Here is a 144,179-nt window from a genome sequence, read left to right as displayed (position 1 = left end):
ACACTGATTACTAGGAGTCTGAGGTGGTCCATGCAGAGCACACCAGACTGGACTTACTCATCCAGCCAGAGAACTGGGAACGGACAGCCCAGAGCATGGATGCATTTCCACCTCCCCCATTGAACTTGACCCAGTGAACTGCTCAGACTCTCCCTCATGAGATCATCAACCCTTCCTCCCCTGGGGATTGTCAGATCTAAGCGTGAGGTTTCAATGATTCTTTGACCTCTGGGCTGAGACTGAAGTATAAGGACAAAGAGGAAAGTATTTTCCTTTATTGCCAGCATTTAAGTGTGTGGGTGGTGTGCCGTGTTACAGAAATGGCACTTCACCAGGATCTTACTTGAATGGTCGAATTGCTCTGAACTTGAGTCTCCTTCTCCAGGATAGCTGAGAGTCCTGTCCGCTCTCCTCACCTTTCCAGTGTTGTGAGGATTTTACTATTATTTCCGTTTTTTTTTTTTTTCTTGGTTCAAATTCCTAAGAGACAGAAGCTGATGGGAAAGTATAGGAACACGAAGAAAATCCATGCAGTGAATATTTAAATATTCAAACAATAAATAAAGAAGAAATGCAAACAACTGTAAAAAAAAAAAAAAAAAAAAAAGGAAGCCCTAAGAATGAGAGGAGGAGAAACTAGAAATCACAGAGGAGCATGAAGTAGGTCAGTATACCAGAAAGAATGCAAGGCGAGTTACCATGTTATGTAAGAGCTAACTTTAATGGAGGTATGATTAATATACACAAAAACTTTTAAATTGTACAATGTTTGATTTTACAGTTAATGTACAGTGTTGTGCCAACCTCTGCTGTATAGCAAAGTGACTCAGTTATACACATATAGATATTCTTTTTTTTCATATTCTTCCCCATCATGGTTTATCACCGGATATTGAATACACTTCCCTGTGCTATACAGTAGGACCTTGTTGTTTACCCCTCCTATTTATAGTAGTTTATATCTGCTCATCTCATATTCTCTTTCCCTCCCCAACTTCTCTCTCCTTTGGCAACCACAAGTCTGTTCTCTATGTCTATGAGTCTGTTTCTGTTCATAAATAAGCTCACTTGTGCAATAATACGGTATTTGTCTTTCTCGTTCTGACTTACTTTGAGTTCAGTTCAGTCGCTCAGTCATGTCCGACTCTTTGCGCCACGGACTGCAGCATGCCAGGCCTCCCTGTCCATCACCAACTCCCAGAGTTGCTCAACCTCATGTCCATTGAATTGGTGATGCCATCCAACCATCTCATCCTCTGTCACCCCCTTCTCCTCCTGCTTTCAATCTTTCCCAGCATCAGGGTCTTTTCCAATGAGTCAGTTCTTCGCAACAGGTGGACAATGTATTGGAGCTTTAGCTTCAGCATTGGTCCTTCCAATGAATATTGAGGATTGATTTCCTTTAGGATGGACTGGTTTGATCTTGCCATCCAAGGGACTCTCAAGAGTCTTCTCCAATACCACAGTTCAAAAGCATCAATTCTTTGGCACTCAGCTTTCTTTATAGTCCAACTCTCACATCCATACACGACTACTGGAAAAACAATAGCTTTGACTAGATGGACCTTTGTTGGCAAGGTAATGTCTCTGCTTTATAATATACTGTTTAGGTTGGTCATAACTTTTCTTCCAAGAAGCAAGCGTTTTTTAATTTCATGGCTGCAATCACCATCTGCAGTGATTTTGGAGCCCAAGAAAATAAAGTCTCTAACTGTTTCCGTTGTTTCCCCATCTACTTGCCATGAAGTGATGGGACCAGATGCCATGATCTTAGTTTTTTGAATGTTGAGTTTTAAGCCAGCTTTTTCACTCTTCTCTTTCACTTTTATCAAGAGGTTCTTCAATGCCTCTTTGCTTTCTGCCATAAGGGTGATGTCATCTGCATATCTGAGGCTGTTGATATTTCTCCTGGCAATCTTGATTCCAGCTTGTGGTTCATCTAGTGACTTACTTTACTTGGTATGATAATCTCTAGCTGTATCCGTGTTGCTGCAAATGCCATTATTTTATTCTTCTTGTGGTTGAGTAGTATTCCATTTAGGTATGTACCACATTTTCTTTATCCATGCCTCTGGTGATAGACATTTAAATTGTTTCCATGTCTTGGCTCTTGTGAATAGTGCTGCTACAAACACAGGGATGAATGTATCTTTTTGAATTATAGCTCTGTCTAAGTGTGATATAAACAATTTTAAGTTTTTTCACGTACATCTATATATGTGTGTTTGTGTGTGTGTATGTGTGTGTGTTAGTCACTCAGTCAAGTCCGACTTTTTGTGACCCCATGGTGTGTAGTCAGCCAGTCTCCTCTGTCCATGGGATTCTCCTGGCAAGAATACTGGAGTGGGTTGCCATTTCCTTCTCCAGGGGATCTTCCTTACCCAGGGATTGAACCTGAGTCTCCTGCATTGCAGGCAGACTCTTTACCAATAGAGCCACTGTATATATATGTGTGTGTGTGTGTGTGTGTGTGTGTGTGTGTGTGTGTGTGTGTGTTTGTGTATGTATAGCATATTCATGAAACAATCACCACTATCAAGGTAATGAACATATTCACCAACCACTAAAATTTCCTTGCCTCTCCGTCTCATTTCTCCCTGCCACTATCTGTCCCTAGGGAACTATGAATCTACTTTTTATCACTGTAGATCTGTTTGCATTATCTGGAATTTTATACAAAGAGAATCTTACAGTACAGTCTGTAGTCTTTTTTTGCCTGGCAGTTATCTTAGGGTTCATCCATATCACTACATATAACAATTGTTCACTCCTTTTTGTTGCTAAGAAGGCAACGGCACCCCACTCCAGTACTCTTGCCTGGAAAATCCCATGGACAGAGGAGCCTGGTGGGCTGCAGTCCATGGGGTCGCAAAGAGTCAGACACGACTGAGCAACTTCACTTTCACTTTTCACTTTTCATGCATTGGAGAAGGAAATGGCAACCCACTCCAGTGTTCTTGCCTGGAGAATCCCAGGGACAGGGGAGCCTGGTGGGCTGCCGTCTCTGGGGTTGCACAGAGTCAGACACAACTGAAGTGACTTAGTAGTAGTAGCATTGTATCAGATGGATAGATCATATTTAATTTATTCATCCAACTATTGATGGGTACTTCTGTTGTTTTTGATTTTTGGCTCTTAGAAATAAAGCTATTATGTCCATCAGCAGATGAATGGATAAGAAAGCTGTGGTACATATACACAATGGAGTATTACTCAGCCATTAAAAAGAATACATTTGAATCATTCTAATGAGGTGGATGAAACTGGAGCCTATTATACAGAGTGAAGTAAGCCAGAAAGAAAAACACCAATACAGTATATTAATGCATATATATGGAATTTAGAAAGATGGTAACAATAACCCTGTATGCGAGACAGCAAAAGAAACACAGATGTATGGAACAGTCTTTTGGACTCTGTGGGAGAGGGAGAGGGTGGGATGATTTGGGAGAATGGCAGTGAAACATGTGTGATATCATATAAGAAACAAATCGCCAGTCTAGGTTTGATGCAGGATACAGGATGCTTGGGGCTGGTGCACTGGGATGACCCAGAGGGATGGTATGGGGAGGGAGGTGGGAGGGGGGTTCAGGATGGGGAACACGTGTACACCCGTGGCGGATTCATGTTGATGTATGGCAAAACCAATACAGTATTGTAAAGTAAAAAAAAAATAATAAATTAAAAAAAAGAATAAAATGCATGTGACTCTGGGACTGGAAAAGAAAAATAAAGCTATTATATACATTTAGGTATATGGTTTTGTATGAACATATGCTTTCATTGTTTTGGGATAAATACTTAGACACAGACTGGCTGGGTCATGTGGTAAGTATAACTTTAAAACAAATTGTTCAGTTAGTATAGCAAATAATGGAAACATCCCACCGTGTTACTGGGATGATAAAAAGAAAAGTAAGGATAAGCCAAAGATTGAGAAATGTGTTTAAACATTTGTTAGTCCATTTGAAATGAAATGCCATCATTTTATTTTTCACTACATTTTTTGCTGTTATTCATTAAATAGTTGCCTTTATTTTGGTTTGACTTCAATTATTAGTGAGATTTAATATCTTTTAAGTGGACTGACCATTTGTATTTCTTTTTCTCTGAAAAATCTTTCAGGGCTTCCCTGATAGCTCAGTTGGTGAAGAATCCACCTGCAATGTAGGAGACCTGGTTCGATTCCTGGGTTGGGAAGATCCCCTGGAGAAGGGATAGGCTACCCACTCCAGCATTCTTGGGCTTCCCTTGTGACTCAGCTGGTAAAGAATACTCCTGCAGTGTGGGAGACCTGGGTTTGATCCTTGGGTTGGGAAGATCCTCTGGAGAAGGGAAAGGCTACCCACTCCAGTATTCTGGCCTGGAGAATTCCATGGACTATACAGTCCATGGAGTCTCAAAGAGTCGGACACGACTGAGTGACTTTCACTTTCACTTTTCTCTGAAACGCCTGTTCATTTTATTTGCCATTTTTCTGTGGGATAGTTTGTCTTTTTATTGTTGTTGATTTGTACAATCTGTTTGTTAATTAATATTTACATATATATTTGCATATGAAGTACAGAGTTTTTTTTTTGCCAGTTTGTTATTAGGCTCTATTGGTGGTTTTTTCACATAGGAGTTAAAATTTTTTTAATTTATTTATTTTTAATTGAAGGATAATTTCTTTACAATATTGTTTCGTTTCTGCCGTACATTGACATGAATCAACCATAGATATACACATGTCCCCTCCCTCTTGAAACTCCTTCCCACCTCCCACCCCATCCCAGCCCTCTAGGCTGTCACAGAGCCCCAGTTAAGGTTCCCTGAGTCATAGAGCAAATTTCCACTGGCTATCTATTTTACATATGGTAATGTATATGCATCCATGTTATTTTCTCCATTTGTCCCATCCTCTCCTTTCTCCCTGCCCCTCGTGTCCATAAGTCTGTTCTGTATGTCTGTGTAGGAATTTTAAATTTTACCAGCAGCATCATGAAGGGGTGAGAGATGAAGGTAAATATTCCAGACACTTTCCTTTGGCACTTGTGGTCCACAAAGATGAGAGGAGGTTCTGGATCCTGGGGAAAGGATTCAGAACCATCTGGGCTTGTTGAGAAAAGATTTATGGGAAGAGATCAGGGCTGCCGGCTAAGGAGGTGAAACAAAGGGTCTCATCCAGACGATTGCTAGAGTCTCTTCCAGGGTCACCATTATTTGTACCTGGTGTGTATAGCCGTCATCTTGCCCTGTACCTGCTGCTGGCTTTCTTCTGCTGGGCAGAACCGGGACACACCTCCCCACGCCAGGCAGCCTCCAGGTTCAGGAAGTGTCACCCATTTTCAACTTTCTCTCAGTCAGCTCTTTTGCATTTCCCTTTCATGATTTTTGCTCAAAATATGCAGCTTGTGGGGAAAGGACAGGAAATTGCACAAAACCCTTCAGATGATCCTCGCTGTCTGGGGTTGGCCAGTGGCAGAAAGGCAAGACTTCTGCTTTGGGGCTTGATGGATTTGGCCCTGGTCCTGGCTCTGTCCCTCGCCAGCTGCGTGACTTGGGTGGGCTCCTAAAACTCTGGGTGTGTATTAACATTTCCTCTTCTGAAGCTTTCCCTTATCTGCCTCTCCACTGGATTATTGTCAGGGCCAGGGAACAAATATATACCTTTCCAGCTATGTTATATTATTGTTGTTAGTTACTAAGTCATGTCTGACTCTACGACCCCCATGGACTGTAGCCCGCCAGGCTCCTTTGGCCATGGGATTCCCCAGGCAAGAATATCGGAGTGAGTTGCCATTTCCTCCTCCACGAAATCTTCCCGACCCAGGGAACAAAGCTGCATTTCCTCCATTGGCAGGTGGATTATTTATCTGCTGACCCACCTGGAAAGACCAGTGTTACATTATCAAATAATAAAAATCCAATGACTATAAATACAGGGTGCTTAATCAGTGCCTTGCATCTAATAGGTGCTTAATACATACTTGTTGATGAAAGGGGTACATGGCATGAATCACATGGCAAAGAGACCATGAGGGTTTTCAATGGTGCAGCATTTTGGAGGCTGACCTAGGACTATGAATTAGTAGCCTTAAACATTTGGCCCTTTCCATCCAGCAATTCCAGTTCCAGAAACTTTTCTTTTTCAAAGAGAGAACTAGAGGAGGTATAATGATATTTTTGTGCCACACTGTTCATTATAGTGAAAAGAACTGACAACAATTCTACGTGCACAGTCATGGCAGGGGTGGGGATGGGGTTGGAAGGCAATGGGGGCAGGTCAAATAAAGTCTGGTTCTGTCCTGGTAGATTCTGTCCTGGTTCTGTCCCTGGTTGCAAAGGCCCTGTGGAAGCATAAGACTGGCTGCAGAACAGGCCTGGTGCTGGCAACAAAGCCTGGCGCTGATGCCTGCCGGCTCTGTGGAATTTGACGAGTTTACTTAAGCTCTCAAAACATTAATTTTCCCCTTTGAGAGTGGCTTTAATGATTCTAACCTCATTGGGTTAGGAAAATCTGACTGGAGCTTGGGATGGCTGTTGGCAGGCTGCCAGGGCCCCCAAAAGGCAGGCGCAATCAAGTCACATGAAAAGGTGGAATATAGCAAATTAAATCAAAACCGGATGATCACATTTGTGTGTGTGTGTGTGAAAAATAAATACATGTACGGAGGTAGGAAAAGTCTGGAAGGATATATGCAAATTTGTTGGTTGCAGTTGTCCCGGGGGCATGTTGTGGGTGGTTTTTAGTTTCGTCTTTTTCCCTTTGGCATTTTCTCTTTCCTACAAGGTCTTACAATCATCTCTGTGATCCAGTATTCTTGCCTGGAGAATCCCATGGACAGAGGAGACTGGAGGGCTGCAGTCCACAGGGTTGCAGAGAGTTGGACACGACTGAAGTGATAAAAACACATTCAGATTACATCTATGGCATCACTCCTGGGAAAGGATTGTGTACTGTCTGGCATAGTTTGATGATTTGCCATAAAGGCAGAGTACCTGCTGGACAGTTTTATTTAGTTGATTTAGTAAGAGAACAAAGTCGATTTGCTAAGGGGCAGCTTCATCCTCTTTTGGATGAATTTACATTATTTTCCTAGGCTCCCCTAGTGGTAAAGAATCTGCCTGCAATGCAGGAGATGCCGGTTCAATCCCTGGGTCAGGAAGATCTCCTGGAGGAGGGCACGGCAACCCATTCCAGTATTGCCTGGAGAATCCCATGGACAGAGGAGCGTGGCAGGCTGTAGTCCACAGGGTCACACAGAGTTGGACTGAAGCGACTTAGCATGCACTTATATCATTTTCCCATGTGAGACTTACTCTTCGAGTGGTGCTGGGGATGCAGCATCCCAGTTACCATGGACAGTGCTCGCTGGCAGGCCTTTAACAACAGTAATAATATCTCATCTTTTTGTCTGCCAGGTACTGTCCCAATCATAAAAATCCTGTAATATGATGCTATTGTACTGTTATTACCTTTATGAGGTGGCTTAGGAAATGGAGGCCTAGAGAGATTGAAGAAATGCCCACAGCCTCATTACTTCTAAGTGCTGTACACTTAAAAGCACTGCCTCCCAGCCAGAGGGTTCTGGCAATGCCCCCGGGCAGCTTTGTTAGCCGATGGATCTTGTGCAAGTTCCTTCATCCATAAATGGCTATGTTAATGGTGTTTGTTGGGAGGCATCCACAAGCCGGTGCATAGAAGGCACTTAGCACAGAGCCTGGATGAAGTCTGAGTGGATGTCCTGCACGTGTGGCCCCACTTTCCACTAACCTTGATGGCAGAAGCATCCCTAACAGGGCTCCGAGGGACCATCCCCACCATGAATTGGAGCTGATACGGCAGATTCTCTTATCTGCCATCTCTGCGCTAGATGCTCTGATGGTGTCATTTCAAACAATAAAAGTGCAAGCTCTGGTTGAACATGGTTCTCTTTTCCTGTCCCTGTGCTGAAGCCACCACAACCCTTGTGCTGTCTTCCAAGCTGTTTTGCTCCCCTCCTACCTTGGGGACAGCTCAGATGTTAATAAACTTGGTTATCATGGTGATTTACATGATTTTGATACTATCGATAATTCTGCTTTTCAGGTTAAGGTACACTGAAAATTAACAAATGAATTTGTACGGTTTGTACTAGGATTGATTATTCATGATGATTTGTAGTTATTTATTTCTAGTTATTTGTAGTTTTTATTTCTTCTTTCTCAACTGCAATCTTGTCATACATTTCATAGTTATGAGATAGAGTACTTTTTTTCTATTTTGTTTTGTTTTATTTTTTGAAAAATTTTCTTGAAATATAGTTGTGTTACTTTTTGCTGTCCAGCACAGTGAACCAGTTAGGCATATACATATATCCACTCTTTTTTGGGGGGACTGTAAGGAGACCAAACGAGTCAATCCAAAAGGAAATCAACCCTGAATATTCATTGGAAGGATTGATGCTGATGCTCCAATACTTTGGCCATCTGATGCAAAGAGCTGACTCAATGGAAAAGACCTGGATGCTGGGAAAGACTGAAGGCAAAAGGGGAAGGGCATGTCAGAGGATGAGATGGTTGGATGGCATCTCAATGGACATGAGTTTGAGCAAACTCTGGGAGAAAGTGAAGGACAGGGAAGCCTGGTGTGCTGCAGTCCATGGAGTCGAAAACAGTCAGACACAACTGAGCGACTGAACAACCACCACCCATGTGGGTCATTACAGAGAGAGACAGTATTAACTCCGGTCACCAAATGGCCGTGAACCTGCAGCATTTCAGTTTGCAAATTTAACCTTGGAAATAAGTTTATTGATTTTCTAAGGAAACAGAATTGGGACGTGGGTGTGCTGTCTTCTGATGGTGGTTCTTGGGCTCCACTGTTGAGTCTGTGAGGCGTGCGTGTTTTCTGAGATTTACCTAGAGATTAAATGGTCGTGTAGGACCGTGAATCATCCCTTCTGACTCAGGGCCAAATGGGTGTTGCCACACGTTGTGTAAATATCAGTGTATTTTGTTTTCCTATTCTTTTAATGAGCAGAGTATTAAGGTTCATAAAAAAGAAAATGATATGCAAAGTCCAGTGGAAATAAGCAGGTGGGTGAAAGTGTTAGTCACTCAGTCATGTCCAACTCTTTGCGACCCCATGGTCTGTAGCCTGCCAGGCTCCTCTGTCCATGGAATTCTCCAGGCAGGAATCCTAGAGCAGGTAGCCATTTACTTCTCAGCGGATCTTCCAGACCCAGGGATCAAACTCACGTCTCTTGCACTACAGGCAGATTCTTTACCATCTGAGCCACCAGGCAAGCCCCCAGTGAGAGGGTAGCATGCCCAGAAAAGTCTAGAAACTCTGTGGATTTATTACCCTAATCAACACCACCATGTTTCATGCTATTTTGTTTCGCTATTATTAATGGAATTGAATATACTTTTCAGGAACAGGAGCCAAGAATGAGGTCTGTCTGGGGCCACCCCTCTTTCTCTCAACCCTCATCCTTATTCCAGAAGCTATCTGTGTTGTAAACAGGGGCCCTTTTTCACTGTGTACTTGGGGCCACATTTTTCACATTTTTGTGCTTTTTTGCTGGTGATTCTGCAGTTTAAAATGGCTTCCAAGATGCTGAGATGCTGCCCAGTGATCCTATGTGCAAGAAGCTTGAGACAGTCCTTATGGAGGAAGCATGTGTGTTAGGGAATCTTTGTTGCACATCTGTTACAGTGCTGCCGGCCATGAGTGCAGTGAATCGCCGGTGTCTATTAAATCAGGTGTCTTTAAACAGAAACACACAAAAAATCAAGGGTTCTGTGTCAGTTGGTCGATGAAAACATTGTCATCAAAGGTACCCTGTACTTCCCCACCCCTGGAGCAAAGGTTCAGGATTCATTAATTCAGTGTTCTCGCTGACTTTTATAAAACTGAACTGTCCCAGATAGCAAGTATTGACTGTACTCATGTTGATAACCTATAACTGAAAATAACTAAAGTTCAACATGTTAATGTGTTTCATCATAATGAAGACCCTACAGCAGGATGGGAAAGTGACTCCTCAATTGTAACAAACCCAGAGCAGCCCCTACCCCCACCATACACGCAAGGTTGTGAGTCCTGTGAGGATATTGTGAGCCCCTGGTCGGGGAGCAGACCCAGCGACTGAAGAGGGGCAGGTGTTCTGAAGATGACACGAGGACAATCTGAATCATTTCAGGTGGGTTGGGATGGACCTGTGAGATGATTTTCAACGTAGGCATGAAACACACACCCTATTCCCACCCTTCCACTAATAAAAAGTTCGAACTTCATAAAAATTAAGTTATATGCCAAAGTCCAGTGGAAATAAACATTAGAGGTGAAACACTCAAAAAGCATTACAAGGTAAGAAGGTGAATTTACCGCCTAGGAAGGGCCCAGGTGTGTCTGATTTTGCTTTGTTATTATTTTGCACAGGCTTTGCTTCTACTGTTACCTGGTTGATAGCGTAGAGTTGGTTCAATTCAACTGAAATCACCATGCATCACTCAGAGGTTTGGATTTGCTCCTTTGTATGGTCGCTGGCTGGAGTCCAGCCTTGAGACAAACCATGGTAGATTTTCACAAAGAAGTAAAGCTGCAGAATTATGTTTCTAGAACTATAAGAAAGCGTAGATGGGGATTCCTCTCCTCTCGTTGTTTGTGCAGGTGAAGAAATGAAGGCCCCACTACCAACCCCAGGGAGTGAATTAGGAGCCCTGGGTCTGGACTCCATGCCACCTTTGAAAATTTATTTTTATTGAAGTAGAGTTGATTTACAGTGTTGTGTTAGTTTCCGGTGTCCCGCCAAATGATTCCTATATGTATACGTATATGAATGTACATACCTGTGAATGTGTATATATGTATTCAAGCCCTGCTCTTTTGAAGTCAGTAGATCCCAGGCCCTCTATTCAAGACTCTTAAGAGCCCACGCTCTGCCTAAAGTTGATGGAGCAAATCTTATCTTCTTGGAAAAAGACATGTCAGCTCGAGTGGACCCTAGGACACTAGGGTGTGGCCTGTCCATCTTCTCCTCTCTTCCCTGTGGTGGTCAGCCCTTAGGGCATCTGCCTTATGTCCTAATGTCCTCCAACTTGTCCAAAAGTGTGTCGCTAATCCAGCTGGCTCCCTTCTGAATGCATAAAATTAGCTCAAAATGGGACTAAAAATATGCGAATCAGCGCAAATCCCTCCAAGTTGAAAACATCTTTTCAAGCACATCCTCCTAGTCTTGGGTGGGCTCTTCCTCTGAGCCCTTGACCTAATTGAAATAGGTCCATATGCTGTTTACTAAGTGCTGGGTACAGTTCCAAGGACTCCACACTGCCTCATCAGAGGCTGGAGAATTTCTGTGATGGAGGCTGTGTCGTAGTGCTTGTCACAGCACACAGAGCTGTGCTCATCTTACTGAAGAGCTATGCTCTTATTGCACAGTGGATCTGACGTCCGGGTAATGCAGGCAGACCTAGATTAACATTTCAGCTCTGCCCGATAATCCAGCTACCTGACCACTCGGATCATCGTTTTCTCTAGTTCTGCAGTGGGAATAATGACAACTACCTAGTGAGCAGGTTTTCTTGTGTGCATCTGTCATTAGAAAGAATAACACAATTTGAAGATGATTTATCTGTGAATCAAATGGCCAAACTCCTGTTTCCACATGTCGGGAGGAACTGGGTGTAGGCTGGGTGAGTGAAGATGGAAGATGTCTCTCCATGGCCGTATCTACCCACCCAGTTTTCTAGAGGGATCTTGAGCTTTTTAGAGCAATAAATCCTCAACCATCAGATCAGATCTTTTGAAAGCGGCGTCTTTTCTTCAGGAGGTATTTGCTCTCCTCCTCCTTGAATAGACCACGGTTCACGAATTCCTGGGATAGTTTCGCTGTAGAAGCTGAGATCCGGGACATCTACAATCGAGTCTCTGGGCTCTGTGCTCACTCCCACTGGCTGGAATTTTTTATGGGAGTTCGGACAAAGGCCATTTTGTGGTGGCTCCCTCTGCCCCCTGCCCAGAACTGGCTCCGCTGGAATGCACTAATTGCTGTGAACAAAAGGACGCCTATGTCCTCTCTGCTCCATGGCTGTGCATTGATTCTTTATGGCGTTGGCATCAAAACTGCCAGTGTTTCCTCTGGACGGTCTGCGCCCAGAGGGAGGACACAGTGCTGGATCTCCTGTGCTCCCGGGGACCGCTTATGAGGCTGAGGGGTGTGGGAGACAGCACATCCACTCACCTAGCAGCCTAGGGGGAAGCCCCTTCCACTGGCCATAGGTCCCTTTGACGTGGGCCATTCTTAATGTCTTTATTGAATTTGTTACAATATTGCTGCTGTTTTTTTTTAAATTAATGCATTTATTTTAATTAGAGGCTAATTACTTTACAATATTGTGGTGGTTTTTGCCATACTTTGACATGAATCAGCCACGGGTGTACATGCGTCCCCCCCGTCCTGAACCTCCCTCCCAATCCCATCCTTCAAAGTTGTCCCAGTGCTCCGGCTTTGAGCGCCCTGCTCCATGCACCGAACTTGGCCTGGTCATCTGTCTCACACATGGTGATATACATGTTTCAGTGCTCTTCTCTCAAATCATCGCACCCTCGCCTTCTCCCGCAGAGCCCAAAAGTCTGTTCTTTATATCTGTCTCTTTTGCTGTCTTGCATATAGGGCCATTGTTACCATCATTCTTAATTCCATACATATGCATTAATATACTGTATTGGTGTTTTTCTTTCTGGCTTACTTCACTCTGTATAATAGGCTCCAGTTTCATCCACTTCATTAGAACTGACTCAAATGCATTCTTTTTAGCAGCTGAGTAATATTCCATGGTGTATATGTACCAATGGATAATTTCTTATCCATTCATCTGCCGATGAACATCTAGGTTACTTCCATGTCCTGGCTATTGTAAACAATGCTGTGATGAACACTGGGGTACATGCGTCTCTTTCAATTCTGGTTTCCTTGGTGTATATGCCCAGCAGTGGGATAGCTGGGTTGTATGGCAGATTTTTAAGGAATCTCTACAGTGTTCTCCATAGTGGCTGTGCTAGTTTGCATTCCCACCAACAGCGTAAGAGGGTTCCCTTTTCTCCACATCCTCTCCAGCATTTATTGTTTGTAGACATTTTGATGGCAGCCATTCTGACTGGTATGAGATGGTACCTCATTGTGGTTTTGATTTGCATTTCTCTGATAATGAGTGATGTTGAGCATCCTTTCATGTGTTTGTTAACCATCTGGATGTCTTCTTTGGAGAAATGTCTGTTTAGTTCTTTGGCCCATTTTTTGATTGGGTTGTTTATTTTCCTGGTATTGAGCTGCATGAGCTGGTTGTATATTTTTGAGATTAATTCTTTGACAGTTGCTTCATTTGCTATTATTTTCTCCCATTCTGAAGGTTGTCTTTTCACCTTGCTTATAGTTTCCTTTGCTGTAATATTGCCGCTGTGTTATGTTTTCTGTATTTTGGCTGAGAGGCATGTATGATATTAGCTCCCTGACCAGGGATCAAACCTGAATCCCTTGTATTGGAAGGTGAAGTCTTAATCATTGGATCACCAGGGAAGTCCCAATAAGGTTCCTTTGGGCACATGTCCCAGGGACTGACTCCACGGGTACAGTTCAGCATGGTGAACTGTCAGCACCTTGCAAAGGTGTTCAGTCCTTGATTTAAGAAGAAACCTGCTACCCAGAGAGGCTTCAAAAAGGAGACAGAGGAAGGCCATGACCAGGGGGTGGGCTGAACACCTGTATGAAAGCTTCTTGAAAGAATGATGATACAAAAATGAGCCAGCAAGGATGGAGGACAATTTTTAAAGATGGGGGGCAATCAGGATACAGAAAGGCCAGAATACAGGACAGTCCATTGAAAGGCCACCACGAGATGCAGTGACATGAGGAAGCCCAGAGTCTTCAGACAGAAACACAGGCTCAGGTAGGAGACCCCTGGTAGGAGACCCTGAGGTTACTTCAGGGAGGGCCAGTTGGAAGCCACCTTTGGAAGGCCAGCTGGGCTGGGCAGCCCCGTTTTCCTCCTTCAAAAAGCAATGCCTTCTGCCTACTGACTCTGATAGTGAGAGTGACTTTTATATTATAGAACAAACAGATGAAAGGATGCGACAAAAGGTAAAAGATCTGAGACCCAGAAACTCCAAAGAATACATTTTGAACAACTTTGAAAAGAGATAGAAACCCTTGAAAGGATACAAGGCCCAGATCCTTTCCTGGACAAGTTCTGCCGAGAAATATATGAGCCTAGAGAAAGATGTAAACCTTCCCAATTTGTACCATAAGCTTAACTTTGAAATTAGACAAAAATATAAGAAAACAAAAGACCTAGTAAAAGATGACAGATGAAATACACGTGTGTATCTTTGCTCTCTCCCCACCTCACTCAAGGCCAGCCTAAAATGACATTATAGGAGGACAAAATGTATAAGGCTTGTAAGGGCTAGGAAGGCCAGACAGGAGTCCCCAGTGGACAAGAGATTTAAACAAGTTTCTGCAAGATGGAAAACAGATGGGAGAGAGAAACTGACTTAGTGAAGAGGAAGAGGGTATGTTCTAATGTGTGTAGGCAGGGAACACTAAAGGAAAACAAGCTATGTAATTTCATGAAACCCCTTGAAGGCTCTGGACTCAGAAGCATCACTTATGGAATAGAGTCAGAGGTAGTTAAGCTGGAGATGAGAAATGGGAAACACTGTCTCCAGTGGGGTTTGGTCTTCATCCAGGGCTCCTGGTCTTCTAGGTCCTCCCCGCTCCTCTCAGAAAACTGCAGGTTTGTGTTCTGCATGGATTAAACACAAGGTGCTCTGGTCTTGGGCATTTCAGGTGCAATATATGGGAGGTATGAAATGAAAGTCTGGTCCCCTCCCACCTCCCTGCCCCTTTTCCCCGCTTCGTTCACGAGTCCTCACTGCTACATGCAGAGGTGGGGGGTTGGGGATTCCTCCCCAGAGAAAATGGCTCTGCACAGTGAAATCTGCCTGAATGTGGAGGCCACCAGGTGACAAGACTTATTCACTGGAAGGACACTTCCAGTGTCCTTCTTACAGCCTCTGTCTGAAACATAAACAGGCATTAGGAATCACTAGGCATTTGAGGTACTCTTGCCTGGAAAATCCCATGGATGGAGGAGCCTAGTGGGCTGCAGTCCATGGGGTCGCTGAGAGTTGGACATGACTCAGTGACTTCACTTTCAGTTTTCACCTTCATGCATTGGAGAAGGAAATGGCAACCCACTCCAGTGTTCTTGCCTGGAGAATCCCAGGGATGGTGGAGCTTGGTGGGCTGCTGTCTATGGGGTCGCACAGAATCGGACACGGCTGAAGTGACTTAGCAGCAGCAGCAGCAGGCATTTGAGGCAAGGTTCCAAAATGAACAGGAAAAGAGGATTTAGCTATGAATAGTAGAGAAGAAAACAAGATACCATGCAGTTTGATATCTCCAAACTGATATGAGATAGCATTGCAGTCATGCAAGAGTGCTGTTTTCAGGATAAAACAAAAGTCAGGCCGTGTTAAAGGGCTCTTGGAAATTAAAAGTTTTGGAGCAAAACAAATGGAACAGGAAGTCTGGGGGATATAATTGAGGAAATCCTCCAGAACATAAAAGGTAAATGACTAAGTAATAGAAAACTGGAGAGAAATGATGGGAACATTAGAGGATCAATTTAAGGGAAATAAAGTCATCTAATATTAGTTCTGGAGGAAATGGAAGAAAGAAAATTATCAAAGAATAGTGCAAGAAGGTTTTCCGGAAGAGAAGGATGGGAGAGTCCACATGGTAACCAGCCAAGTGTCCAGCATCATCCTCATGACAAATAAAACAAAACAAACAAATAACAAGCCCCTTGTGGGTCAGCGGGTCAAGGGGCTTCCTTGGTGGGTCACTAGTGAAGAGTCCGTCTGCCAGTGCGGGAGTCTCTGGTTCGAGCTCTGATCTGGGTAGATCCCACATGCTGCGGAGCAACTAAGCCCGTGTGCCACAACTATGGTACCTGTGCTCTAGAGCCCGGGAGATGCAACGACGGAGCCCACGAGTCACAGCTGCTGAAGCCCGTGTACCCTCGAGGCCATGCTCTGCAACAAGAGAAGCCACTCCAGTGGGAAGCCCGCGCACTGCAACTGGAGAGTAGCCCCGACTGCTGAAACTAGAGGAAAGTCCGCGCAACAACCAAGACCCAGTGCAGCCAAATACAAACAAGTAAATGAAATCACTTTTTAAAAGTAGGTTGTAGAATTCTTTAAAAAAAAATGCATAAGAAATCTACCTTTCTGAAATTTCAGAACAATAGTGATTTTTAAAAGACACTGAAAGTTCCAAGAGGGAAACCAGGTCATGAACAAAAAGGATTAGGAATCAAAATGGTATCATGCAGCCCTGGACAGTCCATGACAAAATTCTGAGGGAAAATTATTTTCAACCTAGTATTTACTACTGAGATGAACTGGACTCAAGTGTGAGGAAAAAATATGACATTTTCAGGGGGAAAAGGCAATCACACATTTTGCTGACCATGGAGCTTCACGTCAGAAACTGTAAGGATTTATTCCACTAAAGTGAGAGAGAAAGCCAGACATGGAAATAAACAAAGGAGCCAGGAAACAGAATATTTAATGGAGGGAAAAAGGTAAATGAAAACTAAAAGCCTCAGGATGTCAGCTGTGCAGAGTGAAGCTCCCAGTGCTCCGAGAAACCCGTGTTGACTCGGGCTGGGACACGCTCTTCCTTGGCTGGGGTCAGAGCACCTGCGCTCTGGTCCAGAATCTTCCAATGGTGTGACTGGCAACTCACCCAAACTCCCTGGACTCCCCATTAGTTTCCTTGCTTGTAAAGAGATGAGACTGAATGGCAAATCAATTGAGTTTCCTTAGATTTCCAGCAGTCTTTGTTTTGCAGAGCAAGAGGAAGAGGTCAGGGATGAACTTTTTCCAGAAAAAATGTGCAAGCATGTATACTTTTCACTTCCTGTGGAACAGAACATTGATACTGGAATAAGAAGTAAAAACAAAGCCACTTGTCATGTTCTCTAGTTCTGAAAGTCTGCTCTTCCTTCCTTTGGGTGAGTAGCCATCAATGCTGAATTCGAGGTGGTCTATTCAAGTGTGACGACTGTGGACAGAACCGCCAAGGACAAATGGCCCCATTATCATCTTTCTTGAGATCTTACACTGGCTTGAGCCGTTTCATTCACTGCTGGCTAGTATTTAAGCCCCCAACCACATTCTTAAATATTGTGGTGCTTTTTAGTCAAACTATGAATCAAAACAACATACATTCATGATTAGATTAATGCAACTCTTACTGCTAAACTGGGCTTGTTTTCAATGTCAGTTCTGTGCCAATGCCTCATTTTTTGAGCAGTTGATATTGAGAAATCTTGTTCATACAGATAGGGGTGGAAGGAATATTCCTTTTTAAAAAAAATTTATTGAAGTAGATTTGATTTACAATATTGTGTTAGTTTCTGCTATACAGCATAGCGATTCAGTTATACATATGTATGCATTCTTTTTTTAATATTCTTTTCCATTATGGTCTATCTCAGGATATTCAGTATAGTCTCCTGTGCCATACAGTAGGACCTTGTTGTTTATGCATCCTATATACACTAGTTTGCATCTGTTAATCCCAAACTCCCAGTCTATCCCTCTCCCTTGGCAACTGCAAGTCTGTTCTCTATGTCTGTGAGTCTGTTTCTCTTTCACAGATAAGTTCATTTGTGTCCTATTTTATTGTATATTATTTATTCTTGTGTGTATCCTAGTTTATATTCCACGTGTAAGTGATATTGTATGTTATTTTTCTTTCTCCTTCTAATTTATGGAAAGAGTATTCTTATATGAATGCTACTAGATGGCTCAGCTGGTGAAGAATCGGTCTGCAATGCAAGAGACCTGGGTTCATTCTCTGGGTTGGGAAGATCCCCTGGAGGAGGGCATGGTGACCCATTCCGGTATTCTTGCCTGGAGAATCTCATGAACAGAGGAGCCTGGTGGGCTGCAGTCTGTGAGGTCATAGAGAGTTGGACACAACTGAGCGACTAAGCACAGCACAACTGGAAATAGGACAGCTTCTGAGTCATGTGTCGAAAATAACAAGATCATCTATCAACAAAAATTATCTGATGAGTGAACTGCTGTTTAGGTCTTCTTTCCATTTTGTAGGAAACTGATTGGAAACCCTTGAACTGGCAACAGAATTCACTACCTAATTATCAGAGTGATGCACTTTCTGAACCTGTTAATAAGCCTCTGAAGTGTCCTGCAGTTGGACATCCTGGGATGTTTTACACCCAAGGCAACACACTCCTGAAAGTCAGAGAAAAGACTGTTTGTGATAGAGATGGAGAGCCAGGAGGAGGGTTTCCGAACCCTTCTCCCTGAGGCTCGGTAGGCTGTAGAAATGAACACATACACTAGTGAAAGGCCTGAAATGGTTGGAGGGCCTACCTGCCCCTTGGAAAGGGTTCCAGTACCTCCAGAGTTCTGGTGCTCTCCACTGGGCTGGAGAAGAAAACTGGGCTGCGTCTAAGACGATGCCCCAGACCCAGCTAAGACTTTCCTGTGCCCCCCTGTACCCCCCTCAGCTCTGTTCTTCTGTGCCTCGTCCTTGGAGCGGGGGTGTCCTCACCTGCCTCCATCCTCTGCCATTGCTTCCTGGATCCCACAGACACTCCAGGGAGAGAGACTCCTGAGTGTGTGCGTCAGGAGTCAGGGAATCCATTTCCATAATTATTTCTAGGCTTGTGCTTGAAAAGCATAGGAACTCTAGGGGAAAACTAGGGGAAAAAATTGTAAAACTAGGGGAAAAAATTAGCCCCAGGATTCATAATAAACCCTGATCTAAATTAGTTTTTGAGCCCATCTACCTTAAGCTGAGAGGAGAGGAAAAAGAAAAAGTCCCTCCTCCCTAGTCTAGTTATTTAAAAATAGTTGTCACCTTTCAAGAAGCCCTTGGTCATTGTCAGGAAGGGCTGGTGAACCGTCCCAGGTTGTGGCTGAGTTACAGCCACCTGTAATTACATCCTGTCCTGTTGTGGTTCTGTCGTGAGAGGCTTCCTTTCCAGCGGGAGAAAATAGCCGCCTGGGGCTGTGTAGGTTTCCAAACCCGCCCCCCAGGTACCACTCTCTTGTTCCACAAGAACGAGCGGGTTCTGTGACTGGGAGGCCAGGACTGTTCCACCTGCGTTCTCAGTGAACCCGAGTAAGAAGCTGGGGAGTTGGGATGACTATCCCAACGTTGCAGACAGGAAACCAGTGAGGTTTACTGCATCCCAGAAGTTGTGGACCGTTGTGCTTTCGTTTTTGTTTGTTTCTAGGTATTCTTTTATTTTCTCTTTGATTTCTTCAGTGATCCCATGGTTGTTGAGTTGCATGTTGTTTAGCTGCCACGGGTTTGTGTTTTTTAGAGTTTATTTTTAATCTCATGGTGTTGTGATCAGAAAAGATGCTTAATATGAATTTCAATTTTCTTAAATTTTACCAAGGCTCGCCTTGTGGCTGAGTGTGGAGTCAATCCAGGAGAACGTTCCATGTGCACTTGAGAAGGTGTGGTTGAAACCAGTGAGATTTAAGTGGCATGTTCATCATCTTGGACCAGAAGAGGCAGAAACAAACCTGCAGCTTGAGTCTGTCTCATCACTGAGCCCACATCCTTTCCAACACATCATGTGCCCACATCAGACAGAAAGACCTTTTTCATGGTTCTTCTACTGCTGGAGCATGCAGCTCCTGGCTGGGGCAGGTACCAGGAGGGGACGTAGGCAGTCGCTGCAGGTGATGCTGTGATCTTTAGGGATGCCTGGCAGATAGGAGTCCTGAGAAGCGTTACCCAGCCGTTTCTACATCAAGGCTCAAAGAGAAAAGGAAAACGTGTATTCTGCAGTTACACAGTGGGAGCTGGCCAAGGCTGGAGGCCAGGGGCCCGACCTTGACCTGGCTGCTGAAGGAGGCACCCTGCCTGTGTGCCGGGTGCTGACCCACCAAGCACGTCATAAGGGAACCACTGCTGTCGACAGCGGGGCCTCTGCAGACTTGCGTCCCTTCACGGGATGAGCCATGGGTGGTGCCTTCTCCATCTTTAAGAATCCCCAAATATTTTTATAAAGATTAAAGAAAGGGCTATCTGAACAAACGTAAGATCTTGTATGGTTGCTCAAATCTAAGTAAAGCCCTTCTTTGTTACAAAGTTTGCCTGGATTTCCAGGCCCCACCCTAGACTTACTGAATCAGGTCCTCTGCGGATGAGGTACTGAAATCTGCATTCTAAGAGCTCTCACGGAAGTTCCGATGTGGCCTGTTCCTCACTGGGGAATGTTCTCCCAGAGCCACAGCGTCCCTGTGCTGTGACTGGTGAGCTAATTATTGGCCTATGCGAAGCAGCTAGTATTTTTATGAGCATTCCGGGGAAGTGTGGGGTGGGCGTGGAGGAGCTGATGTTGATTCCAGGCGAGCACAGATCCTGCTTGTTTGCAGGAGTCTGCAGAGGGCTGGTCTACCATCTTCGATATGGAGGGTTGCAGCTGGCATCTCTCTTCTCTGCACCTCACCTGACAGGCTACCCTGAGGACGGTTCAAACTCCATTTCTGAACAAAGATGTCTGCCCTGAGCTCTTGCCTCTTTGGGGGCCCTGGTGAGCCAGGTTAGGTCAGAAGTTCCTTTTTATTCATGTTTGGGAACGCATGTAAGAATTAAAGATTTTAAAATTAAAAAAAAAAAATAAAAAAAAATAAAATAAAATGTTTTCAAAAGTAAAAAAAAAAAAAAAAAAAAAAAAATCTAGTTAGAGGGCAAACCTGGAGCAAGCCTGGACAATGAGCCTCAGTCTCCACTGATCCCTAGAACTCACATGATTTCTTGAGCAAAAGGCAGCCAAAGACTCAAAAAGCACCTCCAAGCCAAAGGCTGCAGCATCCCTGATTTATAGGGTTTCCTGGTTTATAGTGGAGAAGACAATGGCACCCCACTCCAGCACTCTTGCCTGGAAAATCCCATGGACGGGGGAGCCTGGTGGGCTGCCATCTATGGGGTCGCACAGAGTCGGACACGACTGAAGAGACTTAGAAGTAGCAGTAGCAGCTGGTTTGTAGCCTTCCCGTTCTTTCTTTTCGCGATTTCTCTCCTCCTCATGTTGAGAGCCTCACCTCGGGAGAGAAGGAGCATAGAAGATAAAGGGGAGCCAGCTGCTGCTTCTACTTCTGCTTCACCCCAATTTCTTTTGTGGCAAAACCAACTTGTGGTCACCAGGGGACCAGCTCTGTGTAGGTAACCAGATGGCTTTTTTTCTCTCAAGCCAGCATCTCCCACTGACCAAACTAAACCCCCAGCTCCGGACCAGGGCAGAGGGCTTGCCTCAACTCCTTCCTGGAGTAGACACAGGGACAAACACACGCTGTCCTGTCACCTTCTCTGCCTCCTCTTTGTGCCTTGCAGGTGACACACCTTCCTTTGGCCCCTGGTTTGGGAAAAAAAATTCATGTTCCTGACCCACGTTTATGTTTTTCCTACCATTTCTATTTCATACATTCTCATACATTTAACATGTAAAACAGACTGTGACGTTATTATTGTTGTTGTTCCATCTCTGTCTTGTCCGACTCTTTGCAACTCCATGGACTACAGCACACCAGCCTTCCCGGTCCTTCACCGTTTCCTGGAGTTTGCTCAAACTCATGTCCACTGAATCTATGATACTATGCAACCATTTCATCCTTTGTTGTCCCCTTCTCCTCCTGTCTTCAATCTTTCCTAGCACCCGTCTTTCCCAATGATATTATTATTACATAATGTGATGTTGTTACATCATAATGACATTGTAATATTATTATTACATACTGTGATATTAGTGTTACACAATGAATTAAAATTAAAATAAAAATGGCGTCTTGATCCAGGGCCCTCTCCTCCAGCACAGCCTCTGCCTGCACTGCGGCTCTGGCAGCAGTGTTGGCGAAGAGGTCACTGGAGACTCCCGGGTGGTGTCAGGCCGGGTGACAGGTGACCCAGTACCAGTACCCTGTGCAGGTAACCACTGTGTGTATTGCTTGTATAACTTCATCTGCCTCTTCCAGCTTTTCAATGTTGCATACAGTTTCCTTCCATCTTCACTACTTGAGTAATATGAATACTAATTCGACCTCACGTTGCTTCTGCTGAATCATTACAGCCTCCACGGTAGTTTTCAGGACCCTTTCCCTAAGAATTTGACCAGGAAATTGGGTCTACCGGAAGTGATTCCTTGCTTGTGTTTTAGGCTCTTTGAGAAATAGAGACAATGATTACCAGCAGGATATGAAGAAGGGGATGTGGAGAAGTAAGAAATCTCTTGGAAATGGAAGATTGTTTGCAAACTGGGAAGTCGCCGAGGAGACAATAAGGTTCCAATGACAGGGTATCTGGTGGCTCCCAGGCAGGCCAAGTGTGTGATTCTCGACCAGAGTTTTGCAACATCGAATGTGATGACTAGGCTACTCTCTCGATGACTCAAGATCAGACTTCCTAAGAGAGCAGATCTGCTTAGAGCAGAGCAGATCTGGATGACAGCTCCTCAGTGTGCTGGCCAAACTGCAGACAGGCCACCTGTGCCCACCTGTGGCCAGTCAGCTGTGGCCGCGGGTGCTAGATGGAGGTGAGGACCACATGATGCAGAACGTGGCCATTGTCTTAGCTTGAGTTCCTCTGAGGATTCATGTGGAAGTGATAGATCACAGGATGTTCCTGTGGAAAAGCTGGTGGAGAAAACAAAGCAGTGGGTCTGGAAGGAAAGTCAGGGGAAGCAGGAGTGTGATGGCAGGGAAAGTCCCTGGTGGCGGGGCGTGGGGGGTGACTCTGGTTCAAACCTACAGGGGAGCCCTGGGGAGGGCGTATGTCACATCTCAGCACTGTCTCAGCTGGGCGCGTTCCACTCTTGAACTTGGTCTTTGGTTAAGGGCTGGCCTGATGCATGGCTTCCCATCTTTTCTGGTGCAGGCAAGCTAGATTCTGGAGATCCTTCTTCAGGGAGAGGTAAGGTCCACTGCTGGAGGGAAAGCCCACCAGACACCAGCACTCGAGAATGGTCAAAGGGTCCGAGGTTGGGGGGATCGGAGCACCAATAGTACCTCTACAGCCTCCCAAATAGCTCTCTGGAGAGGCTTTGTTCCCCAGGTTCTGAGGTCATGGCTGATTCCATCAGCTGAAAAGTCTTTCCTCTATGGCCTGACTATAACAACAACAAACCCAAGTGGAAACTAGGAGCAGGTCGTAGCAGGCACCTTCAGTTTTCTAGTAACTTTGTCCACAGCGTGACCTCAGCAGAAGCAATCGACTGAAGTGGACAGAAATCAGACAAAGGCCAACACCAGGCAGACCACCATCACCACCAACCACACTCTGCCTAGTTCTAGTTTACAAATGAGCGATAAAATATTTTCAGTCACATCAACAAAAATAAGTTAACTTTCTCATTAAGTCAGGTGAAATGCCGTTTCAAATATCTCATACACATATAGCATATCTATGTATATCCAACTCCATTTTTATTTCTACACACGTTTCAGTCTAAAGAGCTACATGATTTTCTATGTAACCTGTGAACCAATCTTCCAGGAGTCCCTGGATGACTGCTGCTTTGCCCTGTCAGAACTCCAGAGTGAATTCCTTTCTAACACTTCTCACCACCCTGGAGCCTGTACCACAGGGGTTTTGCCTGGGTCCTGCCAGATGATAATCTCTTTAAGGATAAGCGCATGGGCCCAATTCCACTGATGTAAACATTTAACAGCTGGCTCTCTTGGGAAAATGTCTGTATATATAAACACATAAGTTTACTACACATTTACTATACAAAGATAGATATTAATAACATACAAGTTATAAATAATCACAAAAATCATAGGGCTCTGGACTGTAAATTCCACATAGCCAACTGATTTTCACCACACACTTTTATTGATTTTTGCTACTCTCTTCTGTCTCTAGCCAATCCTGCAACAATGAACAAGAGTTTCAACTTGACCGTTGATCGATATTTTCCTTTATGTTAATGAATGAGACAAAACTGGAGATGTGTCCCGAAATTTCACTTAATAAAATGAACTGCTTCTTTGCTGAATCAGATGTTTGCCTTCAGTAAGAAGAATGTAGCTTCTTTTTTTGTTTGTTTGTTGCAATGTAGGGCTACACACACAAGACTTTTCTTAAGTTTCATCAGTATTGTAGCATTTTCTTTATGACGTTCTTGAGTCTACACAATCAAGAAAACAATAAACCAATCCTTGATTTATAGCTTTTAATGATTTTCATGGTTTAAATACTCCCATCATGGTCAATTCCAATTTACCAATGTGATATCACTGAACTTAAAAATGGGAATGGATATTGTCATTATGTATTGATTTTATACCATAACAGGGCAACAGATGAAAATAAACTCAAGAGGGGATTTCCCTGGTGGTCCAGTGGTTAGGACCTGGAACTTTCAGTGCTGAGGGTCCAGGTTCAATCCTTGGTTGGGGAACTAATATTCTACAAGCTGTGTGGAGCAGCCAGAAAAAAAAAAAGAGAGAGAGAGAGAGAAAATAAACTTAAGAGGATGAAAAATAGTGCAGTGCTGTAAAAGAGTTAGAAAGTGATGTTTTGAGTATTTGTTGCCATTGTCTCAATACAATTTATTAATTGTACATTGAAATAATTTAGTTTTTAATAATGACTATAAAACAACAGGCTTACAGAATTCCTGAGAACTTACCAATGGGATCTTGTGAGCCAGTATAAACCAAACTACAGTCAGTTACCTAGTTCACTGGCTTGCATGTCCAGTGGTAAAAAACACTCTGATAGCTTGCATGATCTTGGTCCAGTAAATTCGAGACACTGACTGTCTCTGTTTGACATGTTCTATCGCTTTCACTAAAGTTTAAAACCTCTCAGTGGTAGCTGAGTTTAGAAGCTAATTTTTTTTTAAACTTTTTATTTTGTTTTGGGGTATAGCCAATTAACAAACAATGTTGTGATAGTTTCAGTTGAATGGTGAAGGGACTCAGCCATACATATACATGTATCCATTCTCCAAACTCCCTTCCCATCCAGGCTGCCACATAACATTGAGCAGAGTTCCCTGTGTTATATGGTAGGTCCTTGTTGGTTATGCATTTAAGTATAGCAGTGTGGACATGTCCATCCCAAACACCCTAACTATCCCATCCCCTCATCCATACTCTTGGCAACCATAAGCTCCTTTCAAAGTCTGTGCGTCTGTTTCTGTTTTGTGAATAAGTTTATTTGTATCATGTCTCTTTAGAGTCCACACATAAAGGATGTCATACGGACCTAGAGAATGTCATACTGAGTGAAGTAAGTCAGATAGAGAAATAGACATCCCTTATATGTGGAATCTAAAAAAAATGATACAAATGAACTTACTTAGAAGCTGATTTTTCTTAACTGATAAAGGGTCATCTAGAGGAAAATGGTGTATCCTGCTTAAAAACCAGCCTGCTCAGACCTATTAGTCTCTTTGCTTGTAACAGTCACATTTAAAAAATAATACAGTCTCTGCCGAATCTTTGCAAGAATATTACAAAATGGCTTCCGCTCTTAAAATGTCAGATCTTTTGAGTAGCCTTGATATAGTTCTCTGCTTGTTCTTACATAGCATGAAGTATATTGCTAACCTAACTTTTACCACTGTATGACTTTGAACAACTTTAAATGGAAAGCTCCCCCCGACCCCAACTGTCCTGTTCGTGCCCTTGTCTCTTCTTTAGATGGCCAGGACTTCCCCTATAGCACTTAAAATGAGTCATCTTTGTTGTTGATGATGATTAATTGATGATGTTGGCCTGCCAATAAATACCAGGACCTTCTAAATGGAACTTTGAATTTCAGAGGTGTCCCAGATCATATAAGACTTTGGGTTATGGAGATAAATAAACTGTCTAGCCATCTCAGCTGCTGATTAATACTCTATAATGCACGTCCCCTGATAACTCCAATCTGGGTTGCTTATCCCTCGAGTTTCATTTCTTTCAGGGAGTTGGGGAGGCAGTCCAACTGCCTTGTTGGAGTGGTTGCCATTCCGTTTAGATGAGCTAAGTACCCTTAGCTTTTCCAGAACCACTTGTAAGTGAGCATCTGAATGTCAATCTATTTTCTGGGAAGAGTTTCAACAGAGCACAGTATTAATACTCTTCCTTTTAGGCCCCTGAGGCATCATTAGCCCCATTCTATGGAGAGATACAATAGACCTGGGTGTTTTCGGGGTTTGCCCAAGACCACATCATCAGTAAGAGTAGGGGAGAGAAGCTGGTCCTTCTTTTTCCAAGTGCTCATTCATTCTCTCAAGAGACACGCAGTGGTAAAGAATCTCTCTGCCAATGCAGGAGACACAAGAGAGGTGAGTTTGATCCGTGGGTTAGGAAGATCCTCTGGAGAAGGAAATGGTAACCCACTCCAGTATTCTTACCTGGGAAATCCAATGGACAGAGGAGCCCGGTGGGCTATATATAGTCCATGGGGCTGCCAAGAGTTGGACACGCTTGAGTGCATGCTTGTGCGCATGCACGCACGCACACACACACACACACACCAAACTTGATGGTGTGCTGAGGCTAGAAAGGAGAATATATGAGAAGGAATACAGCCATTGGATGTAGAGGAAAGACTGTGGGGTTTGGAGTCAGACAGACCTAGATTAGACTCTAAGACCTCTTGGCTAATGTGACCTTGGTCAACTGATTTACCCTTGGTAAGTCCCTGCCAAAGGGGGATCATATCATCAATTTTATGGGGGTATGATGAAGGTCATAGAGGATGTGTATGAAGCTGGCACAGAGGGAGCGCTTCAAAATGGTTCCTGTGACTAAGGAACCATTGAAGAATAGGGACATTGTCTGATGGGGAAGGCAATATGTGAAAACACACAACAGTGAGATCACAGAGGATGGGAACATAATGAGTGAGGGACCTGTGGCGTCCACTGTTTTCTACTTGATCCTAAAGCAACGTAAAAATGTGACCCTGGGCATGTCACTTAGCCTCTAGGACACAGTTCCTCACTTGCTAAGCAAGGGAGCTAGAATATGATATCTAAACTTGATGGAGTCAGTGTACCTTGGCTCTCTGGAAATATTCCCAACAAGGTGTGCCCTGCAATTTCATGTCATTGAAAACAGTCATTCAGTGAAAAAAGCTGATGGTAAAACACACCCCTATAGATAACCTAGTAACATAAGCAAAACATAACAGTGACAACTGCTATTACCTTTCTGTTCTTGTAAGAAGATAAAATTCTCAGTGAATGCATCACACACTCAAGTTGCCAATAAACCCTCCATAAAGTGCTTTTCTGTAAATATTAGTGTTATATTCTGTTCATGAAGGCCACCGGGATCCCATACCCGATTATAGATTAAGGAGCTCACAGTCCAGGAAAGTTCCAGTGGAGGGTTGTGACAGCTGGCTTTCCTGCATGCAGTGTGTCAAACCAGACTGGACTACTGGACTAGGGATGTAGACACAAATTCTGACCACTAGACATGGACCTTGAGCCCATGGAGACTGGGATAGTTGTGAGATCAGGCAGGAATCCATGTAGAGGCCATGCACAAAGATCATTTATCTAAGGATTTGACAAGGCAAGGAAGGGCAGTATAGGTCAGTAACTCAGAGAAGCAGGAACGCCCAGGGGCTTAATTCAGTACCAGCCATGGTTGGGTTGTGTTGGAAGGTGGAAGGGAAGGTCCTGAGGGTGGAAGAGAAGTGAAAGATGCTGGAAATATTTCAGACATCTGAGCGGAGGGAGGCAGCGTGCTTCTGTGAAAAATCTTTCTCATTGGATGAGGGCTTCCTTGGGGGCTCAGATGGTAAAGAATCTGCCTGCAATGCTGGAGACTCAGGTTTAATCCCTGGGTTGGGAAAATCCCCTGGAGGAGGGCATGGCAACCCATTCCAGTATTCTTGCCTGTAGAATTCTGTGGATGGAGGAGCCTGGTGGGCTGTAGCCCATGGGATTGCAAAGAGTTGGATATGACTGAGTGACAAACACTTTCACTTTTCTCTAATGATGAGGGTGTGAGTGAGAGAAGAGTGAGGTATGGAGGGTGATGAACAGGCCTTCACAGAGATGGAGGCTAAGCTTTTCATTTACCACAAGTCTTGGGCAAACAAGGGTGAAATGGGAGTTTTAGGACAACAGTCCTTCATGAATTAGGGAAAACTGAGTCAACAGATTTCAAATAGCATCAGATCTTAGACCAAACAGGAATGGCACTGATGTCCAGTAGCAGCAAATCTAAAGCAATGCACACTTCAGGGTTTGAGAGGAGGAACAGAGGAGCAAGCCAAGGGCGAGCCAGCCATGGGTGTGGAGACAATGGTGGGGATCCAGGAGTGAAGATGGAGGGACCACATGTTGTTTCTGATGGTGAAGTAGAGCTAGGAACGGGCTGATAGCATCTTTTTTTAAATTAAAAAATTAAAAAAAATTTTTTTTGGCCTTGCCATGTGGCAGGCAGGATCTCAGTTCCCCTAACTCCCAAGCAGTAGAAGGGTGGAATTTTAACCACTGGAACTCCAGGGATGTCTCTGGCTGATAGCATCTTTGAGAAAGAGTAATGGGTTGAGTGATGGGAAGCCCCAGAGAGACAGGCGAGGAGGCTAGGTGGTTATGGGGCTGAGGGGATGAAACATAGCAGATAAGGAACTCAGAGGTAGAGAGGGCCTCAAGCAGTGTGTTCCTTGAGCAAAGTTAGAAAACAGGCACGATCTGCTTTATTGCTTCTCCTCCATACCTTTGATGATCTCCTATTGCTAATCACCACATACATCCTTTCACTTAACCAAAAAACAAAACAAAACAAAACACCTGTGTGGCTGGACTAAGCCACATGCTGCAGACACAGGGATGAAAAGAAACAGATACATCACCGAGTTTCTGGAGCTGCTGAGAAGAGTGAGATTGAATTACAGAATGCAGGTTGTTTAGGTTTTATTCTCTTTATAAACAAAGAAAAATAAGCAGTTAGAAGGTGTCTATTGTAAAATAAAACTAAAGAGTGAGATAACTAACCTCTTAATTCTGGCAAAGACTTGATAATCACGGAACAATTTTTTGGAGGGAAGGTTTCTAAGTTATTTTAAGAAATCATCCAGTTATTTCTGTGGAGATCAGAGTTGATCAATAATTAGGAAGTTTTAAATTTTAGTGACTCAAACTATCATGCAAAAGACCAAATCTGCTATCATTTTTCCTATTTATTTTAAAACCAGACATTGACTGATCTTAATATTCAATTAGCAATAATATTGGGCATTATGTTGTGTGAAGTCACAAAGGTTGAGTACCATCTCGAATGAGTTTGCAGGCAGTTTTGGCTCAGAGGTTAAAGCATCTGCCTCCAATTTGGGAGACCCGGGTTCGATCCCTGGGTCGGGAAGATCCCCTGGAGAAGGAAATGGCAACCCACTCCAGTAGTCTTGCCTGGAGAATCCCATGGATGGAGGAGCTTGGTAGGCTACAGTCCACGAGGTCGCAAAGAGTTGGACACGACTGAGTGACTTCACTAAGTCTGTTTCACGACTGCTGCAGGCCTTTTGGCTGGTGGTGATGACTTCATCCACAGCCTGAGGCATCAGAAAGGCCCATCCAGAATTCTGAGGATTAGTACAAAATGCAACACACTGTGCATGGGAAAAGCAATAGAAAGGGTGCTTGTGTGCCCAGTCATATCCAACTCTGTGATACCATGTAGCCTGCCAGACTCCTCTGCAAAGGAGAAAAGGAAAGATATACCCATTTGAATGCAGAGTTCCAAAGAATAACAAAGAGAGATAAGAAAGCCTTCTTCAATGATCAGTGCAAAGAAATAGAGGAAAACAATAGAATGGGAAAGACTAGAGATCTCTTCAAGAAAATTAGAGATACCAAGGGAACATTTCATGCATAGATGGGCACAATAAAGAACAGAAATGGTATGGAGCTAATGGAAGCAGAATATATTAAGAAGAGGTGGCAAGAATACACAGAAGAACTATATAAAAAAGATCTTCATGACCCAGATAATCACAATGGTGTGATCACTGACCTAGAGCCAGACATCCTGGAATGTGCAGTCCAGTGGACCTTAGGAAGCATTGCTATGAACAAAGCTAGCGAGGTGATGGAATTCCAGATGAGCTATTTCAAATCCTGAAAGATGATGCTGTGAAAGTGCTGCACTCAATATGCCAGCAAATTTGGAAAAGTCAGCAGTGGCCACAGGACTGGAAAAGGTCAGTTTTCTTTCCAATTCTAAAGAAAGGCAATGCCAAAGAATGCTCAAACTACCGCACAATTGCACTCATCTCACATAGTAGTAAAGTAATGCTCAAAATTCTCCAAGCCAGGCTTTAATAGTACTTGAACCATGAACTTCCAGATGTTCAATCTGGGTTTAGAAAAGGCAGAGGAACCAGACTTCAAATTGCCAACCTCCTCTGGATTATTGAAAAAGCTAGAGAGTTCCAGAGAAGCATCTGCTTCTGCATTATTGACTATGCCAAAGCCTTTGACTGTGTGGATCACAATAAACTGTGGAAAATTCTTAAAGAGATGGGACTATCAGACCACCTGACCTGCCTTTTGAAAAATATGTATGCAGGTCAGGAAACAACAGTTAGAATTGGACATGGAACAACAGACTGGTTCTCAATAGGAAAAGGAGTATGTCAAGGCTGTATATTGTCACCCTGCTTATTTAACTTCTATGCAGAGTACATCATGAGAAATGCTGGGCTGGATGAAACACAGGTTGGAATCAAGATTGCTGGGAGAAATATCAATAACTTCAGATATGCAGATGACACCACCCTTTATGGCAGAAAACGAAGAAGAACTAAAGAGCCTCTTGATGAAAGAGGAGAGTGAAAAAGTCAGCTTAAAGCTCAACATTCAGAAAAGTAAGATCATGGCATCCAGTCCCAACACTTCAGGGCAAATAGAAGGGAAAACAGTGGAAACAGTGACAGACTTTATTTTTTGGCCTCCAAAATCACTGCAGATGGTGACTGCAGCCATGAAATGAAAAGACGCTTGCTCCTTGGAAGAAAAGTTGTGACCAACCTAGACAGCATATTAAAAAGCAGAGACATTGCTTTGCCAACAAAGGTCCATCTAGTCAAAGCTATGGTTTTTCCAGTGATCATATATGGATGAGAGAGTTGGACTATAAAGAAAACTGAGCACCAAAGAAATAATGCTTTTGAACTGTGGTGTTGGAGAAGACTCTTGAGAGTTCCTTGGACTGCAAGGAGATTCAACAAGTCCATCCTAAAGGAAATCAGTCCTGAATATTCATTGGAAGGACTGATGCTGAAGTTGAAACTCCAATACTTTGGGCACCTGATGTGAAGAACTGACTCATTTGAAAAGACCCTCATGCTGGGAAAGATTGAAGGCAAGAGGAGAAGGAGATGACAGAGGGATGGTTGGATGGCATCACCACCTCAAGGTACATGAGCTTGAGTAAACTCCGAGAGTTGGTGATGGACAGAGAGGCCTGGCAACTGAACTGACATGAACTGAGGCTCCTCTGTCCATGGGATTCTCCAGGCAAGAATACTGAAGTAGGTTGCCATTTCTTCCTTCGGGGGATCTTCCTGACCCAGGGATCGAACCTGAGTCTCCTGTGTGTCCTACACTGGCAGGTGGATTCTTGATCACTGAGCCACCGGGGAAGTCCCAGTAAAAAGGGTGAAGTAAAAGTCATTTAGTCATGTCTGACTCTTTGCGAACCCATGGACTATATAGTCTATGGAATTCTCCAGGCCAGAATTTTGGAGTGGGTAGCCTTTGGAGTGGGTAGCCTTCTCCAGGGGATCTTTCCAACCAGGGATAGAGCACAAGTCTCCCACATTGCAGGCAGATTCTTTACTAGTTGAGCCACACGGGAAGCCCAGTGAAAAGGGTAGCTCAGGGTAATTTTTTTTTTTTATGCCAGATATAGGAAGAGTTGCTGGTAAGGAATATGGGAAGGAAAAGACCCTGATGCTGGGAAAGATTGAGGGCAGGAGGAGAAGGAGACGGCAGGGGATGAGGTGGTTGGATGGCATCACTGACTCAATAGACATGGGTTTGGGTGTACTCCAGGAGTTGGTGATGGACAGGGAGGCCTGGCGTTCTGCGGTTCAGTCAGTTCAGTTCAGTTCAGTTGCTCAGTCTTGTCCGACTCTTTGTGACCCCATGAATTGCAGCACGCCAGGCCTCCCTGTCCATCACCAACTCCTGGAGTTCACTCAGACTCACGTCCATCGAGTCAGTGATGCCATCCAGCCATCTCATCCTCTGTCGTCCCCTTCTTCTCCTGCCCCCAATCCCTCCCAGCATCACAGTCTTTTCCAATGAGTCAACTCTTCCCACGAGGTAGCCAAAGTACTGGAGTTTCAGCTTTAGCATCATTCCTTCCAAAGAAATCCCAGGGTTGATCTCCTTTAGAATGGACTGGTTGGATCTCCTTGCAGTCCAAGGGACTCTCAAGAGTCTTCTCCAACACCACAGTTCAAAAGCATCAATTCTTCAGCGCTCAGCCTTCTTCACAGTCCAACTCTCACATCCATACATGACTACTGGAAAAACCATAGCCTTGACTAGACGGACCTTAGGCTGCAAAGTAATGTCTCTGCTTTTGAATATGCTATCTAGGTTGGTCATAACTTTTCTTCCAAGGAGTAAGTGGCTTTTAATTTCATGGCTGCAGTCACCATCTGCAGTGATTTTGGAGCCCAACAAAATAAAATCTGACACTGTTTCCACTGTTTCTCCATCTATTTCCCATGGAGTGATGGGACCGGATGCCATGATCTTCGTTTTCTGAATGTTGAGCTTTAAGCCAACTTTTTCACTCTCTTTTACTTTCATCAAGAGGCTTTTTAGCTCCTCTTCACTTTCTGCCATAAGGGTGGTGTCATCTGCATATCTGAGGTTATTGATATTTCGCAAAGAGTCGGACACGGCTGAGCGACTGAACTGAACTGAACTGAACTGAACTGAATATGGGAAAATAGGATGATGCTGGCAGGGCGTTGGTAAGGGTCTGGGAGCCTAGACTTGGTTTGTCCTTGCCTAAGTCAATGAATTTTTCCAAGCTTGAGCATGTAATGGAAGGTGCATGGATGAACACTGATGTAGGTAAGACACGTGGCCCAGACCTATCCAAACAGCGAGGACTCCTGTTTACAGAAGCTCCAAATCATTTCCTGAGAGTGAGGAAGTGCGGAAAGCTCGCTGGATAATCCCTTCATGGAGCGAAGCAGGTGGAAATGTAGGTGCCTGTCAGCATTCCTAGAATGGACCACCAACATCTGGCGGGGAATCCCTCACCCCTTCACCCCTCCCGCCTCGAGGTCTCCCTGGAGCCGCGGTTACTATGCGTCAGAGCGTCCATGGCAACCATCACCAGCCCGCTGGGTTTGCCTCCTCCCTCCAGCTCCCACCACCCGCCTCTCTCTCTCCACCGGCCAATCGGCTGCCTCGGCGTGCCCGCAGCGGCGGCCGTTGAGTGGTCCGTGTGCGCTGACGTCACAGGCGGGATAGGCGGGGCCAGGGCAGGCCGGTCCTCCGAGCCTCAGCGGGTTGTAGGTGGTGGGGCTGCGACCCCTCCCACTGCGACCCCTCCCGCTCACCGCCCGCCTCCCTGCCCCTCGCCTGGCACCCCTGACAGGTGAGTGGTCCCGTGGGCTCCTGACTGCCGCTGGGACGACCCCTACAGCGCCCCTGCCCCATTCGGACTCCAACGTCTGGCGTCCGAATTCGGGGTGAGGTCTTGGAAACCCTGGAATTCTCACCTCCCCGTCCATCTTCACTTCTCTTCTCCCACCCTTCCAAATAAAAACTATACAAACCCATAGGCACCCTTACCCAGTCCCCCAAGCCTTCCTAATGCATATTTCTGATGCTTTTCAAGGATTGAGAAGTTATTTCTAAATGCAGAACCAGGAAGGGGGCGTCAGAACCTCAGGCCCTAAGTATAATATCAGGTGCCCAACCTTGGTCCTTCTTCTCCCGGATTCCTTACCCAGGTCTTCAGAATGCAGCCAAGGGGAGGGCTGGACAAGCAGTCACCTGGCCTGTCAAAGAGGTGCTGAAATTCAGATCATGGCAGTTGCTCACTGTTCATGGCCTTTTCTGTTTAGCTCTGGCTATGACGTGCTCACTTGTATTTTGACAGTTTACACCAAGTCCCTTTTTTCTCCCTGGATTCTTGTGTAGGTGTAGGTAAATAAACATTTTAGAAATGGGTAAAATTACTCATTTGGCTATTGTGAAAAAAGCAAGCAAACTGTTTGACTTATAGGCCAAATGTTTTGATAAAATCTTTTTCTTTTTAAAAGAAAATATTTCACAAAATAAAGTGTTCAAGCATGCATGTATGCCTTGTTTAAAAAAATAAAACAAAAAACCAAACAGCTGTTATAGACAGGGAAGAGGCCGCATATGTGTCCCTTGGGAATTTCAGGTCCTTTTTCTCCTTCCCAACCTACCAGAATATAATGTTTATTTATACTCTGCATATTTTTATACTTTTACTCCTTAGGTATTTATCCAGAAACCAATATATAGCGTCCTTTTGAACAGTTACATAATAATATCATTCTATGCCTGCTCTAGGTCATTGCTTTTAACTGTTGTGTGATAACTCTGGCATGAATTTACCACAAATTATGCATGTGTACTCTTGTCGATGGACTTTCAGGCTCTTCCCTTTTAAAAACTACTAGAAGCATATTCTTGTACATTCGAATTGTATACAAACTTGGGTTTTTGTATTTGTGTGTGTATATATAAAATACATTGAATTTTGGTTTTTAGAGAATGTGCATTTTCCACTTTAATAGATACTGCCCCATATGTAGTTTTTCAATGTGTAGTGATTTATACTCTCACGAGCAATGAAGAGTTTTTTATCAAGCTTTTATTTTAGAAGAAAGAGTTACTAAACTTTTCCTGCATTCTTATTTAATATATGCATAGGGAGAAATTACTTAAACATTGAAATATGATATAATTTCTTCAAGTCTGGTCCTTATTAATGTGTTAAGGGCAGTGTTTTATTTCTGTTTCGCTTGAAATTGTAATTAAATACATATGGCCAAAGGAACAGAGGTTTTGTGTGATTCTTTCAAGCCTGTGCTGGCCACTGATTTGAGACAAGGTGTGAAACAATTCATGGAAACTTTCTGTCCTTGCCATGCCTTCTGTAGACTATAATTTATACGTTTTTATACATTAAAGTATTTATGATCTTAAAGCCTTGCCTAAATGTGCTAATGTTTTTCTCCAACTTGAGGCCACTTTTTGGGTTTTAAATAGAGCTTTCCCGGATTTACAATCTCTGTGTGATTAATTATATTTTAGCATGTTAATATTTATAGAAGACTACTATAGCATTTTTCCAGTATGTAAATAACTATTGACCCCACCTTCAATGAATACAGTCAAATACTGTATTTGACTTTGTAACAGGTCTTATTTCTTAAAATGCCTTTTGGTCATGACTAAAAGCAAAAAATAAAAAACAATTGCATGATTTAGGGGATGAATTTTTCCACAGCTATTTTCAGTCATCTTCCCAAAGAATTTGTTTAGTTTGCTTGCAAATATGAGATATTTATAGCATCAGTTAATGATCTTAGTATGTGCTGCTCATGGCCTCTTGGGAAGAGGGTGAGTTAGAATTTAGAAAATAATTTAAATATTGTGAAAGGCATATCACCCAAGTAAGTGATGGGCTTTTAAAAACTGATATTATTCCTTAAAACTTGGTTAAAATTTATCATTGGACCCATCTGGGCCTGGAGTTTTTTTTGAAGAAAGATTTTAGGTTACATATTCAATTTCTTTAATTCCTATACAGCTATTCAGGTTACCTTTTTCTTCCAGTTAATTTTGGTTGGTTGTGTTTTTAAAGACTTGTGCCTGTTTCCTCTCTGTTGTCAAATTCCTTGGCATAGGTTGTTAGTAATAGCACCTTATTAACTTCTAATGTTTGCAAGGTCTTTCGTAGTATTCCCTCTTTCATTTCTGGTAGTACTTTGTCTTCTCCTTTTTAAAATCTGGATCAGTCTTGCAAGAGGTTTATCAATTTTACTGTTAAGATTTCATTGCTTTCCAAAAATTTGTTCATTTTCTATTTCATTGACTTTTTATTACTTCTACTTTGGGTTTACTTTGCTTTCTTTCTTTCTTTTTTTTTTTTTGCTAGCCATTACGATGAAAGTGTAGATCATTGATTTTAGCTCATTATTTTCTAGTATAAGCGTTAAAAGCTAAAAGCCTCACTCAAAATACACTTAGCTGCATTTCATAAATTGGATATGGTCTGTTTTTTATTCTCATTCAGTTCAAAATATTTTCTAATTTCCTGTGTGATTTCTTCATTGACCCAAAGGGTATTTAGAAGTGTGTTGTTTAGTTTCCTACTTTCTGAAGATTTTCCAAATACCTTTCTACTATTGATTTCTAGTTTAACTCTGATATGGTCAGAGAGAACATATCCTGTAGAGCTTTAATTACACTGTTGATACTTATTAGAAATTACAATTGAGAAATTAAAAATACTAACTCTTTAAAAAATAACGACGAAAGTCTCTTAGTAGCATAAATAACACTTTCCATTGAAAAACCATGTTTTCTGAAACAAATTGAGTGAGAAGAGTGGTGGTGTTTTACATTTTTGGTAAAGTTCTAAAATTTCTCTTATCTGGCGCTCGTATCTATTTCTGTATTGTCTGTCGTGAGAGCACATATAATGTCACCTCAGGAAACCTCTAGTGTACGTTTGTGAGAACAAGAATGAAAAAGGCAAATTGCATCTGGGTGTTTTCTATAAAAATAATTTTGACCTTGTCACCCCAGAGGAGGTCTGAGGCAAACCTATGGTTTCCTGGATCATGTTTTGAGAACTGCTGCTCTAAAGTTTACAGTATGCATTTTTGACTTATTGCAGTATACGTTTAAATAACATTGTTCCATTTAATCATAAGACCTTACAGTAGTACTTTTCCATTTCAGCTCTCCCATCATTTGTGCTCTTGTTATCATACAACTTTTGTTTTTTTATAATAAACTTCACAGTACGTTTTTTATTATTTTTGCTTTAAACAACCATCTTCTAAAGAAATTTAAAAGTTAGAAAAGGGTTTTTTTTTTTTTTTTTCTATTAGCACACATACTTAACATTTCTGACACTTCATTCCTTTGGGCAGATTCAAGTTTCCATCTGGTATAATCTCCTTTTGCCTGAAGAATTTCCTTTACCAAGTCTCTTACTGCAGTTCTGCTGCTGCTGAATTTTCTTGGCTTTTGCTCTTTTATTAAAAAAAACTTTTATTTTCAACTTCATCTTTGAAGGATACTTTCACTGGAATAGAATTCTAGGATTACAGTTTCTTCCAGTCCTTTAAAGAGGTTGGTTGATGGTCTTCTGGCTTGCAGAGCTTCTGAGAAGAATTCTTCACTTATTTTTTTTCTTGCCTACCTAACGTGTTTTTTCCTCTGATTTAAAATTTTTCTCTTTCTTGTGGACTTTCAGCACTTTTATTAAGATGAGCCTTGAGGAGGTGATCGTAGTGGTGGTGTGTGTGCACGCACACAGGCTTGTACTTATCCTCTTGGAGAGTGTGGAGCTCCTTAGACCTAGGGGTTCATAGTTTTCACCAAATTTGGGAAATTTGCTGCCATTATTTCTTTAGATATTTTGCCTCCTCTCCTCCTAATATGACATTCTGAGTACATGATGTTAGACCACTTGGTATTATACTGTAGTTTACTGAGCCCCTTTTCATTTTTTTCAGTTAATTAAAAAACTCTGTGATTTGGTTTGGTTAGATTTAAGCTCACTAATCTTTGCTTCTCTGGTGTCTATTCTTCAATTAACCCAATCCAGTGAAATTGTAAAAATATATATTGTATGTTTTATCCTTAAAGTTTCTTTTTAAAAAATTTTATTTACTTTAATTGGATGCTAATTACTTTACAGTATTGTAGTGGTTTTTGTCATACATTGACATGAATCAGCCACAGGTGGACATGTGTTCCCCATCCTGAACCCCCCACCCCCCACCTCCCTCCCCATCCCATCCCTCTGGGTCATCCCAGTGCACCAGCCCTGAGCACCCTGTCTCACGTGTCAAACCTGGACTGGTGGTCTGTTTCACATTATCCTTAAAGTTTCATTTGGTTCTGTTTTAAGTCTTCCATATCTCTATTACGTTCTCGTCTTTCTTTAAATACTCGTACATAGTTTTCTATCTCCATCACATCTCCTCCATTCTCATGCCTGCTTCTGTTGACTGATTTTTCTCCTATTTATGGGTCACATTTTTCTGCTTCTTGGCATGTCTGGATGTTTTTGATTGGGTGCTGGACATTGTGATATTATATGTTTCAGCATCTTGTTGTTGTCAGGCACTTTACTTGTGGGTTAGCTTCTGTTCTTTGAGGACTGTATTCAAGCTTTGCTAGAGTCTTTAGTACCTTCATTCTAGAGCTCGGTCAGTCCCATTCTAATGTGTGACCTCTCTGGGGTCTCCACCGAATGCTCCAGGTGATCACTAATAGGTCTCTACTCCAGCTGGTCTGGGTTCAAAATGTCTCTGTGCTTTCTCTGGCTCTAGGAATTGTTCAGGTAACAACACCGCCATCGTTCTTTGCTAAGGTCTGTGGAATGTCTCTTGATGTCTGTACAGTCTATTACTCAACAAAGACTCAAGTGGACCCTGCAGAGATTTATGGAGCTCTGTTTCTGCATAAATCATTTTATTCCAGAATCCTGCATCACAACTTCAGCTGTCTCAGACTTTTCCAAATTCTGACCTCTTCCTAAACTCACAAATTGAGGTCAGAACTTCCAGGCTGTGTTTGGTTTTCATCTGTTTTCCCCATGGTCTGGAAATTGCCTCCAGGTGATCAGAGGGCTCACCGTATTTGTTTCTCTTCTCTCAGGGATTGGAGTCCTATGCTGCCTGAGAACAGTTGCTGCATATATTTTGTCTGGTTTTTTAGTTGGAAGAGGCCAAGTCTACTTTTTATTGCTCTATCCTGGTTGAAGGCAGAAATCTATTTTGAGTTAAGTATTTTAGGGGCCATGACATTCTTAATTTTCTTGGCCAGTGTGGGGAAAAAAATTACCGTGCTGTTGTCTTGCGACAACATTGGGTTAGCAGACTTCAGATATGTACACACCACCTCACTGAAACTATTGGCAAGGTATGTGGATTCATGTATGATATTAATGCACGGAAATGGGGAAAGATCTTTTTAACTTTATTTTTTTGCATTTTAAAATTGAGATTCACATACCATAAAATTGATCCTTTTAAAGTGTACAATTTCATAGGTTTTATTAGTATATTCATAAGATTATATAGCTGTTGCAACTATCTAATTCCTGAACATTTTTATCACCTTCCAAAAAACCTGTATCTGTTTAATAGTCACTCCCTATTCGAATCTCTCTTCCCAGCCCCCTGGCAAAAACTAACCTATACTTTCTGTTTCAATAGGTTTGTCTTTTCTGGGCATTTGATATAAATGGAATCATACAGTATGTGGTGTTTGTTTGTTTGTTTGTGTCTGGCTTCTTACAATAAGCATAATGTTTTAAAGGTTCATGCATGTCATTGCATGGATCATACTTTATTCCTTTTTAAGACTGAATAATCCTCTTTTCAGAGAAGGCAATGGCACCCCACTCCAGTATTCTTGCCTGGAAAATCCCATGGATGGAGGAGCCTGGTGGGCTGCAGTCCATGGGGTCACTAAGAGTCCGACACGACTGAGCAACTTCACTTTTGCTTTTCACTTTCATGCATTGGAGAAGGATATGGCAACTCCCTCCAGTATTCTTGCCTGGAGAATCCCAGGGACGGGGAGCCTGGCGGGCTGCTGTCTGTGGGGTCGCAGAGTCAGACACAACTGAAGCGACTTAGCAGCAGCAGCAGCAGCAGCAAATGACTTATAGGGTTTCCCAGGTGGTAGAGTGGTAAAGAATCCACCTGTCAATGCGGGAGACACAAGAGTCATGGGTTCGAGCTCTGGAGTCAGGAATATCCCCTGGAATAGGAAATAGCAACCCACACCAGTATTCTTGCCTGGAAAATTCCATGGGCAGAGGAGCCTGTCAGGCCACAGTTCATGGGGTCACAAAAAGTCAGACACGACTGAGCAACTGAGCACAGTCATGACTGATAACATGGCCTACTGGAGTTAGAGTATAGAATATTGGAGTATGGGATAGAGAATATTGTCTCTCATGTGAAACTTGCTGCCATATGTGAGGAGCTCTATATCTGGGAACTTTTTAAACAACTGAGTTTATACTTCAGATTCCAGGTTTTAAATTATATCCCATCTCTAATTTAAAAATATTACTGGATGCTTTTATAAGCCGTATTGATTTTCTTGATTCATAGGTCTTCTCTGGCTTGTGAACCTCAGCCTTTCACATACCACCCTTTGGAGTGGATGACTCATGGTTCAATATTTGACAAACATGGATTGGAATGCCTTAAGATGCAACATCATAGGTGTTGATTAAATACATGTAGTAATTCTACACCTGGAATGCCATGGCTGAAGAACCAAGTTTGACATTAACTTTCAGATTCATTGTTGTCAGTAATTAAAAAAAGCCAATCAAGAGTAGTCTAGTCTTGAAGCTTCTGGCTCAAAGAAAACTGACCAATTTATTTCTGTATGGGGCTTGAGAAAGAGGTTGAAACTAAAGGTAGCCATGAGGACCCTACGGTCTCAAGTTACTTTGAATTTGCTTTTTCAAAAAGCAGTGGGTTTCAGAGATTCACAATGGAAAGTGGTTGTTAAGGCTTTTGTTTTTTCTGTTGTAACCTAAGCTTGGCCAGTGTAAGGCATTTGGGGGCTGAGGGAGGGGAGAAGTAGGAAATAGTCAGGGAGCTAGTGTCATGGGGGACACCACCTGTGGCGGCAGGCAGCTGTTTCATCACATGTGGTCTCAGTGGATTTTGATTTAGCTACAGTTCGACAAATAGATCATTTTGTGGTTTGGGTACCAATGGTATCAAAACAGCTATTTAAAGAATTGTTGAACTTGTTTTTGTTGTTTGTCTGGTTTTTTTTTTTTTTTTGAGCAGACTACAAAATTGGATCTGATATTATTTTTTATTTTCAGTAAATGAGTCCATAGACATTAACCCCCAAGTAGAATAACATTTAGATGCTGAAATGTATGCAATAATCTATGGCATCCTTGGCTTTGTGGACTGACAGTGACCTCAAATTCTAGACAATAGACTACTTTTCAGCTGGTAAAAAGGTTGTGCTAAGTTGCTTCAGTTGTGTCCTACTCTTTGCGACCCTATGGACTGTAGCCCTCCAGGTTCCTCTGACCATGGGATCCTCCAGGCAAGAATACTGGAGTGCACTGCCATGCCCTCCTCCAGGGGATCTTTTCAATCTAAGGATCGAACCTGTGTCTCTTACATCTCCTGCATTGGCAGATGGGTTCTTTACCACTGGTACCCCCTGGGAAGCCTCCCAAAAGGATGGAGTGCATCTATATGTTTTAATAAGGAGAGAGATCCAAAATACGTTTATTTTTAAAAATGCATATTATTGGAATGATACATATAATGATTATGATAATTCAGTTTTTGTATTAAAAAGCCCTATGCGTATGTATGTTAGGGAAATGTGTATAGATTTTAAAATAGTCTATCTGTTAGTATAGGAAAAGAAATCTGGAAAGATAAAACTATTAATTAACTATTCAAAATGTATACTTCTGAGGAGTAGTTTTTTGATGGGAAAGAATGGATATTCATCTTTTACTTTGTTTATTCCTCTACACTAGTAATTTTTAAAGTTAACATTTATTGAGCATTTACTTTGTGCCCGGAACTGTGCTAAGTATTCCAAACACTCAGCCTCGTCCTCCTCAATCCTCATAGCCCTGCAGGGGCTGAGTTACATGTCTGTGTATGTTGGAGGTGGCAAGTTGCCAGGAAAAGGGTATCAGGGTACCTCCTTGAACTGTGTTTGCGTACTTGCCATTGCTACTCTGACTGCATGTTTATTTAGAAAGCTCGATGGGGCCTGGGGCAGGGGAATACTAAGCAACCCCTTGCTGCTAATATTGCTTATAGCAATCCAAAGTAGTGATTGCTATTATTATTTCCAGTTTAGAGATGAGGCGCTGAGAGGTTAAATCATTTGTACAACGTGTCACAGCTAGTAAAGAGCTCAGCCAAGATTTGAACCCAACCTGTTAAAAAGCATGGTTCAGGCTCTTGATTTGAACTTGTTACAAGACAATGTTACTTCTCATAATTAAAACAAATATTTCAAAAACTCAAATGGCCAGTCTACAAAAAATGTGATTTGAATACAGTCTAGAGATACAGAGATAAAAAAAATTGGGGTATGTTATCACTAGTGAAGGTGGACATCAAATTAAAAGGAATATCTAATGCGTTATCACTGCTATGTATATTAAGCCAGATGTGACCTTTTATGTGTAAGTTTTTGCCTAAGTTAGTTTATGTGACTATCTATTTTTGCCTCCCCCTGACCTCTTTTAAACAGGAGAGATTTTACAAATAGTGTTTGAGCATCATGGAGCTTCTAGGTTCTACCTTAACGGCAACTTATGCCCACCCTAGACCAACACCAGCCAACTTCCTACCAGCCGTCAGTAGCATGGCTTCAAGCTACAGGGATCGCTTCCCCCACTACAATTTGACCCATAGCCTGAGCCTGCCTTGGAGACCAAGCACATACTACAAAGCAGCCTCCAACTGGCCAACCTTGGACCCGTACTGCACCAGATCTCAGAGGGTGTCCGAGAGCACCATGCTACCTTTTGTTTCCAACAGAACCACCCTCTTCACCAGGTATACGCCTGACGATTGGTACAGGTCCAACCTAACCAACTTTCAAGAGTCCAACACTTCCCGACACAATTCAGAGAGGCTAAGGGTGGACACATCTCGCTTGATTCAAGACAAATACCAGCAAACAAGAAAAACCCAGGCAGACTCCACCCAAAATTTGGGAGAACGAGTCAACGACATAGGGTTTTGGAAATCTGAAATCATTCATGAGTTGGATACAATGATTGGAGAGACAAATGAACTAACTGACATTAAGAAAAGATTGGAGAGGGCTTTGATGGAGACAGAAGCCCCTCTTCAGGTAAATATAAGACTTTATTAACAGGATTATAACCCAGTCATTGAATTGTCAAGATCATTTATCTATTGCAGTATATTCCACTTAACCTGTAGGTGCCAAGCCCCTATCAATATATCTGTAACAGGTTTCATTGATGATAAAACCACTGCTATTTTTCACACATTTTTCAGAACAGCCGTTTAAGTAGAAAGAATTTGGGAATTCTCTGGTGGTCCAGTAGTTAGGACTCTGTGTTTTCACTGCTGAGGTCACTGGTAAAATCCATGGTTAGAGAACAAAGATCTCCTGCAGGCCCAGTGGCACAGCCAGAAAAAAAAAGGAAAAAATTCTGCACACAGGCTAATTAAAGCAACATTCTTCAGTTCAGTCGCTCAGTTGTGTCCAGCTCTTTGTGACTGCACGGACTGCAGCATGCTAGGCTTCCTTGTCCATCACCAACTCCCGGAGCTTGTTCAAACACAAGTCCACTGAGTCGGTGATGCCATCCAACCATCTCATCCTCTGTCATCCTCTTCTCCTCCCCGCTTCAATCTTTCCAGCATCAGGGTCTTTTCCAATGAGTCAGTTCTTCGCAACAGGTGGCCAAAGTATTGGCCAAAATATTTCAGCTTCAGCATCAGTCCTTCCAATGAATATTCAGGACTGATTTCCTTTAGGATTGACTGGTTTGATCTCCTTGCCATCCAAGGGACTCTCAAGAGCCTTCTCCAACACCACAGTTTCAAAGCATCAATTCTTTGGTGCTCAGCTTTCTTTATAGTCCAACTCTCACATCCATACATTACTGTATCTCACATCCATCCATACATACATGTAATCCAGCTCTCCCACCATTCATGGTGGAGAGTTCTGACAGAATGTGGTCCACTGGAGAAGGGAATGGCAAACCACTTCAGTATTCTTGCCGTGAGAACCCCATGAACAGTATGAAAAAGCGACATTCTTAGGACACACAGTATTTTATAGTGAAAATGCCATTTTCCCATCTCTTAAATAGGCTGCTTGGTCATTGCTGTCCCTGGTCTAACGTAAACGTTGTTTGAAAGGAAAAAGATAACCTGTTCTTTTATTCTATGTCATGAAACGCCTTCTGTGTGCATGTGGTGGTTCCACTTTGGGGCACAGTGAAATGATCAAATGAGACGACCTTAGGAGATGGAATGAGTTTGATTAAATAGAGAAATGGGATGAAGGTTGAGCCAGTTGTGGTCTTGGAGGCAGCCTTTCATCTGGCTACTGGCCTCTGATTAGGCTTCTGAGTGGAGATCCAGTTGCCACTAACTCTCTGAGTGTATGTTGCTCCCCTTCCCCCCCACCCCCTGCCGCTTACCCTGACCCCATTCTATCCACTACCATTGACAGAAAACATTCTGTCTTTGAAGATGTGCAGATGGCAAATTATTTGAGAAGTTGTATGTGTGTGGCTAACACCATTTTACTCCATGTTTGTGTAACTCATTTTCCAAGTGATAAGCATTTCCAGGAGGTCTTATTTTATGGCATCTGTAGTAGAAGAGATTAGAGTGTTGAGGAGCTGGAAGTCTAGTGGGTTGGAGCGTTTGCTGGAGACCTGCCCCTCACACTGTAACTTCTCACTGTGCCTCCTCCCCCCTGAACACAAGTGCACACAAATACACAGAACCACAGAAACGCTGAGAAAGGTCTATAGGACACTAACGAGATTGTTTTAAATGAACTTATCCTGAATTGCTTTTTGGGGATCAGAAGTCCTTCTGTACTTTCTCTGAGCTCTGGATCATTTTGAGGATTTCTGGTCTGTTTTACATCCCTCACCACTCCCACTTTAATGAACCCTTAAAATGGTAGCCACTTTTACTTAATTCCAGAGGAGATTAAATTTCTTCCCTTACCATTCCTTTCGGTGATGACTGATTCCCATAAGATGGGTATAATTTAAATTTCTTTTCTGCAGTTTTTTTGGTTCAGAAATCTTGTGTGTTTAAACATTTACAACCAGCACAGTAGCAGAAGACCCTAATTAAAATGAGAATTAGTCACATGACAGATACATCTCAAAAGAGGATATACCGATGGTCCACTGTATGTAAGAAAAAATATTAAAACTCAATGATAAACATGCAAGCTGAAACAAATGCAAGCTAAGGCATGAAGTAAACTTCTTAGGCTCATTCAAATTTGCAAAAATGAAAACTGATAATGTATAGGGTCAGCAAAAATGCAGAAGACAGATACTCTGTATATTGTTAGTATGGATGAGTAGAAACTTGCTGGAAAGCAATTTTGTAATACACATTGAAATAAGAGTTTCCTTCAATCCATTAATTAATCTTCTAGTAAGTATACATTGTGCTATTAAAAAATTAGAGATTCACTCCAAGATTTTGTTCAATGATATTATATCCAGACTGAGCGACTTCACTTTCACTTTTCTCTTTCATCCATTGGAGAAGGAAATGGCAACCCACTCCAGTGTTCTTGCCTGGAGAATCCCAGGGACAGGGGAGCCTGGTGGGCTGCTGTCTATGGGGTCGCACAGAGTTGGGCATGACTGAAGTGACTTAGCATGGTGTACATACTATTATGTTTTATGCTTTAAAAAATTTTAACACTATACAGTCATCCCACATCATGAAATACTCTTTGAAAAACAGTATTTTAACACATAATGTTCTGTCATACATAATTTAGTTGTTGGCTACCTAAGCTATTTTCTATTGAAGTCATTAACATACTTTGTCTCAAAGACTATTTCAGGTCTACTATTTAATATCAATCCTAAAATGTAAAATTATGAGGGCATTATAACTTCTGTTTTGTTAAAAACAAACACAATTGTGATAAGAGTATGAATAAAATTTTCAACTTCTCTCTTGTTTTAAATTTAATGATTAAGGATTTGTATTATTTTTATAATTAGGAAAGCAATAAATGGTACTTAATAATCACCTGGATTTTTGGCTACACAAATGTTTTGGTGTCTTTAAATACTCACTTGTTTATTCCTCTCACTTCTCAGTAGAAAATATTTAGAAATAATATCTTGAAGACTATGATTTGGGTTATAGTGAACTATAACTAGAAGGAACTATTCTCTAGAATAATCTCTCCAAATAATTTTCTCACATGATCTGTGCGGATTAAGTAGGACACCATCTGCTTCATTTTGTCAACTTTCCAAATCAGTAATTTTTCAAACTCTTTACCTTTTCACTAGCAGTAGGGATTCATTTAGTTGTCACAGTGAGTTTCTTGTTTGGTTTCCAACAAAATGGCTCGAAAAGTTGGTATTGGGAGTCTTTATTGACTTGTCAATAAAGGTTATTAGAGGTGCTAGTCACTGATTTTAGTCAGTTTGTATTAGTGTTTCCCATTATTTCTGTGTCTGTAGGTAGCCCGAGAATGTCTGTTTCATCGAGAGAAGAGAATGGGAATTGATCTAGTTCATGATGAAGTGGAAAAAGAGCTGCTGACGGTAAATATGGGGCAAATCCTTCAATAACAAGAAACTTAGTTGCAAATGTGCGTTTACCATTTAATGTATAGAAACAAAAATGATGTTACATAAAGACACTTTTAAGTAGGGAGTTGTAGTATCAGATATTTATAGCATTTAGAAAAAAATACATTTAATTTTTTAAATTGAAATGTAGTTGATTTACAACGGGCTTCCCTGATAACTCAGTTGGTGAAGAATCCACCTGCAATGCACAGGACCCTGGTTAGACTCCTGGGTTGAGAAGATCCCCTGGAGAAGGGATAGGCTACCCATTCCAGTATTCTTATGCTTCCCTTGTGGCTCAGCTGGTAAAGAATCTGCCTGCAATGCGGGAGACCTGGGTTCAAGTCTCTGGGTTGGGAAGATGCCCTGGAGGAGGGGAAGGCTACCCACTCCAGTATTTCTGGCCTGGAGAATTCCATGTACTATATAGTCCATGGGGTTGCAAAGAGTCGGATACGACTAAGCAACTTTCACTTTGTTAGCTTCTGGTATACAGCAGAGTGATTCATATTTGAGTGTGTGTGTATAAAATATACACATGTATATATTCATTTTCATATTCTTTTCTATTGTGTTTTTTTTTACAAGATATTGAATATAGTTCCCTGTGCTATATAGTAGGAGTGTGTTATTTTTTTATAAATATATATTTTGGGGAGGTTATAAAAGTAATAGATATTTCCTGAGGGAATTTGAAAAATGCAATACATATAAACATAGATAAAGAAGATAAAAAAGAAAAGATAATCACTCAAAGTTCAGTTAGGAATGACTATTCATTTTAGAGTGTTTTGGTTTTTTTCTTAATCACGCATAGATAGATGACATCCAATCTGAAGACAAACATATCTTCAAGATTAGAATTATACTATATCTATGAATTTGAACAGTGCTTTTTTTGGTGGGATACACGCTCAATGGTGTTTATTCTTAAATGTAGATTTGGAAAGGCAGTGCTACTTTTTAAGACAATGTTTTAAAGCATTTTTAGGTTCACAGCCAAATAGAAGGAAAGGTACAGAGATTTCCAAGTGGCCCTTGCCCTCATACAGGCACGGTATTAATAACTGTATGTATTTCTGATTATTTCCTTAGAATACATTTTTGAAAATCTAATTGATTTATCAAAGGGTACATGCATTTGTAGAGCTTTTGACATGCAGCGAAATTGCCATCCAGAAGCTTATAGTTATATCTGATGTATGGTGCTGGTCCTCCCATTAGGCTCTCTTCCACCTTCCACCAACTAAAGATGATTTTGTTCTCCATTCTCTGACCTTACCTCTTAGGCTCTCTCTCACAAGGTCTGTGCCATTCCTGAAAGGTTTCAGCTCTTATGTACCTGGTACTCTTCCCCGTTTCTGTTTTTCAGCTTGTATACTCTTTTAAGCATTCATTCTGCATTCCCAAGTGCCAAACATATGTCTGTGGATAACTCATTTTTTCATTCCCATTCATGAAGCCTGAAAATGAACTGTTCTTGGACCCTGATGCCTTCTGCCTTCCCTTCCTATTGAGGGGCCTGTTACTGGTTCTGTGACTGTGTCCCAGGAGGATTCTGCTCTGAGACAGTTTTGAACAGAACCTTGATGCCAGCATGGAAAGAATGTCTGGCTGGGTTCTCACCGCCAGTAGCAAGACATGCCTTCCCTATCTAGGATTTCCGCCTCTAAATAGGTTGGGGGACTACAGCCTCCTCACAACTAACCAGGTGATGGGTCAACTTCAAGTGATGGAGGAGCAAATACTGAGAATGCAGATCTCTAAGGAAACACCTTCTGCACCCCAAACTCAAGGATACGTGAGAATTTGAGAGTATCATCATTACAAAACACTGTATATAGAAACCGTGGTGGTCCAGTGGTTAGGACGCCATACTTCCACTGCAGAGGGCATGGGTTTGATTCCTGATTGGCGAACTAAGATTCCACAAAACAAAACCCCCAACAACAAAAATAAAACCCAAAACAAAACCAACCCCACAAAGAAATGGAGTGTCCTCTCCTATAGGTGACATTTGCCATCATCCAGATTCCAGATACAATTGGACTTACAGTTTGATTTTTAAAGTTTGATTTTAGTAACCTCTTCTGTCTGTTAAGAGTGTGTTAGATGACCTACTTTCCCCAAACGTAAAAAGGCTCAGTTAACGTGGATACACAGAGTGACATTCCGCTAGAAGCAGGGTCTGGGTTTAACAGTGAGGTCCCAGAAATGACTGTATGTCCACAGTTCAGGGTGTAGCCGAGTCAGCATACAGCCACGTGTGGGGTCAGCATTCAGGGTTCTTGTGACCTGGCCAATGTCCCTCAGCTGAGAATAGGGCAGAGGCCACATTGTGCGTGAGGATCAATTCTAAATCATGCTCTATGACCCATGTCATGTTGTAAGGTCCACGCCTTATTGAGACCTTTTCACCTGCAAGGCATGTAATTATCTACCCTGCAGCCTAGAGAGGTAAGCGTTATCTCCCTTAGTTTACAACTTGCCTTTGGTCCCAGCATCTGCAAACCAGCCTTGGAGCTGGGCTAACTGATGCAAAAGTGTCTTTCACCACTATCCCACCCAAGACCCAGGAGTGTGAGGCAGCAAGGTGGGGTTTTGCTTGAGGTGAGGGGAAGCCAAAGGCTGTGAAGTCTCTGTTCTATCCCCCAACCCCTCTCCCCATCCCAAGACTATATAGCTCCCAAGAGGAGAACCGTAACGAGATGCCTCGCAAAGGTTTCACCTGCTCAAAGTAGGATTTGTTTGACATTCTTCAAATGCCTGGATGCATCTTCTTGTTCTCTTTCCATCTTAAGCCACAACATATTCACTCTGATCACTGAGACTCTGAGAAATGCAGAGCAGTCACCATGACCCTTTTATTCATGGGGTTTATTGTTCCTTCCCAAGTTCAGGATCCAGAGGGAATGGGCCCACTTGCCAGGCTCCTAGTACGCTGTTCTTGGGTTTCCTGCCATGATCTCTGTTTGCTTCCCTGGGTGTCGGGCGGTAGCTATTGATCTGGTAGCTATTACATTTGGGCTCTTCTCATACTTCTGCCCTCTGTCTGTGTCCACCATCTTCTGTAAATGTTCTTTTCATGGGCCGTTGAGGGGATAAGGCATTTGACCTGCATTTGCTTCCATTGGGAGCATTTCCTGGAGGCCCATGTATGAGTATGGATTAGTAGGCATTAGCATTGGGGAACAGGTTCCAAAAGTCTTTGGTTTCAGGCATTCCCTATCCCCACAAAGCCTTCTACCTTCAACCATGACGTTCACCATATGACATTATTTAAATTCAGATGTGAAAAATACTGCTGAAGGATCTCATAGCAAGTCTCATTAAATGTAGTTTTTTTCCACTTGAAGTTCCAGGAAGTCCCTCTGTGTGCATTGTGTACACATAGCATAAAAGCTCACTGAGATTTGGGGTTTTAAGTGGTGTTTTCTAAGCAGTATTCCATGGATCCTTTATCAACACCTCTGTGAACTAGCTATACACACACACACCAAGCCAGAGAGAAAGATGAAGCCTGAATAGTACTAAAAATCAAAGACACGCACAACCTACGATGAGAACACGTGAGAAATCCTTGCTGCCTGTAAGAGTGGAGGAACTTGGTCACATGTTGTGGGAATTTAGCTTTTCATTTACTCCAATCATTCAGAGTATCAGAGGATCAGGCAGGAGGCTTATCACCGAAATAAGCTCTAGGCATAATATGTTTATGTTCACCAATTAAGCAGTGAAAGAATAAGAGGATTATATGGTTGAGTAATAATTAACATTGAAGAGAAGAGGACTTTAAAATCAAATTAATGAAAGCAGAAACCCAAAGGGGGAACTTTTAAGAGTTTAACACCATAGAAATCATAAATGTCTGTATCAAAAACACCACATGCAAAATACAAAGGCAAGAACCAAACTGGTAAAAAAATATTTTATGACACATATGTTATACTTATGACATATAATGGGAAAAGATTGAATTCTAAATATAAGAATATTTATAAATAAAAACATAACAGAAAAGGTGTACAAGCACATGAACAGGTGGTTCACAAAAGAAGAAAGTCAAATCACGAACAAATACATAGTCATAATATTAAAATGCAAATCTGGACAAGCGTGCTTTTATGTGGGGGCTTGCATGTCAGCAAAGATTGAGAGCAATCACAGTGTCCCCTGGGTGTGCGAGGTGAGGAAATTCACCTTCATTCATTGTTAGATTAATAACTGGGGATAACTTTTCTGAAGGGCAGCTTGGCTGCACTTGTCAAAACCTTGAAAAAAGGCATCCCCATTAGTGGTGTCTAAATATTTTTGAGGTTTTTTATCACAGTATTGTTTTATGTCACAGGAGAGTGTTCAGGAGTTCATTGTTCAATAGGATGGTGTGATCATTTTTCACTTGAAAAAGTGGCAACAGTGCTTATGTGCACTTCTTAAATGTCTTCTTGAAAAAAAAAATGTCTTCTTGGTGCTATTTAGGGTTCTGATATGTGAATATGAAATTCAAAGGGAAGTAAATATTGAAACAATCTCTGCTACAACATATGTCAACAGTGTATACATTCTAGCAGCATCAAAGTACCACGTGTGTGGCCAAGCAGATGGTGTGGAGAGTGCAGCTTTTTATACCAGTATAGGAGCTGGGCTGAGGGCAAGAGGCTGGATGAGGGGAGGGCTGGCCTCCCAGGGTGGAGGTTGGGCTCTGTCTGGAACATAAAACTGGGTTATTTGAAAGTCACATGCACTTTCAGAGAGAACTGCCTTTTAGGCTATCCTTTTCCCTCCCCGATTTGCTTTTCTTGGAAGAGTACTTAGTACAGAAGAAGCCATGCATTCAATTCAACCTGTGCATCACCAGAATTTGATTAATTGATCCATTGATTTAATTAAAGACCAGCAATAAAAGATAAAACTCCTAAAATTTTACCCATGTCCCAACTTGTTCCATAATATAATTTCCCTATAACCCTGTAAAGGATGAATTTCAGTCTACTATTGAGACAGAAATGTCATAGGGGCATATAGGTAAATAAGGGGGTATCAAATTATTTTCTTATTTTATGTCACAATTCTCCCAGTAACAGGGTTTTCCTCATTGCTGTTTTGTTACATTGTTGACTTTGAACATTATGTTCAATAATCAAAACATTAATGTTCGTTTTCTTTCAATTGAGTAGGAAGTTGATATTATTCTGTGTTGTCAAGAAAGGATGAAGCTGTATTTGGACAAGGCCATTGCCCAACTGGCGTAAGAACTTTAACTTCTCTATACAATTAAAAATCTATCATGAAGCTATATTTCCATGCCTCCCAATCAGGTTTCTCTTAACTTCTTATGTAAGGATTTCTTATACATGGACACACATCCATATGCACATATATGTTTTTATTTAGAGGTTCAGATGAATACTTGGGATATTTACTTCACATTTTTATTTTAAGAAATATTTTTTTTTGCAATGGTTTAGAAAGGATTTTTGTCCTAAATTGAGGTATGACCAAGGTTTCTTTTAACTCAAAATACTTTATTTTTTGATAAGAGATTGACTTGTACATGTTCAGATCAACAGCTGGAAAAGTGATGAATTGTGACACTTTTATATTTACCCCTGGAGAAGGCACTGGCTACCCACTCGAGTATTCTTGCCTGGAGATTTCCATGGATGGAGGAGCCTGGCAGGCTATAGTCCATGGGGTCACACAGAGTCAGACACGACTGAGAACTACTTTCACTTTCACTTTTATATTTACTCTGCTCCTCCTAAAAACTCAGCCTTCTCTGGTCTCCTGGCAACCCTGGTAGATGGTCCTTGGTGCTGTGATGACATCTCTGCATTCACTACAGCCGTGGCATTGCAATCATTCACCCATCCTCCTCTCTCACCAAATACAAATTATTCTTCTCTTGGCAATAGTAGATAGTTCAGTTCAGTTCAGTCCCTCAGTCGGGTCCAACTCTTTGCAACCGCATGGACTGTAGCCCACCAGGCTCCTCTGTCTGGCTCTATAGTAGATACTAAGGTACTTAATATTTATAGTGGAGGTTGAGGGCAAAGAATAGCCAAAGGAGGGTTCAAAGCCATGATAACAACTGTCGGCATAGAAAAAGTACTGGCTGAAAGGACTAGAAAGATCAATATGCATTTGGTGATGGCCAGGGAAAGAAGTAGTGTGGAGTATGTCACACAAAGGGAATGATCCTTCTGCCTGTACTGATGTTGTCAGCAGTAATGTGTGATGTAGCCAAGGGAACAGGTGCTCTGAAAGTGGTTTTTCTCAGTCTGCTGACCTTCAGGATGGATGCTGTGAAGGTCAGTCAGGTTCAGATGGCTAAGGTGTCTCACAAGCTGTGATTGAAAGGGCTTTTTAAATTCAGAAATAGCTAAGGACTGGTTGTGGATGGTTGACTGCCCATGGCTTGGTTAAGTAAGTGGACAGTTTACTTAAGCTATAAATGCAAGACACAGCAGCTGTGATATTAATTTCTGGTTCCTGCTCCTTGGAAATTGCAGAATCAGTTCAGTGTGTTTCCAATGATTGTTCTGTTTTCTTCTGGCCCAGTTCCTAATCTTCATTGTTTTCCATAGTCTAAAATCTGCCACCCATCTTCCATATCCTCGGCTCTTTAATACACAGTGGCCAAGGTGCCCACCTAATTTCCTGGGATGGTTTCTCCATCTAGGAGATGGGGGCTGGAATCCCTAACATGGTTACTGGACTTGGTCTAGTAGAGGCAATGGGAGAGGGGTTTCAGCTCTACTTGTCTTGGGAGGAATAATGAAGGAAGAAACAATGAGACCAGTGAGGATCTCAGCTGAGAATGGAGTCTCATTAGGGACCAACATGGCAGCATAGATCTCTCCCGTCTTGGGTGCTGGGATGGTGGATGGAGAGAAGACCTTCCTAAGGAGGTTCTGAAGTCAGGTCAGAGGAGGTCAAGAGTGTCAGCCCGAGAGAGGAAGCCTGTGGAGCATCTTGGTCCCAGACGACAGATGAGGAAGGTCTTCGAGTCCCAGAGATTCATCCCAGTAGCCTGAGGCGAGAGACTGGACTCGGGAAGCAGCAGGAAGGCAGCTCCCTCTTCTCTCATCCTGTGTACACGGATGCACTGACTTAGAACTCACAAAATGCAGACGACCTGCATGCTGCTACCCTCATTTCTACTTTACAGACCACAAAATTAAGAGCTCTGACAGGTCCGGTGAAGTACCCAAAGCCACAGGCCAAGTTAGAAATCAGCTGGTTTAGTCCCACTCAGGTTTTCCTGGGTGGCTTTTCTGTGCTGAGACCAGAATTCAGAAATGACTAGGATTATCCAGTTCTTTGCTTCTTTCAGGTGCTCTCTGTATGTGATTTATGTGATTGCCTCCTCAATTTTTACTATAGCCCAGAACTTTCTCCCCAGTTCCAACAACCCACTTTGTATCTCCACTTGGATGTTGAATAGACACTCAGACATTAAGCAAGACCTTCTGTGTTCTTCTCCCCCACCCACTCTCAATTTCGCCCACCTCCACTGATGGCTTCCTACTATTCCAGTAACTCAACATCAGGTTTTTTTTTTTTTTTTTTTTTTTTTTCACCGATGTCTGATCTCCTAGGAGATTCGCCTGGTTTTATCTTTAAAGCATCTCCAGAATCTCAGCGTTTCTCACCTCCTTTAGCCCCGCCCTGTTGGTCTAAGCTGCCACTGTGTCTCACCTGGGTAACTGCACGTGTCTGCCAATGGGACCTCTCTGTCCCCTAAAGTCTGTTGTCAACCCCACATCAGAATGATCCTGTAAGAATGCAAGTCAGTGGTCTCTCATTCCATCTAAGAGAAAAACCTGACTCCCTCCAATGGCCAGTAAGGCTTTGTCTGGTCTGGTTCTCCCTCTGCAAGTCTTGGGTCAAGCACCACCTCCTCTAGGAGTCCTACCCTGACTATCCTGTTTAAAATCATCCCTCACATTCCTGGCCCCCTTTGCCTGCTTTGTTTTCTGAATTGTTCTGCTAACAAGCCGCAGGATTTGCCTATTCCTTATGGGGACTGCCTGTTGCCTTGAAGTAGGGTGTATGCTCCTCTAGGGAGGAGCCCTTTGCTTTGTCCATTTTGCTTCCTGGGTGCTGAGTAGGCAGTCTGTGATTATAGCATCTCAGAGCTCCCCAAGGGCTCCTCCTTCCCAGGAGGATGGCCGCTGGGGCACGAGCATGGGTACTGCAATTCCTGATCTCTTTCTGCACACTGGCTCCTGCCAGGGAGGTTCATTTTGACTCTTGGTTTCTATCTCCTGGCAAACCTCTCAGACCTGGGGTGATCACAAACTGAGGTCATTTACAGATGGAGGGAGGCTGACTCTGAATTCCTAATAACTTCACAGGGGATTGCTCTCTGGGAATAGAAGGGAAAGGGGTTAGGATGTAGAAGAGGAAAAGGAAGAAGGCAAAGGAAGCACAGATGTGGGCAGATTGCTCCAAGCCAGTGTCCTGTCTGGGGCGGTTTGTGTGTTAGGAAGATGGGGGCCAGCCTGAGGGGCTGCAGATACCCAGTTCTGTGTGTCCACACATCTTCTGCCCATAGCAGGGAAAGTCTGGACAGCGTTCTCATCACTCATATGTATGGACATCCCCAGGGGAAGCTCCTTTTTTTTTTTTAATTGGAGGATACTTTCTTTACAGTGTTGTGTTGGTTTCTGCCATACAGTAATGTGAATCAGCCATAGGTATACATACGTCCCCTCTCTCTTGAACCTCCCTCCCACCTCCCAGCCATTCCCACCTCTCTCGGTTGTCACAGAGCTCCCTGTCCTGTGCAGCAGCTTCCCTCTAGCTAGCTATCTGACATATGGTAATAAACGTTTTGATGCTGCTCTTTCAATTCGTCCCATCCTCTCTCCTCCTCTTGCTTTGTCCACAGGTCTGTTCTGTACATCTGTATCTCTAGTCCTGCCCTGCAAATGGGTTCATCGGTACCATTTTTTCTAGATTCCATATATATGCCTTAATATACAATATTTGTTTTTCTCTCTCTGACTTACTTCACTCTGTATAACAGACTTTGGGTTCATCCACCTCAGTTTAACGGACTCAAACTCATTTTTTCATGGAGTAATATTCCACCACGTACATGTACCACAGCTCTATCCATTGGATAGGTGGATGTCTGGGTTGCAGGGGAAGCTCCTTTTAATGGAGAAATTGGACGTTGTGTGAAGAGCAGACTTTCATGGGAGGTCATGGGAGGGAGTGGGTGTGGGGAGAGGGGTAGGGAGCGGGTAGGGGTGGTTCCCCACCCAGAAGGGCAGTCACACTTCCTTGTGTGACCTTGTTTCCTAAGCCTGAAGCTCTGTCCCATTCTGCCTTTTAGAGCCAACAGAGCTGCCCAGCATGAGCTGGAGAAGGACCTGAGTGACAAGCAGTCGGCTTACAGGATCGACGATAAATGCCACCATCTGCGAAACACGTCGGACGGCGTCAGCTACTTCCGTGGAGTGGAGAGGGTGGATGCCACGTAAGTAGGCGCAGGCTGCCTGTGGCTTCCGCGCCACTGAATTCATTCTCTCTGCCTTCTGAAGGATGCAGCGTACAGGTAAGTTGGAAGTCATGGGAAGACGCAGAAAGGTAGGACTCACCTGCTATGGACAGGTCTTCAGTAAGCTCACGCGTGCTGTGGCCACTTGTATCCTGTGATCTTTTGTAAAAGAATTATTTATTGTTTATAATCCTAACTATGAAAACAGCACCTGCTTGAGGCAGAAAACCTAGACAACACAATTAAGCATAAAGAAAATAAAATGTTACCAGTGTATTAGATGCCCTGAATGGGGGGTGGGGTGATAGGAATACAAGCTGAAAAACAGCTGAGCGTTGAATAATTTATTTCCACTCTTTGTTAGACTTGCCCTGTCCATGGTTTCTTTGCCAGGCCCCTGGATGTGATCTGGGATGGATGGTCTTTTCTCTATGAAAGGACCTGTCTCTCTGCCTCTTGATAACCCTGTGTTACCTTTCTTGGTGTGTGTGCTCAATCACTCAGTTCTATCTGACTCTTGTGACCCCATGGACCGTAGCCTGCCAGGCACCTCTGTCCATGGAATTCTCCAGGCAAGAATACTGGAGTGGGTTGCCATGCCCTCCTTCAGGGGATCTTCCTGATCCATGGATTGCACCTGGGTCTCCTGCATTGCAGGCAGATTCTTTTCTGTCTGAGCCACCAGGAAGAGATCTTAAAAATTCTCATCCTAAGTAAAAGAATTGTAACTGTGTGATACTGGATGTTTTAGACTTACTGTGGTGGGCATTTTGCAATATATCCATAAATCAAATCATTACGTTGCACATTGGAAACTGAGGTAATGTTACATTGTCAATTAGAAGTGGAATTTCTGGGTTATGACATTTGAGAGACTCAGTTCGCATTGCTCTCCACCAGGCCTGTAGCAATTCAACATTCCTACCTGCAGGATGGGGCTTCCCTGGTGGCTTAGACGGTAAAGAACGCCTGCCAGTGTAGGAGATGCAGGATCAACCCCTGAGTCAGGCAGATCCCCTGGAGGAGAAAGGGCAAACCCACTCAAGTATTCTTGCCTGGGAAATAGGACGGAGGAGCCCGGCGGGCTACGGTCCATGGCGTTGCAGAGTCTGACACAACTGAGCGACTTGAGCATATACCTGCAGGATATGAGCGAATCTGTTTCTAAGCATGCTCACTGGAAAATAATCGTTCTCTTAGCTCTTTGCTGTTCTGACAAAGGGTTGTTAGTAAGCTGTTTTCAGCAGTACTTCTTGGATTAGTCCTGAGGTTGAATAGTTTTTCGTAACACTTATGGGGCTGGTGAGACACTTTTCGAATGAATGGATATACACCCTTCAGCAATCCTTACTCCCCCTACATTGGTAGGGAACTTAGTATATACTGTGGCTTTCCAGAGTAAGCAGTGAAACAAGGAGCAGTTAAGACAGGTTTAAAAGGCGCTTTGCTCTGATGTTTACACTTCATGCAATAAAACCAGAATCAAGCGATTTGGTTTTGGTTTTTATTTTTTTTCCTTCGCCGGATGGACGGTTGCCTGCAGACCGTCTAGGCTGATTCATCATTGTTTCCGTTGTCTGGATCTGTTTCCTTTCTCTTCAGGGTCTCAGTGCCCGAGTCCTGGGCCAAATTTACGGACGACAACATTCTTCGCTCCCAGAGTGAGCGAGCCGCCTCTGCGAAACTGAGAGACGACATCCAAAACGTCCTGGTGGTGACGGCCAATGAGATGTGGAATCAGTTCAACAAGGCGAACTTGGCTTTCACCAACCGCATTGCTGAAACCGCGGATGCAAAAAATAAGATTCAGACTCACCTGGCAAAGGTAAGCCCGGCACTGGGGGTTGGGCCCAGCGGCTGACCTGGTGAAGATAGGGCAGGGGCCCTGGGACCACAGATCTCCACCATACGGCACACAACTTCTGGCCATACAGACTAAAGAAAATGAGAACCAGTAGGAAGCACACCATTTAAGTTAGCCAGGTAGCCAGGTGTCAGCATGAAATTGGAATCCGCTGGTTTGGGGAACACAAAGAATGCACTATATTGTGAAAGGCTCCTAATATTTAACAGTTACAAAAATATTATTATTAAAGTTTAATGAATTACTGTATGTAACTAGAAAGTGAATTAATTATTAGAACATATGGTAGGGATGTTTTCTGTTAAATTATTGCAGCCCCCCTTTTTTTTTCTGGAATATAAAACCAAACACAGGAAACTATTAGGTGGTTCAAGATGTTTCTGATATCGAACTTTTTAAAGTGCTTTTGTTTTATAAGGACAATAAAATGAAGGATTTAGGCAGAATTCGTGGGTTTCAAGATAAAAAAGGAGCTCTTGTATTACTTAGTATCGGGCTTGGAGCTCTTATTATTTCTGTGGATTATGCTACATAGAGTTTTCTGTTTCTCTTTTTAAGAACCTTACACTGTCGCGTGTGTTTCTCTAAGGAGGTACTATTTGATTGAGGGCATCATTCTTCCCAGGCTGTAAGAATTCACCTTCCCTTCTCACGGTGAATTCTTTGGGCCACCAACATTTGGGCCAGACAGTTTCTACTTTGGTGAAGGGCAGAGAGATGGATGAAAGGTTTTTGTTCCAGGAAGCTTATATTTGTAGAGAAGGTGTGTGTCACTTGAAAAGCTCACACACAATTAAAAACAATAGAAAATTACAAGTTGTGGTTGCCAAATAGCCAATAAAGAAATTGTTTTTGGGGTTTGGAGGAAGAAGCGAACATTTGGGTGGGGCAGCATCATGAACAAAGCCTCGAGAGGGGGAAGATCAGGGGTTGAGTCAGGTCTGTAAAGAGCCTGGTCTGGCTGGCATGGACAGTGTGTGTCCTGAAAGAGAAGCTTGGAAAACTTGGTGGAGCCAGACCGTGGATCTCATTGATGGGAAGGGTTACGATTCCCTGGGCATCTAAAGGGGAATGAGAGGTCATCTAAAGGCAGGGTCCCCTGGCCAGTGAGAGACCATCCAAAGATGTTTTAGAAAGTGACATGATGGAGTCCCTTTGTTCAACAAATTTTTATTTACCGCTGTATTAAGTTTGCTCAGACTCCCATAACAAAGCACTCAGACAGGGCGGCTTAAACAACAGACATTTATTTTCTCAGTCTGGGAGGCTGAAGTCTGAGGTCAAGTCATCAGTAGGGTTGGTTTCTTCTAAGTCCTCTTTCCTAGACTTGTAGATGGGCACCCTCTCCAGGATCATCACGTGGTCTCCCCTGCATGCGTGTCTGTCTCAGGCTCTTCTTTTTATAAGGACACCAGTTGGACTAGATTAGGACCAACCCTAATGACCTCATTTTCACTTCGTTACCTGTTCAAGGGCTTCCCAGGGTGGGAGGGATTCAGGTTTAGGTAACTGGGGCAACCTTTTCTAAGGCAAAATGAATATAAATTCGGGCTTACCAGACTGCCAGTGCTTCTCCCTTCCATGGAGACACCCCATAGCTTGACCTTGACTTGCTTCAAGGCAAATCCTCCACTGGCAGGAAAACCTCTTTAAGATTAGTGAGAAGAGACAGCAGGAAGGTAAAGACTTAAGGGCACACAAACTTGGGAGGGAAGTGGGTGCCCTCAAAATTCCTGGCCCCGCTTTTCTCTGGGTCATGTACAGATGTGCGCTAGTCAATGTCTAACAGCCGGTGATCTGGGGAAAGGAGGACAGTGAGCTCGGGTTTGCGGCATTTGCCCATTTCTGTGGTGTCAGTGTTCACACGCCACGTCTGGAGGATGCTCTCCGGAGGGTGCGAGCAGGTGCCGTACCTCCCACCACAGGTCTCAGATGGCGCTGAAAGGAGGAGGCCCCCAGAGAACCCCTGTTCCCAGCAGAGGACGAGTCTGGGTCCCAGATGCACAGGGTGGGAAGCAGGATGTTGGTGGCTCGGCACCAAAGCCTCGGGCATTTGCCTCTCCTGGTACAGACCCTGCAGGAGATTTTCCAGACAGAGATGAGTATCGAATCCATCAAGAAGGCCATCATGGAGAAGTCTGCCTTCCTGAAGGTGGCTCAGACCCGTCTGGATGAGCGGACCAGGAGACCAAACATAGAACTGTGCAGAGACATGGCTCAGCTGCGGTGAGTGGGTGGCAAGAGGTGGGGAGGACCAGGCTGGGGTCATGGTGATGAGGGGGTGGTGCCTCCTGGGTCTGCTTGGGCTCCTCTGGGGAAGCCCCCAGCCTGCCTGCAGCTCTGAGCTCCTTTCAAAGGCGTGTCTGCCAGCTCGGGGATGTGGGGGAACCTAGTGATGGTCTTGGTGCTGCAGCCTTTTTTGTTGTCATTGTTGTTCAGTCACTAAATCATGTCCGACTTTCTGTGACCCCATGAACTGCAGCATGGCCAGCATCCCTGTCCCTCACCATCTTCTGGAGGTTTCAAGTTCATGTCTATTGAATTGGTGATGCTATCCAACCAGCTCGTCCTCTGCCACCCTCTTCTCCTTTTGCCTTCAGTGTTTCCCAACATCAGGATATTTTCCAGTGAGTTGGCTGTTTACATCAGGTGGCCAAAATGTTGGAGATTCAGCTTCAGTATCAGTCCTTTCAATGAGTATTCAAGGTTGATTTCCCTTAGGATTGACTGATTTGATCTCTTTGCAGTCCAAGGGACTCTCAAGAGTCCTCTACAACACCACAATTCAAAAGCATCAATTCTTCAGTGTCTAGCCCTCTTTATGGTCCAACTCATATCCATACATGATTACTTGAAAGACCATAGCTTTGACAGGAGCCTTCTTTAAAGTGTCAGTAATGGTGTTAGTATTTGCAGCTTGGGATGATGATAAGTTCTCCAAGTGTAGAAGATGGTGATGGATGCACAAGATTGTGATGGTACTAATGCCACAAACTTAAGAGCTGGGATGGTAAATTCTGTGTTATGTATATTTTACCAAGGTTAGAGAAAAAAGGAAATGACATCAACACTACATACAAGAAAAGTGTTAACAAACATTTAGCCTCCTTCAGCAGATGGAGGAGGCACTGGGTTCCTTTACACCTCCCTGGAGTCTCTGGGGTTTCCAGATTCCTGTCTTGGAAGTAGCTCAGAGGTCGGCCACTGTGAGCTTCTCAGTCCCCCGAACTCATCAGAAAAGGGACTTTGGGCACCAGCTCCCCAGACTCCATCTGTCAGCTCTCACCGCTGCCCTCTTTCACCTCTTTGGGCAGCTAATACCTGCTCTGGTTCTTTAGAGCATCCTTGCTGCTGCTGCTGCTAAGTCGCTTCAGTCGTGTCTGACTCTGTGCGACCCCATAGACGGCAGCCCACCAGGCTCCTCTGTCCCTGGGATTCTCCAGGCAAGAACACTGGAGTGGGTTGCCATGTCCTTCTCCAATGCACGAAAGTGAAGAGTGAAAGTGAAGTCGCTCAGTCGTGTCTGACTCTTAGCGACCCCGTGGACTGCAGCCTACCAGGCTCCTCCACCCATGGGATTTTCTAGGCAAGAGTACTGGAGTGGGTCACCATTGCCTTCTCTGTCAGAGCATCCTTGCTGCTGCTGCTGCTAAGTTGCCTCAGTCGTGTCCGACTCTGTGCAACCCCATAGATGGCAGCCCACCAGGTTCCGCCGTCCCTGGGATTCTCCAGGCACGAATACTGGAGTGGGTTGCCATTTCCTTCTCCAATGCATGAAAATGAAAAGTGAAAGTGAATCGCTCAGTCATGTCCAACTCTTTGTGACCCCATGGACTGCAGCCTACCAGGCTTTTCCATCCATGGGATTTTCCAGGCAAGACATCGCCTTCTCCGCAGAGCATCCTTAGGATTCCCTAAACCCCAACAGCTCATCTCGGCTCATTTCAGTTTGTTCTTGTTCTCAGTAGAAATTGAAAGCAGCTGGCCTTCATCAAGCATCTCCTACATGTGCCCGGACACTAGGTGTATTTTATTCTTATCATTTTAACCTGGAAGATTCCTTTTGGATGGCCTCATGTGGACTTGGCCACCCTCACCCACATTCTGGCTTCATTTCTAATTTCTCAGTACCAGCCAGTCTGCCTCTTTCTGGACTTCATCATGGCTCTGCTTAGGTCTTGAAACAATTTGCGTAGAAGCAAGTCAAATTTATAGCAACTGGAGGAGCGATGGGGCAGCACTTGAACTTGTGCAGAGGGGAGAGGCCACTGGCCTTGTCGTCTGCCCTGCTCCATGATAGAGTTCCCTTCTATCTAGGGACAGAAGGACTCTGAGCTCTTACCCAGGGAGCAAGCAAGGGGCTGAGGCTCTGTGTTCCCTGGAGGGAAGGAAAGGGGGCGGGTCTTTTTAAATTTATTTTTTAATTGAAGGATAATTGCTTTATAGAATTTTGTTGTTTTCTGTCAAATATCAGTGTGAATCAGCCGTAGGTATACATATGTCCAGTGGTGGTTGGCGGGGAGTCTTTGTGAGGCTGGAAATGATGAAGATGATAAAGGTGGTGATGCTGACAATCACCATGAAAGGGTTAATCACCCAGTCAAGTGCGACTCTTTGCAACCCCCTGGACTGTAGCCCACAAGGCTCCTCTGTCCATGGAATTCTCCAGACAAGAATACTTGAGTGAGTTGCCATTTCTTTCTCCAGGGGATCTTCTTGACCCAGGGATTGAACCCGGGTCTCCTGCATTGCAGGCAGGTACTTTACTGTGTGAGCCACCAGGGAAGCCTGACAATGAGCAGGGCCATTGTCATTTATTGATCTTATTCTGTGCTGGGCGCTGTCCTGCACACTTTACCTCCTGCGTGATCTTCACCTTATACATAGGGAAACTGAGGCAGACATGAGCTGAGTGACGTGGCCTGGCTGGCACCTGCTGGAAGGATACTTAGAATCCTTGCCTGTCTGCTCCTGAGCTCTGTTCAGCCAACCTGGCGATTTACTTCTGCTTCTTTTTCACTGGGTGGGGCCCCTGGCACCCCCAGTCCTGGGCCTGACCTCCTCTGGCTTCTGGATGCGCCGTGGGATGGCTTAGCCGAGCACCGGCTATATCTGGCTCTCGGAGAAGAAGATGAACCTGAGGCTCACAGAGGAAGCATCACTGCAGAGCCCCCTCCACGGGCAGCACGCATGTTGTCTGTGTTGGATACTGAGAGACGGGCTCCAGACCACATGCCACTGGCTTTCATCTCCCACGGCAGCTGCGTTTCTCTCAGTGGAGCTGTCGTCCGGCAATCCCTTGGAGGAGGCCACCCACCCAGGCCCCCTTTCTCCAAGTGCAGAACCACTACTCACACACAGCCCATCTCGGAGGATAACTGGGCCTCTACTCCGGAGGCAGCCAGTCAGAAGTGTCTGTTTATTACAGGAACCTGGTAGTGAGTGGGGTCACACCCATTTGGCCAGTTAGATTAGATCATGAATAGTGGTTTTATGCAAATATTATTAGGAAAAGCTGAGCTGCAGTTTCATGCTCCAACAATTTCTGCAAAGTCATCGAAAGTAGAGGCAGGGAGAGAGAAATTGTCCAGGCTGCCATCAGACCAGCACAGGGTTGCTTTCTGGAAGGGTTTTGGGTCATGGTCAAATTTGACTTTGCAGTTATCAGACAGTACGGTGTTTACAGCCACTTCTAAGATGCTGAGTGCATTTTCCTCTTTTCTCCCCCTTCCTGGCTGAACAGAATTTGCTTTTTTTTTTTCCTTTACTTCCTGGCGACCGTGCCATGTGTCTGTTTCCTCTGCTCCTTTACCAACTTCAGGACAAAACCTGCTTTTGTTTCCATAAAGATTTCTTGTTAAAATATCGTTGCCAAAAATATGGTCCTAGAGGAACAACTGTGGAATTGAGGATGATTATTGAGGGAGGGGATTATTTTTCTCTTTCATCGAGCATTCTGAAAGCAGCCTTTGGCTGTCTGGGTGAAGAAAACATAAGAACCGTGAACTCAGGGGAGTGGGGACAGAGAAGAAATGCTGTTTTCATTTCAAGACTTTGCTTTGCATTTGAAGTTTTTCTAAATGGCTTCTTTCAAGAGCAATTCTAAACATTCTTGGCATCCTTGGTGGCAGGCCAGACCAGGCTCTGCTGTACTTCATCTTGTTTTTTTTTTTTTTTTTTTTCAAACGATGGTAGTTTTATTTGTATTTGAATGCAAACTGTTTTTCAGTTCTGTGATTTCCCCCAGAAGAAGTGTTTCCAGCGGAATGGCTCTCTGCCATCTGCCAAAAAAATAAGGAAACTGAGAGGGGAACGTGGCCTTGAAAGAGGAGGAAAAATGTATTTGTAATGGCTCAAGTTGAGGGAGGCGTAATACCTTGCGCTGCCTTCACACAGCAATAGGAAAACAAGGATGCTAGCTGCCTGCATTCTAAATATCTTTTTAAGAAATTGTATTCTTTTTAAGAAATTGATATTTTAATGTGTCTTTCTTCAGAAGATCTCTCACAGATAAATTTCCCACTAGACTAACATATTTGGCTTGGAGGAGTAAAGACTCATATAATCCTGCTCCATCCCTACCTTCGGGTTCAGAGTTCCTTTTGAAGCAGTGAAAACAGTTCAGTGAAGGATGTGAGACGAGAAGCAGGCTGGTGTGATTATAAACAACGGGCCCTCGTAAATCCTGCCACCAGCCCTATCCAACAGTCTCTCTGAAGACCTGTTTCTTTGCTAGTGGTATTGTAAACCCTGGGATCTTCAAAAAAGAAACTTAACTTTTAGAATCCAACTTGACCTTAACAACAACAAATGCTTTTAGCTCTGTTCTCAGATGCTGCATTTACTGATTTTAGACCAAAGGAAACTTTGGCACAAAAGTTTAATTCCTCCCCTCCCCCACTGCAACATAAGAAAACAGGTCAGGCTCTGAGATGAAGTCATGGTGTGGGTGTGCACGTGAGCTTGTCGTTGCCTCCATGAGCCTTTTGGGGGTGCTTTGCAGTGCCCCCCAACCTTGGGCTGGCTGCAGGAGGCTTCCAAATAGGTTAATGTTTTCAACCAACATTGTATTCTGAGTCTCTTTCCCCAAATGCATGCATGCTCAGTCACTTCAGTTTTGTCCCACTCTTTGGGACCCCATGGACTGTAGCCCGACAGTCTCCTCTGTCCATAGGTTTCTAGACAAGGGTTGCCATGCCCTCCTCCAGGGAATCTTCCCGACCCAGGGATAGAACGCAGGTCTCCTGCATTACAATCTGATTTTTTACCCACTGAGCCACCAGGGAATCCCAAGGCAAGAACAAATTCTTTTATAAAAGGTATGACTGTGTAGTACCCCATCATCCAGCTGTGGTGTCTGTTATCATCAGACATTGATGTTATTTCTTCTTGTTCTCACATAATATTATTCAACACAAGTTAACACAACGAAGAAATCATTCCTTTATCCTTCGATGTCAAACTCTTCACTTTGTTCAAATTCATGAGTAAGAGAGAGTGCAGAGGCCAACTTCCCTGCTCTGTGCTTCTGGATGCTGAGTGGGTCGGGCAGGAAATGGGACCCAGTTCTTTATTATGGTTGTCAAGGCCCCTGATTTCCTTCCATCTTCCTGGATGACCATGCGGTGTATAAACATGAATGTGTGCCTGCAGGGAGGGCAGTTCATCAGTCCCTGGGGTTTAGTTTCTTCAACTATAAAACAAGGAAGCTTGGCTTGATGACCTCTCACATTTATTTTTCAGTTGCCAAGTTCTGTGGAGCTATAAGATGGCCTTGGTATAATGATTTAAACATGGCCTAAATATTTTTCTGTGATCATGAGATAATTTTCTAGCTCCAGAGATGTCCCCATCCCTATTTGTTCCCTGTCACTCTTCTCTTTAGATTATGGTACATTTTAGTTAATTTCATAAACTCCAGTCTCCTGATAAAATGAACCTCCAAATAAGGAAAACTTTAGCTTTCAATCGCTGGTCAAAATTTGATGAATTTGGAGTTGGTGTTTTCACTGGCTTCCCAGGTGGCTCGGTGGTAAAGAATCCGTCTGCCAATTCAGGAGACACAAGAGACGTGGGTTTGATCCCTGGGTTGGGAAGATCCCCTGGAGGAGGAAATGGCAACCCACTCCAGTATTCTTGCCTGAAAAATTCCATGGACAGAGGAGCCTGGTGGGCTCAGTTCATGGAGTCACAGAGTCAGACACAACTGAGTGACTGAGCGTGCATGCAGTCAATAAATTATCATTATTATTGTCATTCTGTAACCTGTTTCATATTCTTTCTCTTGATTGACCATGTGGTCATATCCTTTGGATATTATTGGCCAGATCAGACTGTAAAGGAGTCCTTGCTTAATTGTTCTTAGGGAAGAGAAAAGGCTTCTAAATATAAACACAATAGAAGAAATCACAAAGACAAAGAAAGACAGCTTACTTAAAATTGAAATCTTACTTTTAACAAAAATATCATAAGCTGATTAAAAGTCAAAAACGAATTAGGGAAAACATTTGCCAAATTGTTTTTGCAGAATTGCAAATGTCCAATAGACATTGAAGAAAGGTTCACTGATAACTAAAGAAATGAAAATGAAAACAATATGGATTAAAATAATTTGAAAGGGAGATGCTAGTTTTTTGTTTTTAATATAAAATCCTGCCTTTTTTCCTTTCAGTCTTAAGGAGAATGTTTCATGTTTTTCATCAGCAGCACAAGCAGAACTGCAGCTTGTTTCGTGGCTTGTGTAACTGATTTCATGCACTGTCGTTTCCATGTTCTCTTGGGTTTTTGACATTTCAGTGTTTACTCTGGAACTCTGGGGCATTGGTGGGGGGAGGGGCATCACAGTTGGAGAAGTGCCCCATTAACTAACCCCTCCCCCATAGTTAACAGATTGGACTGAATTCTAGCCACTGAATACAATCGGGTGTCCCCCTCTTCCTAACTATGCAAACCATTTTTATGTCAATGTATGAAAATTAAGCTGTTTCGATTTCCCCAAATCTTTATTATTTAAAAGAAATTCAAATGTTTAAAAGTTGGCCTTTAAAAAAATATATAGCGTTCGATATGTGTGTGTATGATCAATGCGAACACGAAAACTTGATGGTGTCCCCCAGCCTTTTGGATCTGGTTATGCGACTTCACTTTCACTTTTCACTTTCATGCATTGGAGAAGGAAATGGCAACCCACTCCAGTACTCTTGCCTGGAGAATCCCAGGGACGGGGGAGCCTGATGGGCTGCCGTCTATGGGGTCGTACAGAGTCGGACACGACTGAAGCGACTTAGCAGCAGCAGCAGCAACAGCAGCATGGACCACAGGAATGCTCCTGGTCTCATGCAACTGCACACCGATACTGTTTCCCGTGCGACGCGAAGTAGTTCTGAGGTTGGGGTGACCGGTGGGAATGCAGTAAGCACACGCGCCCCAGGTGGAGCAATGACCGGCCTGACCTCTGCTAACCTAACGGGCGCCTCTTCCCCACTCAGGCTGGTGAACGAGGTGTACGAGGTGGACGACACCATCCAGACCCTGCAGCAGCGCCTGAGGGACGCGGAGGACACGCTGCAGTCGCTGGCCCACACTAAGGCCACGCTGGAGCATGACCTGGCAGTCAAGGCCAATTCCCTGTACATCGACCAGGACAAGTGCATGAGCATGCGCAGAAGCTTCCCCAGCACCCTGCGCCTGGTGGGCTTCTGCTAGGCGCTCTCCCCGGACCAGACGTGGCGCTCCCGGCACCAGGCGGGACCAGGGCCCTGCGCCCGCACTTAAGCAAGGGATGATCTGTTCACTTATTAAAGGATCGTATTTATAGACACGTACTGGGGTCCTGTCTTGGAGAACCCTTTCTCTGCATCCAAACCTTCATCCTCTATGATTTACTAGGCTTCTGGGCTAGATAAATACAATGTAACAGACTAGGTAAGAACATTTATTTCTATTATTCCTGTTATTCTGTGTAACATGAATGGGCTGGAAAGGAGAAGTGTATTTCCTCTGAGGCCCTGGGGACAGAGATCCTGTCCTAGCAGGTGGGTTTTGAGAGAAGGAGAAAGGTTTCTGGGAAGGTGGTTTTCCGGGTTCTTGAACCAAAAAGGAAGCTGGAAAAACAGAGTGCGTTTGGACAATAGTAAGGAGACAGTTTGGCTGTGATTCCTAATGGAGGGTGTGTATGAAGAAATAGGATGGGTGAGACACCTGGAAATGTTGGGGGAGGGTTTCAATTCCATGTGGGTTGGGGGAACAGTGGACATCTCTGGGTGGGGACGTGTCCTTGTGAAAGCCATGACTGGGGAAGGAGAGTCTTGAATTAGAGAGATGGCCGTGGAAACCAAGAGGGGAGAAACGCCAAATGTGCTGCAATGAATCAGCAGGACGTGTTCACCTCACCTGTGAGTGCAGAAGGTCCAAAAAGATGACCAAAAGGTGCTGATGCTGGATGAACCAGTAAATGGGACATTACTTCCATTGTAGGAGGTCCCGCCTTATCTCAGGGGTTGTGTATTTTTTAAAAAAACTTTTTGTTTATTACAAATGAAAAACATTTGCTGAACAACTATTGTGGAAAATAGGGGAAACACACACAGAACCCCTGAAAATTGCTTATTTTCACAACACCCAGAAATAATCACTGAAGCTTCTTAGCATTTTATGGTACATGTTTTCAGTCCTTTTTCTATTATAATATATGTACATATAAAATTTATTTGCATATATAGGTAATATGCAATGTTTATTTACAAATATGTATAATATGTAATGCTTATATTTAAATACATGATTAATAACATTTTGGATGATGCTGATTGGTAATCTCATTTTCTTATTCAAATGGGTTTCTGTCATTAGCTGTTAATAAACAGCATCATTTTTTAAAACCTTGCCTCAGTGTCTGTAAAAACAATAAATACCACTCATGGAAATGTCAGAAAATACAGACAAGGGATAACAATATTTACCTTTCTATGGCTGATTTATTTCACTATGTTATCACTTATATGTGGAATCTGAAAAATAAGACAATGAAATTAATAAAACAGAAACAGACTCACAGAGAATAAACTAGTGGTTACAAGTGGGCAAAGGCAGGGGGAGGAGCAAGAGAAGGGTAGGGGATTAAGAGGTACTAACTATTATGTATAAAATACACAAGCATAGGGAAATACAGCCTTTATGTTGTAGTAACTTTAAAGGGATTATAATCTGTAAAAGTACTGAATCACTGTCATACACCTGAATCTAATATAATTCTGTAAGTCAACTATACTTTGATAAAAAAGAGAAAATACAAATGAGCAAAAGAGGAAAATAAAAATCTCCAATTACTTCTAAACTAACTAGATGCTTCGATATACATATATTTTATTTCTGTGATTTTGTGCACATTTTCCATTCAGAAATGGAATTCCAAATAAAGGAGCCCTTAGAAAGCTGAAACTTATGTGACTGACTCCATCCCCAGAGCCTTGCTCACCTCAACTCATTTATGCTTTTTCCACTTGAAAATGTATACTCTTTCCATGTCATTTAATCCCTTTCCACAGCATCATTTTGATGGCTTTTTAATATTCCATTGTCTTGAGTTTTCAGAATGCTTTATGTCTCATCCCCCATTATTGGATATTTTTATTGCGGCTGACTCTTCTTTTTTAATTTATTTTTTAATAAATATTTTTTTTCTCTTTTCATTCCACTGTGCAGCTTGTGGGATCTTAGTTCCCTGACTAGGGATGGGATTGAACCTGTGCCCTTGGCAGTGAAAGCATGGAGTCCTAAACCACTGGACCTCCAGGAAATTCGTCTTTATAAAAGGAACTTTTTTTTATAAAAATGTAGCCATGACTGAATCTTGTTAGTGAAATGTCTGCAAAGATGCAAACATCTTTAATCTTTTCCTGAAGATAAGTTCCTAGATATGTAATTGTTACATCAAAACTCAGGCACACGTTGGGAAGGGCTTTTACGGTATTTTGTCAAATGGCGTTCCTGAGAGAATGTGTTACTTAGCATCCCTACCACCAGCCCGTGAGAGGGCCTGACTTTCTGTGTCTTTCCCATCACAGAAAAGTGGTCCTACTGCTTTCACATCTCATCCTTGGAAAATTGTGAGGTAGGACATTGTTTACTGGGTCCTTGACTTTCTTTGGTCAATTGCTTGTCCTTGTTACTTGCCTGTTTCCCCCAAGGATTTATCTTTTCTTCATTTGTTTTTAAGAGTTCCCTGTATATCATGTGACACACACTTTCATCCTACGTACTGAACATATATTCTTTTTTTTTTGGCTGCACTTGCTCCGCGGTTTGTAGGATCTTAGAACCTGGGTCACAGGTAGTGAAAACGCTGAGTCCTAACCACTGGACCAGCAGAGAATTCCCAAGAATATATAGTCTTTTAAAAAAAACTTTAAACTTTTAATTTTGTATTGGAATATAGGTGATTAACAATGTTGTGGTAGTTTCAGGTGAACAGCAAAGAGACTCAGCCATACATATACAGAACATATATTCTTTATATGCCACTTGTGTTTACATTTTGCTTATAGTGTTTAATGTTCAGAGGGTGAACTGTGTAGATGTCTCCATTATGATTTATTTCTTTGGAATTACACCAGGAAAGCTCTTTCTCACCACAGGATTATTTACTTATAATTTCTTCTAATTCAGTTCGTGACTTCTTAAGTTTTACTTAACCATCTGGAATTCAATTTGAGATGATGTAGAGAGCATGCTAGCTTTGAATCCGTTGTTCTCGAAACTCTAAAATGGAAAGATGAAATTACTGGCGGTGGGGGTGGGGGTGGGGGAAGGAAGCCTCTTCTCTCCTGTTTCTCGCTACTTGCATCTTGCATGCTTACCTCTCTCTCTCTCTCAATAGCATTTTTTTCTGCCTGAGTTCTTTTTGCTCTGTCCTAACCGCTGTCTAATAACCCCAAGTCTATTTCTCTCTCTCTCTCTGTTTCCTAAAGTTTTTTTCCCAGCAATTCTTGGTTTAGTCAACCTCACAAAACATCTCAAAATGCTAGTAGAATTGACATAAACATGATAAGGTTGTGCTAGTGTTATTTTCGTAGTCCCAGTATATCATTTTAGACATCAAATTGTAGGTTTCGTCATTCTCCTTTTGCTTCTAATGGAAACAAAGATATATAAGTGCCACCAAACACTTAGCAATTAGAGCAATCAAGTGTTGGTGGTCATCATTTTTAGACAATGGTGAGAAAAAACATAAATTCCACATGTCTCTTATTTCTTGTATGTTTCGGGAAAAGTCTTGCCTACTTTTTCCATGAATTGTAATTTGTTGTATTTTTTTGAGGAATGTGTGAATGTGGAGTCCTTTTACTTAAACATATGTTCCCAGGATTACAAGAATGTGATGGGAAGAAGACGCAGTTCAGACATAGGAAAAGGCTAGTTTTCTTGTTATTTTGGTAAAGTGTGGGCAAGGCAAAATTCCACAAATAAACATTTGGTTTCTGGTCTAAATGTCACAACTACTTCACCAGGGCAAATATTCAAACACAAGGACCCATGAACAGCCAAGACTCACAGAGCGTGATCTTGTGTAAGAAACCCAGGTCTGCAAATATCAACACGTGATCTGGCCTCGTGTACTCAGGCTCAAACTGTCTTTAATATTATGTGGCTTTAAGAAGGGCTGTGGAATGTTGAAGGCTTCCACCCAGCCAAGCATCATTCCGATTTAGAAATGTGTGTAACTGCCCCTAAATAGCCAAGTCACCTATAATTTTAGTAATTTCCTTTTACGTCCCTGGAGAGTGTTGTCATAAACACCTTGCCGGGCATTTTTGAGTCTTGAGTTCATGCTGTAAATAGCTGATGTGGGGTCTGGTGCTCAGTTATAATTTTTGTTTTGCCCTGAAAACGGGGCTGGAGTCCTTCCTTTTGTGTGCAGGGCTGACCCAGTGCAGGAGGAGGTGGAATGGTTCTCATTGATGTGTCCCCTTTGACCTTGTTGGTGTCCACTCCTCTAGCCCTGGCCCTTCAGCTGGTCCCAGTGGTGCTGGACCCACCATTGTCGAGATTACCCACACCAGTGTTCTAGGCAGGGTGCCATGAGGGTATTTCCTGAACCCTATACCTTCATGCCTTCATTCATGAGGAAAAGAGACAATACTTCATCTCTTCTCCAAGGGTGGGATGTCTGTCTGATCTGGAAGACCAGCTCTAGACCATAGTTGTGCTTACTCAGAATGTTGAGAAGGATTCTGGGGCCACGTGTGTGTTCACACAGGTAAGAATCTAGACGTCGGAAGGGGAGTCTAACCTGCAGGGGCCCAGGATGGAGAAGTGGCCGCACAGATTCTGCGGCCTCTGCTCTCACAGTTCTGACTTCTCCCTCAGCCCAGATCTTTCTCTTCCGACATCAGAAGGGTTCTGTTTTGTGATTGATGGCTGGTTCCCTGGGGACCCTGCTGTTTACTCATTTTGCTGGAAGCTAATAGGAGACCCTTTCTCCTGCCAACTCTTTCCTTTTAGCAAAGAGCTCCTAAAGAGCTCATCAAGACCAACAAGCAGCTCCAGGGACACCATGGCAGAGTGAGGAGGGAACTCTGACTGTTTAGAATAAATTAGACATTATCAAAGCTTGTGGTGTTTTAAAGAAAATTATTTTAAGACCGACATATTATTTTTCCCAACAGATATTCATGAGGATATAATATTTTGAGCAATCAATCTCATCAATATCAATGAATTAATTTTGCTGAAGTATTGCAAAGTCCTAGATCTAAACTTCTTTGAGTATATCTTTAAGTAGAATTTAAGGACCATATCTGAGTGTATACTGTTTTGCAGATAGAAGAAAAAAATCTCAAACAGCTTAACAGAAGGTACTCAGTTCTAGGAATCAAGCTCTTCTAGCATCCTGTTGGCAATAGCCATTGATACTGATGGACTGTAGAACTGCCCTCCATGTGCCTGTGTCTTTGACAACATGTTTTTCCTCAAGAGTGTTCACTTGCAAATGGAAAATGATTGTGTTTTGTGACACTTACCGGCATTTTAGTGCTAGTTAACTAAAATAGGTTCTTTCCCGTATGTGTGCATTTTGGACTGTCTTCTGAGCTGGAGTTATAGCAACAGAAATAGCTAACTTCCTCTAGACAGGAAAGAGAATTTAGAAGTAGGTCCCTCCCTTTCTCACCTTGGTTTGGTTTCTGTTCATCTTATCTTGAGGATTTTAAGACCCTTAGCTAAGGACACATTTTTCTTTGTTTGCAAGGAGCTGAGGATACACAGGAATGTATTAATAAAATGGGTACTAAGCAGTGTGGAATAGCAGTGTTAAGGAATGTAGAAAGGGCTCTTAATTATGAAATTTAGAAATGAGGAGTCAACAAAAACCTCAAACCTACTGATGCAGAGCTACCTTGGGAGAATTTCAAGAGTCATTTGAGTTCTGGTTGGTCAGATGAGTAATTACCATCATAGAGAAGTTTTGAGATGTGTTTACTGTTCAAGAAGAGAAACAAGGTGCAAAAACTTCATAGTCTAAAGGTATTGAAAACATAGAGTCTGTTCTCTTATCACTGTGGAATTATGTTAGAAATCAATAGCGAAAGTTCAATAGTGAAGTTGAAGATCTCTCAGTAAGTGGCACATTGCACTTTCAAAAAGAAAAAAAAGAAAATATGTGGGTTACTTGCAATTCATTCTTTATTCATTCACTGAATCAATAGATTTCTACTGAGTTCCTTCCATGTGTTTGTGCTTATTGAGCTCTGGAAATAAGACAGTGAACAAGATTGACATGGTCTTTGCCCTCATGGAGGTGACAGCCCAGTGAATTTGACGGGCAACTCAATCAAATTTAAGAATTAAGAACCTTTAGTTCTTAACGAAGAACCAAGCTAATTATGACAATTTATGAGAGGGATTGAACCTTGGGAGGCTGTCTTGAAATTGTGACATTTAAGCAACTATCTGAAAGGGACAGAATCAATGTGTACTGTGATGGGGGTGGGAGAGCCCACAGTGGTACAGAGAAGTGCATTTTCAAAGACCCCGGACATTACAGGGCTTCTCTGGTGACTCAGACAGTAAACAATCTTCCCGCAATGCAGGAGACCCGGGTTTGATCCCTGCATCAGGAAGAAGCCCTGGAGAAGGGCATGGCAACCCACTCCAGTATTCTTGCCGAGAGAATCCCAGGGACAGAGGAGCCTGGTGGGCTATAGTCCATGGGGTCACAGAGTCAGACATGACTGAGTGGCAACACTAACATAAGGGAGTTAGAAACAGGCAGGGCTGGCTTCATGGGCATGAGACCTGCACAGCTACTCGAGGCCCTGGACTCAGGGGAGCTCATGCTTGGGCCAGTGCTCTGCTGTTACCATCTTGAAATTCTTAATAATTTTTGAACAAGGAGCCCTGCATTTTCATAGGTGGTCCTGGCTGTGGGAGTCTGATCTTGATCCTACTTGTGATGTGTAGCCATTGGAGGGTGTGACTCAAGGAGGGTCATCGTCTCAATTCCTGAAGGATGCTCTGGTTGTGATGTGAAGACTGGAGAGGAGTGGTGTCATGGTTACTGCCATTTAGAAACTTACAGTATATCTGGTACAACAAAACCTGGCCAAGGGGTGTTCTTAAAAGTAACACATTATAGGACTCTTTTGAAGAGGATCCTGAGAATTGAACAGAGGGTTAACAGGTTAACAGGACATTTCTGAGATGGGAAAGGTATCACCTTTTATATGTGTCCTCCCAGTCTTCTTTTCTCTGGGCTAAACACCATGTTTTTGCCTCTTCAACTCAAGCTCAATTTCTTTTTCTTTTTTTTTTTAACTCAGAGAAAGATATATTAAAAGCCATTTTTGAACTCTAAAGTACCATACAAATAAAAGGTACTGTTATTATGTTTCAGATTATAAGAGGAATAAATCTGATTTCTTCCCAGAACTTCCTTCCAACTTTTCTGTTCTTTGTATCCTGAAGCACAGTGCTTTAGAATTTACGATGTTATGCTTCTGAAGATATTGGCCTTCTTTCTATCAATTCGATTTTTATTTTTAGGCATCTTTTAGGATTTTTTTCCCCCAGTAGTTGTTACAGCTAGAATGCAGGCATAGGACCTTGGTTCTGAGATTAGATATGGCAGCCAGAGAATTCATTGCATTTGTGAAGAGTCTTTTCATGATAGGCTGTGTCCATTCACTCTGCCTCCTGTGATCAGGCTTCCATTTCTGTTACTTCACCAAAACATTTCTGTTTAAGGCCAGTAATTACTTCCTTGCGTTCATCATGCTCAATTTCTTAAATCGATTAAGAAGCTTAAAGATCTGAATACCACTGTTTCCCATTTGAAGCCTCACAATACTTTGGGGGAGCTGCCCTGTAGCTTGAGTTTAAAGCTGCAGACTCTCACATGAGGTGGGGCCACTTTCCCCTCTTCCTCCCTGTGATTCAGTGAGCTCAGATGACTCCCAGATGGTTCCGGTGAGGTTTCTCAGTTGCTTGTCTGAATCTCCACTAATCTAATTCCTCTGAAGACCTGGAGTGCCTCTCACAGACACTGACCATCTCTTCCATTCAATGCAGCCGTGTTTCTGCTGTCCGTGAAGCTTCTATTCCAGGCATTTCCCATAAAGATTATCTTATGACATGTCTGCCAGCCACAGCACCATCTTCTTGTGCTGTATTAACTCTCAGCACCGTCCAGGAGAGGTTTCTGCAATGATGGAAATGTCCTATGTCTTCTCTGTCCAAAAGAGTAGCCACTAGCCACACGTGACCCCTAAACACAGAAAATTAACACCACTTGAAATGAAAATTTAGGGCACTGGAACTCAGGAAACCTATTTAGTGGTTCAGTGCCACAGAGTTGGAAGAGGACAAATCCAGATGAAGCTCAGACCTTCTGACTCTCAGGGATCTTTCCTCTGTGTTGTGACCATGTGGTCTCTATTTATTTGCAAAGCTTTATAGAGCATCTATTAAGGGTAATTGTGGGGATGCCAAGAAATAAAATAGTTTCACTGGGTCAAAAAAGGGTGAGCAATGAGAAGGAGAACCACTTGGTGACCTCTAAGAACACAGAAGAAAAAGGAAGGGTCCCAGTGTTTACCTCCAGGAGTCTAGAGGTGCTGCCACTACTGCTGTACGAGATGGGCTGTGTTCTGCATGTGTGCTCAAGACGGGGCTCCAAATCCCGCAGGTTCCTCACTGCCTGACACACTCAAAATCCCACTGGCTAAGCCACTCCCTGGTGGACTTCTGGGTCTGTAGGGAGTGAGGCTAAGGGCCCAAGATCACACAGCTACTGAAACCCAGACCCTTTCAGCCCAAATGTTAACTAGGGTGGCAGTGGGTATGGATGCTGCAAGGTAAGTTTGTGCCCTTACTCTGGTGGTCCTGAGTGCCAGGCTGAGAGATTTTGATTTGAGCTATTGGCAGCAAGAGGCCAGAGAAGCTTCTGATGAACTTCTCAGTGGAAGGTCCCAAGGAAGAAGGAAGGATACACTTGTGGTAGAACGGAAAGATGGGAGAGCTTCTAGGAAAACCACGTGTTGAGGTTTTTTCCCATTAAGGGCTCCTTTCTCCCACACCTGGAAGATGTCCAGAGGTGCTGGGGACAAAGCAGGAATGCAACATCCAGAAAAACACAAGATAGTGCACGTTTCTTCAAGATACGAAAATGTTGTTCACATTTGCAAGTATAGAGAAAGAAGCTAACGAAGAGAGGAAAAAATCAAACACACTGGAGGAGTCAGATTGCATATATTATCTTCTAAAGAGATGAGTTACTTGATAACAATTTTAAAGTTACTGTAAGGTAAGACTTCTCTAAATGTCCTTAAAAATCTTTCAGCTATTCTTGCTTATTATTATAGAAGCGGCATTTTAAAATTATAGTAATTAAAGCTAAGATAGGCAGACAGATCACTGAGACAGAGTCCAAAATCATGCCCTTATATATGTGGATCTAATAAAATCAGTGCTCTATAATAGTAGCAGGGAGGATGGATCATTCAATAAATAGCAATTTGCCAAAAAATTAATTTAGATTGTAATTTAGTAAGATAAACTAGTATAAATTCTAGATGACTGTAGATTTTTAAGTATCCTGAAAGTATACACTCTCTATCTATTCAAACATCCAGGAGAACAATAAAAGTGAAAGTCAAAAGCTGGGAAGGATGAGTGAACATTTCCTCATGCACTTTTTGGTTGAATTGAGTTTTTGAAGTTTTCAAATTCTGTGACATCATTTTGGTTGCAGTTTTAAGACGTTGTCTACCCAACAATGTCATCTCTCTCTTCTTCTGATAATGGAAAAAAAAATCGACAGGTATTGGGAAAGAGTCAAATTCTTTTATTAAGTCATTTATACCAGGAGAAGGAAATGGCAACCTACTCCAGTATTCTTGCCTGGAGAATTCCATGGACAAAGGAGACTGGCTGGCTGTAGTCCCTGGGATCACAAAGAGTTGGACCTGACTGAGCGACTATCACTCAGTTACTCATTTATACCAATTGTCCATCTCCTGAAAAATCCTCATGAATTTCCAAATATATAGTACAAAGCCCTGGACATCACTGAGATGGCCTTAAGAGATATTATCAGTGCCATGAAGTAATGTTTTTTTAAAAATCCAAACGCTCATTCTTAAATTCAAATACTCATTTGAGTGCCTTTTATTCAATACAGTCTATTGTAGAGAATAAAATCTTATACCTCCTGCTGATACTTTCACACCGTGTGTCAAAAGGCCTATGCTGAATGGACACCGCTTGATTTAAATTTCCAGTTTGAGCGTCTTCCCTGCTTTACTGTGTCATGATTAACACACACACTGGTAATCCTGACATTTATTTTCACCAGCTCCTCCTCCCGCCATACCTACTTAGCCAGTGTTCCCAACGCACATTTTCCAGTCCTCACTATGACTCACACAATAATTGCTCACTAAAATAAATATCTCTTCTGTACTATAAGTTTCCAACAGAAAAAGTCGTCAGCTTCTTCTTCCTTGAAGATAGGTCACTCGTATTCCAAGTGAGTTCAAAAGTTGGTACACCAGGGTTTTATCCAACCACAAACCAAAACCAAATACAAGCCTTCCCACCAGCCTTCATGATGTTGCTCTTTCACATTAGATGTTATTAATACAGGGCATCCTCCTCCTGGTGTCCGCTGATGAATAAATCCCATCACTACACATCAGTCAGGTTGAGCTAAGTTATGCTGCAGTAACGAGTGGGCCCCTGATCTCACTCAGCAAAGTCTGTGACTGGCAAGAGGCAGTTGAAGGCTGCTGTACATCATCCTTGCTCTGAGATCCAGGGTGGTGGAACAGCCACTGCTGGAACACGGACAAGTCCTGGCAGCAGGCTAGAGAGAACTCTGAAAATTGTTTACCCACCCTTCTTTCCAGACTGAAGCCTGACTTCAAAGGCAGCTGGGAGATGCAGTGCTGTCAGGCACGCAGGAGGCAGAGAACTAGAAATGGGTAGTGAATGTCCTAATGATTTCCACATGCTCATTTGACTTACTCTCTGAGCACAAATGTGTCAAAGGCTATGAAACTGGTTTTGTAAACTTTGGGAAAATATTTTGACTCCAACCTGTTGATGCTTTGGAGAAGGCTTTGAATGTTGGCTTTGGAGTTTTAGACTTCTTAGAGAAAAAGATTCCACTGAAGACTGGAAAGCAGTATTTTGTGGTCATTCTAGAAAAAAATTGCTCAATGGGTTTATTAAAGAGGTCACTGGTGGAAAATGATGAAAAATCTTCATACTCCTATTTAATGAAGTTTCTGAACAGGACAAATCAGTGCAGAAATAGAAATTCCTTCATCCAGTGAAATCCAGTTTAAAAATTCACTTGTCAGACTTTTCATTCAGCCCTCCAGTTGGAGCTGTTTGTAGGAAATCTGTTTTCCTATCACGGCTCTGGCACATGCAGATTAATAGTCTATAGTTGAACTAGACTGGAATCCTCTTTCCTATTTATATTTATGATGCTATTTTGAGCTCTAGTATTTACATTACTATTTTCAATATACTCTTATTCTTAACAAACCACTTTGGAGCTGTTGATTCTTTTCTGTGAACTGAGGATTTAAAACAGCAGAATGATAACAAAAAAAAATGACATATTTTTGAAAAAAAATTTAAAGAGAAAATAAAACTATGTTCTTAAATGAATTAGGTAGATGTCCTTGAACAGGATGGATATATATATATTCAGTAAAAGTTGACTTGTGGAAGTAGTATAAGCAACACTCAATACCCCTAGAGACAGATAATGTAGAAAACTTTCTGTCTTTATTTTCAGGAAATGAGAACGATCTGAAAAGTTCAAAGCTTGTGGTTCCTCAGAGAATATGATCCCCCCATTCTATCAGACAATGTCCTTCTCAATACCTCCAACCAACTTATGGGTTTTTTTTTTTTTTTGGCCTTTATTGCAAGAGATACCCCAATTATTTTAATTAATCCTCCTTTTAACATTCTAATTATCATGGTATGAAAAGAGGTTGGGAGGGACATTCTCTCCTCCTGCTATTTGGTTATATACACAGGTCTCACTAAACAACAGAGAAACATTTTCATTTGTATGCTTCCCTTTTTAATGGCATATTGAGTACACCAGTTCAGAGCCCAATATCCCAATGCAAAGTGTGGGTAATTAGAAGAGGGTTCTCAAGCTTGGGATCAAAGACAGGGGTCTCTCACTTCCTGGCTTTTACCCCAGAATTGAAATCTGGGACCACATTCTAAGATGGCAATGGAGAGAGAGAGTGGCACGGCCTCAAAAAATTCCTGAATCAGCTACTGACTTTCCCCTCCTCCGCCCCATGCTATTTTATTTATTTGTTTATTTGGCTGCTTTGGGTCTTAGTTGCAGCACATGGGATCTTTCGCTGGGACACATGGGCTCAGTAGTTGCAGTGTGTGGGCTTAGTTGCCCCCTAGGTATGTGGGATCTTAGTTCCCTGACCAGGTATTGAATCCATGACCTCTGCACTGGAAGGTCTGTTCTTAATCACTGGACCACCACAGGGAAGTCCCTCAGCTACTGTCTCTCACCCAGGAGTGAGGATAACTAGCTGGCCTTACATATAATCCCCTGAAAATACCACAGTGTGGGCCCATGAGCAGTGATCTGAACCCAGTGACCCCAGTGCCATGAATGAATTTCATGTTCGATGGGTCAGTGATCCCATTCTTACCTGGGGGAAGGACCCTGGGAAGTGGTAGAGAAAAGTCAGCCAGGTTCCCTTTAAAAGTTGTCTATAAGGAGGAGAGAGAAAGTCCATTCTTTTGTGAACCAAAGCATGAAAAAGTAGAGAAAGATGTTCCTTGTCTTAGGCACTAGTGTTTATTGGCTTCTGTGGTTTGAATATGTGTGTCACCCCGAAAGAAAAAAGGAAGGAACACAGAAACCCCAAGTCTCTTCCTTTGGGGGGAAGGGAGTTTAGGAGTGAAGCTCCAATTTTCTCCTCTCAAATTTTTCTTCCCTTTGAAAAATTGCTCATTAATTACCAAGCCCTCCAACACTGTTCTGTGTAGGGATGTGTTATGGGCTGAAGTGTGTTGTCTAAAATTCCCATGTTCAAGTCTTAACTCCAGGACCTCAGAATGAGATGTATAAAGAGACAGGATTCTTAAAGAGGTAAGTTACCACGAGGCTGTATAGGTGAGCCTTAATCAAGTATGACTAGGGTCCTTATAAGAGGAGGACACCCTAGATATTGACACACATAGAGGAGAGACCAGGTGAAGACACGGGAAGAAAGTGGCTGTCTTCTCTGGGGTACTTTGTTAGGGCCATCCTGGCAAATGATACACAATGGGTGGAAAGCGACTTCTTTTGATGTCTAAGAACACAGCTGAGAGCAAACATTTAAGGTAAGTTTCTGTAAAGTTTATTGTTGTCCAGTTGCCAAGTTGTGTCTGACTCTTTGTGACTCCATGGATTGCAGCATGTCAGACTCCTCTGTCCTCCACTATCTCCCAGAGTTTGCTCAAATTCATGTCCGTTGAGTTGGTGATGCCATCCAACCATCTCATCCTCTGTCACCCCCTTCTCCTCCTGCCCTCAATCTTTCCCATCATTAGGGTCTTTTCAGATAAGCCGGCTCTTTGCATCAGGTGGCCAAAGTATTGGAGCTTCAGCATCAGTCCTTTCAATGAACACTAAGGGTTGATTTCCTTTAGAATTGAGAGTCTTGATCTCCTTGCATCCAAGAGACTCTCAAGAGTCTTCTTCAGCATCACAATTAGAAAGCATCAGTTCTTTGGTGCTCAGCCTTTTTTAGGGTCCAACCCTCACATCCATACATGGCTACTGGAAAAAGCCTAGCTTTGACTATTCATAAAGTTTGCAACACAGCAAAAAGGAACCAGACTCACACACTAAGGTAAAACTAGGTCATCCGGCTTGTAAGAAATGGCTTGCTTTTTAAGCTCACTAATGGCTCATCCCATTCAGAAAAGAATTGATGCCTCCTGCATCCTAGGGTCCAGAGCTGGATCCCCACCCACACAGCCTGTCATTTTGTTCAGAAGTCATGTGGTCACACATGCTGAGAGCTGGGTTAGGTCTCAGACCACAAGTGGCCTGTGGCTGGAGTTTACGGTCAAGAAAAGAGCGGTAGAACCCAGCATCACAACCCCTGGGCTTGTCTGCAAGCCGGTGTGGACGTGCTGTGAATCTGTATGGCTGTGGCTTTTCCACATGTGCGCTGGGAGGGCCATGTAATGAACAAGGTGTCTCTAAGCATCTGATGAAAACTGTGTTCCCACACCCCTAGGAGGGCCTCAGAGCAGGGACGATGCTCTCCTTTCACTCGAGAGAAACCTTATAGGAACATTCTCTGGCAAAGGCGAGCCCCTCCAGTGTGCTCCAGGAAAATAGTTCTGAACACAAGAACTGCCAGGTCTGGATAAACATAGCTCAGTCCCTCAGATGTTTTGAACATGACTGGATGTTCATACCACACAGCCTTCCATCAGAGGCCTCCAAATAGTTCACATAAAATCCTGAGCCTGTTCCAGGCAGCGGCTCGTCAAGGGTTATCAGATCCACTGTTAGAGACCAAGTGCCATGAAGTGTTTATCCTTGGAGATAAAGTGAACCAGGAGAAAGTTGACGCTTGAGATGGCAGGAGAGTCCAATTCTAATGGACTTGGACGTTTCTTTATACTCAAAACTCCAATTTCCTCATGTTTAAAATGGAAATAATAAAATAATTCCCTGGTGGCTCAGACGGTTAAGAATTTGTCTGCAATTCGGGAGACCTGGGTTCTATCCCTGGGTTAGGAAGATCCCCTGGAGGAGGGCTTGTCAACCTGCTCCAGTATTCTTGCCTGGAGAATCCCTATGGCAGAGGAGCCTGGCAGGCTACAGTCTATGGGGTTGAAAAGAGTTGGATACGACTGAGCGACTAAGCGCAGTGATAATAATAGTGTGTCTTGGGACTTCTTGGTGGCCCAGGGATTAAGATTCCATGATCCCAGTGCATGAGGCACGGGTTCAATCCCTGGTTGGGTAACTAAGATCTTGCATGTTGGAAGGTGTGGCCAAAAAAAAAAAAAAAAAAGTGTGTCTTTATATACATGCTCTAGGTTTTTAGTCAGATTAAAAAGCAAAGAGGGTTCCTACTTTGTGGTGGGGAAGCTCTCAAAGTTCCTGCACACATTAGCCTTCAAGAAGAAACACAGAAATGATGAGAAAGGTGATAAATGCTGAAGTGATAAAGACCAAGAACACATTCATCACTGCCCCAGCATTCTTGAGACATCCTATGATTCTACTGTACCAAAGTCTATTTTCCTTAAACCCATATCGAAGTCCAAGCAACAGAAAGGATAGTTGATGAGCCATGAGGCTGGAAATTTTAAATGTTTGAAGTAACATAAAAAAATGAGTTGTACAGCAACTCAAAGCAATATTTAACAGTCAAAGCGTGGTGCATATACACAGGGGATCCCCACCTTCATGTGCAGATTTCTAGCGAAACACAGAGGTTTGGAGATTTGTATGTTTTTTCAACAACCCCTTCATTCATACATGCACCAAATATTAATAAAGTGCCTATGTTATGCCAGGGACTGAAATTAGCCATAGGAATGGAAGAGTGGTAAGACAAGTCTCAGCCTTCCAAGACTAGAGCCTAGAAGGAGAACATCAATAAGGAAATTAAAAAAAGAAAGAAATGCGATAAAGTGTAATTAGATTCTCAACAGCTGGACTTGGTATTCATGGTGTCAGCAGTATCTGAGCAAGGACACAGGCCTGTGCCTTCCAGTGATTTTTTTAATGATTATTTTTTCCCTTTCCTTTTATTATTTAAATTGTGAAAGTGTGATAACACCTTTACAGCAGACTTGGAAAATACAGAACAAAGTTATATATAGTTCCACTATGTATTACAATTATTTTCTAAGTAGATAACTTAAGATTTTTGGTTGGAGTTCAATATCAAATGCTCAAAAATTAGTAGAATGAATATACAGAAAAAGATATACTAGACTCGAACAGCACCATAAGCCAATTCAAAATAATTAAGATTTATGCAATTTTCATACAACAGTAAGATACTAATCGTATTCAAGTTCCCATAGACTATAAACTAGGAGATGTTGGAACATACCCAAGGATATAAAACAAGGTGCAAAAATTTCATGGTCTAAAGGTATTGAAATCATACAGAGTCTGTTCTCTTATCACTGTGAAGCTAAGTTTAATGACTTTTTAAAGACAAGTTTTAAATTTACAGGAAAATTGAGAAAAAGGTACAGGAATTTCCCATATAGCTCCTACCCACTTCCCCACATACACAGCCTCCCCATTATCAATGTCCCCCACCAGATGATATGTTTATTACAGTTGATGAATCTGCAAGAACTCATCATAGTCGTCCAAAGTCCACAGTTTACTTTAGCATTCATTTGGTGTTGTACATTGTGTGGGTTTGGACAAAGGTATGATGACATGTACCCATGATTACGATACCATACAGAATATTTTCACTGCCCTAGAAACCTTCTGTACTTTGTTTATTCATTCCTAGTGTCCATGTTAGTCACTCAATCTGAGTGACTCTTTGGGGCCCTGTGGACTGTAGCCTGCCAAGCTCCTCTCTCCATGGAATTCTCCAAGTAAGAATACTGGAGTGGGTAGCCATTCCTTTCTCTAGGGGATTTTCCTGACCTAGGGGTTGAACCTGGGTCTCTTGCATTGCAAGCAGATTCTTTACTGTCTGAGTCACATGGGAAGCCCTAACTGCTATTAACTATTCATTCCTAACCGCTCCCCAAAGTACTGACAGCTGATCTTTTGACTGTCTCCAAGGTTTTGCCTTTCATAGAAAGTCGTGGAGTCAGAGTCATACAGTAGACAGACTTTTCAGATTGGCTTCTTTTACTTAATCATGCGCATTTAAGTTTGCTGTGCTTAGTTGCTCAGTCATGTCCAACTCTTTGCAACCCCATGGACTGTAGCCCACCAGGCTCCTCTGTCCATGGGGATTCTCCAAGCAAGAATACTAGAGTGGGTTGTCATGCTCTCTTCCAAGGGATCTTCCTGACCTGAGAATCGAACAGGGGTCTCCTGCATTGCAGGTGGATTCTTTACCAACTGAGCTACCCTCCTCCATGTCATTTCAAGGTTGGATAGCTCATTGTGTGTGTTCAATAATATTCCATTGTCTGGATGTACTAGTTTATTTATACATACAATGACTTTAATTTTGCTTGGGTGCAGTGTGACCTGGGTGGCTGAGGGCACAGTGTGAAATGTATGGGCAGGAACAAGTCACCAAACTAATGAGGAGACCAGCTGACTTTCCACCACCAGTTGACACTTTGTTGGAGGGAGGAGTGTGGTGGTGACTGGCATAGTTACCTTCACAGTGTGACTGATAAGAATCTATCTCAGTGTAGTGAGAAACAACCTTAAGAAAAATCCAGTTTCTAGCGGCGATAATGGAGAAGAGAAGAAATGAAAGACCTCTAAGGACATGACTGTTCACAGTAACCATTGATACTGATGGACTGTAGGTTGCCCTCTGTGTGCTTGGGTCTTTGGTAGCATACTTCTTCTAAAGAGCATTCAATTCCAAATGGGAAGCAACTATTTTTGTGAACACTTACTGGCATTTTGGGGTTTCCCTGGTGGCTTGAAGGTAAAGAATCTGCCAGCAATGCAAGAGATGTGGGTTTGATCGTTGGGTTAGGAAGATTCCCTGGAGAAGGAAATGGCTACCCACACTCCAGTATTCCTGCCTGGAGAATTCCATGGACAGAGGAGCCTGGTGGGCATTTTGGTGCTCGTTAACTAAAATAGGTTCTTTCCCATGCTCAGAATGTATTCCTCATGAATAGAAAGGCTCTATTCTATATGAAATGTGTGATGGTAGACAGAAAGTGTTAGAAGCTTCTTGAAGGGAGTGACTTGGAGCAGATTCTTGGAAGATAAGTCATGCACTGACCACGTGACTAAGATCAAAAGTTCAGAAAGACCCTTGCCTGTTCGGAAAATACTGGGCAAAAACCAAACAAAGGGGCTTCTGTTTCTGGCCAAGGAGGGTGGTAGGGATTTACCCTCTGACCAGAAACAACCCAAAGTGATCATGGCAAGAAAAGTTCATAAGCTGGTTGTTTGTCCTTGAAATATCTTCCCGCATAGAATCAGTTTTAAGTGACAGTTTCATTCCTGGCTGATGCACAAAAGCCTGTTTCCTCCACATGAGGGAATTTCAACTATATTCTCTGTTAAGTAGGTTTTATAGCCTGGTTTGAAGACACAGTCTCCCCATGTTATACATTGTTTTCCTGAAGGAGATGTTGGGGGACCAGAAGAGCAAGGAAACAATGGTCATTTAAACAGTCCTTTCACCTGCTTCCAGGTGTCTACTGAAATGGAAATGGAGAGGTTCGAGGACAGGTCTGGCCTCTGGGAACAGCTGGGCATTGTTTGGTCAGTGGATAAAGGTCTTTTCTAAGCACTTGAGGCTTCTTCCTCCCTGGAGAGGGCTGTCCAAAGCTCTTGGCTGCCCTGAAGGGGGAACTGGGGAATTACTATGGACCCAGAGACTTTCCAGCTTGATACAGTTCCTTCTAACCCAGGTATGGAATGAGAAGATAAGAGCAAATAAATGTGTCTGGGTGGTCATAGGGTCTGTGGATATTTAGCAAACAGAGAACATATAAGTAAAAAAAGACACAAATAAAAAGACATCTCCAAGGCAACAGAGAGGAGTGCTATTTGCGGGGATGTTGGCAGGGGGGACCATTGCAACACAGGGGATACATTCCTAACCGGTCCTTTCAGGGCATTTGGGAACTTTCCAAGAAGTAATAGACTGAGAACTGGAGGACCAGCATAAGTCAGAGTGGAGACGGAGGCTGAGAGAATTCCAGGCAGGGAGAAGGGGCAGGGCAGGGGTCAGAAGGCAGGACAGAACACGCCTGGTAGAGACACTACAAACTGCAGCCCACCTGTCACCGAGTTCAGACGGTGCTGGGGAATATTTCAAAGCACCACCACAGCATGTTTTGTTACAGGAGAAAAGGGTTTAAGTCAGCTAATAAATGGGCTTCCCTGGTGGCTCAGTGGTGAAGAATCCACCTGCTAACACAGGAGACGTGGGTTAGATCCTCAGGTCAGGAAGCTCCCCTGGAGAAGGAAATGGCCACCCACCCTGCTATTCTTACCTGGAGATGCCAGTGGACAGAGGAACCCAGCGGGCTACAGTCCATGGGATCGCAAATACTCAGAATTAGTGGCTAAATAACAACAATAAGCAGGCTATAACCAGGTTTCTGTTTTGTTCTGTTTTGATGTTTTTTTGTTGCAGGACTTCTCAGAACTGTTGAAATTCTTCTAGATGCTCATATCCATCAATAAATCCTCTAGTGGACTTTTCTCTCAAGAAATCATCAGCGTGTCCCACAGAGGCCTTGGTGGGCAGTGCCACCTCACTAGAGACACTCAGCTGAAGCTTTGGGACAAAGCCAGGATGAGAACATGGTCTCTGGAGTTAGAAAGATCCAGGCTCTTTGACTTCAATTCTATGAGCAAAATGTTCAATTTTTCTAGCTTTGCTTCCCTCACTGAAATTCAGAATAATAGCTGGAATGATAGTTTTATTTTATTTTAGTTTTGTTTTGGAATAATAGTTCCAAAAATAATAGTTGTCAACAGTGGTTGCCCTTGGGGACTGGGAATTGACTGGAAAGTGGCTTGATGGAATTTTCTGGGTTGACAATAATGTGCTGTATTACTCAGGTGGAGACAGTCATCAAATTCCATCAGTGGTGCCCTTGAGATATGCACATTTTACTATACGTAAATCTTACCTTAAAAATGTTAAGCATGTATTGCACTTTATTTAGTGGTTTTCATGTCATATTACTTAAGAGTGAATAACCTGACATCTGCAACTAACTTTTAAATGAATAAAAAGTAAAATGGGTTGATAGAGGGATACATATATGATAGAGCAAATGCTGTTAAAAGGTAGCAATTATAGATTCTAAGTGGTAGGAATTTGGGTGTTCATTGGACCAGTCTTTCAACTTTTTTGTATTTTTTTTCATAATAAAATGTTGGGGAAAAGTAATGATTACTATTTCTCAGGTCAATTTCAGTACAGTGAGTCCCCTACACATGAATGAGTTCCCATCCATGAGCATGTTTCAAAGTCCAATTTGTTCATAAGTCCAATAAAGTCAGCCTAGGTACCCAACTAACATGATTGGCTATATACTGATAGTTCAGTTCAGCTCAGTTTATCAGTTGTGTCTGACTCTTTGTGACCCCATGGACTGCAGCATGCCAGGCTTCCCTGTCCATCATTGATAGTACTGAACTGAAACAGGTTTATAATACTTTTCACATATGTTAAAGAATCCACCTGCAATGCAAGAGATATGGCTTTGATCCCTCGGTTGGGAAGATCCCCTGGAGAAGGGAATGGCAACCTACTCCAGTATTCTTGCCTGGAAAATTCCAAGGACAGAAGAGCCTGGTGGGCTACAGTTCATGGGATCACAAAGAACTGGACATGACTAACACACACTCCATAAAAAATAAAGAAAAAATATTTTAGATTTTATAGTACAATAATCTTATAGACATGAACTAACTCGTGATTGGACACGCAAACACGTTTGCGTCTTTGGAAGATGGCAACTTGGAGGTTCGTATGTAGGGGACTTACTGTGTTAGTACAATGTCCAGAACGTAACAAGTTGGTGATGATGGTTATTTTTAATGGTCATTAGATAGTGACAAAGTGCAGGCAGAGAGAGCATTTGGCTTTGGCAGTAATTCAGAGAAATTAAACCAGGGCCTAAAATAGAGTGGTTGCCATGAGAATGAAGGTGGTGGAAACAGTTTGGAGATGGAGCTGCTAACACTCGGGGATCCACGGGTAACTGGTGTTGAGAGGAGGCGCAGAGTCGGGGGTGATGCCGCAGCTTCCGGACTTGACAACAGATGGTTGGATGCTGGTACCTTTCAGAGGGGCCCATCCTCTCCGGATGAAGGAGAGCAGGCTCTAGAATGTCCTAGTCCCGAGGCGGTTTTGTAGTAAAGGAGCTGCAGCAGCCCTGACTGTTTGACAAGTCGGCTCCTCTTCTCATCTTCCCCACTTCCACAGAGAAATGCAAAACAGGTCAAGCTTTGTTTCCATCAGTAAGAGGAATATCTTAAGGCTGCAAGACTCTGCCTCGGGAAGGTGCTTCAAGGCACACTCTTTAAAGCACTTTGCAGATTTCTCTGGAAATGACAGCTTTATGGTCCTGGGGTCTGCAGGTTGTTAAGATAATAGTGGCTCAGTTGAGGGGGTGATGGCTCAGAATGTGGTAGAGTGTAGTTTCTGCAGCCCCGAGACCCTCCCCCAGCACTGTTGGACCAGTGCTCTGTGCAGGGCCAGCCTCAAGAGTAATGTTGCCATCAAGGCTGTAGCTCAGGGACTTCCCTGGAGGTCCGGCGGTTAAGAATCTGCCTTGCAATGCAGGGGACATGGTCCAGGAACTAAGATCCCATATGCCACTGAGCATCTAAGCCCAGGCACCACAACTACTGAAGCCTGCACCTTAGAGCCTGCGCTCTGCCCAGGAGAAGCCACTGCAATGAGGAGCCGTGCACAGCAAGGAAGACCTGATACAGCCAAAAGTAAATAAATAAATACTTAAAAAATAGACCGTGGCTTAGAGATGGTGGTGATAGAGCAATGCTTCCTGGTATAACCATCTTCTCTGGCCAAAGAGATGCTGAATGCTGAGAGTTATTCTGTTCATTATTCAGTGCTCTTCCCAAGTAAGGGTGCTGTTTTTCATAAAAATGTGCCTGTTACTTGATTTTCCATAGGCCTTGCATTGAGAGTTGAAGACTTGTATCAAAGGGAAGGTGTTAATAGTCAGGCTTACGCCACAGATGAGAGCTCACGGTTCCAGGCAGGGGGCTGTACAAGTTGTGGGGTTGGCCTCAGCTGTTTCCATGGTGATGCTGCTGGAAGCTTTGTGAGCACACAGCTCACCAACTGGAACAGGGCTGCCATGAGGAAGTACACGTTGAGAGTGAGACTCCAGAAGCTTTTAGAGCGATTTTACATGGCATGACACCCAGTGTGTGACCAGGGGACATGTCCCTCTGGCATATCTATGGGATCCTACAGAACCTTGGAGTCTTCTCAGTCCCTTTCTCTATCATTCTCATTCCACAGAGATGCAGCTGAGCCAGTGATGAGAGCCTGTTTTCTAGGCTCCAAAGAACCAGGAATGTGAGGAAGTCTATCCATGACCACGGGTGGGGCTGGAGTGAGGGGGTTGCAATTACCTCTGCTGGTGGAGTCCTGCTTCTGATTATAACCTGTTTGACATGAAATCCCAACTCTATGATTCTTCATGTATCAGCTTTAGCTGCATAAGAAATCATCCCCAGACTTTTATTTCTCTGGCTGAACTGTATGGCATGTGGGATCCTAGTTCCCCTACCAGATATTGAACCTCTGTCCCCTACATTGGAAACTCAGAATCTTCACCAATGGACTGCCAGGGAAGTCCCCATTTCTAAACTCAGTGGCTTAAAATGACAATTTATTAATTGTCAAGATTCTGAGAGCTGGCTGGGCTTCATTTGGCATCCCTTCTGATCTGGGCCCGAATCCACTGTTCCGTCCAGGGTGGCTCGTGGGTCTGGGGTCTTTGCTGAGTTGGGTGGGATGGTTGAGATCGTGCTTCATGAGGTCTCCCCATACCCAGCAGGCTTCCCTGGGCTTGTTGTGATGATGGGGGAACAGTCCCCAGCAATAGGGGATTAACCCTCAATGGGCAAGTGCTCTTCAAGCCTCCTAACATCCCATTGGCTAAAGCAGGTCAGCTCTGGATTCAAACGGTGCAGAAACAGACTGTACCTCCTCACAGAGGGAACAGAAAAGCTACATTGTAAGGAGGCGAGCATACAGGGACCAGAAGCTTTCCTGCCTACTTTTGCATTTAATGGTTTGACGAGACCCTGTGACAATGTTCACCCCTGGCTTATAGTAGCTGCTCACTAAAGAGTTAGTAAATGAATAAGATTTTAAGACTTTAGTTTTCCTTCTTTTCACATAGTTGAGGTTAAGATGCTCAAAATACACTGCTCCCAGAGGCTGGTTCTGACTGTGGATGCCAAAAATGCTCAGTCATCTGTTTACCCTGTCATCATGGAAGAAGCCAGTAAAGTCCAGTGACCTTAGTTAGAGGAACTGTATAGCTTTTGTTTCCTTTATAGAAGCACTGGCATAGACTGGGAACTTAGTCTTCATCCATTGTGTGGTTGTTAAAACAACGCCAACTGGTTTCAGCTCCACCCAGGTATTCACACATAACATTGTGTACAAGGAGTAGGGGGTAAGAACCAGCTGCTAAAATTATTGGGTGAAAAATGGCTCTATCAGGCATATCTCTGGAGAAAACTCTAGTTTGAAAAGATACATGCACCCCAAAGTTCATAGCAGCACTATTCACAACATCCAAGACACGGAAGCAACCTGTGTCCATTGACAGAGAAATGGGTAATAAAGATGTCATATATATATATCATATATATACAATGAAATATTACTCAACCGCTAAAAAGAATGAAATAATGCCATTTGTGGCAATATGGATGGACCTAGATATCATCACACTGAGTGAAGTAAGTCAGAAAGACAAATATCATGTGATACTGCTTATATATGAATCTAAAAATAAAGATACAAGTGAACTTATTTATAGCACAGAAATACACTCACAGATATAGAAAAGAAAACAAAGTTATGGTTACTGATGGGAAATAGCAGGGAGAAAGGATAAATTAGGAGTGTGGGATTAACAGATACACTACTATTTATAAAATAAATAATCAACAAGGACCTAGTGTATAGCACAGGGAACTCTACTCAATATTTCGTAACAATATATAAAGGAAAAGAATCTGAAAAAGAATATACGTGAACATGCATAGGTGGCTCAGATGGTAAAGTGTCTGCCTACAATGTGGGAGACCTGGGTTCGATCCCTGGGTTGGGAAGATCTCCTGGAGAAGGAAATGGCAACCCACTCCAGTACTCTTGCCTGGAAAATCCTATGGAAAGAGGAGCCTGGTAGGCTACCATCCATGGGGTCACAAAGAGTTGGACACAGCTAGCTGAGTGATTTCACTCACTGACTTCGCTCACACATGCATAACTGAATTCCTTTGCCATACACGTGAAACTAATACAACATTGTAAATCAACTATAATTCAATTTTTTTAAAAAAAGAAAAAGAGGACAGAAAAACTTGAACTTACAGAAAAGGTCTTATTGCCTTTTCTAATAAACCTCACATTCTCAGGAAAAAGAAAAGTGGCTCCACCAGTCACCTGGGTGGACACATACCCACTGGTGCACTGTCTGAGTGTGGGGCTCTGGTGCCACTGGGCTTATGCACAGGCTGGTGGACCAGGTTGCTATTTTCTCTAGCTCCGTAGCCACGGGGTCCATGTATCCAGCCCCTCAGTGGTCATCTTCCTCAGTTTGCTGGAGTGGAGCTTCTTTCTCAGAAGGTCTTCCAGTTGGGGGCCCATCCCTGACAACCCTCGCCAACCACTCTCACCCTGGATTCTCTGGAAGACCCTCTTTGGAGGGGGTTATTTGAGGAAACTGGGGTGATCTGAGTAACAATGTGATCAGGATGTTTTTGTTTCTCTGGAGGAGTTCCTGCCCTCCTCTGCAGCCTGCATCCCTGGGGCATTGCTGGGCTTCCGTGCACCGGCTCAATATTCCTCTACGTGTCACTGGTCTCTGTGTGTGGAGGTGTGTCAGGGGGTCCCGGAGCTGACCTAGGAGAAAAGACATGGCCACAAGAGTCTTCAACACACAGCAAGCTTCATCAGTGGATCTTGGACAGGGCTGCATGAGAGACAAGGTCAATTCATCACAGCTAGAGACCATACACAGAGACCACCATCCAGAAAGGGAGGAGGGAAAGAAGGACTCCTTGGGAGGGGGGCCAGGAGGGAGGGCTTGTGTGTGTCCAGTGATGCTGCCCAGTGGGACATCTCTGGGTCAGAGAACCGAAGGACCGTAGCAGTTTGCGAGGGTCTTACAACCACAGGCTCTTTCTCATCAATGGCTTGGAGTCATGGGGTGAGGTCTCATGGGGCTTGCAAAGCAGCCAAGTTCTAAGTGGCTAAAACTTTTAGGCTATTTTAAAATAAGTGAATGTGTAAGCATTGGAGTTAGAAGCCAGGGAGCTTTTAAGTAATGGGTCTCAGCCTGCAGTGAAGACGTAAACCACCCAGAGGCCACCTTCGGATCATTCCTATAACCCTGTAACTGGGGTCTGGGTGTTCTTCCAAAGTCCATGATGAGGCCACGCCCTGAGCTAAGACTCAGTGGTCCCCCTAAGAGGAGAATGACCACCTGACAGGGGAAAGCCTGAGTGGTCACTGGGAGCCACGTGTCCCTGATGGCCTCAGACCACATCCTCCCGATTCCTTACTGGGGATCACAGCCCCTGTGAACACTTCCTCTTCCCTGCCGGGGGTGGGGAGGCCTTGGCCGATGCCTCCTGCCTCCACACCTGCCTCTTCATTTCCTGAAATGCCTGGAGCCATCTCTTCTATTTGTCTCCATTGATTTAGGCTAGAATGTCAGGGCCCAGAAGGGTCATGAAGCCCAGTGTTTCCAGTGGTGAGTTCCAGGGAGTCTAATCCTTGGAGACAATCCGAGAACAAGCATTCAGTGCTCTGATACATCTAGAAAAGGCTTCATCACCTAGTCCCCTTCTAGGGTCTCCCAAGACACTGTTGTAGGTTCAAGGATCCAAGATGATAGTGGAGTGAGTATGTTGTGTGGGGCATCCTTTGGGGAGGTTCTGGAAAGGACCTCGCCGGGGAGGAAAATTCAAGAGTCCTGAGGTCTCCAAGGGTTGAGAAGCTTACAAGGTAGTGAAATTCAGATTTTAATGGTGTTTTGATTTCATTATGGTTGTACAGCATGAAGGATGGATGAGCTATGAGAGCGCTGAGGGAGAGAGAGCAAAAGAGGGACAGAGAGAGATTTGGAGACATAAGATAGTAAGACAAGGGGAGGGGCTTCCCTGATGGTCCAGAGGTTAAGGCTTCACCTTCCAAGGTAGGGGGTACAGGTTTGATCCCTGGTCGAGGAGCTAAGATCTCATATGCCCTGTGGCCAAAAATCCAAAACATAAAAAAAACAGAAACAATATTGTAATAAATTCAATAAAGACTTTTTTAAAAAGGTGCACATAAAGAAATCTTTTAAAAGAAAAAGACAATAAGACAAGGGAGTCATTTAATCCCCGTGGTTGAATGGACCACACTTTTCATCTGAACCATGTCTGACCTTGCTTTTGCTGAGGTTTATAACGATTCTCAGGCTTCCCAGGTGGTGCTAGTGGTAAAGAACCCGCCTGCCAATGTCCGAGATGTAATAGAAACAGCAGGTTTGGTTCCTGAGTGGGGAAGATCCCCTGGAGAAGGGCCTGGCAACCCACTCCAGTATCCTTGCCTGGAGAATCCCATGGATAGAGCGGCCTCATAGTTGTGGTGGGCTCAGTACTTGTGGATTTAGTTATTCCTTGCCATGTAGGATCTTCCTGGACCAGGGATCGAACCCATGTCCCTGGCACTGGCAGGCAGATTCTTAACCACTGGACCAACAGGGAAGTCCAACAGTTTCATTTTCATCACTGTGAAAACTGGGTTGAGTCTACAGAGGCATACTTGTGGGATGTAGTGGCTTATGGTCCAAGTTTATGTTTGGGGTGCATCACCTGCCAACTCTGTGCCCTTGGGCACTGTGGTAACCTCTAGGGGCTGAAGGGGTCACAGTGGCCCACCCCTTCTGGGATTGTTGTAGATATTAAAGTCGAGGTTTTAGCACAGCGTCTGGGGAGTGCCTGATCAGGTGCAGGGACTGCATTTTGTAATTCCCTCCCCAACCACACGATGTTGACTTTTCCTCATTTCAATAAATTATCTTCCTCAACATTATTTTTAATATCTTCACAGCATTTCGTCTTATGACTGTACCAACCTTTATCCCCTCTTGTTTGAGATATAGCACGTTCATTTTCCTTCATTATAAACGTGCTGCCACAAATAGCTGCTTTTTTTTTTCTTTTGCATATTCGTATTTCTAGAATTTCCTTTCTGGATCAAAACTGTAAGGTAATTGCCACACAAGGTCCAGGATTCATCACTGAAGTCCCCTGGAGAGGTATTTCCTAGTCTTAAACAATGAAGAGTAAAAATACTTGAAGCTTTGCCCAGTCTTGCCTTGAACCTCTCCAAAGGTTTTGACCTTGATCTGTGAACTTCCTAGGCTTTCGCTGAGGTTTCCCACTGGTTAAATGGTTCAGGGGGTCACGAGGAAGAAAACATCTGTTCTCAAGTTCAATTGAAGTGCAGCTCCTCCAGCTCAGAAGTGCTCATGGAACAAAAGGAAGCATCGTGGGGACAGTGAAGCAGCTTGGGGAACGCTCCCCCAGGTCCCTGGCTGAGATGCTTTGTGTGTTCCCCGTCGTTTTGTTTTGCTTTGCTGGTAATGAATGCTTCGCTGCCTGGTATGGTCCCACCTGCCTGAATCAAGCATTCCTTTGGCTTAGAGTGGACCTTCCTGTCCATCTCCCTCAAAAACAACCGGCCTCTGCCAGCCAGCCCAGGCTGCCTTCTTGGCCTTTCTTGCCTGGCCTGCAGGACTTGAAAAGTCCGTCCATGCCTCTCCAATCCCCTCATCTTAAGACTGTCATGTCCTCCATCCAAGGGAGCCTCTCTCCACCAGGAGAAGAAAAATGTTCCTTAGGAGTAAGAGTTTTTAGATAAGTTTCAGAGTTCTCAGTCCCAAGTGCAAATCCACATGGGACCCTCTTTCTTGGGTTGCTTCAGAATCCCCGCTCTCGTCTGCTCGTGAGATGCCAGAGAAGACCGCCTTGCCCCTCCACTTGCATCTATGGAATTCGGCCTTTCTCAGCAACAATGTGTTTGGGAACAAAGAGTTCTTTGTACTTCGTATTGTGCCAATGGCTCCACACGACCATGCTGTGCTTTCTCTCTCCCATAAGTGGAGCAGCTAATGATGCCATATATCCCATGATAAACTGTCAGTCTGTGTAACTGAGGGAATGGCCCTGTGCCAACGGGAGTTTGTGTGTCATAGGCTGCTTTTCACCTGTGTCTTCGTTGCTCACTGAGAATATCTTCTAGAGGCTTGGAGATGACATAACTTCAGACACGTCCAGCTACAGCAGAATCTGCACACGGAAGTCAACACCAGCTTCATTCCTCCTCTTCCCCCTCCCCTCCTCTTCTCTCTCTCCTCCCTCCCTCTCTTCCTTCATCCCCCTCTTCAGCTCACTCTCTTAATAACAAACTGCTCAGAGAGTCTAAATGGGTCTGGATGGGGCAGTAACCAGCCTTCCGAAGCCCTTTCAGACCAGCTGTGTCCGAGCCCCGCCAGAAACGCCCACACAGGCTGCTGGCTGTAAGGAAACAGGAAAGGCCACCCTGCTGGAGTAAACACTCCCCAGATATTGACTGAGTGCTTGGTGGGGCCGATGTGCCAACGACATTCATTCCCTGGACAAATGCCCGATTGAGACTCATCTCTGTTTTTCCTTTGGGGAATTCTGCATAATGGAAAAACATCACAGGTTTGGAAACCAGAGGAGCTGGTTGCAAGTCCTAGCAGGTACTCTCTGGTCCATGGAGGAAAGACCCTCAATTTTCCAAGCCTCGGTTTCCAGCTAGAAAATAGTCCTGATTCCCTTCAAATAAGATACTATACGAAATGGCATTTTGGCCACTCTAAGTGCAGAAGACAAGGGTTGCCTCTCACTTCCATGCATCTGCTCTGATTCTGCTCCCTGTAGAGAGCAGTGATGGTCTCATGGAATCAAACTACCAGCCGTGTGCTGGGTCCACCTTGTGCTGGCTGCACGGGTGAGTGACGCTGACAGCTCGGAGGCAGGGTGAGTCAGGGCCCTGGGAATGGGGGCCACACAGGTTGGGGCAATGGGTAGAGGTTGTAGGATGTTCTCTTACTTTTTTTTTTTTTTTTAATGAGAAAATAAACTGGGATGTATAAACAGATAAAACGTGTCAGTATCTTTGGTGGAAAAAGGGAATTAGATCACACGACATCTATGGAAGCACCATGAAGGTTTAGATGTACTGTGAATCCAGACAGCTATGTGTGTTTGTCGCTCAGTGGCGTCTGACTTCTTTATTTTTTTGTGACTGCATGGACTGTAGCCCACCAGGCTCCTCTGTCCATAAGATTCTCCATGGGAATCCTGGAGTGGGTTGTCATTCCCTTCTCCAGGGGATCTTCCCAACCTAGGGGTCACACCCAGGTCTCCTATGTTGCAGGCAGATTCTTTACTGTCTGAGCCACCAGGAAGGCCCCCAGACATCAATAAGAAGCTCCAAAGAGCAGTGGGTACCAAGAGTGGACTCTGCAGCCAGGTGCCCAGATTGAATCTGTCCTCTGCCATTTCCTCATGGGGCATCTTGAGAAAGTCACTCCATGTCTTACTGTGCCTTGATTTCCCCCACACCCCATCTTGCCCCAGTCTCCTTCCTCTGAATTCTTAGGCTCTGAAGCAGGAATCTCCAGGAATGCTGGCCTGAGTGGCAGCAGCCTCTGGAGTGCAGTCTTCAGAGTCAGATCCTGGGGGCATCCAGGAAGGCAGGGTGTCTGGGTGTGGGGGGGGTTTGCTGGGACACCATGCTCATTGGTCCCCATCACCACCATGTCAGCAGAGGACTGTGGGAAACTCTTCTCGCTCTCTGTCTCTGTCTCTCTCTCACACACACATACACACACATCAGGTATACATACAATGTATACCTTGCTATGCCTGCCCAGACTCTGACTACAGCTGTGTAACACTGCAGCCTGCACTGGGGCTTACCTCGATTTGGGGCCACCTGACACCATATGATGCAAAGAACTGACTCATTGGAAAAGACCCCGATGCTGGGAAAGATTGAAGGCAAGAGGAGAAGGGGCTAGAGAGGATGAGATGGTTGGATGGCATCATCGACGCTATGGACACGAGTTTGAGCAAACTCCGGGAGATGGTGAAGGACAGGGAAGGCTGGCGTGCTGCAGTCCACGGGATCACACAGAGGCAGACACGAATGAGCAACTGAATGGAACTGACGCCACGTGACGATCTGACTGGATGCTGGCACATCCCGGTGAATGTTAGAAATGACCTACAGCTGAGCCCCCTCCCAGACCACCGCGTCCATGTGTGGTTCTGGGTCTGGGCAAGGACGTTCCCAATCAAGGACTGATTCTGAGGAGCAGCCAAAGTTGAAATCCGAGATATGGCAACAGGCTAAATGGTTTCCCTGTGACTGGGGAGATGCTGCCTGGGGGCAGGACTCCCTCCTGCCTGTGGAGTCCAGCAGAACAGAACAGAAAGTGTCAGGGACCTCCCTGCATGCATGGGTGCTCCAGACGGGGGACCCTTCACAGAAGAGGGAGATAAACTGCCCGAATTTCAGGAAACTCATTCACTGAAACCAAGCCCCCTTGCCCGGAAGCTTCCACCTAGAGACCTTGGGAGAGATGCAGGACATTGTCTGTCTTTCTTTTTTAAAATTAATTTTTACTGGAGTACAGTTGTATTTCAATGTTGTGTCAGTTTCTGCTGTACAATAAAGTGAATCAACTATACGTATACATATATCCCCTCATTCTTGGCTTTCCTTCCCATTCAGGTCACCACAGGGCATTGAGGAGAATTCCCTGTGCTCTGCAGCAGGTTCTCATTAGTGATCGACCTTAAACACAGTGTCAATCTGTTATATGTGTCAATCCCAGTCTCCCAGTTCTCCCACCCCTTGGAGAATGTTTTCTGAAAGCTTGAAGGGGTCCAAGCGTCAAAGAGTCTGAGAAGCACCCTCCTTTCCTTTGCGTGGCTCTCCATAGCTTTTCCATCGTTCTTCCAACCTGTCCTGCCCGACATGTTAGAATGTTCTCAACAGAGGCTTATTTATTTGAATTATCTCCTGAAGGTCAACATTTAATCCTGACTCGATTAAAAGCCCATGGAAGACAGAGCTGTAGGAACCCTTTTCCAGGAGCTGTGTGTCAATGCCTGCCTGCGTGACAGGGCAGAGAGAGGTCTAGACAGTCATGGCAGGTGGCGGGGGCCCTTTGTGGCTGGGGGCTGGGATGGGGGTCCTGATTTGGTTCCCTGCTGAGATCCTGTGAAGGGATGACCTGTGCAATGTCTGAGTGCCTTAAAATGATGTTGTTGATAAAGGGTGAAACCTACCTGCACACACGTTATACACATAGTGCACTGCACTGGCCTCAAAGTCTGTTTGAGCTTTTGTATACGCTGAAAAGAAAAACCTGAACGAACCTTTTGGCCCACCCCATGTTTCATCTTCGAAGACTTCACTGGGGGTGGGGGGACACTGAGGACTGGGTGATCACTTTGCTCTGATACAGGCTGGCACTGGCGGTGAGAATGGCCTCGGCATCCCAGCTTTCGGGCACACCTGGAGCTCCTCTCCCTCCAGTCCAGGCTGCCCACGCTCCAAGGGCCTCTTGGGATCACTGTGTTCTGGTGAGGACACAAAGCTGGGTGCTGTCTCTTTAAACAGTAGAGGCTGAGACGCTCTCAGGCCACCATGACATATCCCAGCATTGGACCAGCCCCTGAATAAACTGGATAGACGCCTGGTCTGGCTTCAGTTACTGGGGAGCACCACCAGGGCGCATTCCGGGGATCCTGGTGGGAAGCAGCAGGACTAGACCTGCCAGCTGCTGGTGTCTCGGCTGCCCTGTCCTGGGAGGGGCCTGCCTGACACGCGTCCGAGTGTGAAGAGAGCTGCGTGGAGGAAGGGGTGACCCTGTTTGGCCCGGTGAGTTGTCTTGGCAGACTGTGCCTCTGGATGGTGTGTGCTCATGATTTACAGAGCACTTGCTGCCCAGCCCCACACCCTGCAAACCACAAATGGAAAGGATCGCAGGGGAGATGGCGCGCGTGTTGGAAATGACCAGAGAATCCGAGGGTTTCTAAAATCCTTGGTTAAGAGCTGGATATACACTCTGGCTGGGGAGGCCAGAAAAGCCCATTGGGAGCACCTAGAAACCCTGGCACATCCAGAGTTGAAGGGAGGAAGGGGACCAGACACGCCTGCCCTGATGGAAAACAGCTCCACGCACACAGCTGGCAGGTGACCTTGGATTGTAAGCAGGTTGGGGAGAAGCTTCCACTCGTAACGGAGCCCTGGCCGGGATCTGGGTGTGGCCGAGCTGGTGACATCACCCGAGGCGGCAGCATTTGTCTTCCACAGCTGGGGGGCTGAGTGGGCAGGAGGCAGGGGAGGGGCAGTGAAGTGACTGATTGACAGGGACAGGTGGGTTCAGATGTCCTGCAGTGTGACTATTGTGTGACGTGGTTAATGACGAAAACCTTGGGTGCAAAGGGAAGGAAGAAGAGATGAGCTATGCCTTACCCTGTGTGCACTTTTCTAGATGTCTATATTTCATTCAGAAGTTTAGCTGGGAAAAAGATAAGAAAGGAAGAAAATCCTGAGTAGATATGCTAATATTTATAAAGTGCTTAGAACAGTCCCGGGAACCTGGTGATCGTGTCAATGTTGGTTTAATAAATAAAAAGTCTGGATAGCACAAAGGCAGGCAATAATTCCCAGGGCAAACCCAGCCTAGAATATGACCCAGGAGGAAAGTGATCACTCCCATGAGTTTAGTTAGTCCCACCTACAAATGTGCTTTCAATCTAGGGGGCTGATAAGCAATTTTAGTTTAGGGGGTCGGGCTTTCCTTAAAATGTTGTCGTGAGGATTAAATGTGAAATAATATTAATAATAAGAGTGACAATTTCCTGGGTACTACTGATCCTTTATTTGGTTCCAGACACTATGCTAAGTATTTCACACACTATCTCTTTTAATCAACACCATTACCTTTTAGAATGGGCATTCGCAGTCCTGTTTGCAGATGAGAAAACTGAAGCACCCGGTACCTCAGCAAACTGACCAAATCCACAGCCCTGAGTAAGCAGGCTAATCCGGTTTGTTTGAGCCTCCATGGCTAACCAGTGCACCACACCGCCTCTTACAGACCACCTCAGAGTCCTGCTAACCCACCTGCCGTATCACTGGGCAGTGAACAAAAATTTCCCAAGGATTGTCTTTTTAATCTAAGGATTTTTGAAAGACAATTGTTTGAAGAATTTTTCCAAATTATCTTTGCTTGAAGAATGTATAATTAGCTACCACAGGCAGCTGCTTTCAGATAGTAAAATAAGTAGATGCGGGTATTTGAGTCATTCAGAGCGCTGATGTTCTGTGACACAGAGCGCTGGCAGGTGCTGATGACTTGTGTATGACCTGCTGCGTTGGCAGGCAGACCTGTTACGCCCACCTTCCCGCTCCGCGTTCCTGCATCAAGGCGGGCTCCCAGAGCGTCTTCCCCTCTTACTGGGGCGCACCCACCCTGAGCCCGGAAGGGCTATCCTCTCTCCCCGTGACGCTGGGCGGACCGCCTTCAGCCGGCTATGAATCAGCTGATTTCCCTGGCTGCTCTTCCCCCACCTCAAATGGCCAACTCCCCACCCTGTGGCCGGGGACGCCAGCCCAGGCCGGGCATCAAGCCAGCAAACTCGTCTGGAGCGTACCCGGTTGTGGTCTGGATTTGCCCAGCGACCCCCGGGCGCGCTGTCCTGCAGTGGGCAGCCTTTTCCCCTTCTCCTCCAACTTTCCCCCAAGCAGGCCCGCTAGATCCGTCCCGGGAATCCGAGGCAACTGGCGCACCGCCTGGGCGCAGACGGGATCGCGCGGGCGGGCTCGGTGCGGGTGAGCCCCGCTAGGACGCTGGGGCAGGCCAGGGGCGCCAGGACTCCAGGGGAGGGATGTCTGCCTGCGCTTAAGTGCCATCTCCCCCTATCCGTGGGAGGCGCATCCAGGCTGGACCTCCGCGTGGGCGCGGTCCGAAGGCGTGCGTCCCAGAGCCCGGCGCTGGGCACCCGCGGGGGCAGCCTCTGGTCGACTTTCTCACGTGGGCGGAGGGGGCGGAGGGGCCAGTATATCGGTCAACTCTTGGTCTCGGTAAAGTGAGCGAAACCAGGGGAAACGGAGGTGAGAAAGCTGCGCGGTCTGCTAGTTTCCAGGATAAGTCCCAGTGGTTTTGCCGTCATCGACTTTCTCCCGGGGCGCAGCGTAAGGCCCAGGCTGTCTCCTGCCCTCCCTCTCTTCCCGCTGCTCTCTCCCCTCCCCGAGTCCCGCCCCCCTGCACACGCTGACCCAGGGACACACCCTACTGCAGCGACGCAGACAGGGCGTTGTTCCCGTTAAAGGGGAACGCCGGGAGCCTCCCTCCTGCCCCTCGCTTGGCGCGCGTAGCCCCGCAGCGCAGCTGTCTTTGCGGACGCCAGCCGCTGAGCGCACGCACGGAGTGTGTGCCCGAGGCAGCTCTGAGGATCTCTGAGGATCGGGGACAGCTATCCTTTGGGCCGTAAGTGCTTTGGCCGGGAGAGTGGAGGAGACGGAGGAGGAATGCGGGCATCTTCCATCGACGGCGCCAGAAAGCGCGGAGCGAGGGGGCTTCGGGCTGGCGCGGTCCCCGATAGCTGGCAGAACACCGCCTGTCCGGCGTCGTTCCTGCGGGGCTTGTAAGGGTCTGGTATGGAGAACCTGCGGGTCTATGAACCGCCGGGGGCGCGAGTGCTGATGTCTGGATGTGGGGAAGGCGCGGAGGACTTTTCGTCTCGCTGGAAAGTCGCCTACTCGGAGACTCGCTGGCAAAGCAGTCCTTGCGGTGGACATCTTCAGGGTATAGGGTCCCCGGGGCCCCTCAATTTCTAGCTACATACCCGTTCATCTTTCTCTTGTCTCCCCCCACTTCCCTCCCCCGCCTCCTCGGCATGAGGAGTCACTGGATTTAATTTAAACCTTCTGGGAGACGTCAGAAAACCCTGCTTATTTCTTCTCACGTTCCAGGTTTTTTTTTTTTTTTTTTTTGGAAAGTGTTACTGAAGGAGAGGACGGAGGGGCCTGACTGGGTACTTTAACACTGAAGTTATTGAATCATTGTTTCTAGCCCAAGACTCTGTCCTTCAGCAGTTCTCTAAACGCAGCTCCGTCTTAGCAACGTGCGGATCCTCCCGCAGATCAGACCCGGGATGTGAGGTGTGGGGTGAGGACCACACCGTGGCGGATAGAAGAGGTCCTGCCGGCTCCGTGCTGCTGCACTTATTTATGGGGGGGCTCACCCCGTTACCCCCGCCTCTCCTTCGCACGGACACTTGCTCCCCTCCAGCCAGGGCCCTGAGCGCATCGGCCCGACCAGCGCCCGGGGAGGGCAGGAGGCACCGGCCCCAGCAATTCTCCCGGGCGGTTCTTTCCTCTTCCCTCGGCTCTGCGCCTTCTCTACGGGGCCGCGGGTGTCTTTGCCAAGCGGTGGTGGGGTCAGGGCGGCTCCCCCGCGCGGGCCAAACTTGGGTGGAAACTCGGAGCCTAACGAAACGCGGAGCAGTCTGGGGACCCGCCTCTCCGTCTCGCGCTCTCCCTCCCGGCACGCCGCTGGTATCCCCGGGCCTCTCGCAGAGACCTAAGCCCTTGCCCCCAGCCCCCACCTCCACTCCACCGGGAGAGCGCTCGCTCTCCCTTTCCTGCCCCCCTTCCGCAAGCTGGGCCGCCCCCGGAGCGCCTGGGTGGGTGGAGGCGCGCTGCAGCCTCTGCTTGGCACTCTGGAAAAACCCCCCTTCCCGGGAAGACTTTGACGTGCGTCGTTCGTACCGCTTGTTTTCTTCCAAAAGCAAAAGATGTTCGGCCCGGCGGGCTGCGGGGCAGGGATGCTGTGGTCGGCTGCTGCCCTCTCTCGGCGGCCGCGGGGCGTGGTGGGCGGGCGGCGGGCCCGGCCCGGGCATTCCGAGCGCAGGACCCTCCCTCCTCCCCTCCCTCCTCTCCTCCCTCCTCCCTTCCCTTCTTCCCTCCCTCCCTCGCTCGCCGGCTCGGGCCAGTTCGCCCAACCTCACGTCCAATTCGGCTGTGTCTCCTGTCAGGCCAGACGGAAACTCCGCTGAGCAGAACCCGCCGCCAGAATGCTGCTCCTGCTGCTGGGTATCATCGTCCTCCACGTGGCCGTGCTGGTGCTGCTGTTCGTGTCCACCATCGTCAGCGTGAGTGTCCGGCCGGGCAGGGCGCGCGGTTGGGGCTCCCGGAGCTCGCCCCGAGCTTGGCCTCCGGACCACGATTCCCGCCACGCCCCCTCAAGTTTGCAGATCGCGAGTCTCAGACATCCTCGGGCCTTTTGCAGTTTCTGGCAACCGCGCCTTTTCAGTAGTTTTTGAGAAAATCAGAGCGGATTCAGGGGTGGGGAGGAAGCAAGCAAGCGCTGGGCTGGATCAGCACACAGGCGTCTCTTTAAGCCAAAGAATGTGAGTGCAGATCCAGGGTCCTCCCTACCCCCTTCATGTGATAAGCTTGTTTAGCATTTTTCTTGATGGAGCGGGGGGAGGCGAGGAGGGGGGACGGTGGTGGTTGTCCTTGAGGAAGGAAGTGGAGAATTTAGGAAGGTCTGTTTTTTCTCCAAATAGCATCCATCAGATGGGTGACTTAGTTCATACTACGGCCTTTAGGACTTGAAACTGGCAAGTTAAAATTAGATATTCCTTAATGGTTCATAATCTCAGGTCTGTTTTGTGCTGTGGACAGGGCACCTTCTTAGAAAAGCCTCCTCCAGTACAAACAGATCGTTGGGATAACTTGCATTACAAAATCAGCAGACATCCAGCTCAGTAGGTTTTAAACTTATTTTCTTAAAGATGAGCCCAGACTTGGGCAGTCATGTGACTGTGGTCTTAACTTCTTAATATACGACAAGTCTCAGGTATGATGTTCTTGCTTGGTTCAAAGACTGAAAAATAATTATGTTGGGGACTGATGAGTTGATTCATCACTTACCAGCATCTTCCCAACATCTTAACTGTAGGTTGACAGGAATTACCAATAAGGAAATGAGTTCAGAGTGGCTGTGGCACAGCGTCTGGCACTCAGGAGATCAGTGGAGGAGAGATGGCTTGGATGCAGGTGTCCTGGCTTAAGTCCGTGGCTCCTTCTACTGCCGTACACACCTTGGCACAGAGCAACTCATATTTGTGAGGTTCTTTTCCACTTACAAAGTGCTTTTTACTTGCAAAGCCCTGGCCCTCCCCTTGAAAACAGGTTTGGGCCAGAGAACCAGGTCTCCCCTTTCTCTAGCACCGTGGGCTCTGGTTGGACAGTCGATGAGGCTGCTCTTTGCCTTGCCTTGGTCTTCTCCCTCCCCGTCTGTCACTCCTCACTGCCTCCTCTGACTTACTGCATCTGGTTCTTTCCAGCAATGGATGGTGGGCAATGGACACGCGACTGACCTCTGGCAAAACTGTAGCACCTCCTCGATGGGCAGTGTCCAGCACTGTTTCTCGTCATCAGCAAATGGTGAGGATGGTTTTTTGTTCCACAAACTCATCCTGGTCTGTCTGTGACATGCCTCTCTCTCCAGACCTAGAAGCACTTGTTCTTGTAAGACTCAAAAGCTAGATCGGTGTTGCTGGGCTGGGGTGAGATGTGGCCAGGGGCTGGAAAGCCAAGATGAAAGGAGAGGGGTGGTAGCTTCACTGGCTAAGCTGAGATCTCAGGGAATTGTGCATTCTCTCTACCTGGAGAGAAGCCCTAGACCTGCCCTTCTGGTCCTGCTCATCACTTAGTGTAATTCTTTTAGTGAGTGAAAAAATGTGGATGCATAAGCAATGGTGATGCAAAATCTCAGGCAGATTCTGCTGGGAGTTTTGATCCAATAAGCAAGTTTGTTTGGTGGTGGAATATCCAGGAGTGCCCTGGGTCTTCCTGGTGCAGTGATGGAGGGGCTGTCCCGGGGACTGATGGGCCCCTTTTGGTCTCCAGTTACAGGACTTCCTCTCTGGGTCTTGGGCCTCAGAGATCCCATTTAGCCATCAGAGCTGTAGAGTGATTCCTTGTTGCAAGCTGGCGCATTGACACTGTTTGCATGCCCCCAAGCTGAGCCCGGGGGTAGTTTTACTCTGTCCTCAGCATCTTTGCTTGTGAGATACTGGAAACCAGGCTTTCTTGGGTTCAGGTTAAAGGGATTAATTGGCAGTGGAAGCACACTCTTAGATCCTTGCAGTATCCAGAGAGAGGGAGGGCTCAGCAGGGCCCTGGGGTCTGTGAATGTAGAGAGGCAGTAATAAATACGATACAGTCTTTTTGGTGGCTGGGAAGTGTCTGGTGGCAGTGTGAACTCTGGCAGGGGCCACAGTGCCTGGTGTTGAGGACACAGTGGGCCAGGCTCTTCACAGTCTCATGTTCCAAAGGTGTGTCCTCAGCCTGGACATGAGGCTTCAATGTGGCCGCAGCTGCCCCTTGATCAAATATTTCTGTTGAAGATGCTGTAGCCAGTGAGAGAAACCATTTCAGATGCAGCTGAACAAGGCAGGCGAGGCAGTGGCCATTGGTTCTGGCTTCTCACAGTCCAGTTTCACTGCTGGACTTTCCTTCTCTGGGCTATGTACCCAAACTGTCCCTGAAGCATCACCAACCAAACATCTCTAACCTCAGCATAAAGGGAAACTGCTAGAACTACTCGAGGAGGACAGCCAAGCAGTAGAAAGCACTGTTTTATGTGTCTGCTTTCCTGGGGGCAAGAAAAGAGAGACCCCAGTCCTTGTGGAAGGGAGCAGTCCTTAATTCTCTTCTCTGAGTCTGTGAAGGATATTGAATTAAAACCACCCTTGAGGCTGCGTGGTGAGTTGGTAGCCAAGTAACTGAAACCCTCAGGAGTGTCTGAGCATGTGGCCGGAGCACTGCTTGGCCCCAAAGCCACAGCATCCGGTGTCTCCTGGGCAAGGTCTGGCTGAAGTTCCCCGAAGGCTGAGAATGGGAGGTGCTCTGCTCCCTACTGACACCTGGTGGCCATGCATGGTGACTCCGCCCACAAGGGCTGGCTTTCCCTGAGACCCGAGTACCCACTGGCACCTCCCCCAAGTGGTGTGTGGCCATGTGGAGTTGGCAGGGGATTCTACACTCACAGGCCCGGAAGGGGCAGTTTTGGCAGGCATGTTGCAACCCGGCTGGGTTTCAAGAGGGCTGAGTCGGCAGAGGAGCAGGGATCTAAATTGTACTGCAGCAGGGCAGCGATATTTGTATGAGGCTGGCCTGCCTTCTGCATCAGCCGCGGTCAGTTAGGGATGGCTGCTATACTGTCCTACCAGCAGCTCCCAAAGAGGCACCGGTGTCATTTCAATTGGGAACTTCCCATTGCTCAGCTAGCTCATCTTCTTGGATTTGCTGACAGTGACCTTGGAGTGTTTTATCTCGGGTTTTTATCCAAATCCACATTGTTGCTTTCCTGGGGCGGGAGGTTCCAAGATCCTGCTTTTCCCCTTCATGTGCCTTCGTGCCTTCTCGTCTCTCCCAGGAAGGGCGTTTTTGAGGAGCTCTGGACAAGCTGTGTTTGTTTGCACTTGAACTTCTAAGTAAGATGTTCCCATTTCCGCTTCCCCAGTGGTCAGTATCTCTGTTCTCATCTTCTGATGGGTCAGCTTGTGTTACAGCCTAAGCTCTGATGGATTTGAAGCTGCTGGGCCTCCTTTGCCTTTTGGATTGGGTTTAACCATTTCTGTGCCAAACAAGAGGCAAAAAAAAAACACAATTAAGAAAAAAATTAGACTGCCTTTACAGATGAACCCTGTTAGTCATAAACCAGTCACCTTGGTTTGTATTTGCTCTTGGAATGTTTCAAACATGGCTTTTATTTGAGTCATTGAAAGTAATTTTATATTGATACTTGTTTGTGAAGAATATGTCGAGAAGTTTGTTATGTGAAAATGCATTGGTTTATATGACTTGCTATTTTATTTTGAAGGGGCATGTCTTTCCGTGAGTGGTGCTGGAGCCCTGCGCCTCCGCAGGGCTTCATTCTTCTTTTTTTTCCTTATATGAATGGTGCTTGTCACCGCATTGACTGCATGGCAGTCAAACATCTATGTTACATAGCTGGATGGAGACAGATTTTCCTTGAACTCCCTCTTTGTATTAGAGTTGGTTTTAGATTTCTTACTAAATGCCCTCAACTTTGTCTGCTTTTCCGTTATCTAAATGCATTTACATACCTTTAGAATATAGATCCCTGGCTCTATCCTGATACTGGGTACAGGCAGAGGTGAAGGAGGCCAGTGAGGGAATATTTATCATGACCTTGTTTTGAATGCCTCTTGGCCCAGAGCATACAAGGACGTGTAGACTCTAGACTTTGGCCCTGATAGTCCTGAGCTCTGTGAGGAGTCAGGAGATCACTGCGGGGGGATGAAGACAGCATAGGCCAGATGCCCGAGGAGTGGGGGCAGGTAGGCAGAGCCAGAGTTCAAGGGAGGAAGTGGAAGGCAGGTCTCCTGTGGGAGGTGGGATCTGATCCATCCTCCAAAGGATGGGCAGGATTTAAATAAACACAGGCAAGGAGGAGGCAATTCCCTGTCAGGCAATGACACGACCTAAAGCAAGGGGAAAGGTAATGGAGAGGCGTGTTAGGCCAACAACTGACTAGCACTCTGGCTGGGATTAAGATTGACCCCACAAAACAAAACGTCTTTAAATGATAGTGACTTAAATAAGATCGTTTATTTCTCTCTCTTTCAAAAGAAGTATGGAAATAGGCAGCCTCACATAGATATGGCAATTCCAAGAAACTGTCAGAGCCATAGGCACTTTCTACCTCATTTCTTTGTCTGATCCTTATGGAGCAGACAGCTGCTACAGCACCAGCCATTTCATCTCTGCTTCAAGCCACAGAATAGAGAAAGGAGGAGAAGAATGTGTCCCCCTCCCTTTTAATGAAACATCTCCAGATAGACCACACACTTCTGTTTTTGTCTTTTCCTGGAAGTCAGTCACAGAGCCACACCTAGTGTCAAGGGAGGCTGAGGATGGAGTCATTTGACTTCATGGGAAGCATGACTTCTCGACTCACAGAAATTTAATAGCAAGCACCTCCCAGTAAGCCTGGCTTCTCTTCAAGGCTGTGACCACCCTTGTCCATACCCAGTCATACTCTGACAATAGCTCTGGTGCGTCCTGTGCTGTTTCAGAGTGGAGCCCAATTACTTTAGGAGTTTGCAGACAGGCCATCTCTGCCGTGTCCTGGGTCCCTTCAGCAGCACAGTGACCTGTCTTGGCAATCGGATGACCCTTCGACTTCCTTCTCTTTCTTTCCGCTCCCCCAGTCATTCATAGCTCTTACTGTTTCATGATGTCTCTTGAATCTTTGTTTCCTCCCAGTCTAGTCCTCTCTTCTGACCTCCAGACCAGCCTGGCCAGCCACCCACTGGACAGTTCTGCTGGGATGTCTCAGAGGCGTCCCCAAACCAGCCAGCCTTCATCCTCCTCCACCTAGTCTCCCCCTTTGACAGTTTCCAGTATTTTAGTGGATGCTGTCTCACCGTCCAGTGAGCTTCACACTCAGAGTCTGCCTGGATGTGTCTCCTGTCCCTTCTCAGAATCATCCTGGTCCACTGGTCACTCGTCATCCCCACCCACATCGCACCAGGGCCACCGCAGAAGCCTCCTCACTCCTGATCTTTCTCTCTTCGTTGTTCCTCATTTTGTACATCGAATCCAGGATGATATTTAAAAATACAACCTTCTCATATCACTCTCAATTTAAAACCTCTCAGAGGTCCATTTGGTCTCCATCTTCAGATGAACATCTTTGCTAAGGTCCATACGTCTACCTGAATGATCTGCTCCTATTAAACCTCACCCCATCTCTTCTCCCCTTCATCTTGGCATTTCAGCCTTCTCTCACTTCAGTGATCATGGACTGCCTGCCTCAGGATGCCCCCTCTCCTCCCTTCTCCCCTTTCTCCCTGGTCCCCTCCCTTCTCTCCTGTGTCCTTTCATTCAGGACTATTCACTGAACACCTGTCCTGCAGAAGATTCCACTGCAGACACTGAGGGTGCCAGTGGATGAGAACTTCCATTTTACTGGGCAGATCAGTCAATAAATGTGGGTAATCAGGAGGCAGTGATAGGAAGGATGAGGAGAATAAAGCAGGGTGATGTGTGGTGAGGGATTGAGGTGGGGAGGAAATGATCTCTTGAGGATGACCAGGAAGGAGTCAGCCACAGGGACATCAGGGGGCAGATTCCAGACAGTGGGACTTCCTGAGGACAAGGTCCCTGGGGTGGGAAGGAGCCTGGCAAAGCTGATGCACAGAGAACACAGGGGATGGAGAAGCAAGCCAGCCTGCAGGGTCTTCTAGATCCCAGGAAGGACTCTGTGGCATGTGGATGGGGTTCTAAGTTTCATGATTTAATTTAGACCTGCTCTGTCTTGTATGCATTTCTCATCTGTTCTATTCCAAGTTGGAGTAACAATCCTGTGCATTTATAAGGCAGAATATGTCAGAAATCTTACAAAGAAGAAACCCACCTTTCTATTTCCAGCAGTAGCGACCTTATGGCCAGCAGTAGGTTGTGGGCAGCCTTAGACCAGGCCTGTGGATTGAAAGCTAGAAAACAATAAGTCTGGCCAGTCTCAGGAGCCCCTCCCTGGCTTGAGTGCTCTGTGTCTCCTGGGACTGTATCTCCTGTGATCGCCAGGTTTATCTTGTTTATCCATTTGGTGGCACTGCCATTTCGGCAAGGACATCAGACCATTTCCTCGTCTGTGGCTCAGCTTTTGGCCAACAATTTTAAGAACATAGGAGGCCCTCTGCACTTAGGGGCTCATGTTTTGCAATTTAGCATCTTTGTGGCTCCCTGGGCTGACCCACAAGCTCTGGCCCAGCAACGGCTCTGGATTCTATACACCCTTGTGGGATGCGGAGGTCCCGGTGGGCAAGGGAGGTGCAGGGTGGGACGAGGCGTCCTGATGCTGATGTTTCAACCCTTGGAGTCTCTCATCAGATGCCAGCACCTAGGAGTAGATTCAGAGGCTTGTGCAGACCTGTGTCTCACCATATGGTGCTGGATGCTCAGTCTTTGCTTTTTAAAAAATGTAAATTGCTTTCCCAGGATTTTATCAGTGTTGAGAAAGCATCCTTTGTAGTTCAGAAGCCGGGATTGGCCATGGGGCGGCTTGAGGGCCTGGATGCTGTCTTTTGGTGCTCAAGAAAAGGATGCCTGGCAGGAAGCCTTCTGAGTATGCACTCATCAACACACACATAGACTCTGACGCTGGCAGGGGCTTGGGAGGTCATCAGACCCATACCCCTGCCCCATGTCACTTACTTCAGACCCCTCTGCAATGTACCCATTATATGCTCATCCTACCAGTGACAGGGGACTCACTACCTTTCAAGAGACTCCCTTTCATTTCAAAGAGCTAACAGAGTGGTCTGTTCATCCATTCTTTAACTAGACTGAGCGTGTGCTAGGTACTGGGCACTGTTCCAGAAACCGAGCCAATGGAGCTGAACAAGAAATACCAGTCCCTGCTCCAGTGGATGGAGCTCACAGTTACTCAGGGGAGATGGAGGAAAGACGATGAATGAGTCACTGTGGGCAGCAGACAGTGCTCTGCAGGAGACAGCCAGAGCGACGGATAGCAGGGCGCCACTAGGGAGGAAGCAGCTGGTCGCAGAAGGCCTCTTCCTGCCAGAGTCACATGGACGGAGGCTTAAAAGATGGGAGGGACCAGCTGTATGAAGAACCACAGGAGGAACATTCCAGGAGGTACTGGAAAGGGCCAGGTCCTTAGGCAGGGAGGAGTCTGGTGTGTCCACCAGTGCTGGGCTGACTGAGTGTAAGGCTGCAGGCAGGAGAGGACAGGCTCTGATTGCTGAAAAAGCCAGCCTGGACATACGGAAGGGTCTGGAGCAGAAGGGTGGTGTGATTTGATTTGTGTTTTGAAAACGCATTCTGGCTGATATATTGAGAAGGTACAGTGTCAGCAAAGCACTTGGATTTGGGAATCTGTGGCTCAGGGTAGACGTCTGGCATGGACATTCAGCTTTGGGATCATCGGTGTCCGCAGGAGGGTATTTAATGTCTGCAGGGGAATTGATGAGAGGAGAGGTGGAAGGAGCAAGGGGTCCAGTGTGAGTCTTGTGACATCTGGTGGCTGATGGGGGCAGGAAGGAGCTGGCAGAAAGGTTGGTGAGGAGGGGCCCATGATGTAGAGGGGGTGAACTGCTGTGGGATACTGTCATTAAGAACTCACTTAGCTGTGGGACTTCCCTCATGGTTCAGTGGTTGGGCCTCTGAACTCCCATTGCAGGGAGCATGGGTTTGATCCCTGGTTAAGGAACTAAGATCCCACATGCTGTATGGTACAGCAAATAAAAAAATAAAGCAACTTAAAAAAAAGAAAGAAATCACTCAGCTGAGGCCATGTCAGTCCCCTAAATTTTCAGTGGTTTGTGGTTGTCTTCATTCATGCCTGGAGGGTTGGACCTCATTCTCAAGGTGTCTAAATCCCTGTTGTGTCCCTGGAAGCTGTGGTTTTATCTTTCCGGGTCTCCCCTTCTCCAGGTGGTGCTTTGTCCTTGCAGTGACCTTTCTGGTGCTGGTGAGAGTTTTCTGCTCCCCATCCCCGCCTGTGTAACATGTTGTCTCTGGACCATAGGCATTGGCCTCCCGGTACCGCTCAGCTGCTGGCTTGTGGTTGGCCTGGCAGGTAGATGCACAGAGAGGGGGACTCTCTCCTGTGGCCACCCCATTCATTCTCCTCCCCACTAGCCTCTGTGGATGCCAAACCTAAAGAAAGGCTGAAGGATCATTTAACTCCTTAGATTTCAAACATGCTTTTGAACTTCTTGGGCTTCCCTGGTGGCTCAGACAGTTGAGAATCTGCCTGCAATGCAGGAGACCCATGTTCAATCCCTGGGTCGGGAAGATGCTCTGGAGAAGGGAATGGCTACCCACTCCAGTATTCTTGCCTGGGAAATCCCATGGACAGTGGAACCTGGTGGGCTACAGTCCATGGGATTGCAAAGAGTTGAACACGACTGAGCAACTAATAACACTTTGAACTTCTCAGCACCCCAGTGGATTGGCACCATGAGTCCCTGCTTTTCTACATGGGGTCTGCCTCTCAAAAGCTGGTTACCTGGGGCAAGTGCCCTCATGACCCAATAGGGTAACTGTGGAGGCGAGACCTGGGGTGGTTGCCCATCACGTCCCATGCATCCTGAGTCCTCTTCCCATTCAGGATATAATTGTGACATGGGGGGATCTTGAGTGGACACCGCATTTAAGCTGGGCCTTGGAAATTGGGTAGAACTTCAGTAGGTGTGGGGAGAGAGGAGAGTGCATGGTTTACTGAGCTTGGGGGGCTGGTGGCTCTTAATTTCCATGATGCTTGGACAGAAGGCCTCTGATTGTTTGCATATGGAGAATGCCTTTTAAACCCAAAGATCCTGAACCCCTCCCTCCACCAGGCATCCCCTTCTCCTCTGTACATCCCCTACCTCCCCTGGGCAATTGAAATATCTTTCTCCTCTCTTCCTTTCTGAAGTCACTGTCTGTGGCCAGACTCCACATGTTCAAGTGTTCTTGACAACACCAACACAAAGGGTTCTCTGATCATTCAATTTGGAAAAGACTATTTAAAATCTACTCAGGCTTTTCTTTTTAATGGTAAGACTTTTCAGAACCTTGAGTACCTTACTGTATGTTGCAGTGTCCAAGGAGGGACATTAATATACTTGACCATGGAAGCCACTTCCTCTATTTTCCTGTGTGTGTGTGTGTTAGGTGGCTCAGTTGTGTCTGATTCTTTGCGACCCCATGGACTATAGCCCACCAGTCTTCTCTGTCCTTGGGATTTCCCAGGCAATAATACTAGAGTGGGTTGCCATTTCCTTCTTCAGGGGATCTTCCTGACCCAAGGATCAAACTCACATCTCCTGCACTGGCACGTGGATTCTTTACCACTGCACCACCTGGGAAGCCCTCCATTTTTCTGTTTAATCAACAACAGTGTTTTGGGAAACACAGCCTAACCTGACCCTCCTGTTACTAGAGTTTTCCAACCAGGGAATGGAGGAAGCCTGAAATAACTGGACATTTTCAGTAACCTCGGAACCTCAATGACAGTATTATATTCCCTGTTCCAGTTTGAAGACTAGCAGGAATAAGACTTTGGTGTCAAACCACATGTATTAATTAGACTCTGGAACAAATTCCTCTGCCCATGAGGAAGCCTCTTGGTCAGGAGGGCAGTTAACCAAGTGACGGTGTCGGGTGCAGCTGAGTGCCTGGAACATGAGTTCACTCATCGTCAGCCAGAGGTTTAGCTGGAGTTGAAATGCACCCCAGGATTAGACTTGAAAGAGCCTCCCCCATGGTCTCCCTCATCCTTGTGAGCTCCTGGCCAGGGTCTGTGGGCTGAAAGACCCCATATGGCTTTCTCCTCTGGCTGCATCCTTGTGGGTCCCAGGGAAAGTGAACCTGGGGCCCAATTTCAGAGCTCCCAGCTGGGTGGGATGGGAAGAAGCTGGAACCCTGGGCAAGGACCACTTGGTCCCTGATCCGGCTCCTGCCAGTGGGCAAAGCAAACATACAGCAAAGTCCTCCTGGATAGGATGGAGGCTGCTCGCAAGTCAGCAGCCTCTGGAATGACATCCATCCCAAGAAGGAAGGAAAGTGGCAATTTGTGGGACGTCAGTGGGGAGGGTGCCAGCTAGTTCAGTGGTAAAGAATCCATCTGCCAATGCAGGAGACGTGGGTTTGATCCTTGGCTCGGGCAGATCCCCTGGAGAAGGAAATGGCAACCGGCTCCAGTATTCTTGCCTGGACAGTCCCATGGACAGAGGAGCCTGGAGGGCTATAGTCCGTGGGGTTGCAAAGAGTCAGACACAACTGAGTGACAAAACAACAGCAACAGCGGGTAGGGAGGTTAGCGTGTGGGTCAGCTGCTTTGAAAGATGGCCCAGCATTCTGGACAAGGGCGGCTCTCACTCCCTCAGCGGTGATTCACCCCAGTGGCTCCTTCCTCCTGGCTTGGCCTCCCCAGTTCATGCTCTGACTCAACTGCTACTGCCCTTCCTTTCACTCTTGGTGGAGTCAGAGAGCTTTTGTGAATTGCCAGAGTGGGACTCAAGGCTGGGAGGGCAGGCACTTGGGTGTGCCTCTAGGCTGGGAGGAACGGAGGCAGAAGGACGCAGAGGGGCCGGTGCACTGAAGAGGGCTGCAGCCTCCCTGAGCCCTTCGCTCGCCAGCTCGTTGGCCCTGGGCTAAGAATACAGCTGAGGGGGCAGATGTATTTCCTTCATAGCTTAGCTGCTGTGGTGGTAGGAATCTGACCTTTGGTCATTGGGCATCTCCAGCTTTCCCTTCTATGGCGGGGAGGAGCGAGTCTCTGCTGGCTGGCACGGCCTAGCCCACGTCAGAAAGCTGTCAGCAACCCTATTACCTGACAGGCTCGTCAGAAGAGCAGGTCTGCAAGGAATTCGGGACGTTTTAATTCCCGGGCTCGGCACCAACGTTGGAGGTTAAAACGCTGTCACTGGGCATTCCACAAATAGTTGCCGGGCACTGAGCAAGGCCTGGAGAATGACCGTGGGTGCTGGTCATGGGCTCTGCCAAAGACCCTGAACTTGCAATTTGAGAGAAAAGAGTATCACTGGCCTGGGGCTTGGGTAGAAGTTCAGATTCGCCTCCTGGCATGTTGGCCTCACATTAATTTGACTTTGTCTAAAACAGGACTGCAGTGGACAGCATTTTCCTCTGCATCCAGGTCTCTCCACTCTAATTACTGTTTTCTCTACGTTGGATGTATTTGGTTATAGTAGAGGTTGGCGTCTGATGCAAAGATCCGACTCATTGGAAAAGACCCTGATGCTGGGAAAGATTGAAGGCAGAAAGAGAAGAGGGTGGCAGAGGGTGAGATGGGTGGATGGCATCACTGACTCAATGGACATGAATTTGAACAAACTCTGGGAGACAGTGAAAAATAGGGAAGCTTGGCGTGCTGCAGTCCATGGGGTCACAAAGTTGGACACGACTTAGTAACTGAACAGCAGCAACAGAGGTTGGCAAGCAATGGCCTGCAGATCCAGCTGGGTCCACTGCCTGACTGTGTAGATAAGATTTTGTTAAGGTGAACAGGCCACACCCACTCATTTACATTTTGAATGAGGCTGATTTTGTGCTAAGATGGCAAACTTCAGCAGTTGCCATGGAAACCATATGACCTGAGAAGCCTAAACTATTTACAGTTTGACCCTTCACAGATAATTTGCCAACCTCTGCACTGAAGCTCTCATAAGAACTGGTATCAGAATTGTATTGAAATGGGCTCTGCTCTCAAATGGCATTCTGGTTGGCACACTATAATGGCTCATGTGGACACAGTTGTCCACCTTATTCCTTGGTGTGGCCTAGATAAAGATACCCTAAGGACCCTCTCCCCACCCTCCACCATCGTCTACAGCTACTAATTTACTCCCCCTGAGCTCAGCCTTTTGATGGGGTTATTTGTACTGTACAGAGCTTTTATATCAACATTCTTATTTGAACATTACACAGTCCTCTGAGGTAGTTGGTCCCTCTTGTTAGCCAGTTAAGCAGGGGGTACCCAGGCCTGTTTTGATGGAGCTCATGGCCTAGCCTGGCTGGGGCCACAGCCTGTAGGTTTAAGGTACATACTGTCAGTAGCATTCCTTGCTGAAGAAAGGGTAACGTCTCATCTTGATCTCTTTATCCGAGGGATTATCTGGAGTAGTCTTTTAACATTTCCAAATTTATTTTGGCTGGTTTGCTTTGAATTTCTACTTTCTGTATTTCTTTAGTTATATTTACATCCTGTGTGCTTTCTTTTGAGATTTATTGAGGTTTTTTTTTTGTTGTTGCCTACTGCATAATTGGTAAGACTATCCCATGTGTGTTTGAGAATGTTATCATCACTATAGAGACATGAAATAATGTATATCTTATCATATTTTTGATCTACTTGATTTACCTTTTCTGAGAAAGGTGTGCTGAAGTCTCCCACTGTGCTTGTAGCTGTGTCAGTTTTATCTTATACTTCAGTCATTTGTTGCTTTATATTTTTTCCAGGTCACACGGTGCACAGAGGTTTATGACTTTTGTTTCTTTATGATAAACTGGAAATACCATGAACTAACCTATGAAATATCCCTCTTTGGCCATCTTCATCTTTTCAGTTTGAATTCCATTTGTCTGATGCTATTATTATTTATATCTTTTTGTTAATTTGCCTGGTGCCTCTTTTAAAAAATGTTTTAACTTCTAGCTGTTGTTGGTTTTAGGTGTCTCTCTCATATCAGACTCTAGTTAGGAATTACATAATTCAGGATGGAATTCTACATCTTATATTCACATCACTGTGACTGATAATACAGTTGGATTTACCCTACTTTCATCATGTATGTGTGTTATTTATTGTGCTTCAGGTTGAAAACTTTCTTCTTCAACTTTGTATTCCCAGAGTTCAAAACAGTAGATTTTTAGCCAAGGCCCGCTGAATAAAAACTTCCTTGATTCCTTAATTCTGGTTTGATTAGAGAACTAACTTATGGAAAATTAACTCAGTTGTAATGAGGTTGGCATTACGATTCAAGTTCCTGGTAAAAGAAGTTTTGAGAAGAATTTAGTGACATTATTAAATTTAAGAGACTTTTCCTATGGATGTAGTTTTAACTCGTATGATTTTGAGTTTTCTGTAAATGTGAGGCCTGGCAGAAGTTTCTGTTATTAATGAGAGTGGAGGTAGAGACCAAGGAAAAGATCTCAGAATTGGAGAAAGAAATCTAGGATGTTGCCTGCACCAGCCGTGCTCCTTCTAAGGGTGTGCCTTGAAGGACGTTCCCCATGATCTCTGTTTTAGTTCTATACTTAGTTCTAGATTTATTTTTGTGGCTCAGATTTCTTTATGTTTCCAGCTTCACCTACCAGACTGCTGGATAATTGCTTTATTCAAAATGTAGAGTCTTCCCTGATGGTCCAGTGGCTAAGACTCCATGCTCCCAATGTGGGATGCCTGGGTTTGATCCTTGGACAGGGAACGAGATCCCACATACTGCAACTGAAGATCCCACACACTGCAATGAAGATCCCAGTGCAGCCAAATAAATAAATTAAAATAAATATTAAATAGATAATATTATGGTGGCGGTAGGTTTGTTGCAGACTGCTCCTCCAGAAGAACCACCGCACTGGGTGTGAGTGAGTGAGTGAGTGAGTGAGTGATAGTCGCTCAGAGTGAAGGTCACTCAGTCATGTCCAACTCTTTGTGACCCCATGGACTGTAGCCCATCAGGCTCCTCTGTCCATGGAATTCTCCAGGCAAGGATACTGGAGTCGGTTGCCATTTCCTTCTCCTACTACAGTGGGTAGAGTGGTTCAATGAGAGATGTGAAAATGAAGTCAGGATGGCTCACAGCCCATTAGATACCCTTTTCTAACCTTAACTGACAAAGAAATTGCAAAGATTAAAAAAAGTATATGGTCCATCAAGGTAGAAAGAACACCAGACTAGAACCAAGGGCCTCCCAACCTTGGCCATACCAATGGGGCTCAGTCGAACATCTCCGGAAATCTTTCTCAGTACAAAGGGCCTGGGTTAGCTGATCCCACAGGCTTCTTCCAACTCTAAATGCTTCCAGAAGATTCTTCCAATCTTCCATGAAACTCTAGTCACAGTTGACCTAATCAGCATCCTTAAAATCCTTCCATGAACTACTTGCAACTCAAACCAGGGTCATCTTCGTGAAGTATTGATGATAAGCCATCCAGATTTCACGTTTTTTCCTACCGTGCTAAGCACAGGCATGTATTTTTCTAAGCCAGTGCACATTAGTCTGTTCCTGACTTTGGAGGAGCAGACCCTGGGTCTTCTCTATCTGATCTTCCTTGTTTAGGGCAGCACCCACTCCCAGGATTCTTTGGCACTTGGAAGGAGGGGTGCAGAAAGGAAGGATGTCAAGGCCCCTGGAGGTCTCCAGGGGGAACCTGGCGGGTTCCTGTCTCTGATGCCAAACCCAGGTTTTTGCCTCTTCTCGGTTCCTTCTGGAATTGACATTCACTTGTAGTAGAGGGTGAACTACAGAGTTCTCTTCCTTGCCTGAATTTCAGTTGGATGCGTGGAGATTTGATCTAAGGCTGATGGTTCAGCTAAGATAAGGAATTGTCATTTGTGCTCCTATCTGATGACCAGACTGAGCGCTGACCTCTCTGAGATGAGCTGGGAACAGACACAGTGTGGCTGAGTGAGTGGTTCATAGCTAAATAAAGCATGCTCTTCCCATCAGCATCTTCTTCCAACTTTCTACAAAATTAGTTTTGGCTCCAATGTCATTTTCTTCGTCCCAGCCTTCCCCAGGATCTCTCTGACTCCTTGGGGGATGCTGACATTTTGAACGGTGGTTTGGAACTATTCTTAGAATCCAGGGGCTCCAAGAAGCCCTTCAAACCCCCTGAGGACAGAGAGAGAGAGGAGGCAGAGGGCAGGGTTCAGAGCCCCTTGAACATACACATATCTGTGTAAGTAACTCATTTGTCTAAAAGACTGGAAGGAAATTTAATATATTTTAACTTGATTTTAGGTCCTTGCGGTGGGACTGAGTATTTTCTTACAACCTTTTCTTAAAATGTCTACAATTAAACATGTATTAATACCTCTTTTTTTTTTTCCTCCAAAAGAAAGCATGAAATAAAGAATGACTTTTAAGAGTGGGAAAGTGAATAGCCTGAGTTTCATTCAGAAAAGGGCTGCTGCTCCTGCCTGGGGGTGGGTGTGGCTTTCTGCTGCCCAGGCCACGCCCCCTGGCAGAGCCCCGCCCCTGTGGCTGGCCCGCGCTGCCTTTTCCTAACCCCGTGTCTCCTCCCGTAGAATGGCTGCAGTCTGTCCAGGCCACCATGATCCTGTCCATCATCTTCAGCGTTTTGTCTCTGTTCCTGTTCTTCTGCCAGCTCTTCACCCTCACCAAGGGCGGCCGGTTCTACATCACTGGGGTCTTCCAGATCCTCGCTGGTAAGTTGGAGAGGACCAAGTCCCCGTGGGGGCTGGGGCCCCCAGACTGCATGCAGGATGGTCAGTCAGGTGGGCGTGGCTCCAGAATGACTGACGTGCGTGAGCCCTCCCCCTGGATGGATTTCATACAGCACAGGGGTGTGTGTGGGTGTGAATCTGGGAACTCTCCATGGAAAGGGGTGAATGGGGAATAGGACTTAAGGGCTCTGGAAGGAGGGTCCCTAACCGTGGGACGGAGCTACAGTCCAGGATGCATTCTCGGAGGTAAATGTTGAGAGTGTCCATAGAGCAGAGGCCAGTCTCGAGGCTGGATTTCTGTAGCTCATATTGTGTGCCCTGGGAAGCACCCCTGCTCCAGTGTGGAAATGGCCCCTATGTACTGCCCCGATTGCTCTAGGGTATGTGTCTCCCTCTCTAAGCAGTGGTGGAGCCACATGCCAAATCTTTCTCTCCTTTACTCCAGCCCCTGGAGTCCACTGGGCTCTTGTTTACCGGCATCTTCCTTTTGTGTAACATGTAATGCATGGTCAGTTCCAGACATGGGGCCGTGACACCAAGGTCTGCTCTGCCCTCTCCCTGAACTGCCTCGAGCAACCCCCTTCGCACAGGTTATTCACATGGTCTATGTGCAGAGTCCTAGACGTGACGCCCTCCCACTCTTGTTTCTGGATACTGGCCCTTGTCTCGCTTTGTTGCCTCTTATCCTTCTGTCCGTCGATGACCAGCTGACTGAGTCCTCAGGGCACCAGAGAGACATAGGAGGTGGATGTGGTGGATTCTGTAGTTCAGGCTAATAACCCACAAACCCCATATGTGCTGGAGTACATCTGGGGACTATAAAGTATTCTCAATTCTGACCCCTGATTGGGCAGTGGGTAGCATCTCTTGTTTAGTTGCTAGATCACAAGCAGTCATTGGAGGGTTGAAAACAGCCCACATGTCCTAGATGGATGGATGGACGAGCAGGCAGATCTCATGGCTTATGCAGGGCTGTATGACAAGACACAGCCTGAAGTTGGATGTCGATGACCCTTTTCTAGAAGACAGAGAGTTACCTTTCCCTGGAGAAAGGAAGTAAACAAGAAGACCGTTTCTCCTCAAATCCCTAAATACAGCAGGTCAATGTGCACAGTTTGGAATTTCAAAATCAAATAGAGCTTGGCTAGTTGCACAGTTTTCATTATACCAGCTAAGCTTCTCGGGTGTTGTCAGCTTTATTAAAGTACTAATTCTGCCGTGAGAAATCATTTCTGGGGATGTTAGGAGCAGAGACCATCAGTCACCCCATTTCCAGAAGTAACAGAGAACTAGGATGTATTCTGGGATTTCTTTTTTGGCTCCCTATTTACCGTTTGATATCAGAAGTGATCATCTCCTTTGAATCAATGACTGTGTCCTCAAGAAAAAGGGACACAGACTTAGGAAGCAGAAGTTTCATAAAATATTTATATTTGCTCTACACATTCTTGTTATGTTACTGATAAATAAACTGAGACTAGGAGAGGCTACATGAAAGCACAGCTCATGCATAGACACTAGGATGTCCCCGTTCCCTCCCATCCCACAGGAATGAATATATAGAGATTCAGAATCCACTCCAGTTTTTAATGAACACAAGATCCAAGGCAGAAACTACTTTTTATGTGATCTTTCATTGAACCTGATTGACCATGGAGGATGAGTTCAAATCTACATCCTTTTTGATCCCCAAGTTCCCAAACATCTGTGATGAATGAGTCTCTGTGTCAGAACTGATGAGTAGTTAGACTGAAAACATCAGATGGAGTGAACTTATTACTGTTGAAGGGGCATGTCAAGGCAGGGAGTAAGTTATCTTTTTTCCTCTGAGATATTTTAGCTTAAAATTCTCTAACAATGTCTTTTTAGCAAGGTCATTTTCAGTCAAAACTAGAGTCCAGAGATGAGTACTTCCTTGCAGTCCGAACACTCTTAGGCATTGAGTTTGTCTAATCTAAAGTTTATTTGCTCATTCCTACTTGTTTCACCATTTGGATTCTTCTCCGAACTCAGTCCAAGCAGTTTGGTACTCTGCCACAGAAACCTCTGAATTTAGAAGCCCTTGATTTGTTCTTGCATTATCCCTTCCAGATCTAGCTTCTTATCTCTCATGAGACTTCATTTTCGGTTATTGGTTTGTCAGCTTAGCAGTCCATCTGTGAGGAGGAAGCTACTGAACTAGAAATGTTGATCCAGAATAGCAGTTGTATTCTATACGTCTAAGAGTGTTCCGTGCTTGTTCCCTCCGGGCAAAAGAACCCGAGAGCTGGTCTAAGAAACCTCAACTCTCTAGAATGTTGCATTTGAACTTGCTGAAGCATCTTTTCACTCTAGTTGGGATCTAAGAGAGTGGGGACTTCCCTTAGAGATTTCATGACTTTTAGCATCTGACAACCCTGCTCTTGTGTGTTTCTCATCTCATGATCTAAAGGATCTAGGAACTAGGGAGATTGGGGACAGTGACTACAGTCACGCAATTAAAGGATGCTTGCTCACTGGAAGGAAAGCTGTGACAAACCTAGACAGCATATTAAAAGGTAAAGACATCACTTTGCCAACAAAGGTCCATCTAGTCAAAGCTATGGCTTTTCCAGTAGTCATGTATGGATGTGAGCATTGGACCGTAAAGAAGGCTGAGTGCCAAAGAATTGATGCTCCTAAACTATGATGCTGGTGAAGACTCTTGAGAGTCCCTTGGACTGCAAGGAGACCAAACCAGTCAGTCCTAAAGGAAATCAACCCTGAATATTCATTGGAAGGACTGATGCTGAAGCTGAAGCCCCAGTACTTTGGCCACCTGATACAAAGAGCCAACTCATTGGAAAAGACCCTGATGCTGCGAAAGATTGAAGGCAAAAGGAGAAGAGGGTGGCAGAGAATGAGATGGTTGGATGATATCACCAACTCAATGGACATGAATTTGAGCAAACTCCAGGAGACCGTGAAGAACAGAGGAGCCTGGCATGCTGCAATCCATGGGATCGCAAAGGATTGGACACGACTGAGTGGCTGAACAACAATAGCAACAAACTAGGGAGACAGTTCGGGGAGGGTCGTTGGTGATAAAGGCTGGTGATAGGCCGAGAAATTACCCCTAAATATCAAGGAACAAATCAGAAAAGCAAAAACAGCCAAGCAGTAAACAAAAAAGAGTAGAACGGAGTAAGGAAGGGGGGAAAGAAGGAAGTAGGTCCACAGTTGCGGGGTGCGGTCCACAGGCATGTCGGCCACTGCAGGCAAGGTCCACGCAGGGCAGGGGAGATGCTTCTTCACACACTGCAACCTGTTGGGTGGAAGCCCCCAGAATCCGCTGAGCATCCCCGGGGCTGTTGCAGCTAGAGGGCCTGGCTGTGTGGAGTCTAGACACGCGCGTGAGCATGCAGGGAAGGCAGGTAAAAGGTTGTGTGGAGCTCTTCCGCTGACTACAGACCTGGGAGCCGTCTCTGCCTGGCGCTGCCTGTCTTGCTGCATCATCCCTTCTCCACTTATAATAAGCTGAGCGTCTCACCTGTAAGAACTATCTATCCTTGATTACATATTTCTCAGTTTGGCTGTTTCCTGAAGATGTTTCGAGAGGCCCCCCGTCATCCTCTTTGGTGCTTCTCAATCTTAGCTGCACATCAGAATCACATTTTTTTTAAAGGGGGTGCTTTTAAAAAGGGCTTTCCAGGGGGTTCAATGATAAAGAATCCGCCTGCCCACGCAGGAGACGCGGATTTGATCCCTAGGTTGGGAAGATCCCTTGGAGGAGGCAATGGCAGCCCATTCCAGTATTCTTGCCTGGAGAATCCCAGGGCAGGGGTGTCTGGCAGACTGCAGTCCAAGGGGGTCGCAAAGAGTTGGACACAACTTAGCTGCTGAACAGCAACAGAAGGGCATTTAGAATGAAAACCTGGGGGGAGGAATAAAAACCCAGTGCCTTTTCTGTTCTGAGTGGTACGAAGTCGATTTAAGTCGGAGACGACGTTTAGAAACGCTGGTTCTGGGTGACTCATCCCAGCTGTCGCCCTGGCCCAGCCAAGGAGACATCAATTCTTTGTGAGGCTGAGGGGTGATGTGTGAGGCTGCAGGGGTCACTTGGAGGCTGAAAGTGGAAGGAGGGACAGTGGCTTACCTACTCTATGGGAACCTTCATAAATGCATCACCACCTACTGGGGGCTGAGAACACGAGCCACAGTCCCCTTATGGGGGTTAGTGTTTGACTTTTCGGGATTCCTGTATGGCACTGCCTGTTCTGTATTCCAGGGCACGTCTGTTACTTAGCACACAGACAGCCTCGTAATGATATATTCCCTAAAACATCAGTCTTCCGACAACAATAATTATCAAGCGTGTCTCTTCTCATTGGCTTTGTAAGTGTATAAGCTTACGGCTTCTTGAAGCGAAACACAAATTCCTTTACTTCTGAGATTCTCCCCGGGCGGATGCCACATAATTAAGCCATCGACTCAGTCACTGCACTTGTGCGTCCTGCTTCTCCCGGTCCCCCAGGTCACAGATGGAGGGTTTTCCCTTTGCTGTTTTTGTTTGCTGGGGAATTCTGGGCCCAGCTGGTCCACATAGGTGTCTTGGCATTTCTCCATGCTGGGTGGACATGGGCCCCATCCGGAAGCCCTGCCAAGAGGGGAGGCACCATCCTAGCCTTCGGATGCTCTGTTTAAACCTCCCTCTCCCTTGGTCAGGCCTCCCCTTTGAGAGCTCTGCCCTCATTAGGTAGGTCAGACAATGAATTAGCACACTATTGAGGTGAGCCATGGACCTTGAGGCAAATACAGTGTGTTTCCAGCAGGTTGACACTGTCCTTCCCCTCCATGACAGTTTACCACCTATGACATCCCCATGGACACAGATGTTTTTGTGTCTCCCGGGCTTTCAGGAGGTGGAAGGTCCTGGAGCTGACCCCCTGGGGGTCCCAGGTCTGCTGTGTGGCTCTCTCAAGGCGGGGGGGCAATGCAGTGGGAGTCTCCTCTCTCGGACTTGCAGAACAGTCTTATCGGGGCGCTGAACGTGACACATTCCCACCTCTGCACTTTTTTCAGACAGAGACACAGTGTCCAGTGAAATAGCCCAAATAGCAGTGAGGTTAGATGTAGGTGGTCCGGCCTGGGGGGCCCTGGACCCACAGGCATCCCACATGCTCGCTGGACTCATAATAGAGTCACTCAGAGCCTGTCAAAGCCCCTGTGTTCAGGAGGGGACAGAATGGCCTTTGTGCTGCTGGGGCTGGGGCACTGACCTCACTGGACCCCTCCCCGCAGGGATGCTGACCGTCCTCGTGGGCAGGGACTGTCACGCTGGAACTTGCCTGCTGTGTGAGGTCCCAGGTGGAGGTTTTTCTTGTCCCTCTCACCCCAAAGGCTGCATGATCAATGAAGCAGGGGTGGGTTGACCAGTCTGCCCATCTGAGACCTTCTCACCTTCGTCTGGGCTGCAGACCAACCTTGGGGGACCATGGGTAGCTGAAAGGGACCCGGCGCCAGAAAACTTGTCCGTGACGGCTTCCTGTCTTGGCTGTGTCCTTCCTCCTGTGTTCCTCCCCCACCACCCCGTTCCTCTCCACGTGTTCCTCTGTCTGCCTAGCGATGCCCACGGGCGTTGTTGCTCTGTCTCTCATATATTGATCCTGTTACGGGGGTCAGCACAGCCTTCTGCCCTGCGCTTGGCGTGAGTGCCGCTCAGATAAATAAAGTGTTGCTTTCCGTGGTTTCAGAGACCACTACCACCCATCTGTGGAACGTTTCACAGCTTCCAGGGGCTCCACAGCCAGCCATCTTTGCAAAGAGATGGACGGGCTTCTCTTGCCACCTGAATTCTCACTGGTGCCCTCATGTTGACTGGCCGTGGGTGACAGTTAAGGGAGATGAGGCAGGAGAGAGGCTGAGGGGCCCGTGAGCTGGGTCAGGTGGACTGGACGCAGAGAGAGACTGTTTGCTGGTTCCTGAACCTTCCCGTTCCTCCTCGCAGTTCTGAACTGGTGGCAGATTCCTGTCTGAGATGGACTTGCCTTCTCTCCCTGCAGCCTACATCCTTCTCTCTAAGAAAGAGAGATGGGTGCCCTGGTGTGTGTGTGTGTGTGTGGTGTGTGTCTGTGTGTGTGTGGTGTGTGTGTGGTGTGTGTGTGTGGTGTGTGTGAGTGTGGTGTGTGTGGTGTGTGTGTGTGTGTGTGCTGTGTGTGTGTGCAAGTATGAGGTGAGCTGGAGTTTGGGGGAAGAGCAGAGTGGGTGGGGGAGGTGCCCGGGGTCTTGGGGAGTCTGGGTTGGGGGTGGCACAGGGTCCCTGCCTCGTGGTGACCCCTCTCACTCCCAGCTGGTCCCTCTGCTTCCCAGGTCTGTGCGTGATGAGCGCAGCGTCCATCTACACGGTCCGGCACCCGGAATGGCATTTCAACTCGGACAACTCCTATGGCTTCGCCTATATCCTGGCCTGGGTGGCCTTCCCCCTGGCACTTCTCAGCGGTGTCATCTATGTGATCTTGCGGAAGCGTGAATGAGGCCCGGGGATGGGACGGCCGAGGCTCTGAGCTCACATGGGGAGGGAGGAAGCAAACTAGAAGCCAGGAAAACAAAACAAAACAAAAAAACAAGCTAGCAAAAAAACCCAAACTCAAACCAAACCAAACAGAAAGCAGTGCGGGGGGTGGGGGGGTGGTTAGTGTTGATTGAAGATGTATATAATATCGACGGTTTATAAAACCTATTTATAACACTTTTTACATATATGTACATAGTATTGTTTGCTTTACGTGTTGACCATCAGCCTTGGGTTGAACCTTAAAGTAGCTAAGGAACTTGACATCCTAACCATATAATCAAGCTCAGTTGTTTTTTTTTTTTCGTTTTTCTTTGTTTTGCCCAGAAAGAAAGTAAACCCATCACGCCCCTTCCCCTTCATCTGAAAGAAGTTACCTCCCTCCCACTCCACCTCATTTAGAAAACCAAAGTGTGGGTAGAAACCCTAAATGGCCCAAAGCCTTTAACTGTGGGTGACCCGCTGTGTGACACACAGACACGCGCTGCCCACGCCTCTGTGTGCAGCCTTACCTGAACTCAACAAAACCCCCAAACGGGAGCCCTCGGAGAATCGCGGCTTGTGGCTTTGGAATCCTTGCCCTGGAGAGGACGAGGTGTCCCAGTCACGCTCTAGGTTAGAAATCGGTGACAACAAACCTACGAAGTGGTGCTATGTATTTACCATTCCTTACGATCACTAATCATCTAAACGCCTCACTGGAAATTCAGTTAACAGTTTTACAACATAAAGTTGAATGGAGACCTGAATAATTCTGTATAATATAAATGGTTTATAACCGCTTTTGTACCTGGCTAGGCTGCTATTATTACTATAATACATAACAATGCACCGCCTTTATCACTCCCACATTTCCTTATGGTCGGAGCATCCGGACAAGCTTCTAGACCCCCTGGGACGGTGGGATCCCAGGATGGAGCGGAGTCTAGACTGTCCTCTGCCTCCAAGGACTGTCTGGCAATGACTCGTACTGGCCACCAACTGTAGATGTATATACGGGGCCCTTCTGATGCCAAGACTCCAAGACCTTGTTTTTTCCCTCTTTTTTTGCTTTGCTTTTTCTGATTTTATACCAACTGTGTGGACTAAGATGCATTAAAATAAACATCAGAGTAACTCACTGAGCTCTCACGGGTTTTTGTGGGCAAGGGTGTGAGGTGTGTGTTGGAGCAGATGGAAGAGGGTCGTGAAGCTGCTGTTGGGTAGATGATCTGGGTTGTAGTTTGGTGCTAAGGAACCAGAATTGTCACCTTTTTCCAGGCTCCCGGGGGTATCTTACACCTTCTAGAAGCCTGTGCAAACATCTGCTAGCTGGAGAGGCTAGCTCTTGTGGCTCAAACAGACCCTATAAGTAGGCTGGAGGGACTCAAGTGTTATTTAGCTGAACCGTCTTTCTCCTGTTCTGGTCTCTGATGACCCACATGGGGTCTGGAGCACCACACACACTCACGTAATGTATGAGATGTTGGCATGAGCAGCGCTGGTCCCTAACCCTTGGGGGGCAGGTGTGATCCGGTAGATTGTCAGTGGATCACCTGCATGATGATGATGTGAGGCCAGACTTTCAGGTCAGGCGTTAGTCAGCACCAGCTCTCCCCATGCTGTCCCCAGGGAGCCGGGGTCACTGTGCTGTCAGCTCCAGAGTCCCAAGCTGTGTCTCACTCACGCATTGTTTTTCACTCAATGCTTTGAGCTAATGATGACCTTGCTATTCTTCAACATTATCCAGCACATATATTGATGGACATACTTCTTGATCTCCAAGGTCACATTTTAGTGACAGGCACAGCAGAGAATTAACTATGTTACAGTGTTGTTGTTCAGTGGCTCAGTTGTGTCTGACTCTTTGTGACCCCATGGACTGCAGCATGCCAGGCTTCCTTGTCCTTCAATATCTCCCAGTTTGCTTAAATTCATGTCCATTGAGTCAATGATGCCATCCAACCATCTCATCCTCTGCCACCCCCTTCCCCTCTTGCCTTTAATCTTTTCCAGCATCAAGGTCTTTTCCAATAGTCGGCTCTTCGCATCAGGTGGCCAAAGTATTGGAGCTTCAGCTTCAGCATCAGTCTTCCCAATGAATATTCAGGGTGCACATAAATTAGAGACCTTGGCTTTGAACCTGCCCTCTGCCCCTTACCAGCTATGTCAGGCCGGACAGGTTCCTTAAACTCTAAGGTTCTGTTTCCTCGTCTGTGAGATGAAGATGTTGATTCCAAGCTTACAGGATTGTGGAGATTAAAAGGAGGTGATCAATGTGTGTAAAACGTTTAGCCTAGGGACCAGTGGGTAGACAACACTCTGTAAATGAGTGCTTATCCCCAAAGTCATGTTAGAGGTATATTGGAAGATGTTGGCTGTTCTGGGTAATCAATACCTACATATTAGAATTGCCTGTGCAGGGCTCACCCAGAGATGCAGGTTCCTTGTGCTGGTGGTGGGACCCATCTTGCCTGGATAGCCTTAAAGAACCTTACCAGTGACTGCAGCATTCAGCTTGGGGTGACAAGCTCTGAGCTCGTCCAGGGCTTTTAGACTTGAACCTGCTAGTGAATCTCCTGAGAGTCCTGTAGTCCTGTGAAATCAGACCTGAGTGGAGACTGAGGTGCTGTATTTCCAGCTTAGAGCTTGAGAGATGCCAGTGCTGCTGGCCCAGATCACACTCTGAGTAGCAAGGATGTCGAATGAGGCCACCTTCAGGCACCTCATGCTCCCATGTCTTTGAATATCTGTGATGGAAGGCCTCCCTTCCAAGGTTTCTGATAGTAACCCGCATGCTCTGCTTTGACTTGGAGAGATTGGATAAGTTGGCACAGATGGCCGTGAGGTGACTGAGAAAACTGGGAATTTCACTTCATGAGCTCGAACACTCAAGATACACACTTTCATTTCATAAGCTTTCTTTATAACATTTAACTAGAAATTTAAAATGAATACAGTTAAGAACAAAGAAGAAAACCAGAAATGGCCCAAATCTCACCATCCAGGTAAGTGTGTTGGCCGCTCAGTCGGGTCATATTCTTTGCGATCCTGTGGCCTGTAGCCCACCAGGCTCGTCTGTCCATGGAATTCTCCAGGCAAGAATATGGGAGTGGTTGCCATTTCCTTCTCCATTCAGATAAAACTTTTGGCATTTAAAAAAGGTAAGTCTAGGATCATGACATCCTAAAGTTATCCAGAGGGAAAGATAAGATGTGAAAGCCTCTTTTCCTTCTTCTTCTTCTTCTTCTTTTTTTTTTTTTTTTTCCCTGTAGTCTCTTGCCAAAGGTAACTAGAAGACATGGCTTATGATTTCCTCCAGGATAAAAGGGGATACCCACATAGATATCTATTCAAGTATTTGTAAGATTTCCACAAAATGGAGCAAAGTACTCATATTATTCTATACCATGCTGTTCTTTCCCTGTAGTAAGGATATAAATTGGAGATCTTTCTATAGCAACATATACCTTATTCTATTTTTAGTGAGCTCTGCTTCATTCTTTCAGAATCCACATAGTATTTCACTGCAGAGCTACACAGACATTGACTTTCCAACCCCTCAATGATAAGCACTTTGATTGTGTCCTGGATTTTATTATCACCCAAAATACATCAGTGAACATCCTTACACATGAGTTTTGGTGCATTTTAAGAGTACATCCAAGTGCTGAATTCCTGGTAAGGATATTGCCAAGAAAAGGACATGCATATTTTAAAAAATGTACTAGCTATGGCCAGCTGTAGTCTCCAAAAAAATTACACCAACTCTGACAGTGAACTTTATTTTCTAAACATACCTCATGAGGGCTGCCAAACACAGATGCATATTAAAATAAAAAACACTTGAGTAGAAACAGGTATTTGCTACCAGTTACTTTGTATGCGGCTGTGATAGATCTTCCATCCACAAGCTAGTCTTTCTGATCTGGGAACCTGTCTGCTATAGATTATTCTAAGTGTGAGAATACTTGCAAATCGTTTATCTGGAAATTGACTTGTATTCAGAATATATATATAAGGAACTCTTATCTGTCAATTCAGTTCAGTCACTCAGTTGTATCTGACTCTTTGCCACCTCATGGACTGGAGCACGCCGGGCTTCCCTGTCCATCACCAACTCCTGGAGCTTGCTCAGACTCATGTCCATAGAGTTGGTGATGCCATCCAGCCATCTCATCCTCTGTCATCCCCTTCTCCTGCTTCCAGCAAGTATAAGAACTCTTATACTCAATAATAAAAAGACAAACCATCCAATTAAGGGATCTTCTTGGTGGTTCAGATGGTAAACAGTCTACCTACAACACAGCTGACCCGGGTTCAGTCCCTGGATTGGGAAGATTCCCCGGAGGAGGAAATGGTAACCCATTCCTGTATTCTTGCCTGAAGAATTCTATGAACAGAGGAGTTTGGTGGGCTACAGTCCATGGGGTCACAAACAGTTGGACACAACTTAGTGATTGAACAACAACATATATACAAATGGCCAATAAGCAACTGAAAAAAACATTCGGCATCATGGGTCAACAGGGAAATGCAAATCCAACCACAGTTCGCTGCTGTTAGTCCATACCCACTAGGTGAGCTTGGGTTGAAAAGTGTGATAATAGCACAGGGTGATGAGGAGGTGGAGAAATTGGAACCTGATATGCTGCTGGTGGGAATGGAAATGGTAAAATCACTTTGGAGAACCTTGATAGTTCCTCAAAGTGTTAAACATAGCATTATCCTGCTGCTGCTGCTGCTAAGTCGCTTCAGTTGTGTCCGACTCTGTGCGACCCCATAGATGGCAGCCCACCAGGCTCCACCATCCCTGGGATTATCCAGGCAAGAATACTGGAGTGGGTTGCCATTTCCTTCTCCAATGCATGAAAGTGAAAAGTCAAAGTGAAGTCGCTCAGTCGTGTCCGACTCCCAGCAACCCCATGGACTGCAGCCTACCAGGCTCCTCCGTCCATGGGATTCTCCAGACAAGAGTCCTGGAGTGGGGTGCCATTGCCTTCTTCAAGCATTATCGTAGGACCCAGCAATTCCTCTTCTAGGTACTCATGCAAGAGACATGAGTAAGTATGTCTGAGCAGGAACTTGTATGTTCCTTGGATGTTTATGGCAGCATAAACAACCCAAATGTCCATCAACTGATGAATGAATTAACAAAAGGCTGTCTATCCATGTGCCGGGATACTACTTGGCCGTGAAAAGAAATGAGATACTGCTATGTGCTACAGCATGGACGAACCTAGGATATCTTATGCTAAATGAAAAAATCTAGTCATAAAAGACTGCATTTTATGTGATTGAATTTCCATGAAATTCCCTACTGGAAAGTCTTTAGAGACAGAAAATCCCCTATGGTTGGTTTGGAGCTGGGAAAAGGCGGGTGAGGATGTAGGGTTGTAAAAACTAACACGTGTGATGTTTCGAGTTGATGAAATGTTCTAAAATGGACTGCGATGGTGGTTGCATTCCTTTTCACAGATGTGAATATACTAATATCCAATGAATTGTATACTTAAAATGGGTCAATTGTATAGGAGGAGAAATACATCTCAATAACGTTTCCAAAAAAGAAAAGGGATAGCTGTCTGCTGTAGCTGTTCCTAATTTTCTCATTCAGTCTGTTCTCTCTGGAAAGCAATACCTCTTTTTTTTTTTTTCTGTGGTTTTGGATCTATATTTTAAAGGGAAGAGATTCTTACTCCTTCTGAGCAATTTAAAGCTCAACAGGATATTGGAGACGAACAGTTAACATAGTCCTTCGCTCAGAATCTTGAGTTTTCCCAGAGGATTGTTTTAATGACATTTATTTTCCGTTCTTGAGCTCTTCTGAGAAATAATGCAATCTTAGGAATTTGTAGCAATGGAAATTTGATTCAAAACTACCCTCCTGACAGTTTCCTTGTGCTTTGCACTCAGGGAGGGTATCGTTTAGGAAATGGTGAGTGCAGAGACGGGTGAGGCTGGCTTCTTTGCAATTGTCTTCTCTCCAGGACCTTGAACCCTTCATGTCTTAGCAACCCTGAACTCCAATTTTGTCTTCCAGCTCTTCGAGCTCCTGAGAACAATGTTAGCCTTCCTGCCCTCAGCAAGTGGTTTCAGGGCAGCTTTTCAGTTTCTTGGTCTGTTGCTTATTAATTGGCAAATTCTTTCAGCAGGAAAGAAGAAGATGTTGGACTGGTCCGAATGGGGGGCAGTTTTCATCTCACACCTGCGATCTCCTGAATCCTGGAGGCCTTGGTATCTCTTGATGCTGTCAAACAGAAGGAGAAATCTAAACCAGATTTTCTAATAATTCTTGGCCAGAAGAATCTGTCTTTCTATAAGATGCTACAAGCTATTCTACAAGAAAGCCCTTTCGTTCCGAAAACAAAAGTTCAGTATTTATTTTGAAAGAGGTCATTTAATTTTTAAATATTTATTTATTTATCTGAATGCAGGATCTTTGATGTGGCATGTGGGATCTAGTTCCTTGACCAGGGATTGAACCCAGTCCCCCTGCATTGGGAGAGCAGAGTCTTAACCACTGGGCTGCCAGGGAAGTTCCAAAAGAGTAAATTTAAATGTATAAGTGAATGTCAACGGGGAGATATTGATATCATCTCAGGCAGGCTCCCAGTCTGAACAAACTCTAATGAGTCTGTTCTTTGTTTACACCTTCATAACACTTTTTTGTTTCCATTATATAGGTCCTGTACTTTCTATTTCTAGGCATTTACATGCTCTATGGCCTTTATGAATTTCTTTTATCCTGTGGTGTTTTATTGTTAGCTCTTGTGTGTGTGTTGGAAACATGAATTTTTCTCAGCCAGTTTTATAATTGTTTCTTTGACTGAATTGTCTGACTGTTTTCCATATTTACCCAGTTGATTATCTTGGCTTTTTACATAGATAATCACAGCAATGCAAAAACAGAAAAAAAAGAGAGAAGTAATGTGTTTTTTTTTCCTTTTCCATATTTACAGTTCTTCATTTTTAAAATTATTTGATTGATTTTCTAGATCTTCCAGCACATGCCAAGTAATAGTTGGGATGGTACACCTTGTTTCACTTTTTTGCCCCTGAATTTAATGGAAATGCTAGTGCTTATAGTTAACTTGCTTAAACATAATTTATTTTGGTAAGTGCATATTTCTGATTCTCAGCTTAATAGGAATTTTAACCAAGAATTTACATTACATATTACCCAATGTTTTCAATCTTTATCTGCTGCTCCTACGAAGTCGCTTCAGTCGTGTCCGACTCTGTGCCACCCCATGGACAGCAGCCCACCAGGCTCCTCTGTCCATGGGATTCTCCATTCAAGAATATGGGAGTGGGTTGCCATTTCCTTCTCCACAATCTTTACCAAGAGGACTTAATTTTGTTATACCTTTAACCAGTTACTCTGGTGAATCCTATCAATAGTTTTCTTAATATTGACTCATTCATTTTGTAAGTGAAATAAAGGCCAGTTTTGGGAAAGTGGCATGCTTTTGACGCTGATGGGTTATTTATTTGTTTATTTTTGACTGTGCGGGGCCTTTGCTGCTGCGAGGGCTTTTCTCTCGTTGCCGTGAGTGTGACTGCTCTCTGGGCGTGGTGCAGGGGCTTCTCGCTGTGGCGGCTTCTCTTGCTGCGGAGCATGGGCTCCAGAGTATTAGTGCTTCTCCAGCTGTGGCACACTTACTTAGTTGCTCCCCTGCATGTGGGATCTTCCTGGACCCGGGATTGAACCTGTGTCTCCTGCAGTGGCAGGCGCATTCTCCACCACTGAGCCACCAGGGAAGCCCCTTGTTGGATTATTTTTGCTTACATTTTATTAAGGCTATTTATATTTTATTAAGGTATTTACATTTGTAAATAAGATTGATTTTTAGGGATGTGTGTGTGTGGAGGATGGAAAAGTGACATGAATTCCATCCGTATTAGTACAGAGAAAACATTAGCTTGTTTCTCTGGGGTACTGTATGGGGATTCTCATTTTTTGTACAGTTGGCAGTTTTCACGTAAGGCATACTTCTATGCAAGTGACTGCTGGAAATTGTAAGACAGTTCACGATCGGTTGACTTCTCGACTTGACATAATTGATAGTGACGTTTAGACGCTGTCATTCACAGTCTGATCAGTGGACTCCAAAATTTAACTCCACATGTTTAGAATTTCAAGTGGATCTTGTCTGGAATTTAAATTGGTCCTTTTCTTTTTGGAATTCCGAATGGAGCCAAGAAGAAAGCGAAAACAAAACTTTGAAATGCCCAAGCTTTATTACTGTACTCAGATTTACAATGTAAAATCTTCAACCCACTGATCCATAGCGGGCAGGCATGTAGGTTTAAGAGCTGGAGATGCATGGAATCATCTTGAGGCCCCTACACTATTTATCAGAACCTGAATCTCTGAGAAATATACAGTGAGTCCCCATCTCTGATGGACTGCAGCCAAGACACATTTCCTAACTGAATGAAAAATCATTCCCTTTATTCTTTGTGCTCCTTTGGTTTCCATTAGGTATATCCCAGGATAACTTTATTGCCTGCCAAATTAAGACTAACAACAAAAAAACCATTCTCTAAGAGTGCCTCCCTAAGACTTATAGCATCTCTCTATACTCACCCTCTTCATCTTAAAGCAAGTGAACATTCACTTTACTAAATCAGCAACTCGGCTTCATAACTACCAGAAAGGCTTTCATTACCCACATAGACAGGGGATGTCAGTCTTGCAAGGTTAAATTATGGGTGCTTTTCTCATTCCATTCCCAAGGAGGTAATTCAAGGAGTCAATTACAATGTATGGGTTTCAAAGTAGATTTCCAGCAGGGGGAGCCCCTGCTTGGGTAATAGAGTGTTCCTTTTATCTTTGTTAAAATGCACAAAGTGAAGATTTTGAATAGAATTCATTAGCATAATTCTTCCACCTCCAACTCCATTTGTAGTCAAATGTTCTGTCACCTAGCTCCACTCCCCACCATTCCAGCTCTCTGTGTAGACTAAGTACATTTTTTTTTTTTTTTTGGCAGAAACGAACCAAATGACTGTTTCTATATCTAGACCCCAGGGCAGGAATTGCCCAGGGTTCAGGACCCTGGCTTTGGTGCCTGGTAATTGGCCATCCCTGTGGCTCAGTCAGTAAAGAATCCGCTTGCCAGTGTAGGAGACTGCCTGCAATACTGGAGACCCGGGTTCGAACCCTGGGTGGAGAAGATCCCCTGGAGAAGGAAATGGCAACCTGCTCCTGTATTCTTGCCTGGGGAATCCCATGGACAGGGGAGCCTGGCTCAGTCTAGGCCTCACGAGGCCCCTCCAGAGGGGCATTCTGAGCCCTGTGGTAGGAATGAACTGAAGGTGGTGGAGTAAGAGCCTGAGGTTCAGAATCAGGTGCCTTACGTTCACATCCCAGCTTTTCCATTCACTGACTGTCACTTGGATGCGTAGTGCAACCTTTCCAAGAGAATGTCCGTATTTACCATACAGGGTTGAATATTGAACATCAGGTGACATAATGCAGGCAAATAATAAGAGCCTTATATGTTAGGCATTATTGCTGTTGTTGCTTTTATTAAACCCAACTTGCCTTTGGGGTCCTAAATTCTTGCACTGAGATCCTCTAATTCGGCTTCACCCTTGCAGCTTGCTGACAACTTTAGGACGAATAATTAGGCAATTGTCATGTGTAATACACTATATAATTTTCCCCCCACTTTACATTGTGTACATATTTTATCATTTGGTATCAAAGGGAGTTGAAGAGTTCTCATACCATCCTCTTATTCCCAAAACACTGGGGCAGAGGGTGTGGGAAGGGACAGGGTTGACGGAGGGTGGACACAAGATCTCATTTTAGTTGTTCAGGAAAATGTCTTAGAAAGCAAAACCTACAAAGACAGAGCCAATGCTGCCTTTTCTTACTTCAAGGCACTGGAAACTTTTTTTAATTAAAGGAAAAAAATCTCCTGTAAATATATGTACACCAATGTAATCTTATAAATTCTTGTCTAATACAAACTAAAATCATTAGCATAACCCTCAATATCAAGTTTCAGATTTTAATCCATATGTTCTGGGCTGAACTGGTTATCTTCAATTGGTCTCTATTGATTGGACTTCTCCTGAGAGTCACTCTCATTTCTGGTTTGACAAAAGAAACATTTGCTGTTGTTAAACCTCCTTTTTTTTTCCTATTGATTTTGCCCTTTTTCCTTTAATCTCTTACGTGATCTGCCTTTTGGGTGAAGGACGTTCCAGAGGTCTGGAGGGAATGAAATAGGGTTTGCAAGCGGAGGGGTTGTTGCGTTGGGAGTTATTCTTGTGGACACTCCTCCTAGAAGGAGATGTGGAAAGTCCCCTCTCCTTGTAATTCTTCACTTTAAATTGATGGAGGTGGATGCGGGGTGGGGGGTGGGGGGTGTGGGGTGGGAGGGGTGGGGGGTGGAGGGTGTGGGGCGGGGGGAACCTGAGGTTGCAAAAGTAAATGACTGTTTTCTGGGAGCTCTAGCAGTTTCCAGTGGGGAGGGACAGCCAGTTCAAAGGATCAAGACCACTTAGACACACCCAGCTGTTCTCAAACGCCACTGGCCACCACTTTCTAAAAATGAAGTGTTAAGACACTGGGAGGAGAAAAGAGATGTCTGCCTTTTAGCTGCTAAATGTGGACTCACCGTCACTCATTGTAGGCGGGTAGCAAGCACTGGGAAGATTAGACTGACCTTTGTGTTTTGCATAAATACAGAACCAGAGAAAGTGTGGAGTGTTCTCAAGTGATTTCCATCTGCATTCTCCTGCCCAGGAACCAGCAGCCACATGTGTCCACTGGGCGCTTGCAATGTGGTCGGTGTGTTGAGCTGAATTTTTAACTTCAGTAATAATTTGCATTGAATTCATGTGCAGCGTTTTTGTATATTTATTATATATTGAAAAAAATTTCCCTGATGGCTCAGATGGTAAAAAACCTGCCTGCCATGCAGCAGACCTGGGTTTGATCCCTGGGTTAGGAAGATCCCCTGGGGGAGGGAATGGCTACCCACCCCAGTATTCTTATCTGGAGAATTCCATGGACAAAGGAGCCTGACGGGATACAGTCCATGGGGTCGCAAAGAGCTGGGCATGACTGAACAACTAACACACACATTATAAACTGAAATGATAATATTTTAGATACACTGGGTTAAATATATTTCTGAAATCAACTTCATTGTTTCATTACACATTTTAAAAAATATGTGAAAATGTATTTTAAAAATGTGTCTGTGGTTTATTCCTTTTATTTCCTTTATTTCCTTGTGGACAAATGTTCCACTGCTTGGCTACCACACTTTGTCCATTCACTTGTTAAACGGATAGTAAGATTATTCCTGTTTAGAGACCATTATATATCAAGCTGCTATGAACATTCATGTGTGAGTCTGAATGAATACATATTGATGTTTCCTTTCTGTTGTTGTTCGGTTGCTCAGTTGTGTCCAACTCTTTGCAACCCCATGGGCTGCAGCATGGGGTCTAGGAATAGTGACTGACTTCACAGGGGTTAGTCTACCTTTATAAGAAGGAGTGATACTGTTTTGCAAAGTGGCTGCATCATTTTATATATTCACCTGCAAGGCAAGAGTGAGCTGGTTCCTCTACATTCTTGCCGTCATTAGATCAGTCTTTGATTTTAGCGGTTTTGGGAGATAATAGAAAATACATGCCGGTCTCTGCCCCCTGGTTCCTGGCACAGAGTTCCTAAAGCCCTCATAACTTCCTAAGTGATAAGAACAGAGGAGTACCTCATTCTAATGGTGGTCTTTGACCTCTGTTCCTGACACAGAGCTCCCAAACTCTTGGAATTTCCTGGGTGATAAGAGTGTCTTTTGTTCTAATGAGGCAACTCTGGATGAGGGCTGGCCACCAGAAAGACCAAGTCATGATTAGAAGCTTGGAATTTTCAGCTCCCTCATTCTACTACAATTCTCTTGAGAAAGAAGAAGGACTAAAATGGAGTTAATGATGGATCATGCCTATGTGAGGAAGGCCCCATAATATCCCCAAATTACAGGGTTCAGAGAGCTTCCGGGTTGGGGTTGATGTACATCTGGAGATGCAGGCAGAGTCGGTGTGGAGCTCGGCTCCATTTCCTCCATACCCTGCCCTAACCCCTCTTCTCCAGCATGTTCACTGTTGTTGTTGTTCACTCCCTAAATCATGTCCGACTCTTGCAACCCCATGGACTGTAGCCCACCAGGCTCCTCTGTCCTTCAGTGTCTCTTGGAGTTTGCTCAAATTCATGTCCACTGAGTCAGTGATGCCATCCGACCATCTCATCTTCTGTTGCCCCCTTCTCCTCCTGCCCTCAATCTTTCCCAGCAACAGAGTCTTTTCCAATGAGTGGGCTCTTCGCCTCAGGTGGCCAAAGTATTGAAGCTTCAGTTTCAGGATCAGTCCTTCCAAAGAATATTCAGGGTTGATTTCCTTTAGGATTGACTGGTTTGATCTCTTTGCCTGTCCAAGGGACTCTCAAGAGTCTTCCCCAATTTGAAACCATCAGTTCTTTGGTGCTTGGTCTTCTTTATGATCCAAGTCTCACATCTGTACATGACTACTGAAAAAGCCATAGCTTTGACCATACAGACTCTGGCGGCAAAGTGATGTCTCTGCCTTTATCATATTCTTTGTAATAAACTTATAAGCCTAAGCCTATTGTTTTCTCGAGCTCTGTGAGCCACTTTAGCAAATTAATTCAATTCGTTGAAATCTCCCATCTCTAGCTGGTTGGTCAGAAGTCCAGGTTATCACTGGTCTTGCCAAGGGTCTGAGGGGGAGTGTGTGTGTGTGTGTGTGTGTGTGTGTGTGTGTGTGAGTCTTGTGGGACTGAACCCTTAAACCACGTGATCTGACACTATCTCTGGGTAACTAGTGTCAGAATTGAGTTAAATTATGGGACCCCCAGCTGATGTCATCGAGAATTGCTGGCGGTGGTGGAACCTTCACTCATTCAGTGACCAGAAATGTCAGGATTGAAGTGCTTGTGTACATTGTACAGAAAAGAAATAGAACTTGGTTTTCCCCTACACAGCAGGTAGATAACTGAGTTCTTCCTTTACACATTCGGATCAGCATGTAGTTGTATATTATTGTGGTTTTAACTCACACCCTCAAATGACTTACAAGGTTGAACATTTTTTAATGTGTTTATTTTCAAGCTGCATATATTTGCTTAACTCCAACTCCCTGCTCACATGTTTTTTGTCATTTTTGAATGGGGTTGTTTGCTTTCCTCTTATTGGCTTTTGTTTTATTTTTATTTATTCTGGTTACAAGCCCTTTGTTGGGTGTAGGATTCATAAATATTTTCTCCTGATTTATGACTCATTTTTCCATTTTCCTAACAGTGTGTGTCAAAGAGCAGAAGTTTTTGATTTTGGCAAAGCCCAGTTTACAGAGTTTTAAATTGTATGGATTATGTTTTTGGTGTTTGTGGCTGTGAAGCCTTTGCTAAACTTAAAGTCATAATCCTTTTCTCCTATATTTTCTTTTGGAGTTTTATAGTTTTGGGGTTTTACATCTAGGTCTCTCATCTGTTTTGAGTTAATTTTTGCATATAGTGTGAGGTGTGGGTCAAAGTTCCTTTCATCTTTCTTTCTTTTTGCATGTGGCTATTGGATTGTCCTATCACTGTGTGTTGAAAAGAATCTTTTCTCCACCAAATTTCCTTAGTGTGGAAAGTCAGTTTTTTGGCATGTCTAGGTCTATTTCTGAACTTGGTTTCCTTGATCTATTTGTCTATCTTGGTGCTAAAACACACTGTCTTGATTTCTGCAGCTTTATAATAAGTCTGGAAACTAGATAGTGTTACTGTTAATGCAAGTTTGCATGCCTGGCGTGTGGTGAGGCCAAACACACTGAAACATTGGAGTCTGGAGCAGAGAAAGGTTTATTGCAGGCTCATGAAAGGAGACAGGTGGCTCACGTCCCCAAAAGTCCCTAACTCTCTGAAGGGTTTCAGCAAACCATTTTAATAAGCCAATTGAGGGAAGGGGTGATATGTGATCAGCTGGTACAGTCCTCTGATTGGCTGATGGGTGAGAGATGAGGATGATGTCACAGGGGTTGATTTTCTCAGTCCTGAGGCTCCAGGAGGCCTGGGGCCATCTGCTCATGGTCCTCAAGTAGTCTAGCATCTTCCATTTGGTAGGAGGTTTTCACATCTGAATATTCATTGGAAGGACTGATGCTGAAGCTGAAATTCCAATACTTTGGCCACTTGCTGTGAAGAACTGACACATTGGAAAAGACCTTGATGCTGGGAATGATTGAAGGCGCGAGGAGAAGGGGATGACAGAGGATGAGATGGTTGGATGGCATCACTGACTTAATGGACATGAATTTGAGTAGGCTCTGGGAATTGGTGATGGATAGGGAAGCCTGGCGTACTGCAGTCCATGGGGTCACAAAGGGTTGGACATGACCGAGCAACTGAACTAAACTGAAATAACTCAGGAAATCTGCATCAAATGCTATTATCTGGGTACTTCTGAGAGGAGCTGAAGCAGAGGCTAAGAAGGAAGACCTGTCTTGGGAAGGAGGGCCCCAGTGGGTCCTGCTCTGTTACACAACTACTCTACTCTGATCTGTTTCAAGTTCTTGTGGCCCTTCTGTGTCTTTTGCATTTTGTGCTACTGTTTTTATTTATTTAATTTTTACATATATTACCAACCTCACATTACTTTGTTATAGTGTTTGTCTAAACAATGATCTTTTAGAGTGTTTCCCCCCTACTTTTTTTTTTGGTAAAGTATGCATAACATTTACCATCTTAATCATTTCTAAGTGTTCAGTTCAGTGGTGTTAAATATTTCATAAGGTGGTGCAGCCATCTCCGCCATCCATCTGCATAGCTCTTTCCATCTCAGGAAAGTGGAAACACTAAACTAGTAAACACTAACTTCCTATTCCTCCTCTCGCAAACCCCTGGAAACCACCAATTTTCTTTGTCTCGGTGTCTCGGTGAACCTGACCACAATAGGTACAAATGAGGTCATGTCCATTTGTGATGGCTTATTTCACTCAGCACAGCGTCCTCAAGGTTCATCCTTATTGCAGCAGGTGTCAGAATCGCCTCCTTTTTGAAGGCTGACCGATATTCCACTGTGTGTTTAGATCACACTTTGCTTCTCCATTCATCCATTGGTGGATGCTTGAGCTGCTTCCGCATTTCAGCTATTGTGAATTACGCTGCGGTGAACATGGTGTACAGATATCTCTTTGAGATCCTGCTTTCAATCCTTTTAGGTATCTTGTATAGTGTTTTTGAGTGTACATCCATGTATAGTTTTTTTTTAGCATTTTAAATATAAAAGATACATATATGATTTTTATCGATATCAACATTTTACCTATTGGGGTACAGAACTAAGCACAAAACATCTCTATGAGTAACAAAATGAATTAAATCTAAGCATCTAGGTTCTTAGAGAGACTATAGACCAATGGGTGGGGTAGACAGATGTACACTCAGAATCTCTGTGGCATCCTTGCAATTTGACCTAAGCTCAAAACAATATGGGCACAACCCAAAGTGAGAAATAATGGTGTCACCCACCACTTATTAAGTGCTTTACTGGACACGCACTGGAGTGTTTCCACGCATTGTTCCTTTGACACCACGTGGGAAATGGATATGAAAACCTGAACTTACAAAATAGATCAATTAAAGGGTGACTATTTGCATTATAAAAGAATTCTTTGTGGTACAAGAGGATTAGCATGGGGTTCCTTTAAATGGCATCTCCCCTGTGTATTAATGTGTTTATTTATAGATCATTAACTACTTGACAAAGATGCCTCAGGGCAGAGCAGCTCAGAGACAACTGGTCAGGGGGCCCTGGGTGGAAGATCAATTAAATTGGAAGACAAAGTGTCTTTGAGAGAATACACAAAGTTAATAGAGAAAGGGGATTCATTTGCCCACATTTGTTTTATCTCAGTGGGGAGCACATGGATTGGGTGAACAGCACACCTACGTGCTCTCATTCACGGCTTGTCCAGGCAGATGTATGCTCTCTTCTGTGTGGCTGAGGTCTGACATGTCCAGGGTCATAGCTATGTTTGGCCCCCTTGTGGTTGTGCTTTAATTAAGAGGTAAAATGATTAAAGTGGCAGATGTTTCTAGCCTGAGGACCTGGGCCCTGTTACATCAAGCAGATGGTCCCAAGCAGGAGAGCATCCTTTAACGAAGAAGCATTTGCAATTCATGAGCATCCAGGATGTCCGTTTCTCTCAGTGCCCAATGCTCTGCTTGTCAGGGCTCCCATTGTGTGGCCAGGGAGCATGATGAATTAGGCAAACCCCTTCTGGTTTGGGACGGCATCTCACGCTGATGAAAATTAAAAGCATTATCGCCCAGAAGATCAAGGGGCCCTGATCGGCAGAGTGGGGGTTCTCCTGCCCTCTCTCTCATGTGCCTGGTGATCTGGCCAAGAGCCATCACCCACATCACAGGCTCTACCCAAGGTATGACTTGGCTTTAAGGACCCAGAACTGTGAAAGAACTTCCTTCTTCAGTCGATTCCTGAAATTTTCACCTTGGAGGGGACCCTGGTTGGATCTGAGGCTCATTTTGATTCTTTCCCCGGATGACTGGCAGGCAGAGGCTTCGGAAAGACTGCCATTTACAGAGAAAATATTTTGGTTCGATGCCTATGTGACCTGGGGCAGATCACACACACGCATACACATACGTACACAAACTGGGTAAATGTAACCAAAATGCTTGCTCAGTTGCCTCTGACTCTGCAACCCCATGGACTGTAGCCCAACAGGCTCCTCTGTCCAGAGATTTTCCAGGCAAGAATACTGGAGTGGGTTGCCATTTCCTTCTCAGGGATCTTCCTGACCCAGGGATCAAACCCACACCTCTCGAGTCTCCTGTATTGGCAGGTGGATTCTTTCCCGCTGCACTACAAAATATTTTATCCTGATACTCATGTGACCCTGGGGCAGATCATATATACACACACACAATAAACTTAATCAAAATAAGAGACAACAAATACACAGCATTAGAAGTGTGATGGGGAAGGTGACCATAGCTTCTGAGTGGGTTAAAAGAGCAAAGAGAGGATTCTGTAAACAATTCCATGCAAATCTACTTCAAATTCTTACAGAAACGGATGCTTTTCTTGGAAATTCAGATGTTGACGCAGGAAGAAGAGACCGAAATAAAGCAATCACCATGAGAAAATTTTTAAGCATTTGTCAAAGGACTGTCCCATCCCAAAAATACTAGGCCAAGGGGGCACTAAAGACAAGCTCTTTGACCTTCCAAGACTAGAAGATTCTTGCATTGTTTCATGTGTTCCAGAGCATAGATAAAAATAGAAGGCTTTCCAACTCATTTTACTAAGTTAGCCTAACCACAGGCGTCCGTCAGGTTCCCAGCAGGAAAGAGATGTCACTCTTAAACACTGGCTAAGTGGCTTCCCTGGTGGCTCAGATGGTAAAGCGTCTGCCTGCAATGTGGGAGACCCGGGTTCGATTCCTGGGTCAGGAAGATCCCCTGGAGAAGGAAATGGCAATCTACTCCAGCATTCTTGCCTGGAAAGTCCCGTGGACGGAGGAGCCTGATAGGCTACAGTCCATGGGGTCGCAAAGAGTCGGACATGACTGAGTGACTTCACTTTCACTTTCAGTGAAGGAATGGGAGAGATTCAGAAGTGCTAGGTGGCAGTGCAGTCCTGCTCCCCACCTTGGCTTGAAGGGACCAGGAAGCAGGCCTTATCAGAGTTTCTCAGAAGGGCCTGGTAGGAGCTGTGATCTTTGTTCCTGGAATCCAGTCAGCTTCCTAAGACCTTACAGGGCAGGCCTGGGAGAAGAGATGCCCTCACCTGCTTCTTCTCCCACCCTCCAATTTCCTTCTTGGTTCCCCACTGGCCAAATGCAACTGGAAGCCACAGGTCAGTGGAGTCAGTTGATGTGGTCTTTGTGAGTCAGCCTCCCAGGGCAGAGAGCAAGTGGAGGTAGGTGGAGGTGGCCCTGGAGGGGCCGGTGGAAATCCTGTCACACCCCTGGTACTGCAACCTGATAAGCATTATGTAAAGAACACAGGTGGAGAACAACCTAATCTCTGAAAGAGAGGCAAAAACAATGAAATGAAATACTAGCAAACTGAATTCAG

At 44.8% G+C, this 144,179-nt stretch overlaps 2 protein-coding genes across 3 annotated transcripts; both read left to right on the top strand.

Annotated features, from left to right (window-relative positions):
- TEKT3 (tektin 3) lies at nucleotides 33,551-67,848 on the top strand. The gene is made up of 8 exons (XM_005693589.3): nucleotides 33,551-33,661; nucleotides 42,559-43,167; nucleotides 46,538-46,621; nucleotides 51,826-51,896; nucleotides 55,995-56,138; nucleotides 57,762-57,984; nucleotides 60,095-60,249; nucleotides 67,512-67,848. Exons 2-8 carry the CDS (start codon nucleotides 42,589-42,591, stop codon nucleotides 67,726-67,728), a joined length of 1,473 nt encoding a protein of 490 aa, XP_005693646.1. The 5' UTR covers nucleotides 33,551-33,661; nucleotides 42,559-42,588; the 3' UTR covers nucleotides 67,729-67,848.
- On the top strand, nucleotides 99,285-127,190 carry PMP22 (peripheral myelin protein 22). Of its 2 annotated transcripts, none has more exons than XM_005693588.3 (5): nucleotides 99,285-99,428; nucleotides 103,595-103,711; nucleotides 104,912-105,011; nucleotides 119,383-119,523; nucleotides 125,869-126,467. In XM_005693588.3, exons 2-5 carry the CDS (start codon nucleotides 103,634-103,636, stop codon nucleotides 126,030-126,032), a joined length of 483 nt encoding a protein of 160 aa, XP_005693645.1. In that variant the 5' UTR covers nucleotides 99,285-99,428; nucleotides 103,595-103,633; the 3' UTR covers nucleotides 126,033-126,467. The 2 variants fall into 2 exon arrangements, with proteins under 2 accessions (XP_005693645.1, XP_005693644.1); XM_005693587.3 differs by lacking the exon at nucleotides 99,285-99,428 and adding an exon at nucleotides 101,860-102,045 and having other exon boundaries at nucleotides 125,869-127,190.

The sequence above is a fragment of the Capra hircus genome, chromosome 19 (genome assembly GCF_001704415.2).
Source record: "Capra hircus breed San Clemente chromosome 19, ASM170441v1, whole genome shotgun sequence".
NCBI classification, from domain to species: domain Eukaryota; kingdom Metazoa; phylum Chordata; class Mammalia; order Artiodactyla; family Bovidae; genus Capra; species Capra hircus.
Note: the sequence above shows the minus strand (reverse complement) of the source record. Positions and strands in the feature narration are given on the sequence as shown.

What these genes read in the sequence shown, in the direction of transcription:
- TEKT3 (XM_005693589.3), top strand. Translation starts at nt 42,589, where the DNA reads ATGGAGCTTCTAGGTTCTACCTTAACGGCAACTTATGCCCACCCTAGA. An exon ending in AAGGCCATTGCCCAACTGGC is followed by an intron (nt 51,897 to 55,994) that starts GTAAGAACTTTA and finishes TCTGCCTTTTAG; the next exon opens with AGCCAACAGAGCTGCCCAGC. An exon ending in GTGGAGAGGGTGGATGCCAC is followed by an intron (nt 56,139 to 57,761) that starts GTAAGTAGGCGC and finishes CTTTCTCTTCAG; the next exon opens with GGTCTCAGTGCCCGAGTCCT.
- PMP22 (XM_005693587.3), top strand. Translation starts at nt 103,634, where the DNA reads ATGCTGCTCCTGCTGCTGGGTATCATCGTCCTCCACGTGGCCGTGCTG. An exon ending in TCGTGTCCACCATCGTCAGC is followed by an intron (nt 103,712 to 104,911) that starts GTGAGTGTCCGG and finishes GGTTCTTTCCAG; the next exon opens with CAATGGATGGTGGGCAATGG. An exon ending in GGTCTTCCAGATCCTCGCTG is followed by an intron (nt 119,524 to 125,868) that starts GTAAGTTGGAGA and finishes TCTGCTTCCCAG; the next exon opens with GTCTGTGCGTGATGAGCGCA.